Below are 118,378 nucleotides of genomic sequence, written 5' to 3'. Positions count from 1 at the left end.
CACCCTGCCAACAAAAGTGCATATAGTCAAGGCTATGGTTTTCCCAGTTGCAATGTATGGCTGTGAAAGTTGGACCATAAGGAAGGCTGAGCGCCAAAGGATTGAGGCCTTTGAATTGTGGTGCTGGAGGAGACTCCTGCGAGTCCCTTGGACCGCAAGGCAATCCAACTGGTCAGTCCTAGAGGAGATCAACCCTGACTGCTCTTTAGAAGGCCAGATCCTGAAGATGAAACTCAAATACTTTGGCCACCAAATGAGAAGGAAGGACTCCCTGGAGAAGAGCCTAATGCTGGGAACAATAGATGGCAAAAGAAGAAGGGGACGGCAGAGGGTGAGGTGGCTAGATGGAGGCACTGAAGCAGTTGGTGTGAGCTTAAGTGGACTCTGGGGGAAGTTGGAGGACAGGAGGGCCTGGAGGAATGTTGTCCATGGGGTCGTGATGGGTTGGACTGACTTCGCAACTAACAACAACAACAGCTTGAGCTTTGATTCCTTCCCTATGGATGTCTAGGCTGGAAAGCAGCCTTTCCACAGCAGCCACATGCTGGGCCATTTTCAATGTGTTGTCCACAACACACCCAAGACTCTTTTCCTCATTATTCTCTGCTTTATATTTTTAAATAGTTACTGATCCATTCCTGTTTTCCCATTACTGTTAAGTTTGCTCTGGATTCTTTGATAAGGCCCCTCATCAGAAATGTCTTGGATTCCACCATTCCAGCTTTTTTTTCAGTTTTATTTTTTAATTGGCATGGCATTGGCCACTTTCAAATCCTCTGGTAGAGCAGCTGAATTTAGAGACATAGTACACATCTTAATTTTGTTAAAAGGTCAGTGATGTTGCATTTGTGTTACTTAAGAATTTCTGATTAATACCATCTGGATCTGGCAATATTTTTGTTTTTAATTTGTTAATAAGAGATGGCAATTTGTTAAAAGATGACAAGAGAATGTCCCCTCTTGTCAGTACTACCTGATGCAGCTGTTCACATGCCTTTCCTGAAAATAATATTCTTGGCAAATGCATCTGCTCATTATCTTCTTCAGAAGGCAAATGCAAAGAATTCATTTAGCTTTTCTGCAAAGTACTTGTCCTCCTCTTGTACTTCTCTGACTTCCTTCTAACCCAGTGCACCAGGGAACTCTCTTGTCTTTCCCATTTCTGATGTATTTGATGTATGTGTAGTTAGTGCTAAAATTATTAGTATCTTATTCCTCAAAATCCTACTTTGCATTTTTATGATATGCTTACATTTATTTTGTGTATGTTTACATCCCTTTTTCTCCTTGTCTGGGCAACATCCTCATTTTCCAAAGAAACCTTTTCTGGTTTCTGATAGTTTCTGTAATATGCAGAACTTGTTAATCATAGTACAAACTTCTTGCATTTCATGGTATATTTCCCGCCCTATGGTTTACATTCTAATTGAGCTTCTGTTATTCTGCTTTTCAATAATCCCCAGATATTCTGGAGAGATCTGACATGCTTGGTTTTCTCTTTCAACTTCCTTTTAATCAGTTCTCTCATTTTAGAGAAATTTCTTCTGTGAGTGTCTGATGTGTGTTAGATTTCCTTAGCAATTTTCCATGTACATATGCATTAAATTTGATAGTTCTGTGGTTCCCACTCAGTTCAAGAACACAGCTTGCACAAAGTTGTGGGGACAATATAAGATTAAATTCAAGATTGCCCTTTCTCTTGTGCCTTTCCATGTCCAGCTGTTCTATTCCAGCTATTTAAGGTGTCTGTCAATTTTACCTCCTTTTCAATTTATTGGAATGCACATCCATTCAATATAGGTAAAAGTAATTGATGTCAGCTCTTACACAGCACTTTCTCCTTGCATGTCTTCCTGCTTTCTTTCTCCAACTCAAGATCACCCTGAGGATTTTGATCAAGAAAATAATTACATGTTCTAAGTATTACCTATGGGTCTGGGTATTGTCACCCAGAGCATCTGTGAAGGAGACTGCCCCATCTGAAGTTTCTATTTGATACTACACCCCTTTTGAGATCCTGGGCAAAAACACACCCATCTTTCTCTGTCTTTCCTATAGTGTTTCTTTCCAGAGATTGCCACACTCTTTTAATTCTCTTGGTTTCACTAGATTTCTGTTATGTTCACTAAACAATGTTCCCCCTTAAAATCTAACACTTGAACTATGCTAACTTCACTCAGAGGTTTCCAGGATTAGCACAGAAAAGCACACATGTTGTCCCTCTCCAGAGGTCTTTGGTGCATGCATTTTCCCTGTGGCACTTCAGCCTCTTCAACTAACTTCCATGTTTTATTGTATACATGTGGCCTAACTTGTTCATCTCAGTATTTCACAAAATATGCAGGGAAAGGGAGTGATACAGCATGGAAGAGCGATAAATTAGAGTCAGGGAACCAGACCCTAAAGGACTCTAGTACCAGTTGTTGATGTTAAGGCTCATTCTTGAAACCAGTGTAGCTAAGGGAATTTATCTGAAACCCACCACATATTTTACTAAGGGGCTAACTGTGTGATCATTTCCTTTAGCTATTCCTGGTTGAATAACAATCAAAAAGCACCAGTTGAGTTGGGAACCATGTTACTTGGGAGGAGTCTTCCCCTTTGCTCCCTAAGACGGGAGAACTGCTTAGGAGGCTTCCATAATTCAGAGCACTGCATCATGCAGGAAGTCTGTCTGTGTTGACTGCACTCTTCGATTTAGACATGTGTGGAGCATGATGGGGATGCAATGGAGGGGGCAGAGCTAGCTAGCTCTTCTCCACTTGAGTAGAGTTGTGTGGCATGCAGCAGAAAATCTTCGTCTTGCACATTCTTGTATAGTTATCACTGATCATTTTGGGAAGCCACCCATAGGTTACTTGGGCTGCACACAGAGCACCAAACTGCACCTGGCATCTCACTTGTATCTTATTTTAATTTTAAATAGCAGATACTGTAGGGGCACGGTCCGTATTAGGACCAAAATAGGTCCTTTTGATAATCCCGTCATGTTATCAAGCCTTTCTTTCATATTGTAGCCCCATCAACCCTCTCCACAACAGCTGTTATTTGGCACAGGAAGTGAACTTTGCAAAGGAAATTTGGGAAGATTGTGGAGAAGTAGGAAAGGATTGAAAGTCTGCATCTGTACACTACAGTCCCAATTCTGACAGCATGTCCCATGTCTGCTATTTCCAGGGAGAAGAGAGAACGAATGCCAAACTGTCTGCTCAACATCACATGTATTTTAGTCCCAGCTGGAAGTAAATTTGGTTGAAATCTGTTGGGCTTTCGATCCAGGTAAATTTGGTCCAGAGATTATCAATTAGCTGATTTGGCTTAACTGCTCTGTGGAAAAATGCAAGAATGGAAAGGCTGCTCAACTTAAATCTTCTCAGCTTATGATAACTGTGCAGTGACATCACAGCCATGCTGCAATTATGCCAAGGTTTTAAGGAAGATCACCCAGCTATCATATCCTGTGATGAAAGAGATGTTGGAGGCTTTCATGCCCTTTATAGCACAAGCTCTCAGTCTATCCAGACTATTATGACACTTACAGTAATCAAATGCCCTTTCACAAAAGCCCTTCTCTTATTAACACTCTGCACCAACCACCTTTATGCTGCATTCCTGGGAACGCTCTTCTTTCAGCCTTTACTCTAGAGATCAATCTTAACACCAGTCAAAACACTGAAAAGGGGGATATATCAGCACCTCTGAAGTCCTTCGATTTGCAATTACTCTTGTTTGGCAAGCTGAAACTTAAAGAAGTTTATCCAATAAGGACAGAATTGCATCAGGAGATTGCCTGTGGCGTGCAGGCTTTCTTCTGTAATAGGAGAGGTGTTGTACAGACAGGTTGCTCTATAAAGCATACAATGGTCTCTGGAATAGATCATCATTTTCATTCTGCTAAATTTGCCCTTTCTGGATAATGCACCTTTGTTATTTTATAGAGCTGTTGATTTTTCCTCTGGAAGACATGAAGGATTCCCTGTCTGTCTTTCTCTGTAGCTGGGAAATTCACTCAAGGTGTGACTCCCTGAAAGTACAAGCACATGCACACACAAACACATGCACAATATTTTTCAAAACAACTTGCTAAGAAGAAAAATGTTGTATGGAAAATTCCACAGAAATTAACTATATCATATATAAGGAAAGGCTGTAGGTCAATGTTTGTCTTTTAAATTATTGTCAGGGCATCTAACTTTGATCCAAAGTAAAAGTTCTGATATCATTATATTTATTATTGTATTTCTTATATTTATATCATGCTATTTTTCCTCCTTCATGGGAGTCAACATGACTTACATAATCCTTTTCCTCATTTCCATTTCATTCTCACAATGACCCTGTGAGGCAGGTTAGGCAAAGATTTAGTGACTGGCCCAAAATCACTCAGTGACTGGCATCTTAAAATGCATCCTGAAAAGTCATTGGTTCATTCAGGCTTTCCCTGGCCCATAATAGAAACATGCCCACCATGTGCATGTCCAGCCTATCTTTGAACACCCTCACCGATGGGGCCTCAACGACCTCTCATGGAAGCCCATTCCACACCCTCGGTGTCCTAACTGTCAGGAAGTGCTTCCTGGCATCCAAATGGAACCTTGGCTCCCTCAGCTTTGCTCTGTTGGAGTGCGTCCTGCCTTCCTCTGCAGGGGAGAACAGGTCTCTACCCATCTCCATGTGACATCCCCTCACATACCTGTATGTCACCAAAATATCCCCTCTGAGTTTCCTCTTCTCCAGGCTGAAGAGACCCAGTTCCCTCAGTCTCGCCTCATACGGCATCCCCTGCAAACCGGCCGCCAACCTTATGGCCCTACGCTGCACAGACTCTAACCTGGCTATATCCTTTCTGTAATGAGGGGACCAAAACTGAGCATAATACTCCAGTGGCGGGTGCACCAGAGTCGTATAGAGTGGTAGTAATACCTCTCTTGATCTAGAAGCCACACTTCTGGCTATGCAACCAAGGGTGGCATTCGCCCTCTTGACCACTGCATCACACTGCTGACTCATGTTTAGCCTGCAGTCAACCAGCACCCCGAGGTCCCTTTCACAAGTGCTGCTCTCCAGCCACTTGTCACCTAACCTGTACATGACACCTATTCCAATGCCCCAAGTGCAAGACCTTGCACTTATCCACATTGAATGCCATCCTGTTGTCTCCTGCCCACTTCCATAGTCTGTCCAGATCCTTTTGAATCTGGAGTACCTGCTCCTTAGTTGTGGCCACTGCTCCAGTTTTAGTGTCATCTGCGAATTTGATCAGCAGACTGTTCACCCCCTCTTCCATATCATTAATGAAAAGATTAAACAGGATCGGCCCCAGGACAGAGCCCTGGGGGAACCCACTTGTCACTGGCCGCCACCCCAATGATTCCCCGCTAATGGTTACCTTCTGCTTTCGGTCAGTCAACCATGCCCGAATCCACCGGACAGTGCTTTGCTGTATCCCAAAACTCCTCAGTTTCTCCACCAGGATATCATGGGGCACTTTGTCAAAGGCTTTGCTGAAATCCAGGTATACCACATTCATTACATCCCCTCCATCTAGCCATCTCGAAACCTTGTCATAGAATTCCACAAGGTTTGTCTGGCAGGACCTGTTTTTGCAGAAGCCGTGTTGTGTGGCTGTCAGCCTCCCTTCCCTATCTAGCACCACTAGATCTCTCTCTATTATGAGCCTTTCCATTGTTTTTCCTACAATGGACATAAGGCTAACAGGTAATTCCCCATGTCCCTTCTACTACCCTTTTTGAAAATTGGGACCACTGATGCCACCCTCCAGTCCTCTGGAACTTCACCCGTTCTCCACGAGGCCTCAAAAATGAAGGCCAGTGGGCGTGAGAGAACCCCTGCCAACTCTCTAAGTACTCTCGGGTGTAACCCATCAGGGCCTGGTGACTTTTAAAGTACAATGCCCTGAGGAGCCCCTCAACTTCAAGGGGGGTGACTCTAATCTGTGCCCCTAAGTCCCCAGCCTCATCTAATCTCCTATGCGGATATCCTCCATCCTGCTTTGGGGAGAACACAGAGGCAAAATAGTCATTTAGCATCTGTGCCTGTTCCCTCATATCAGTCACTGGCTCTCCTTCCTCCTTATTTAGTGGTCCCACCACTTGTCTCCCCTTTCTCTTCCTATTTACATGCTGAAAGAAGCCCTTTGTGTTGCTCTTGATATTCTTGGCAAGTCTCAGCTCGTAATCAGCCTTAGCCTTGCAAAGAATCCTTCTGCAATGGGCCTCCTCCCCCCACTATACCCTTTTGTCTATTTCCCCCAGTACCCATTTCCTACAGAGGTTCCTCTTTTTTCTAATCCTTCTAACCACCTCCTTTCACATCCATGACGGCGCTCTCCTCTGCCTCCCCACCTAACTAACTAGAGGTATTGTCAAGGCTTGCACCTCCAAAACCTCCCTTTTGAGTGCCATCCACCCCTCTTCAACTCGCTTACCTTCCAGTAACCTATCCCAGGAGACTTTCCCCAGTCTGGCCTTCAGTTGGCCAAAGTTGGCCCTCTTGAAGTCCCAGCTTCTAGTGCTCAACCTGCTGCACGTCCCCAGTCCCCTGATCTCAAAGCAAAGGATGGAGTGATCACTCGCATCCAGAGCTCCCCTAATCTGTACTTCATCTATCAGCTTCTCCCTATTGGTCAAGACCAAGTCAAGGATGTCCCCCCCCCCATTGCCTCTCAGACCCTCTGTGTGAAAAACCCTCCCTCTATAGCTTCTAGGAAGCGACGTGACCTGGCTGTCACCGCCGAGTGAGTCTCCCAAGTAATATCCGGGAGATTGAAATCTCCCATAATTACTGTGTCTCTCCCCTGAGATATCCTTAGAATCTGGCCTGTCAGGACATCATCCAGGGTCTCAAGTTGACCTGGAGGGCGATAACATACCCCCACTGTCAGGTCTCTTTCCCTGTCAAAACCCCTAAGTTTCACCCAGACTGCCTCTACTGAATCCCCATCTGTGCTGCATTCTATCTCACTGCATCCTATCCCTTCCCTGACATATAAAGCCATGCCCGCACCCCTCTTTCCCTTCCTGTCCTTTCTAAAAAGGTGATTTCCTTCTATGTTCGCATTCCAAATAAGCAAATTAACCATGCTGTTCCATTATTCTGGTCCTGCACTGCTTGGTATTATTATCATTAGCATTAGCATTTTTGTAATTGCAGTTTTAAAATTGAATTTTAAATTAGTTGTAATTGTGATGCTAATATTTATATGGAAATGCTTAGGATATCTTACTATGTAGTGATATATAAACAGTAGAAATTCATTAAATAAATAAGTACTCATGGAGGGCAGCAGTCTGAAGTGTAGATGGCACTGTAAATTGTGGAATGGATGTTCAAAGTGCTTTTCAAATAAGCCAAAGGTTGCTCCTGCTAAATGAATGAAATGGCTGCTTGTTATCTCTGTAACCTAAATTTAGCAGATGCTAATACTTTCTTTTGAGAGAAGGCCGGCATAACTTAAACATTTATTCTGTGGTTGATCATAACTCAATGACATCTAATGGTCAGATGGTTCTCATGACAATGCAGTTTCCGCACTTCCCAATCCTTCCACCCATTCTTGCCATGCATTCCAGCAGCCACTGCCAGAAAAATCTTCCACACTGCGTTGTTCCCTATAACCTTAACTGCCTCTTCCTGAATAATCAGCTGATGTTTTGAGGTAGGTTCTCCCTCTTCCCCTCCTGAGTGTACGTTCATATCTGTAACACTTTGTAGCTAGTCCAGCCCCCAAAATAAAATAAACACTTTTGCTGTGATCCCCCTTCCTCCTCCATACATTTACTCTTTTTGTCCCTGTTTCAGAAAGTAAACAGGTTTCTGAGCACATCATTCAGCCAAGAGGAACAAAGAGAGTTATGGGTAGTAGAGATCAGATGCTTGGAGCAACCCCTTTTGTTGCTGTTCTTTCCACAGGACTCTATGACATTTCCTCATCATAAATGGTAAAATGGAGCTCCCAGGTCCAGACAAGCTGTGGTAAAGTTATTATTGTTATTTTATGGGATAGTGTTATCATACGTAAACCACTTGGAGAATCCTTGGACTGGTATAGTGGAATATAAGTTGAATAAATATATAAATAAAGTCTGGGAACCTTAGAACAAATCATTGAATCTCTCTGTGGTTTTGGGAAACTAAATGTACCATGCTGAAATTCCGTGGTTGGGTTCCAAGGGCATGACAAACAATGATAAAATTCACCATGGCTTATCATGACATGCAAACCCAGATAATGGTTTATTCTATGGTTTCTATGTACCTCCATGCCTTGTCATTTTGCTTCAATCCAGGATTGCAGTTTCCTTGATTCTGGTATGCCACTGTTACAGAGTACTCTAGGAGTTTCTCCAGCCATTTAGCCTCTACTATCTCTAATTCCTTGTCTAGTAACAGATATACAGACCAATGAGGAAGAGGGAGGAAATGTAGGCAGGATGCGGTGCAGTGCAGCTTGGCATTGAAATTCAGGTGGCTGATACCAACCTTGGAAGGACTGAGCAAGGAGGATGGAAACCATGATAATGTAGAAACCACATGATCATCTGTTGCACAGATCATAGTAAAACAACACCGACACCAACTGTGAAACTTAGTAGCCACAGAGTGTTGTTCTTCATGCTGTGTGAACCCAGCCTTAGTGTTGGATCCAGTTCTTTTCTCCCAGCAGGAACTTTCCCTGAGTGAACTTTTGCTCCAAATATTCCCACTACTGTAAGAATGGGATCGATTCTGGGCCCACTGGTAATTCTTCTACAGCCTCCAACATTTTGGAGGTGGCTTTACTTTGTGGGACACTGCAAGGAAAGGGAGGACTCAACAAGGGTTGTTTCCCCCATTTTCCATCAGAGATTCCTCTACAGATCAGAAGTTTCCTGCAGATGGAAAGAGCTCTCCTGTCTGTGGGAGGCTTATTCTGGAATGAAGCCATGATTTCTGATTAATCTAAGAAAAGATGTTGCCCATTTAAACTTGGGTTTATAGGAAACAGAAAAGAAGAAAAAGGTTCTGGACAAATATAACCTGGCATTTAATTTCCGTCTGCCTTTTCAAAGACTGACTCACTGTGTTATGCCACCTAATGAGATATCTCACCAATTTCAAACTTGCCTTGCATCTTACTAAATGAAAAACGTAAAACTAGCAGGTTGAAAATAGCATCGGCAAAAGCAAGATTTCCAATCAGTTCCCTCACACACCTCACTTTTGATTTTACTCTCAGACACTTTTCAGTGCCTGCTTGACAAATGGTGTGAACAGATGGGAATTTTTTAATGACTGCCTTCAAAAGCATCATCTTGGATATAATAAAAAAATGTAATATGATTATCAGTGTTCTCCCATTCCAGTTACACCTGTTTCTATCATTTATATCAGTATCACAGGATTTTATGCAAGTGATTTTATGAGAAAGACTAGCAGAGAATTCCCATCAATCTACATTAGTCATAATGTTTTGGACTTTTTTTCCTTGAAGGATGTAAATGAAACAATTATCTATAGCAATGCTGCTGGAGTGCATTATGCAAGATTACAACAAAAGCTATTTTCACTGACAGTGCATGCTGATGAAATACTTCTGCACAGAGATATGTACTTCCCCAGCAGGCATTAAGGATTTACTTGTCAACTTGTAGACAGTTGGGAAAACAGCATCCTAATGTACCAAGCACATGGCAAAAAGGCGATGCCAAAAGAGAGCAAAAGTAATCCCCCCTCAACAAATTCAATATACATAAACATTTAGCTGCATTGTGATGTTAGGCATTTCTCCTCTCCTCAGGTCCAAATAGAGATGGACAAATCAGTCTGTGCCACTTTTACATCTGTTCACTCATAAGTCTGTTCTGTTACGTTTCCACAGTCATCTGTGATTCTAAAATAAATCAGATCTGCTGAAAAAAATTCATTTAAATGCATTTTATTTATTATCTCCAGAATATGTCTTTTGAACTTTTTAAAAATTAGAACTGGGCAAAGCATAAAGGAAGTATGTGGAAAGTTCTGACACTTAGGAAGGTCAGTCATACCTTGCATAGAAGAAGTAGTTTGGCTGCTCCCGATGAAATTCCCTGTTCCACATACCTTGGTTGGTATAAGATATCCCAGCTCAGCTCTGTTCCAGAACAGCAGAAGCTTAATATGCAGAAAGTGGTTAATGTAAAATATTACAGAAATGTTTCCCAAAACTTACAAAGGATAACAGAAGTGAAATATTCCAATTTGCATGAAAATGCCAGTATACTCAATAGGAGCAAATTTGTATTCCTAAATAAAGAGCTAATGACTTGTGGAATGCATACCAATAATATAACTGAAGGATGCTTCCCTTTATGAAATTTGCACAACAAAATATCATGGGTAATTTATAATCCTGCTTAATTGAACTAATCAAGCTGCACTTTAAAACGTGGTTAAATTTAATTGGGAAACTAATACTCCTTGACACTTTAGTAATTAAAAGTCCAAATCTTGTTGGAGGGGAACCCCCCCACCACACACACAAAGGAAAAATAAAATGAAAAACAGGTTTTGCCTAATTCATATAGATGTCAGTTGGTCTTAAGTACTTGATTTGTTCAATGCATGGTTTTATACAATGTTATTTAAAAAGACTCTTTTGCTAAGAGGTTTATCACAATCCAGTGATTAGTTATGGGCCCAGAGGCTTTTGATACACATGCAAAGCTACTGCTTAAGCTCCACCCTCAAGCTGAATCCAAAGGGTCAGGATGCTGTGGCTTTTGTAATGAGCACCAATATTAGATCGTTGAAAGAAAAGTTTAAAGCTTTTGCTTCCACTAGCTTACCATCTGCTAGTTAACTGGCCCTAATGGTCGATCACAGTATTAACGACTAACATCTGCACCGCATTTGCATGAACAGCAAATTCTTATTCTGGTGAGGCCAACTGAGCTCAGTGGTGCTTAAGAGCAGACTCATTAAGTCAACCAGGCTGCACCCAGTACTGACCAGCCTAAGTGCCATAAGTTCATTTAGATTACTGTGAGTATGATTCATTCACATATGCAGCTCAAGGCAGATTCTGGAGATGGCTGGGTAACTGGTGGCTCTCTGTATGCCTCATGGCAGCATCCATCAGCCTCATCTAATGCCGGCAATGGGAAGGATGGACAGAAGTTGTCCTTCAATGAACTATGGAGGCCATACATTGCTTTCTCTGTGCTAAAGAACCTCTAGGGGTCCTGGGGACCAATATGCTCACTGAGGGTGGGGAACACACCTGCCCAACGGCTGCTTCACTGCCTAATCTGCTACAAAAATGGTGCGATGGGGTTGGCACAGAACCCCCACAATGCTCTGCAATGCAAAGAGAACGCATGTGGTTGTTGTCATGTGCCATCATGTCATCTCTAATTTATGGCAGCCCTAGGACTGAACCCCAGAATGTCCCACCCATGACATCCCTGCTTAGCTGTTCTAAATGCAAGGCTGTGGCTTCCATGATAGAGTGGATCCAGCTCTGACTTGCTCCTCCCTTTCTTCTTTTGCCTTTGACACATATCTTGTCTTAAAGCAAAAGCCTGTGTATTCTGGGGCAGCAATTTTGACTCAGTTCAAGGTGCACATGCTCCACAGGCCTTGTTTTACAGCAGAGTCCCCAGTTTTTTGTTCTGTTTTGTCTTGCCGCCCCGGCACAGCAGCAAAAGAGTGGCAGTACACAAAATGCCTGGAGGTGCATGCCCTCCCATCAAAAGCATTTGCTCCCAATTTCACCCCGCTACACACACACACACACACACACACACACACACACACACACACACTGTGGCCTAGTGGTTAGAGTGCTGGACTTGGAAGAGCTGAGTTCTAGTCCTCACTTGACCATGAAGCTCACTGGGTGCCTTTGGACACTCACCCTATCCTAACTCACAGGGTTGTGGTGAGGATAAAATGGAAAGAAGAACTATGAAACTCAGCTTGGGTATCTTGCAAGAGGAAAAGGGTAGAAAGGTAACAAATACAAAAAAAAACTATCCTTCAGTACTGGCCCTGGAGGTTTGGGATGATGGAATTTGTAGTCCAACAACATATGGAAACATGACTCTAAAATGATTGAATTCCCACATCTTAAAAAAAGATTAAATATCGGCCCTTGAGACACATTTTATTTTTATTTTCTTGTGGGTTCATGACAAGAAATAAACTCAATAGCCCTAGTTGATATATAATTGTTTGACTCAGATCCTGAAACAGAAAAGTGTTTCAAAGGAAATATTTGCTACATTTTTCTACATGGTAAAAATGATTTTTCTGCCCATTTCTCATCTGATAGATGGTAAGTGTTGAACACATTTTATCAAACCTAGGGACTCCTGAAGACTATAAAAACAGGTGTCCTTAATGATGTTGACTTTTTATTACTGATAGATATATAATGATAAAATATAGTGATGTAGTGGAACTTGTTTAACAGAAATAGATGCCAGGGAAGTCTGATTGAATGTAATCAGTTAATGATGGTAGATTATAGACTAATTAATATTAATATTTTAATATGTTAATTAATATTTGTACTTCATATTCATAATAGGATTACCTGAATACTGTAAAAACAAGGAAAACTATTATTGTGGACATTTTTTAACCCAAGAAGTTCCATCTTCATTGTTACCTTCCATGATTGCTAAACAGCTCAATCTTATACACACTTCACTGGGAGTAAATCCTATTGAATTCAATGGGTCAACATCATGTATAGGATTGCAGCTCAAGTTCAAACTGCTGAATCTTTGCCTTTGGAATCACACAGGCATCTGCTTGGCAGACATTCCTGACCTCTAAGGTTTACATTTCATTTGTGGAAGTTACACCTGCTCTGAAATTAATCCGCTTTGATGCAAGACAGAATCTAGGTACTAAAAAATGAGGTGTTCTCAGCAAAACATGCTTTGTATCTGGAAAATTTGGTTATGTATCAGAGTAGCAAGACAGGTGACCAGCTTACCATGGAGTATGGTTTTCCACCACATGGTTTCTTGGTTGTTTGTGGTGGGAAGCCAGTGTGGAGTAGTGGTCAGGAGTGTGGAATCGGAACTTAGGAGATCTGGGTTCTAGATGGACCTCCCTGCTAAAATTTAACAAGGTCAAAGTACTGGGATCATGTGCACTTCTGAGCGGCTTTCAAAGTGGCAACTATTACTTCAAGGCCCTAAATGGCTTTGCATCAGACTGTTGAAATGGACCTTCCCATCATTTAAGATCAGTCATGTTTATTGCTGCCTCCTGAGACCTTATTGGTAGCAATACACAAGAGGACTTTCTCTGTGACAGTTCCTTGTAAGGAACTCTCATCCTCAAGAAGTTAGGTCATCTTCCTTATTATTCGTTCATTGCTGTCAAGTGAAGACGTTTATCCTTAAACAAGAATTTAATTTAGTTTATGGGTTGGTAGTTTTAGCTCTTTGGGCTTTGTCTGATTCTGCTTCTAGTCTGATAATTGCATTTTAACGATTAAATGTTGTTTATGTTTGGCTTTCTCACCTGTACATTTTGGAATTTGTAAGCTGTTCTTGAGCAACTTTTTTGGAGGGGAAAGATGGGGTATTTATTTTTGTACAAGGTTTAAAAAATATATATTTTCAGTTGGATCCAGATCCTTGGTTCTCCCAGTAGAAGGACCCTGCTTGTGAAACAGGACCTCTGCTCCAATTCCCCTGTAGAACTTTGTTTGTCCTTTAAATCTGCTCTGGAGAGTTGAGGAATTTTCACCTTCAGGAGAAATTCTGGAAGGTGGCCCCTATATGAGAGAGGAGAACATAAATGGTGTTCTTATACTAGCAGATGTAGGGATCTGGATCCAACCTATAAAATAGTAGAGAAAAACCTTCCCATCCCTGCAAAGAACAAAGCATCTCTGATAAAAATGCTTATGCTGTAATGCCGTATTAGTTATGCTTGACTATGTGCAGATGGAGGAAGAACTCTCCTCCTAATACGAATAGTTGCTGGAAAAAAGCAATTTTCATCAAGACCCCCTGTTCCCTGCCTACCGTGTTCTCCATCATTATCAGTTCCCAATGGCTATTTACATTTTTCAATATGCACATTAAAAAATGAACCTATATTTATTTATTTATTTAGAAAATTTCTATGCCACCCCATTCGCCAAAGCCTCGGGGCGGCTCACAAATTTATCAGCATAGATACTTCGGTCTTCAGTTCACATCCATTTTCCTCCATTGTGACAAAAGTGTGGGAAAAGGATGAAGTTTGTCAGTGCTTTCTGTTCCCTATGTTCAACACCCCAAGGCCGTCTGAATTTGATCTCTTTGACATGGTGGAGGAAGTGGCAAAAGAAGAATCTGTATGACTGGTGTGTGACCTCTACCTTAAATTGCTCTCACCCTGGGCTCAGTCCCTGGAAGCCTGAGCATTTGAGCCACCCCGCTTACCTGGTTGTGACTAGGACAGATTGAGGTTGGCCTTTACAGCCCTAAGTGGTCTAGGACCAGGCTACCGAATAAGTGCTTTATCCCATATGTTCCTGCCAGTTGGTAAAACCATCTTCAGAATATCATCTCTAGATGCTGCTGGCCACAGTCATGTGCTGTGCAGCTACCAGGAAAAATGCCTTCTCTCTTGTGCTCCTGAATGTGAAACGTCCTTCTGCGAGAAACCCAGTGGGTGTCTTCACTGTACACATTCAGATGTCATGGCAAGACCTTCTTTCAGCAGGAACTTTATATTCCTGGTTGCTCTGAGTAGTAACTCCAGTGCTTGCACTTCAGCATTTTAAAGATTTTGTATTTTAATTGTGACACATTATTGTTGTTGTTGTTAGCTTTTTATTATTAGAAACCTTCCTGGGAGCATCTGTCAGTTGGGCAGTATGTACATTTAATAAAGTGGGGGGAGAAGCTCCCACAATCCTTGTCTATTGTCCATGCTGTTTGGCGTTTATGAGAACGGTAGACTAAAACACACAAAGGGCATCCCATTGCCTGTGCAATAGTTATACACATGAGTATCATAAAACACACATGAGAACACTGTGGAAGAGTTCATCTGTTATAGGACTTCCTTAAGACCTGCCAATATAGAAATAAGCCAGAGCATGGTCCCAGGAGTGAAACTCCTTTCCACTGAGCACTTCAAAAAGAAATTGCATTCCTATATACCTATCAGGATAGTTTGCTTCCCCCCCCTCAATTGTAGCGTGGTATCTCATATCTATTCTACTACAGCTATAATATAAAAAGTAAGAGTAAAAACTAATCTAAGCCTTCTCAAATGCAAAATGCGATGCCTCTCTTCTTCACTTTATGGTTCTCGTTGCTGGAGTAATGACCAGCTACTTAGTGGAGCTCTTTCTAACATAGCCTGACCCTCTGGGGTCTGGAATCAGACTATAAAGTGTTAACCAATTATCCTTTGGTTTTCCAGCTAACTTGCCACCCAAGCCTCTATGAGATTTTCAGAGTGAAATGATAGGGGTTGAAAAGGGAAGGGAAGGGAACGGAAGAAATGTAGCAGAAAAATAATTTAAAAGTCACTGAAGAAAATCAGTATTACTTTTCTAAGGCATCTTGTACTAAGTTATGCCAGGATTTGGGGAATACTAAAGCATAGGCTAACTGTTCTTGAATTTAAGTTTGACAAATCTCTCAAATTGCTGTTTCATGTTTTTCCAATCTTAAATTTGGTTTGTCACAAAGTTTATTTTTAACTGAATAAAGGATTGATTGATTTTTAAAAAGTCATGAAAATTTGCACAAATGTTTGTGTGTGTATGCCATCTCACCCACTTTAAGCATCCTGCAAGCACTTTTTCCTAATATCATGCATTTTTAATTTTATTTTCACTAATAAGCAGATTTTTCTTTGTACTTTCCCCTAATTCATGGATTTTTGCATGCACCGGGAGAGAACTTATCCATCAAATCTGTTGAAGTGTGAATTTTGAAAGGTAACTGAGTTTTCTATGAGCTTAGGTATTCAAAAGTGTAACGTTAGGTAAGTGGGTATTAAAATGTGCACTACATGGATTTCTACACCATCCTTGAATTTAAGCCATTAGAGCAGGTCTAGCCAACATAGAAAGTGGCATGTAGGCATTGGGCCACAGGGGTTCCCAACAGCACCACCACGCAAGAGCAGCCTGTGCTACCCCTACAGTCCTCATACCTTGCAAAAAGTTTCATAAACGAAAAAATGCCTCCCGATACACCTGGAGCTTTTGGAGCACCAGAAATGTCAGATCTAGTTTATTCGCAAGCATTTCAGGGCTCAGTGATTCTAGGGCCTAGAGGAAGAAAAGAAAATATAGCCAGTGTCAGGCAACTTAGAAACTGGAACAAGAATAGTTGAAGCACAACAAGAAAAGTGAAAAAAGCACACTAAAAGCACTGGGGATTGTAAAGAGCTGTGAAAAAAATAAAAATAGAAAATAAAAAAGAGGGGAGGGGAGGAGATGAGATGAGAAAGGGGTGATTAAAAAAAAAAAAACGCTCTAAGGAACATTGTAGTCCCTGATCTAGCCCACATAAGGAAGCTCTTTATATTAGGAATAAGAGGACTGTGCAGTCGGAACTAGCCCTTGAATCCAACTCAGAATCATACAGAGGAAAGAACTGAAGCTGCGTGTCTCATAAATGGACTTACTGGAGGACAGTGGATTGACCAGCTGTTCATCTCCCAGCTCCCAAGGAGAGAGGAGAGCCTGGAGAGCAGGAGTTGTAGCAGGTGCCAGCAAGACCTGTTGGCAGAGGGTCACTGAGAGCACCCTTGGAATCTCTCCCTCCCCCTCTCCCTCTCCCTCACACACACACAGGGGGGCATCCACTGGATTAACACTGTTATACAAAATAAAAAGACTCTGATCTCTCACATTTAGAACCAAGAGCAGCTAGTGAAGAAATAACTGTCACAGGCAAATTCATCATACGTAATTACTATTAATAGGATTTGATGAGAATTACATTTCAGTCCATTGAACATCAGATCTTGCTTGATGTACACTCCAAAATGCAAACAGAAGCCCAGTTTGGGGGCAAAGCTTGATTATCCCTGAACTTGGGATTGTGCATGCAAAATCCATTCTTGAGAAAAATGTGCACTTCAAAAATAGGCATTTTGGAGAAAATGGCACATGTTCATGTTTTAGTCAGTGAGGTATGGTACATATTTTGGTGAGGACTTCAAAAAATGCATGCCTAAATGTGTATTTTCCCCATTCTGACAACAAAACAAGAGTGCATTTGGAACAGCAATGAGGCAACAAAGCTTTGGGTAGACTCTGAGAAACTCAGTGTGTGAGAGCTGCTCTGATAATCGCATCCCTAATTATTACTAGATCATATTTAATGATGTAGAAATGGACACAGTTTTCAGAAAATGCGATCAGGATGCACAAAACCCAGCCCCAATAAATATCATATGCCTCAAAGGGAATTTTCCAGAGAAAGCATTTTCTTGAAGGCTTCTGCCACATTCTTGCCACTTTCTGTCAATATCTACCACAGAAAGCCACTTACTTTATCTCTGAGATTTGTGAAAGCTGTTAGGAGATCAGCTTGTCACATGCTCTTCAGAAAAGTAGTTTGCATTGTGACATTCAGCTTCCAGGCAGATGTTGACATTCAAGCTGGGTGGTGATGGAGGAAATACCTTATACTCCATCAAGAAGGACAGTGTCAAAAAGTGCACAAGCTTTCATATGGGTAATGAAAAATGCTCAGTGCCCTTTGCTTTATCTTCTTTCAAGTTTCAATTTCACCCCCTAACCCCTGAAACAGCAGTCTTGTTCAAAGCAGCATCAGTCACTTGTCAGATTTCTCTAGTGCAGTTTCTAGGCATAGTTCTTGCTTATTTTGCTCTTCTATTGATGTTGAAACCCTGCCTGAGTTTATTGAACAAACAAGCAAGCAAGCACCTAACTCACCGTCTTTGTCAGTTTCAGCTTCAGGTTTTGGAGGGCCTTTAGCATAAATGCCCTTCCTCAGTGAGCCAACCTTCTTCTAGTGCTGCCATCATTCTCCTTCTCATCAGTGGTACCACTTGCTGGCTTAACAGGCTGAGAGCCAATGAACTGGTAAGCTGCAACCTCTCCCAGCTCATCTCTTCACCACCACTGGTCTCTGGGACACACTGAGAGGCAAGCAGGCAAGCAAAATGCCATGGTAAAGAAGAGGAGCTACTCCAGGGTGCTGGGTTGCAGGCCCTGGGCAGGTCTCCAGCCACATCCACCCTTGATTCTGGGCATGGTCTTAATACTTATGACTTATCTGCAATTTAAGAGGCCACAGGTCTGTTGAAGAGAAGCAATGGGTTAAGGTTAGGCTTCATTCAGTCCTCCTTTTTATTCCATTTTTTTCTTCATGCACCCATATGAACTAACAAGATAGTTTCCTTCAGTGCCAAGGAAGCAAACATTTCACAGAAGATTGTTTGTCTAAGATGTGTTTTTAACCATTTCTTTTTCTTTTACGTTTTACTACTAGAGAATCCATCCTCACTCTGGAGAACATTTGGTGCTTATGTCTTCCATTTCAAGAGAACTTTTCTTTTCTAGCCCCATTGACTGTAACTAGAGCTTACTTTTATGTAAGCATGCATAGCACTGGGCTGCCCGATACTCCTTCCATGTATTGGACAGAGCTACACGTGAGAAAAATTCAAAGAAATGTTACAAATGTTATGTCTATTATGTAGGATTGCGCTGGCCACATGTTTATGGGACCTTGTTCCAATGGGTATTCAGATGGACCCAGCACTGCAAGCTGTTACCTATTTGTCGGCCACACACATCTCCATACTTTCTGTAAGTTTGCTTTGTGGCGGTTAATATGGCTGGTGTTGAATTAACTTATTCATCTGCATTACGGTGCACAGGGTTGGATGATACAGCTATTGGTGTCGTGCTCCACTACATAAAATGTTGCTGAAACACATTGCCGTTACTGATGCTTTTATGCTCCATTGATATTGGCTTTCATTGGTTTAGGCGGTTTTCTTTTTATCATAGTTCTGCGTTTAGATTATTGAAGACACCTGCTGAGGCTATGGCCTAAAAGTTCACCTTAACGTATTGTAACTAAATGCACCAAAACAAATACTCTGAGGAAAGGCCTGCACTAACATAACAAAGCATGAATGGTTTTTTGAAATTGATTTTTCCGTTATGCCATGGTTTATTCAGAGTCACTTTGGATGCAACCATATACTTATGGCATTTATGTAGGAGTAAGCCCTATTGAACTTGGTGGGACTTGTTTCCGAGTAGCCTGAATAGGGTTGCACAGTATGGTAAGGCCTGTTATTCCTGCACAGCAGCAGCACCCCGCCACTACTCTTGCGGGCTCGAGTGTCATCGCCTGTTAGTTGGGATATATCTTCCGTAATTGCCCTTCCTTCACAGAATTCTCTTCTGCTCACGTCTTCTTTTCCAGCTAATCTTGTTCAATATACAGATACGGGGCATATGGATTCATAACATGCCAGGCACAGCTGCCAGATGTCAAGCAAATGATACTTGACAGCAAAATTGGAGCTTGCATTAGTGTCATGGCTCCCCAAACCCTCTTGCAGTGAAAAAAAAAAATGCATTCCAGTGGGATGCATTGCTAATCAGTTTCTTGAAACTTGAAAAACATATTGCATCAAGTTAAAAGGTGGTGGTAGCAATCTACTGAAAGTCTATTGTGTAGAGCACAATAGACTTCCATGACCATAATATATCTGTAATGGTTCTACACGTTAAGACCAAAGAGTAAGAGCAGCAGGAATTCATTTATTGGGCAAGCGCCTGGGGATCACATTCCAGTGGTGGGTGGAGCTGAAGGTAAAGAGGGTAGGGTACAGCAGTGCATTATTCCTTAAGGTGCAATCCCGTGCATGTATAGGGTCAAAAGAGTCCTACAACCACAGTAAGGTTGGCTGGGGAATGTTATGTATTATAGGACATTTTTTGTCTATACATGTACATGATTGTACCAAAAGCAATTATGACCAGTCATTAAATCTCATGAGAGCTATTTCCATAGAAGAATATATAAGGATAAAGTTGGAGGGAGTAAATTAGCAGGCTCCACTGAATGTGGCATAGATAACTTAATAGATACTTCCCATTGCTCTATCTGAATGCTTATGATAAGCAAGCTTTACATTTAGCTCATTAAGAAGTCAAGTCTACTTCTTCAATCTCAATTTAGAGTCCAAAGAAAGTAATACAGGAACTCCAGACTTCCACAAATTTCTTACCAGGGACCTTGAATTGCAGTGAACTGTTCTAAGGATACTGTTTACAATTATCTCGTGACAGCCTGCACAGCTGAAATACCCCAAAAATGTCCTTTTCCCATGTTGGTAAGAAGGCAGTGCTCATTCATTGCATGAGGCTGTGTCCAACCCAGTGGATGTGTATTTTCCCACATGGAAGCCAGAAAGATGTCATTTCTAAAGAAGCTTGACATGCTGTAGAATTATTCGGGAGAGAGGGAACCACTGTTCAACTTTTCTGACATTTCTGTGCACAATAAAGTTATATATTCACCTTCAGGGTGTGGAATCTGATCCCTTTTGGAGGTGATTTTTCCATTTTTCCATAGCACTTCTCAGCTTCTTGGTGCTAACTTCCCACTTTGATGCCAGCTTCCCACAACTTTGCTACAGAGGCTCTGTTGTCACCACAAACACCACCCTACAGGAGCAGTGGTGGTTTCTGTCTGTTACTTACCTTTGCAACCATATTTCCAAAGCTCAGTAAGAAAAGGTCAGGCACCATCCTATTCTTACCAGTACAAAATACATCCTGCCTCTTGACTAGGATTATAGCTTCATTCAAGAACAATGGAAGCTGCTACTTATTATATGCTGAAGAATCTTATAAGTTGCATTGATAGGTGCCTTCCCCCACCCTTCTTGTGCCCTCTGAAGGAGGGATACAAATTACATTTTCTACACCATATGTTTGCCCTACCTTTGATCGCCCCATGACTAAACAGACCACTATTTGCATAATAACAATTTACCTTTTAGCCTGTATTGCCCATTTTACAAGATTCTCTCCATGAAGCCATATGTCACAATGCCTGAAAATGTCACTAAGCAACCCCTTTCAATTAATATTTCCTCTACTATTTTCCCCTCATTATTTTAGCCTGGGTCTAGTCACTGCTGGCTATGATAATTAAGGCAAGCTGCTTCTCCATAATTAAACTCCTGTAATGGTAGTTCGCACAATCTGGAATGTCAGACTATAATGCGGTGCTCAAACCCCTCTTCCAAAATGCCTCCAACTGTCTTGGGAACTATTCCAGATAATGGGCTCCTGTTTGCTTGATATTCTATTTGCCATGTCTACTGAAAAGCAAGAAATGAGCTTCAGGGCAAAATGCTGCCTATACTGTAATCAATTTTCTGATGTTGGCTTAGCTTGTTGAATAAAGCTCAGACAAGTTTGTGGCTGAGACTTTATGCTGCTTTCACCCTCTAAGCCACAGTAACGTGAGTAATAGGAGGGCCTGTTGTATTGCCCGTAGCTGTTATTGACAAAGCAGCATAAGTGCTTTTCTGCTTGATTCACCTGCTATAATGAGTTGTGAAACTAACTTTTTGGAGTGATTACAGGGAGTTTAAGAAGACACAGAAACCGGCAACAATACCAGCAAACTGATGGACCATACCTAGTTTTTTTTCTGCTTTCCCAAACTGATGGACCATGTTTAGGGTATGTGTGAGGAGGGTGCAACTGAGGGATGAAGATTTGTCTTAGTTTTCCTTTCCTGTGTTTTTCTCTTGTGCTGATGCCCTAAGTATTGTTATCACACTCTCAGTAGCCCAGCTTGCACTCTGCTGCATCCTAGAAGAGTTGTGTTGTTCCTTAATTTTCAAGCAAGATGGTGCAGGAGGAGGCATTGCTTCTCATGCTCTTCCAGGATTGGCACTAACATCAGGTTGGCCAACCTGGCTTAAATGCCACTATCAATGGGGATCATGCAAGCTTGCTTAACATTCATAGAGCTCAATGGAACTCAATGAATCCACAGGATCTGAATAGGGTCCGGGGATAGATGACTTCTCTTGCAGCTGTATGCTATGAATATTTACTCAAAAGAAAGTTTCAATGAGCCAAACTGCTTTTTGTCTCTGGAAAGGGGGCCTGGGATTGCAGGCCTAAATGGAGAGATCATTTTCCTCTTGATTATCCAGGCCACCATACCCTAGTCATCCATCATCCCCATGTCATTTTCCAGAAAAAAGAAATGCTATATCCTATTATTTCACTAGATTACATTTCTAGCTTTATGACTGATTTCTTTTAACCTTAAATTTTATTCAGATTGCAATGCTTATTAGCCATGACTTTTTATGAAAGTATTGTGTGTCTATTTCAGTCAATAGTTGGATATCTGAATATATGTATTATATAAATATATTATCAATATAAATAATATATATTTATATGTGATGAATATTTTGTGAGTAATGTATCCAACAAGATTTGCAGCACGTGCTCCAGGATTGTGAGTATAATACTTGGAGCTATATTTTCAATTTCAGCAACTAGTACACCTGAGTAAGCATAAAAAGTAGATCATCTCTAGGTGGTTTTAAAACTGGAACTGGGTTCTTATAGTATATAGCTATCTAATGCTGTAATGTTATGCCTTTTTACCTAGGAGTAGACTACTTACTCATGGGTAACTTGGTACAGGATTGTACCTTCTGTGGTAAGATCACTAAAGTACTCTACTGAATTCACTTGAATGAAATACTACTTTTCTTTAATTTATTTACTACTGTGTTCATCTTCTTTAGTGTTAGCGACTAGAAAAATACAAGACCAACTTACTCCTTTCTTTGCTCATCTTCAGTTTTTGCAGTGAAGTTAAAGAATTCGTATAGTTTGATACAATAGCTTTGGAGGGCTTGGCTATAAACTCCCTCACATTTTATTCTTTCTGGAGTAGTGACATAAATGTCAATTTATTTAAACTCAAGCAGACTTCAGAAATCAATATTGAAGATCATTGTCTCAACTAGTAAACCTTGCCAGTTTTCACAACTAAACAGCCAGTTACAGAAAGCATTTAATCAATTGAATACAGCTTTCTTTAGTAATTTTGTCAGTTAAAAATAGGAAAAAAATCCTCTCTCATTGACTTCTTTCTAGAGAGAAAGATCTTAATCAATACATTGAGTCCAAATGCAATTGTTCTACATTAATGTCTATATTAATCTACCGACTTTGTGGCAAAATTACCATTGTTTAAATGCTTCTGTCAATGTGTGTCTATGGATGATTTCCTCAAAATATACATCCACCTCTGCAAGAATTTTACCAAAAGAGTGTTTGTGAACTGGGAGATGCCTAAACTCTTGGTATGATAAAAGGAAAGGAGGCACTCCTTCCACTGAAACCTTTCTATTAACTATAGCTACAATCTTAAGAACTGTTAGACAGAAAAAAGTTCTTAAATTGCCCAGTGGTTATGAACACTTTCCCTGTTGAAACTTGCATAGGGTTGAGCCCTAAGCAGAATTTGGGAGATCAGAAAGGGGTGGGAAACTCTCAACCATGTAATATATAAATGCAAGCCAAATAGCCTCCAAAACTGAGCATAATCCAGTTTTGAGGTACAATTCAGTGGTGTACAGTCTGTTTCTCATAAACTTCTGAACTCTTACAATCGCTGCCTGCCTGCTCCTTCTGTTGTGATTGGCCAATTTGGGCTACTTAACAATGGATCTTTGGACAGGGAGGCATGCCTCTTTACCCCTTCTCCGAGATCACTTTTTTGACCTCAGAGAAGCAGATAGTATGGTTCTTTCCATGCCAGCTCCAAGGAAGAAGAGAGATCCAAACACAGATCTTCAGTTCCAAGGTCAGAAATCTGTTTCCAATCTCAGCCCAGGAAACTTCAAGAATCCTATGCTCCCAACCTCTCGGCAATGCTATCTAGAGCCGTAGGATCTCTCTGTGTGTCACTCTGTTTGAATGTTACATGAAACCATTACTTAGTTTGAATAGAACAAGTTGAAGGAAGACTTGAACTCCTCTTCTGGAGGAGGAATTCAGAACCTTTTGCTGCCATTTTTGCTTAGTCACATCTTGTAATGGTTGTATGTTGCTTGACAATATGTTCTTTATCTACACATGTAAAGCATCCCATAACTGTAGGTAAACAAGCCCTTCTTCAGTAAGCAGAAAATACGCACACCCACCAAGAGTGGCTTGTGAATCATCAAGGGGTGGACAGTACCCCACTGTTGCTGTGTGCTTTCAGGACCCACATATTGTGCAATAGGGCTTTGGTGCTTCTAAAGATAATTCACAATGAGTGGAAATGCTTGTTTCCAGAATCAGGCAGATCAGCAGAGCTCACAGAAAGTAGTTCTGCTCACTAGGACCTAACCAACAACAAATGTGTCCAAATGCTTCCGATGTTGCTATCAGTGTAGAAGTCCTGTGATATAAGTAGTGGATTTCACGAGTACAATGGAACCACTGGAAATCAAGAAACCCCATTAGATACTGCGATGCCTTCAGTTTCACCAATTCCAGCTAAAACATTCTGACACACCCTGACACACAGCTCAAAATGTGATTCACCATGGTAAATTGCCCTTCCAGAAAACATCCACACCATTCAAGCAGGGGTAGGAAAACTCTTTTAACTCTTTAATTTTGGAGCTCTGGGGGAAAGCACATTTCAGTGGTGAGCAGGATCAAAGACAAAAAGGATGGGGCTAATTACCAGAAGAAAAAAATCTGTTGCTTAAAGTTTTGACTGCTACTAAATATGAATTAGAAGGATTCCAACTTTTTAGAATTTGGGGGGATGTGACCATTTCCAGAGTGATGCTGGAAAACCACCCAATGATAAGAGGCTAATGAAAATGGGTGAGGGTGAGAGGAAAGGGGTTAAGCTGTCTGTAGACATCAAGGAAGCCAGTTTGGGAGGGCTGGATGCAAAGAAGGCTTCTAGGGATGGAAGAACCAGGGATGGTCAAGCTGGCTTGCACTCCTGTTCACATTCAGAGTTACAAATGTGGAAATTCTGGTGACTTCTGAACTGAAACAAAAGCCTCATGTATTTTATTTTTGTTGCAGTTTAATCCCTGATTAACATCAGACTTTGCAGTATGCAAAACTGTTGTGCTGGCCCAGTCACAATAGTCAAGACAGAGTGAGCTCACCACAGTGTTAATTGTCCAGGGTCCCATACACAATTAGGAGAACTAATACAATGTTCATTAAAATGCATAGAGACCACATCAGAATGTGACAAAATCTTGTAATTTGTGGAAGTGCAATAGCTTGTTTTAAACCCTAACATTCTCAGATAGTCCCACTGAACTAAAGGAATAAGATGCTGGGGCTGCAGACTTCAATTAAAGGATGTATTTGCTATTGTTCCTTCCTTCTTTTCTCCCTCCCTCCCTCCCTTCTTTCCTTTCTTCCTTCCTTTTTCTTTCTTTACAGCAGCTGAAGCAGTGCTAAGCCAGCAGTTCAGCTCTGAAGCCTGCAGCTTTATATAGGTTTCTGTTAACTCGCTTCATTCTATTTGACTCAATGGCAACTGGTTTATACATATTTCTTTGCTTTCTTTATTTCTAGTTATTATTCCGACTCCTCTCTTTCATCTTCCGTGACTATAAGCTTTTCTCATCCCTATGATCCATGGTAAATGAAAGAGTGAAGAAACCTATTTTAGATTAGAACTCAACTGTGCAAGATTCTATTTTACACTGCAAAGCAACAGACACTACTATTGAGAAGAGGGACATCTGCCAAGATCTATCGTATAGCAAAATCTGGCTTCTGATATTCTAGGAAGACAGAGGATCTGTTAAAATGTATTGATTGGCATAGGACATTAAAAGTTTCTATTTTGTTTGTTTGTTCGTCTGTTTTTGATCCAGAAATCTCAATGGCACTGTTGCTGGATTTTTCTTCATTGCAAGTGTTTGGAAAGGTTTTTACATCACTGCTGGGATGGGCAGACACAGTGGACAGGTGGGGCCTTGGATCAGTTCAAAAGGGCAGCAACACCACCACCCCCTGCAGGGGAAAGGCAAGGAAAGTAGCAACCATCCTTTTGCTGCATGTGTATGGTTGCATCCAGTAGACGGTATGCCATGTCAATCTTCGTCAAGTTTCATTCATTTCAAGGATTGTGAATAGGACTAATATGGAAACAACCCAAAAAATTGTTTCTTAATAAATTAAACCACATCACTCCTCCTCTTGAAGTGCTTCACACATCCAAAAGAAAAGAAGATTCTCCGTGGCCAACAAAAGCAATAAAAGTATGGCATGAATCTATGGAACCAGGACCGCCCACCAAAAATTATAAGGCATTATAAACCAGGAGTATGGAAGAATAGGAAGTTTTGAATCTTGGCAGAAGAATCAGCACATAGATATTACCCTCTGGATATTCCGGGGTTGTCCATTTGTCAATTGTAGTCTGCTGAGCACAACCCTGTATATAGACTTCCCTAACCTAAATGAGATTATTCATTTTGGCATTTTGCCTGGTCAAGTTGCATCAGTTGATTGATTTATGCATTGTCATGCCATCAAGTTCACAAGCTGTTTTACACCACAAATAAAAGCAAATGGAATCTATATACAGTGGTGCCCCGAACTTCGAACATCCCTAAGTTTGAACGTTCCAGAGTTCAAACACTAAAATTTAGATAAGGTTGCTTCAAAGGTCAAATGATGCTTCTAAGTTCAAATTGCTGTTGTAGTGAAAAAAAAATGCTTCAGTGCTTTTTTTATTCATTTTTGGTGCCTTTTTATTGTTTCCAGTTCCCTTTTGATCTGCTCTCAGCAGCTTTTTGGTGAGTGCCTCTTTGATCATTCTCTGTGCCAAAATGGGTATTGTTTAGGGTCTGGGAATGGATTAATTCATTTTCCATTATTTCTAATGGGGAATATTACTTTGGACTTCAAACAATTCAGAGTTCAAACAGCCTCCTGTAAAGAATTAAGTTCGTAGTACAAGGCACCACTGTACTATAAAACAGGTGAATATAATATTTACTATATAAAATTATATAAAAGCCCGAGGCAAAGATAAAATAGAACAGACTCGGAGCAGTCCAGGTGCTCTGCTGCCGTAATGTGATCACGCCAGGCATCAGGCACTCCGTTCTGGATGAGAACAATGCATAGCTGGGTACTATCACTGACAAGGGTCCTTCTTCATCGGTAGGTACCTGTTGCACCACACCTGGCAGAACGCTGGAAAGAGGCACCCCTAAAGGCAACCAGGTTGTGTACGGCTTTAAAGATGATTGCTTGCACCTTTACCTAGTACCAAATTCAGAGACCAGTACACTTGGGCCAGGATAAGTGAGACAAGCGTGTTATGCCCATTATTCTCAGGAGCTGCACAGATGTTTCTGTATCAGGTGCCACCCGCAAACCAGCTCCTACATACTTGAGTAGAGCCAGAACCTCATGTTTGGCCCATAAGAAACTATTCTGCAAAGGTGGGAGATAATTCAGAAGGGCAGTTTGCACCCCAATGGCTTTTTTCCTAGAGGATCGACATTATGGTCTCAGAATGATCATGTTCACTGTGATGTATACCTATAAGGAGTTTGGGGATATTTAAACAGATAAATGGATTCTTAAGTACCCAGTCTGGCATTCTAGAATTGGAGGATCCCCACTAGAACTTGCTTACTAGAAGGAGCACTACAACCTCACTTCACTTGCTGAACTAAATGGAAGGAAATGTGTACCAGGAGAGAATAGAGATGTCAGAAACAGGTCAAATACTGCTATGGTCTACCAGCTTCCTTCCCTTATTTATTTAATATTTATTTCCATGCTACTTTTAATAATGAAATATCTCATATTCACCTTCCTAATAATGCTACAGTCATACTCAAAAATGTGTCCAGACATGGGAACACGTTCACATTTAAGGGACAATTTCTTCCCTTCAATTTTAAGGTTAAATTCTTCTAAGAAGCTATAAAATTAAGAAGGATTGAAACAAAAGGAAGCTCAAATAACTTGTAAAATGGATTTTTAATTCTTATCTTTTAAAAAAAGGCTTTCTGCGACGGGGTGGCATAAAAATGTTATAAATAAATAAAGTTCTGAGTAAAAATTAAAGCTTCAGAGGAGCCTACAGACAACAGAAATACTTGATCCTCTGTTTACTTAAGACAGCATGGGATAATGATACACATGTAAGGCATGCTTTTGTAAAGCTGCTAATCCATGTTCCATCTTTTCAGACAAGAACTGCCCCTTTATTTAAGAAGAATAGCTAGTTATGTGAACCCAAACACAGGAAACATATTGTACATGGAAGCAATATAGATTTAGTCTCTCTGCTGATTGCTGATATGTTGGACCCAAAGGTTAAGCTTGCACTTTGTAATATCTTTCTTTTATACCTAATCTCAGAAGCAAAACTGTCAAAGAATTTCATGGCACAAATCAGCTGTGTACACTTCCGCTTTCTTTACTGTGCTTAAAGACTGTGATTTCTATAAGCCAAACATTTTCTATTCCATTGTTATTTTTATTTTGCTCTTTTCATTCTGCAAAGCATATTTCCATTAGGGATATTGATTCAGAATATTATGCTGCTTAGCTAGTTTTCTCTTTATACTTTACTTGTTCATCTCTAGCTATAGTGTTTCCTTCAGCATAATAATTATGTTCTCCTTTGAAGCACTTCCAGCTTAAGTTATTCCTGCTTCAGTTTTGACTCCAGTGGAACCATGATGAAAACACTCTGACTGGAAAATGTACTCTCTGTTCTTCAGCTTGACAAAGCATTAACAAGAAGTACAAAACAAATGAAAAATCTCAGCAACATCTGTTTAGTACTGTTCTTCTTCCTATCTGGCTTCAAGATAATAAGATACTCTAGTTTCTACTTCATCCCTGGGGAAACTCCAGTTCAAGTTTTCCAATCTAGCCCATTCCCTTCAGGAATGTCCCCTTTCCCAACCATACCGCTTATCACACCCTCCACACACATGTACTCCTGGACTCAGCCTAACATGCTGTGGCTGCTCATTCTGTGCTCAGCCTTCTCTACTGCATGACCAGGGGGAGGCCTACAAATGAGTAGGTCAGTGAGGGGATGAGGTGACTTCTTGCACACTATCTGTACATAGCGCTGCAGGCCAAACCCCTCAGCCGTGGTGTCCAAGAGGGTGAGCAAAGCACAGAAGCTGCACCTCAGTGAGGGGGCTGGAGGCTGTAAGGTGACTTATTCTCTTCTTGTCTCTTCCAATATCTACTTCAGAGCCAAGGAAAAGGAAGAATTATTGCTATTTACTGCTTACTTTATGATGGTTGGCTTATTTTCCTTCAAAATAAGAGTGGCCGTGCTCAAAAGCCTTTTTCAAATCTGTGTTTAACATCATATTTAGTTAGTTCCAGATCTTATCATCTAGAACTATTTCAGTCTGGCTTACTAGGACATGAGGAAAGCCATCCTGGATCAGGCCAATGGTCCATCCACTCCTGCTCTCCATTCACTCTATGGCTGCCCACTGGATCCCTTAAGCAGGATGGGTGCAAGACCTCTACCTGCCCAAGCTCCTCAGCAATATGTAGGACATTTATCTATTCATTTAAAACATTTCTATGCTGCCCCATTCGCCGAAGCCTCGGGGTGGCTCACAACATAAATTAAAATATAATACATTAAAAATATAAAACAAATTAACAATATAAAATAAGTCACCCTGGCCAGATAAAATAAGCAAATAATATTAACAATTAAAATATTGCCTCTGCTAATGCAAGTACCAAATAGCTGGCATAGTCCCATGAGTAATGAGACCATTAGACTCTGTTTTGGTGTAAGCTTTTCATTCTCCAACTAACATTCACTTACCATTTTACAATGTCGTCTTATACATTCCAAGTTCAGTTAAAATATATTCTAATTGTGACAATGAAAATTCTAGAGGCCATTCACATGCTTAGATTTAAGCTTGCGCTTAGGAACTATATTGAGTGTGGTTATCATTCCATGCTGTATGTTTTTGAGCAGTAGTTAGTGTTTTTGCTGCAATTAACTTTCTGAATGCCCTTCTTGGCAGACTGTAAAATAGTTTTAGAATCTGCATTTCATCACCATAACAATATATATGGGTGCTGGAATCCATCTGCTGTTGTAAATTCAATGTGACCTTTTGTTGAATTATTTTGGTAGAGAAATAGGAAATCTGACTTTCTCTTAGGAAGCCTCCTAATCGTTAAGCCTTCCACTGAGTTAATAGAAGCTGTACTTTGTGAGAGTGTTGATTTCAAAATGATCAAACTGAGTTACTGCAAGCCCCTGTTAGAAATTCAAACCAAAATGCCAACATGGAAGTGGAAGCATAAAGGATACAAATCTCTCCACATACAGGACTCCCTAGGTGGCTTTATCTAAAGTGAGAAAAGAGGCAGAGAAAGAAGGGCTCGATGGAGGCAATCTAGAAGATATAAGATAGAATTAACCTTTACCAATGGACACCCTGGTCTCAAATGTATACACAGTTATGACAGTACACAGAGCAGCAAGCACATATTGCAATTGCATGCTGCAGAAGGCACGGAAAATTATCTCAAAGGCTGTAGACTTCTAATTGTCATTACTAATTTCAGTCAAATAAATTATTGATGCATTGAGGATCCAACAAATCTCTGTACATTTATCCAAATGGATTTTGTCTTCAAACCTCTTGAGCAGCTTTTTTGAGGAGGGAAGGGACAATCAGCTACAGAGGGGGCATACACGCATGCTGAATCTGTAGTTCTTTGGTTCCCAACCAGGTTATTCAGGGTTATTTTCATGGTAACCACCGAAAGCTCCTTCAGTGTTAGCTCTCTGTTTTGCAGGGTAAGCTGACCATGTCTCCTGGCCCAGCACTTTCCCCAAGCACAAGGCCCTGCTTTGTCTCCAACCTCTGCTTGTTCTGTAACTATTTGAAGCTGTTCAGTGAAACAGGCTGTAACCACATAGACACCTTCCTGACATCAGGAGTTCTGTATGACTAGGGCACCTGATTGTCTAGATAAGGTTACAGAAGTAGATACAGATCAGCTTTCAGACCATTGCCTGACATACGGAGATCACTGGAGCACAACTGAATGAATTGAGTTATTGGGCGTTAAGAGTGCCCATTATGAGTGGAGATTGTTGGAGCCAATAATGATGGCCCAAACACCTTATTACCACTTCTTGTGGTAATCCACTTGTGGCTGCCTATAGATGTTAAATAAATAGTGGAGTAAAAATGGTGCCAATTATTCGATGGTGAGAACACAATGGAGTAAATGGCACTTAACAGAGCAATAATCCCTCCACATCACCTTCTGGAAAGAGGTTTCCAAGTAGGACTGGGACCCCCAGAATTAGTGCTCCCAATTCCCAGAAAGATATCACACATGATCTCTTGGTAATGGGTGTATTTCCAAGGGCCAAAAGAACCTGCAGGGTTGCACCTCCCACACACCATGTTCCTCTCAGCAAAGTTTATTCCATTGGATGCGTTTCTGCCATAAACTAGTCTGAAAGCCAGATCAAAATTGATCTAAAGAGCAACTTTATTCAAGAGTACCTGGAGTTATCAGTACCTACTTATTGGAGCATATTGCCCACAAAGGGGTGCAAGCAGCTGGCCATAATATTATATTAATCATTGTATTATAATTATTCTAAAATGATGATATTATTTCAATATTATAAAATTACAATAAGTCAGAATATATTATATATGTTCTATGACTCACTCTGTTTCTATGTTCTATGTTTATATTTTATAATAAATTAAAATAAATATAGTTGCCCTCCATATCAGGGTCCAGGTTCAGGATTCCTCAAGAACAACCCAATTTCTGCCTCTTTCAAAGAGGCTGGCCCTGATCCCTTTCCATATCAGATTAGACAGCCTTGGCTTGAATGTCGAAAGTCTCCAGAAATCATCCTGGGGGTGCTCAGCATCAAGTCCAACAAGAAAACTTCTGGTCAGCTCCTTGAGTGGTGCACCAGCAGAGTGTCTTTCAGATGCTCAATTACAGATACAAACACTCAACATTAATATTTAGACAGAAACCTGCTACAAGAAATGGAACCCCTGTGGCCCATGACAACCCTCCTCCTTCATAACCTTCAAGTCTGTGTTGATGGTGGGATTAACTAACTCCTGTTCAGCAACTCACATTGAATGAACCCTTCATTTACAATTGAACCATGGATGAGTGAGATCCTGTTCTGGCTTGGCCTGGCATTTAGCAGTAGAAGACCTAAGGATAATTTGGTAGAAGAATGAGGCACCACCTGATTGAGAATGGGAAATAAGCTTAAAGTGCCTGATCATTCATCTCCTCGACTGGCATTCTAGTCCCCTCAACACTATCCCCTTCTTTGCCCATGACCGTACTGATAAGACTTCCCATAAAGTCTTACCCAGATTACTTGGAACATATCCCAGGCACATGTTAAACTTGCCACACAAACACTGTCCAAAAATACCTCTACTCTGAAGGGCCTGGGGTCTCCTGGCCCTATAGTTCCAAAAGGTGGAGTTGATCTTCCATGACAATCCATCTGGTGCTGAAATAGTTCCATCTACAGAGAAGTGACAGTTTGAGAATAATATGCAGCTACAAAATGTCTGGGTTCACATGATATTGTACTCCTTCCATAGCATATGGATTTTTGCCCAAACCTACTGGTCAGGCAATCACATGCTTACCCAGGCAGCACTGCTTCCATGATTCCTGCTCTGTCATTTCAACGCTGCCATTCATTTCAGCTGTCCCTGCAACCAAATTCCCGGTACTTTCCCTATTCTTGCCTCTGGACCATATCAGCCTCCTCCCGATTGGTCCACTATGATCATGAAAAGGATTTCCCTCTCCCCACTCCAGCATCTACTTTCATGTCAGAGGTGCTTCTGAGACTCTCCAGAGCTCGCAGTAATTTTTTATTAAAAGAAAATAGACTTTCCATCCTCTGTGCATTTTTGTGCTGTATTCCTGTCTCCAACGGGCAACGGGAATTGCTTGGCCAATGGAAATAAAGAAAGCAATGATAGGTCTGTTGCTATGGAGCTGAGGGTAGTAGAGATAAAAGGCTAGAAGCAGCCATTTCCATGGTCACTCTTGCCAGAGAAATCTATGGTATTTTTATGCCAGCTATGGTAAAATGATGATCCTGGGTCTGGCTGATCAAAGAAGCTGCAGTGAAGCGTAGAAACCTTAGAAAAGACTAATAATTCTCCCTGTGATTTCAGGAAACTAATCCTACCATGCAAGGACTTTGGAACTGGGTCCAGGTTTTACAACAGATCCACAAGGGTAAGATTTTCCCGTGACTTCCCATGACATCCAGGGCAGTGTAATGGTTAAGAGTATGGGACTGGGACTCACTCTGGGCTCTAGTTGCTGCTCAGCCATGGAGCCATCTGGATGACTTTGGGCCAGTCACAGAATCTCAGCCCAGCCTACCTCACAGGGCTGCTGTTGTCAGGATAAGATTGAGGTGAGGGGAAGGAGAATTATGTAAGCCACTCTGAGTTCTTTGTAATAAATAAATAGTTATGTGAAACTGCAGTTTAATAGTTCTTTGATACTTGGACCATAAAGCCATCAGGAAACTGATCTAAATATCTGCATACTATTTCCTTTCCAGTATGCATGCACGATAAATACATAATATTTATTACATGGCCACAGGATAAAAAGATTTAATTTAACACTCACAAGGAAGGGAAAGGGAAAAGGGAAGAAACAAAGACTATTCTTGGTGGCAAGAGATACAAGATTTGCACAGAGGTGGAAGTCAAAAAGAAAATGGCAAGAGATTTTATGGGATCACATAAATACAGTCCAATAGTTTTTTAAATTATTATTTTTGATAGTAATAATGGTATTTACTTATAAAACAACCAAGGAGGAAAAGATTGAAAAGGAACTAGTTCTTTGACACACTGCTGAGATATATGTCATATATCACAATGCAAAATTATATTCTTAAATCCTTTAAAAGCTCTAAATATATGTGGCCCATAACATTCTGATTCTGGCCGGTAATCTAGAAACTGATATTTCTGGACTGCCTTTAAAGATTCTGCAAAGTTGCTTTTCTGTCTTGTCAAATGTGTTGCTTTTCAGTTTCTTGGTGTGTGGTCACACACCAAGTCACAGCCCTCCTTAGAAGATTGTATGGAAGACTGACACTGCAATTTCTCTTGCAGTTTTGTCATGGAAGATGGTAGGAAAGGATGTCAGTTTTTATGCCTGCTAAGCTTAAATGACAGGCAGAAGTAATGAGGGCAGACTGTAAGGGCACTTTTACTTTTGCATATTTGAAAGCCATTTCCTTCCTGAGGTGTATGTTCTTGCATCTTTAGACTGTTTAACCTTGCCTGCTCCAAAAATAGGAAAGAATTTTTATGGGTCCCAGGAAATGACTAAGAGAGCAATCATATAATGACTACTCAAAAGTAAATTCCACTGAGTTCAGATAAGTAGCTATAGGGTTATAGATTTACTATATGATACTATGTGTTCGGTGCAATTTACTTCCAGGAATAAGTGCAGAAGATTGCAACCAAATTGCACTTCTCTATCATAATGCATGTGTGCTTTCATTCATTCACTTATTCATGCAGAGCTTTTTATTTGCAGCTTTAATGGCTACTAGACGCGAGCAGTGCCTCCTCGTCCTGATGCCTATATTCTGCCTCCAGTAGCAGAAGCAGTATGCCTGTCTACACTAGTTGATGGGGAACTTGGGTAGGAGGGTGCTGTTCCACTTGTATCCTGCTTTTGGGATGCTGTGGACTGCTGGTTTGGCCACTGTGTGAACAGAATGCTGGACAATGATGGACAGGCCCTGGGTCTGATCCAGAATAGAAACATAGAAAATAAAGTGAGTCAGGCCTTCTAGGCTGATTCCTGGCTCCAGCCAGCTCAGTTTGTATGATCCCAAACATGGGGTTGTCCAATCTTTCCTTGAATGCCCTCACTGATGGGGCCTCAACTACCTCCCTTAGAAGCCCATTCCATATCCTTGGGGTCCTAACTGTCAAAAAGTGCTTCCTGATATCCAGCCAATGACTTCTCTTATGTCTCTACATTCTTTACCAGCGATGTGTCAAGGCCTTACTCCATGCCGAAGCAAGTTTCTACTTAATGTCAAGATCTTTCTGAAGCATGTGCATGGATAGGCTGCCCTTGCAGAGTTACGTAAGTGCTTAAAAGGGTTCCTCACTATTTCAGCTTTCCAGTGGCGTTGATAAAAACAAGCACCAAAAGATAACACATGGCTGATTCTGCACTGGCATATCCTCACAAACATGAAAATAAGACTCTCTGCTTTAAAGTTTAGCCTGATTTCTCCTCCGTTAGCAGTTCCTTTAATGGATTATTGCATCATTTTGATTTAACAAAGTTTCACAAGGGGGCTTTGTAAATTAATAAAAGTGTTTGAATCCAAGCATATTAAAATCGTATTCCAGACCAATTGCTTTTCATACAGGCCAATGATGCAGTACATTTCATATCTTTGAAAATGTATCCTTTAAACAATTCCCGCCCCCCCCCCCACCGGGGAGGGAGGTAATCCTTTAAAAATGTATCATGTTATGTTTTCGATAATGCATTCCCTTTCTATTGGGAATAATAGAATACATAACCGCAGTGGCATTTTCAAATTGCAAATATTCTCTCCTCTATGACATGTAATGTAATTAAGCGGTGCACTCTGATATACAATTACAGAAAGTCTATGACACCATTGCTAATGGCTTGTTGTTTGCAAAGATCACTGTCATGTACAATACATAGAAAAATTACTACTACTACTACTACTTCACTTAGGGAGCAATCTTATGGCCTCCTGATAATCTTTCCAATTATTCAGAGTCCCAACTTTGGGATTTGGTGCTGGGCCCTGAAGGTGAAGTAGCCACCCTACCCTCCACACACCTGGCATGGAAAGAACCACACTATCCCTCTCTCAAGGTATTCAAACTGACCTCAGGGAGGAGGGAGGAAAAGGGGAATGCAGGGGAGGGGAAGAGGCCATGAGATGCAATGCATCTTAGATTGCTGCCACCATAACTTGTCCCATGCACTGAGGATAGACTGTATTCTAAGAGAGTAATCGTATGACCTCCCGACATTGTTTTTGATCAGAAGTACCTAAGTCCCAGACCAAATGCAAAAGGATGTAATCTGTGATTGTGGGCTGTGCATTGCAGAGCTTATAATATGATTTGCAGAAGCAAAAGCAAGCAAACAACAAACAAGCATGCAAACAGCATGCATGCTTTTTTTAAAAATGAGCGTGAAAAAGTTTATATTTTTGAAAAATGCTCACAAATATGCTTTAATCAGAATGTGAAGAACTGGTATATAGCTTTTGAAAAATATGCAGAAAAAAACATGAAGGTTTACATGCAGAAAGGAAAAAAGTACACAATTAGCTATGATCTCAGATCTGTATGAGTGATGAGATGGAATTCAGATAACTTGGTTGAAATTGAGTTTTTCTGATTTGAAATCCCTAGAAAATATTTAAAAATATTTAAATAAAGGGTGTTTTTTACACTTTTGCAATTTTTTTGTTAAAAGAGTTGTAGAATTTCTATACCCAACCCTAGAAGATAATCCCAGCAACTCTTGTAGTTGTCCCTTGGTAGCCCTTTCTTACCAAACATGGCTGATAATTACAAGGCAGATGATTCCAACCCACCCATTTATTTTGAGTTCAGTATGGGAATAATATTTCCACATGGATGAAGGCTCTTGTTTTTGAACAGCTTCCACAATGTGTTATGCAAATTAAGACATTGTTTAAACTTCAGATGGATACATTATTGCGCTCCATTTAGTGCCTGGCTGACAGAGATTGTTCCAAGTTCCCTGTGCAATGTGACTGACTACTTGGGATTTCTTGGATCTTCTAGTCGGTACTTCAAAATTTATTGTTCCTTAGTTATGTTATGATTATTTAATTCTGTAGTGGGAATAATCCCCTGAACAATTTTGTGTTATCAGCAAACTTGGCCATTTTACTGCACACTCCTAATTCTGAATGATTTCTGAACAAGTTGAGAAGCATTGGTGCCAATACAGGACCCTGAGAGACCCAGTGTTTACATCCCTCCAAGTCAATGCTTTTTGTTCTTTAACCAATTACTAATCCATAAGAAGACCTCTGCTCTTATTCCAAGACTAAGTTTGCTCGGGAGTCTTTGGTGAGGAAATTTCCCAAAAACTTTGGAAGCCCATATAAACAATTTCTACAATTTGGATTGGGTAGATTCTAGGATAATTAGCTTAGAAAAAGGGTGTGTAAGGGAGATATAATAGAGGTATATCAAACTATGTATGCTGAAAAGAATGTGGATTGGGAGCCATTTTTCCTCCTTTCTTGTAGTAGCAAAACCAGGGTCATCTCATGAAGCTGATTGGCAGGAGGTTCAGGACAAAGGATGTACTTTTTCACACAATGGACAGTTAAATTTTACCTTCACTTCCACAAAATTTGGTGATGGTTACAAATTTGGGTAGCTTTAAAGGGGTAAATTCATGAAGCAATGGCCATGTGTGGCTACTAGTCCTGATGGAGATATGCTACTTTCAGTAATAGAGGCACTGTGCCTCTGTGCACCAGTTTCTGTGCAACAGGGGTTAGGGAGTGCCATTGCATTTATGCCCCACTTGTTGGCCTCTGTGTGATGGATACTTGTGCTGACTCTTCTTGTGGTCTTGCATTCTTATTTCTTGGTATAAAATCAGGGGAAATTGCAATGCCACAAAATCCTGTATTTCTACTGATTCAGTCCACTGCATGTGGGTGTATCATAACTTACTCTTAGATTATACTACTGCATTCTGTCTGCAGTGAAATCAGTAGTAAAACAGGACAATAATCACAGTGGAAGTAGCAACAGGCAATGGAATAATCAAGCTCCTACTGATGTATGTCCCACTGTGATGAATGGCAAAACACTGAAATTTGCAAAATGTGTAAAACCAGATCTAGCAGAAGATAGGTCTCTCAGTGATTCGCTGTAGATTATGAAGGACTGCAGATTCCTGGTTGCTTGACAGAAGCAACAAAATAGCCCCATCCCTCAAATTATACTGCTAATATGAGAAAGCTAAGAATGACCAGGAGTTGTGCAAATGGACTGTGAGTTTCTTTGAATTCTGGTGCTCACAACAAATCCCTGGACAAGAATTCTTTAATTTTAAATGTATGTTTTTACACCAGGCTCTGGTTGGTCCCTGAAAACACTCACACGCAAGCAAAGTAGAGCTGTAAGCCTGAAGTGTCCACACCAGTAACCACCAAAACAAAAAAATCATTCTGCTCAATGCTACCTAAAAGTCACACACTGGCACCCATATCCAACCATCTGGAATATGTGGCACCTGCCTCTGGTAACCCAGTGATGTGTGCTTGGGTTGAGTCTCCTTTTTATTAAAATGCTCCAATATTCAATACCTGAGCCCTGGCTTTAAAAAGAGGTTCTAGGGCTCAGCCTTGGCTGAAATAACACCAGAGCTTCAAGGACTGAAGCTTAGATTGCTATGTTATTTTACTAGGTACTCTAAGGTTGAATTTCCCATTCATGTGGAAACAATTATTGGCTGGATTCACAGGACACAACAATCTAGCATGGGTAACTAGACACAAGAAGTTATGTGAATGCCAACGGCTTCCCACAGTGTGGCTTACATTTTGGTAACAAGCCAACCTGGCAAAGAGTTGTTCTAAGAATTGTTAGAATCCATGGAAGGCTGCCATGTCATCTGAACCCAGGAGAGCAATTTTATCAAGGGCTGTGTGCTTCTGCTAGCAAAGGCTCAACAAAACCTTCTGCTTCTCTTCACATTCTCATCCTTGGCAACACCAGTTAAGGTATCCCCATTGATGCCCAAGGGACACTTTAGAATGACTGTCGCTAATTTACTACATTTTTAAAGAAATTTCTTCAACCCCAGAAAAGTGCACAAATGTGTTTGTATTATTATCAGTCTTTTGCAAGGGCACTGCACTTTTATAACTGTCTAATGATAGACTTTTCTAGTCACTTTCCTTGTATGTTTCAGAGATCAAAGCCAAGGTGGAGTTGGTAACACACAGAGCAATTGACAAAGTGAGACTTACTTTGTTTGTTTGTTTGTTTGTTTGTTTAGACAGCTTATATGCCGCCCCTTTCGCATAAGTCTCGGGGCAGCTTTCAATCATTAAAATCCCACATATAAATACAGAAAATACATAGAATACATAAAATAGATAAAATAGTGGAAACAGCCTGGTCAGTTTAAAATCAATAAATAAACCTTAACAATTAAAATAGCGTTTAAATAAAAAGGTCTTGGCCTGGCGCCAAAAAGCAAATAACGACGGTGCCAGGTGGACCTCTCTGGCGAGCACATTCCATAGGTTGGGCGCCACCGCAGAGCAAGCCCTCCTCCGAGTACTCACCCTCCTAATATCCTTCATGGAGGGTTCCCAGAGAAGGGCCTCTGCTGCTGATCTCAAGGGGCGGGAGGGCATATATGGACGCAGGCACTCCTTTAGGTAACCGGGACCTAAGCCGTTCAGGGCTTTGTAGGTGATAACCAGCACCTTGAATTGGGCCCAGACTTCAATGGGGAGCCAGCGGAGCTGACAGAGGACTGGGGTTATATGAGAACAACGCCCAGTCCCCGTCAGCAGCCTGGCAGCTCTATTCTGCACCAATTGAAGTATCCGGACCGTCTTCAAGGGCAACCCCATGTCTGTTACAGAAGTCTAATCGGGAAGTGACCAATGCATGTGTCACCGTTGCCAGGCAGTCGTTCTATAGGCTAATTAGGCTAATTTGTGCCTAAAGTTGCCTGGGACAATGGTCAAGCTGTCAACTGAAAAGCCACAGTGAATGAGGGTAAAGTGTCAAAAGACAGGGCACAGGATCTCCTTCTTAGTCATTTAATTCTCTGAATTTTAAGTGTCTTCTGCAATTTCAGCACATCCCTGAGTCTCCAGTTAGATATTAGCTCTCCCTACTTTTCACTACTCATTTTTGGAGCATTTACTCTGAAAGTGGTGGTTCCACAGCAATTCAAAAGGAGCTGAGGAGGTGGCTGAATGGGATGGAATGAATCTCATGTGGATATGGATGTGTGTAAGTACTGCTCCTGGTGCTACCTTCCTGCTTTTCAGTGCTTTTCAGCTGACATTTCAACAATTGGATATCCATGCATAAATGAGTCTAATATGCAGCCTTCACTTGTTCATTTCCATGCAGGTGACCTGCTCCACTTTGTCTTTGACAGCTTAAACATACAAGGTGAGTGGCTAGGCAAAACTATGTATATCAGACAGCCATAAGACTTAAGAATGACTAACACAAAAAATGATTAAAATTGCACAACTTAGTGAATATTGCATGCACATATACACTAATTGCATATTTGTGAAGCCTGAAACTTTCCCCATCAAAATAAAATAAAATAAAATAAATAAAATCAAACAAACAAACTCAAATAACCTAAACTTAAACCTGAATTACCGACTGGACACCCATGCAGGAAGGAAAGGGAGAACCATAGGCCATTGTAAGCTTGATTGTGCACACAGGAGATCGATTTGTAAACAGCTAACTGTGTAATATATTTTCAGGGGAGCTTAGTGGGACATGTGAATGAAGCCACACGGTGCTTCAAAACTCAGTGGGCCAGGTGACTTGCTGCTGCTGCTTCTTCCAAATGAATTTTGAATTTTCTTTATTCACATTATGGATTACATCCAGATTTAATCATACTCAGACTAGATCTATTGAGATACATGGGACTTCAGCTCATTATAACTAACTGAATTTTCATTGACCTGAGTATTTCTACTATGAGCATGAGCAAAACTGGATCTAATCCCAAATATCGATCACTGATTTCCTGTGCAGAGGCAAGCAAATACATTAATATGTCTTTTTCTATCTGCCCTTCCCAAGTTGCCCATACCCTCCTTTCTAAGGCTTGGCATAAGTGAACTTACTCTTTGAGTTAACAGAGATACCCTGAGTAACACTCTGTAGCTCTTCTAACTTTCACCCCTGCAGGAGAAGCCAACACCTGCAGCAAAGGGTGTTTTGCAGCCAGATGCAGCATCTGACCAAAAAGGAGTTACAGAAAGGCCCTCCAGGACAGTCTGGAGAAGCCGGCCAGTTGCTCTCAGGCAGTGTGTTCATTCTCTACCTCCAGGTTTGCTGTCCAAGGTCCTGATGCATCCTGTAGTCTGAAATGCATTCCAGTCTCCTCTCCCACTTTCTGACTTTCTGCATGAACCATGATCCATAGCAGGGATGGATTCCCCGAGGAAATATGACAAGACAGAAATCAGTTCAATTTCAGCTTTTTATATAATAGCGAGGAAGCCATTGATATTGTAAATTGATGCCTTGAGATGAAATGGGCTGGATATAGATTACCAAATTTGCAGTTTACTGCAGAAAAGACATTGTTCCTGGTCAAGGAGTCAGAGCCTGGTAAAGGAAGTCAAAGCCTGTTTTGGAAGTGGCAGAGTTGCAGTTTGCTTCTGGAATCAGCTTTACACCTTGGTAAACATATGTTGGGTATGTCTGGGGCACCAGTAGAGGCTGATGCACCAGTGACATCCATTTCTGAGTAAGTCAGATCTGCCCACATTCCTTGGCTCCATCCATGCTGGATTATTTTAACATGTGGCTCTCCATAATCCTTCTAAGAAATGGGTGGCTGCTTGCCCAGGGAGTCATGTTACACCAACCCTCATTCAGTTGCACTGGTTACTAATCTGCTTCTGCACACAATTCCAAGTGTCAGTGATTAATATGAAAATCCTAAATGGCTTGGAAACCTTAGGGACTACATCATCCTGGCTGCTTCTTGGAATGAGGAAGAGAGGCTCTTTTCTGTTGTCTCATCTCAGGCTGAAGACAGAGGAGACCTTCTCAATGACTGCACTCGTATTATGGAATGCCTTGCAATTATCTTCTTCTCTTGATGTTTTTCTCCAGTTACTGAATTCAGATTTTTTTTCACTGCTCTCCATGCTATTAGAAGTCACATAACATCACTGGCATGCAGAGGAATACTGGATGTCTATTCACATGTTATTCCTTACAATGCACAAACCTGTGCAGTCAACTCATGTATTCCATTTTCCACTCCTGCGTATCAGGGTCAAGTGGTAAAACATTCATTCATTCGATTTATATCACATCTTTTTTTTCTCACAGGAACTCGGCAGCTTATATGATTCTCTTCCTGCTGCTCTCAGTCTATTCTGCACAACAACAAGCTTGTGAGGTAGGTTGGCTGAAAGTTTGTGGCTAGCCTAAAGTAACCAGTTGGCTCCATGGGTGATAGGGGGCTAGAACCCAGGTTGCCTGAGTCCCAACCTTATGCTCTTAACCACTACACTGGCTCTCAATGATAATATGTATAGTTCTTCCCTTGTCAGTAAGGCTTCGAATGGTAACATATATACACACATACTTTGAATTGAATCATACCTGACATTTGTACCAGACTAACAAGTTGAAAAAAGAATCCTGAAATCTTTCAAGCCACTAGCCATGGACCGTGGGGTGAAAAGGTTGCTGACAGAAATCCTAGATGATTTTAAAATGCCCTGTGGCACTGCAATATTAAAATCCCAGACTCTGCAGAGACAAAACCACTGAGTAGTCAAAGAGAGAGAGAAGTTTACCGCAATGTATGCTATATAACTAGATTTCTATAGAACGGAGGAATTCCTATATTCTCTGTGGATTTCCCTAAAACTATCCACCAATTCCCATCCCTTCTAATCAAGCAAATTGAAACACATGAAAATTATATGAGTAAATTCTGATTTGCAAACAAGATTTGTAGACATGGATCTGAATTATTTAAAGACATGGTCCAACTCCTGGGCCAATGATTGGAAAGAAAATGCTTCAGATCTTAATGTGGAGAAGTTGAACTCTACCTCTATGTTGATGCATGTCACTGCACATGAGAGAGCTTTAAACTGATTATTAACACTCCCAAGCCTCTTCAGAATTCCTCAGGCTTGTCAGGTAAATGACTCAACATACAGTAAACTAATTTGATTCCTCTCGTATTTATAAAACCAGACTTAATGTCTTTATTCAAGAAAAAGTGTCTTGCATTCAACTGTAGCATATATGGGAATTCGTTAGAAATGTTATTCTGCTAAGTGATAAATAAATATTATGAATGAATGCAAATATAACACATTTTATCATTTCTTCTGCAGTGTTTCTCAAACACTGGACACAGACATATATATATTTTTCTCAATGAAAAATATAGAACTGTAAGAGTTAGAATTGCCCACATGAGTCATTGCTCCTAGTGTACCTCCTGACTGCAAGGACCAGTGCTAAAGGTACACAGGGGAGCCTTCTCTGGGCTGTATTTCTGCCCTGGAAGCAATGGGACCTTCAATCAAAAAGGGAGTCTTCTCTATTAATGGATGTTCCCCACGTGATGTAGAGCCTTGGAATATCTGGCTTCTAAATGGCAAGGGAGAACTTCCACAGGTAGAAGGTGCTTCCCAGTGGAGAAATATATCTTTCTAGCAAGTCAAGCACCACAGGGGAATGTGTTTACTTGGCTATCTCATGACCTGAGCACTGTAACACCTGAAGATACCTATAGTCACACCCAACATAAAAACCTAGCAAGAGCCACTTCTGATGGTTGAACCTGCCTTTGTATAACCCATAAAATTAAGGGAAGGGAAGGGAAGGGAAGGGAAGGGAAGGGAAGGGAAGACTCAGCCACTTTTGCAACAAATTCAGTAACAGTTCATTTTGACCTTTACAAGTACTTACTGGCAGCTTACATCACAGTCTTCCTGATTTTACACTTTCTTATCTGTATAACCCCATTGGCATTCATCCTTGTCTCATAACTACTGACCTCGCTTAGTGAACCATCATCTTGATAGTACAACTACTTACCTCTATCAGCCACAAACATTCGTCCTGATCATGCAGCTACTTGTTCCAGGCAGAACTGCCTCCTACTGCGAATGCTTGAAGAATAACTGATGAAGTGGTCCTGAAGCTGTACCAGTGGGAAGAATGATCCCGTGACTTAACAAGGATCTGTAGTCTATAGTAATTGTTTTCATGCTATGTTACACTTTTCAGAGAGAAGGATGGGAAATAACATATTCTTTTTGTTGGAGAGGATGCCCCATACGAAAGTTAGACTTAGTTACAGTTAGACAATTGTTGAAATCAGTGGGAGGGAGGTTAGTTCTGACTGATGCGTGCTACACTGTTTTCAGAGGTCTAGTCTAAGTGTAACTAAATCTAGATTCATTTTAACGATTTAGATTACTAGAATGAAAAACTTTGTAATGATGAAAAATTATCCATTTCACAAGGTGACAAGCAGCCGCCTCTGTTTTCTGAGGCCATTTCATTAAAGTCTTTTCCCCAAGTATCAGTATTCCAATAATCTATAAAGCTTGCTGCAATGCTGCCATATATATCCATGACAACCTCAGTCTCCATCCACTTCCCTGTTATTGGTATTTTTTCCACAGTTCCTGTTTAGAACATTCTTTTTAAATTAACAGAGCACATAAAAATTGAGAATTAAAGCTTGAGTATTGTAAACAATACTCAGTAGATTTGTTACATACACATGTGTATGCACATATGCACACACAGGGAAGAAGCTTATCACAATATTTCACAGCAGTGCGATAAAACTTTATGTGAGGGAATTATAGTTAAAGAAGATAAAAACCAAATATTCCATTTCAATAAAATGATAAATCAGTAACAGGTAAAACAGCAAAGCTACTGTTTAAAATATCAGGAATACATTTTCTTTATACTGAGATCAACACATCTATTGCTTTTATGCATACTGGAAATGGAATAAGAGACTTCCATATTGTCTTTCTTATTTTTTGGCAATTTCTGCATGTCTGTGGATGTTGGCTTATATCCTTTAGGATCCTTCATGGCTCTTTTCATTTCATATATATTTATCACCTGTACTCTGTCCTCAAAACAATCACAGGCACAGGGATTATGTACCACTGAAGCTTAATTAACATCAAATACGGGGCTTAGAAGAAAACTGGGGTGGTCAGCTTGCTTCAGCTTCCATAGATGCACTCAGGATGTCCCACTTCAGCCCAGTCCCAGAGAAGCAGGAGGAGAAGTTAAAGATGTTTTTTTTTTCCCCAAGCAGCTGGTCATGGTGCTTGCAAGTGACCTTACAAAATCCCAGGAGTGAAGCTTTCATGCAAGCGATGTTCACCACAAAAGACCTGCTATTAGTGGAAAGAAGATCATCAAGGGGCTGGAGCATCTACCCTATCAGGAAAGCTTTAAGGCTTTCTGGCTTTTTAAAAAGGAGTGAGTAAGCAGAGACACAGAAGCGTACAAAATTATGTGTAATACAGAGAAAATAAACAATGTACTTTCATAATACTAGAATTTGGGGTCAACCATTAAAGCTAAATGGTGAGAGATACAGGGCAGATCAAAGTTGTTGTCCAGGCACAAAGTCATGCCCAACTCTTCACGACCCCATGGACAACATTCCTCCAGGTTCTCCTGTCCTCCACCATCCCCGGAGTACTTCCAATGGAAGTCCTTCCTCACATATGGAAGCCATGAAATTTGCTCATACAAGATGTAATGATGGCCACAGACAAAAGTGGATTAGATAAATTCAGGGAAGGTAATGCCTATACAATACCTTCAGGAACAACAGCAAACATATGAGCTGGAGGGGGTTCTTGTACGCATCCCATAAGCATCTCTTTGGCCACTGTGGCCAAATAGGCCTATGCTCTGTTCTCTCAGACAAGGTGTCCTTGTGTTCTGAGAGGCTTTTCAACTGTCCTGCATCTCCCTCCAATTTGCATCATGGGATGATCCCAGGTTCTAGTGTTATGGGAGAGAGATAAAAATGTCTCCCTTCTCACTTTCTCCACACCATGCATATTTTTAAGCACCTTTATCATATTCCCTCTTATTATTTAAAAAAGTGAAATAATTCAAGTTGTTGTAACCATCCTCACAGGAGAGTTGCTGGGTCATTCCAACCTTAGTCATTTTCTTTGTCCTTCTCTGCACTTTCTTCAACTCAAAGATGTTCTTATTCAGGTGCAGCAATCAGAACGGCACACAATATTCTAAGTATGGTCACCACAAAGATTTGTATAAGATATGATTGTAGCAATTTTATTTTCTATTTTGTTCCTAATCATGCCTAATAGGGAATTTGCCTTTTTCATAGCAGCTGTGGCTGACAATTTTGTTAGACTTTCCCCTACAACTCCCCATCCCCAGCTCAGATCCCATCAGCCTATACTTGAAGCTGGGATTCTTTTGCCCAACGTGTATTATATTGCACTTGTACCCATTGAACTGCATTGGCCATTTTGGTACCTCTTCTCCCAACTTGGAAAGATCCATTTGGAGGTGCAAACTGGGTAAATTATGTAAAAATAAACTGAAATGAATTTCTCATACATCTGTAACTGAAATATGAACTGGGATTAGGGTTCTGTGAATCAGCAGAACAGAAGCTCTTTGGGGAAATTCAATTTCCATCTCTCTCTCTCTCTCTCTCACACACACACACACATACACTGTTGTTGTTGTTGTTAGTCATGAAGTTGTGCCTGACCCATCGTGACCTCATGGACAACATTCCTCCAGGCCTTCCTGTCCTCCACCATCCCCCGGAGTCCACCTAAGCTCACACCAACTGCTTCAGTGGCTCCATCTAGCCACCTCATCCTCTGCTGTCCCCTTCTTCTTTTGCCGTCAATTGTTCCCAGCATTTGGCTCTTCTCCAGGGAGTTCTTCCTTCTCATTAGGTGGCCAAAGTATTTGAGTGTCATCTTCAGTATCTGGCCTTCTAAAGAGCAGTCAGGGTTGATCTCCTCTAGGACTGACCGGTTTGATCGCCTTGTGGTCCAAGACACTTGCAGGAGTCTCCTCCAGTACCACAATTCAAAGGCCTCAATCCTTCAGCGCTCAGCCTTCCTTACGGTCCACATACATACACACACACACAAATACACAGTGGATCAGACCAGGGATTCATCCAGCCTAATACTGCATTCAGACATCAGCTGACTGGTGCTCACAGGATCCCACAAGCAGAATGTGAGTGCACCAACATTTTCCTGTCCCAGTTCCTTGGGAAATGATGCACATCAGTGTCCTGGAGCCATCAGGACTAGTAGGCATTGATAGCTTTTCCTCCTTGAGTTCATCCAAACTCCTTTGAAAGCTGGCCAAACTGGTGGCTGTACATCTTGCGGAGGCCAGTTCCATAGTTTAACTTTGCACTGTGTGAGGAAGTGTCCTGATCCTCCCACAGTCAGGTTCATGGGATGACCCTGGGTGAGGGAAAGGGAAAGAGGGAGGAAAAAATGTCTCCCAATCCACTTTCTCCACACCATGCATAATTCTGTACACCTCTGTCAATCTTCATGCATGTCCATTTTACATGTTTGAAATATTCACATTTTCTCCCATTGTCTAAAGTGTGTTTGTGTACAGTTTTCCTGCACATTTGTAGAATGCAGACATTTTTCAAGTGCATTTTTGTTGTAAGAATTGCACTTCAAACCAATATGCAAGGACTTCAGAGCCCACTTTGAGTGTTGATCTGTGTTTGGGTCCAGTCATTGCAAACTCCAATAAAACATTAAATCAATTGAAAATAAAACTAACTGGAAAAAAATCTTATGCTAGGATACTATCCCTTAAGGATGCTGAACTGGTTGATATTAGAAGTGGGATGTCAAGTTGTATTTATTGTTGTTTAAAAAAAGAAAACTTGTTGCACAGGTGGGGAGCACGGAGTGTCATTTTGTTTACTTTCTGACAGTGTTTCTGTAGCGACCACAATCTTTGGTTGCTAACATATTGTAATAGACAGGCATGGCCTCAGGGGTTGATTACTTTTATTGATTAACACTACAGTTGATTTACTAGCCACAACCTGCCCTGGAGAATGTCTGGTTTCTGAGAAATAAGGTCAAACTAGTTGAAAAATACTTGCGAATAAGTGTCCATCTGGAGGTAAGCAGTTTCACTTGTGACTGAGCAGAGCTAAATGGGCCTCTTCAGCAGGTACATAGCACAAAAATCAAGTGCTGTTAGCTTGTTTTCTGAAAAAGAATAAGAAATCAAGTGCTAAAATATGACCTTCCAAATTTGCCAGGAAATAATGGCTTCTTTTCTTTGGAATTAATAGTTTTTCAAAAGACTTTTTAATTGGCAATGAACTGAAATATTATTTCTTATTATAATCACAGTTCTGTCAAGTTTTGAAACAATGCAGGCATCAGCAAATCAGTAGGTTGCCCCTATCATGCAATGATTTTTCTTTCATTCAAAATAATAAGAAACATAATTGGAAACTTGCTTTGCATTATTAAAACCCAACAAAATTCAGATTTCTATTGAATTCTGTGGTATCACCATAGGCTCTGTATTTATATGATTGTAATTACAGATCACATACAAAAGTTGTGCTCCGCAGCATTTCAATTAAATACTTCTTAAGAGATTACTGAATCTAAGACTAATCATGCACATGTTAGTCCTAGAACTCCCAGTGTTCCTCAGCCACAATAACAACCCCAGAAAAGAAGCTGCCAAGTGCTGGTGAGGAAGGAATGGGGAACTCCCTGCTGAAATCCTCCCGTGCAAGGTCATTCTGTGTCTGTGCTTGGGGTGGGACGGGGGAGAGGGAGGCACATTATCCCATGGTCTGTGGGACATGCCCCGCAAGGACTATAGGATGGGTCTGTTACAGGCTAACCACCAAACGTTAGGGAAACTTGATATTGTCTTAAGAAGGAAGAGTGACTGTATTTAGGGATGCTAACAGGGTCATCTGAGTTTGGATTTTCTTGCGTTCTGCACTTGCCCTGGACCAACTTTTTTCAAGTCACATGTATTCAGCAGACCATTTTTTTTACTGTTAGGAGACAGAGGTTGGCACCAATCTGCATTAGTTAGCACAAAGCAGCATACTTGTGAAAGTGCACATCAGTGCTAGTATGACTTAGCCCAAATAGAAGAACATTCTGGTTAAAAATAAAAATGATACAAAATAAAATGTCAGCTAATGTCAATAAGCAGATGTGAGAATGAAAGATGTCTGACAATCTGCAAAACACAGATGAGATGGAGTCAACAAAATTCATAGAACCCTAAGAATATGTGCTTAAGATTATAGAAGTTGAGATATCTGATTTTAAGATATTTTAGTAGAGCATTTGAAATATTTGGTGAGAGATGCGGACATGAAAAAAGTGCTTAATCACATCAAAACTCAAAGTCTATGTCGTCTGCTGGAAAAGCAAATGTGGATTTGCTATTTACCATGCATATTGGCACTGTTCAAGCAAGTGCATGTTCATGTATAGCCTTAAACCGGATACAGAGATGTAGGAGTTCATGAAAGCTCCAACCCTGATATCCTATCATCCCTGACAGGACTGAACAGTGTACATAAACATGTTCAGCTGAATATGTTCACAGAGTTGCTTCATCACAAGCCATGCCTTGTCAGGGTTTCTGATCACAGGACCTTCACAAGCACATCGATCCAAACATCCTCACTTTGTCTCTTGTTTCCAGCACGTGAAGATCCACACGGGAGCCTGGCACATTGCTAAGACCGCATCCAGTTTAGCCCTCCACACAGGGAATGAAAACTGCACTGTTTCTAGTGCATTTTATACAAAACATGAACATAAGAGTAATTGAAAAAGCAGGGAAAAGATCCTTGTCTGTTGGTTCCACTTTGGAAACGAGACTAGAAGCTCCAAGACTCAGAAGAGGAGAAGCTCAGAAGCACCTTTAATTTTAAGAACTGATGTACAAATGTTTAAAATATGGCAGCATCCAGTTTGACATTGCCACAGATTTGTTGCACAAGTATGAGTGACCTCTGGCGTAAGTCAAATAGCGTTTGCTGGCATGACAGGTTTCTCTAGAAAACCTATAAGGACAACAAATGCTATCAGCCTTGTGCTGGAGGTTGCTTATGCTCTACATTAGCAGTTGTGTCAAATTGGAAATTGCCCATTAAATCCCAATCTCCCCTTCTGCTAAAAGCAACAACACTATAATGATAAATTAAACGACTGGGCATTTTCTGCTCTTTAACGGCAATAACAAATCCACTGCCTGAAGTGAGTGCATTACTCTGCCACATGACAGAGCTGTTCTTCTGTGGCTCAGCAGCCCTTAGATGTTGCATCCAAGAGCACCAGCAGGACCAATGCTGGCCTTACCATCTGTAGTATTAACCTCTTGGTGACTGCCAAGAATTTAGCCAGTTCTTTAGCAAATCAAGTGGCAGCCGGAATGCAAAGAAATCTCTTGAGAAAATACCATAATGAAAGATTCATCAGAAAATATGATGATATGACATAGCATTTATTTTACACATTTCAGGCATTCAAAGTCCTTTGGGTTGTAGGCAAAGCTAGTTTTGTGGCAGAAGAAAGCACTTCTGCTATGCCAAAGGAGGGCACCTGGTGCTTGCCAATGTCCTCTATCCATAGTATCCTCACCACCACCATATGCCACCTGAGAGTTAATCCTGAGACACTGAGTATTTTTCTTGCTCAGTTTCTGTATTAGAAGTCACCCAAATTTGCAAATTTTTTCATGGGCTCAGAAGAGCTAGAGCTTAAAAATTAAATATGGGGAAAGTGAACTAGGAAGATCCATCCATCTGGAGAGGGCTTTGCATAATGAGCTCTTTAAAATCTGGATTTGAATCACCATACATTCAACTGGGTTTGCAGCCCTGCATTATGGTTGGCACATTTCTCTTTTCCAATAGGCTTGTCCTCTTGACAAATACACGGTACCAACGTACATCTTGGCCCCATCTATGCTGGGGATAAATGTACTTATTGAAATTGCTGGAGACCAAACCGAGATCATTCACATCATTGTATTCCTAATTGCATATGTGGGTGTGAAAGCTGGACAGTGAAGAAAGCTGACCGGAAAAAAATGATGTGATTGAAATATGGTGCTGGTGAAGAGCTTGCAAATATCCTGGACCAACTGAAAGACAAACAAGTGGGTCCTAGATCAAATCAAGCCAGAGCTTTCCCTAGAAGCAAAAATGATGAAACTGCAACTGTTATACCTCAGACATGAAAAAGTCAAGACTCATTGGAGAAGACAATCATGCAAGAGAAAGTCAAAGGCAGAAGAATTAAAAGACCAAGTATGAGATTTATTTATTATTTAATTATTTGGGTATTTTTACCCCGTCCAATACATTGCCGCTTACAGCAAAATCCAATAAATACATCTACACTCAACTAATACAAACTAATCCATGACTGAGTGAAAAAACTTAGATAAAATATTAACATTACAGAAACATTAAAATTACAGAAAAATTAAAAGGTCTTGTCCTGGCACCAAAAAGCTTATACTGTTGGCGCCAGGTGGACCTCTCTGGGGAGCACATTCAAGGCTGTGGCTTTTTATAGAGACGATGCATCTCTTTTATAAAGAAGCCACAGCCGTGAATTTAGAACAGGTAATCATGGATGTTATGGATAGGACATTTTGGAGGGCTTTCATTCATAGGGTTGCCATAAGTTGGAGATGACTTGATGGCACATGACAACAACAACACTGAAATTGGTTAAGGCAAATGAATGAGAATTTCATTTGTTAGTTTTGTTATTTTACCAAAATTTGAAAATGTCTTCACAAATGGGCTGGAAAGAACTTGAGGTGTCTTTGTAGTGGAGAGGGTTCAGTGACCAAGGGGGAAGGAAGGAGTTAAAGCAAGACTTGGTTACACAGAGCCTAGGGGGCAGTTTCAAGGCTGTTTTGGTGCCTAGGGTTGGCAGAGGGAGGAACAGGAAAAACATCGAAGATGTTGCAAATCATCCAAGGACAGGGCAGTTCACATTCTTAGGGGAAGGGCACTGGAGAGGTGGGGACATCAAGTCAATAGGTCCTACCTGGGAATGTTCAGAGATGTCACCCCATGGAACTGAAGACTCTGATTGCTGAGGGTCGGGGCGGGGGGGGGGAATAAAAGGAGGGCATTCAGGCTGCCATTTGTTCTCTCTCCAGAGAGAACTCAGTTGCTACCAAAGGCTCTGTTCAGGCTCTGCTGCATTTAGGCTCTGTTCGTCTATGCCTTGCAGCTTACTTGCGAGAAAGACCGACTAAGTATCCCGTCTGGCAGGTTAGTTAGCTTTGTTGTTTTAAGTCTGAGATGGTCAAAATGCTTGTAAATTGTGTTTAGGATTTGAACTTTGTGTGTCTATGCTGCTTTCTAATTCCCTTTCTTTCCCCTTGCCTTTTGTGTGTGTGTTCTATGTTGTTGAGAGTTCACTCTTTTAAACCCTCCAATCCTATTGTGTGTTTCTGTTCAATAAAGTTCTGTTTCCCTCCGGTAATTGGATGGGTGTGTCCTGAATCCAGTGTGTCTGGTTCCTGGTTGCTGGTGCTGAGGAGTTCTGAGTGTGGATTCACCCAGGGGGCCAAAGGAGTGGCTGCACTCTACGCTTTTGTTTTGTTTTGTTTTGATTATGGATAAAGCTAATTAATTTGTTTTGGAGGATCTATGGGAAAGGTATGGGATATGGCATGGAGAACTGCTCTAGATGAAATGATTGTAAAAAAAAAAAAAAAAAATGAATGCCACATCCTTCTACAAGTGTAAAGGCACCACTGAATACAACAAAATATTGTATTCTATCAGTAATCCTTACTTGAAGAAAAACTAAGAATTATTATTCCTGTATAGCAGATAAAGACTGTGAATAAAGGAGTAGGACTTGAATCCAAGATGTCAGCTGCAAGCAACACAGTCTTTGAGGTAGAACTCTGTATTATTTTGTTGTGCAATATAAGGTAGAAAATGGTTTTTACCTTTAAAAAGTGGAATCTAGACCATTTTCACAAACGCAAGAAGGGTTTGTATGTGTGTGTGTGTGCACGAGAACACACACACACACACACCATTGTACATTTGCCTCTCTGTCCTCTTTAATATGCTTCAGGATACCAAAGAATAAAGTATGAGCCTTAATTGGATATTATGGACACATCCATTGCCATATGAACTGTACAAAAGCTGGACATCTTTTTCCCCCGACTAAGTTCTTCTCATTTAGATGATCAGTGGGCCACAAATGGCCGACTGCTCAATTAGCAGGGGGCTAAAAGGTCTTTGTAGCTGATAAATATGTTTACTTGCTATAGCAACAGAAATGATCCACTAAACTTTGCAGCTGACTTTCCAAAATGACAGCCTGAAAGGATCTTCTGAAAGGCTCCTCAGTCAGTTTAATCTTTGTACTTGGGAAGCAGCCCTGGATGGAAAATGCTGAAGTGCTGGCTGTATCTATAACCTAGGTCAGCCAACTGAGATAAAACAATTTTCCCACAGCAAGCATTAACTTCAAAACCCATTACAACTCCATTTCAATCCATCTACAATGATTCTGAGTAAGTCAAATGCATTAGCAAAACATCTTAACTTAATTCTAGACAGCAGAATTTGAGCCATGATAGGATTTGGAGAGTAAGGGGAATGGGGAAAACGCCTCACATTTAGTTACTCCTGAGCCACAAGATGAAAAGGCAGAAAGCTTTTCTGACAAGCAGCACCAAAAAAGCAGCATTCCTCAAAATACTCTTGGCTCATGCTAATAGCTACATCATGTATTGCTAATTTCGCTTTCAGTTTTTACTCATTGCACATTTTTAACATCTTCCAATAAGACCACAATACAGTAGCAATAAGCTAAAAGCCACTTCATTATATCTGCATAGTCTTGTGAGAAGAATCTAATATTCACAATGCATTTCCAGTTCCTAAGATATGCCCCCAAACAAATATGAAACCTTTAACTGTAATTAATTGCACTTAGAGATGTTGCTTCGGGTGTTGACTACCTCTAGCAGTACTCCATTTGTTTTGTCTAACTCTAATTTGCACTTAACATTTAATTCTTGCTCAAACTGTATTGCCCCCCTTCAGTTTTAGTGCCTGCCACAGAATCCTACACATATTTACTTGGATGTAACTCCCATTGAACCCTAATTAATTAATTTATATACCACTCTCATAGCCCTTCAGGGCTGCGTGGGTGGTATACAATCCAAAACAATCTAGTGAGGCGAATGCCCAAGAGTGTGTGCGTACTTGTCATCTTAAGTAGGGAATGATCCTCATCTGACATAGTGAATGTTTCTTCTGTGTGAACATGCACAGGAGTGTCCTATGTGAGAACATGACATCAGTTTCTCCAGAGAGGTTAAATATAAAGATATTAAATATAATTAAGTGATAGAAGTGATATTAGTGGTAGAAGGAAATGCCGTATCTCACCTCTCATTATCTCATGCTTTGGAAGTCAGCAATGATTGAAAACAGTTACAGGAACTGTGCCCAGGTGGCCCCTGGTACTGATCACACCTTATTGTTTTTTATTTATTTATTTATTTTTATTAAAACATTTTTATGCCGCCCAATTCGCCGAAGCCTCGGGGCGGCTTACAACAATAAATTAATATAAACATTAAAAATCCAAAAAATACAATATAAAATAAGCCGCCCTGGCCAGATAAAATCAGTTAATACTAACAGTTAAAATACCGCTTAAATAAAAAGGTTTTCGCCTGGCGCCGAGAAGCAAATAACGACGGCGCCAGGCGGACCTCTCTGGGGAGCGTGTTCCATAAGTTGGGTTCCACCGCAGAGAAAGCCCTCCTCCGAGTAGCCACCCTCCTAATTTCCTTCCCGGAGGGTTCCCGGAGAAGGGCCTCTCCCACTGATCTCAAGGGGCGGCTGGGCATATATGGACGTAAGCGCTCCTTCAGGTAACCAGGACCCAATGTGGTGGAAGAAAGACAAGCCAGTGTCAGTGTTGCAGTAAAATTCAGCTGTCAGTCCAGCTAAATTCTGTACTGGGAATGGAGCTGCCATCTTGTGCTAATTCTTTGTTTCCATTGGACCCAAACTTGCTATCAAAAGCCATATTTATCTAATTCCTGGTGGGACTAAATGAAATTAAATTAGAATCAAATATTTGCTATACTTTTTCTGTAAATGAAAAGGAGACAAGATAATCAGGTAACATTCAAGCAAGATAATCAGATAAAAGCCGATGAAAAGCTCTTTACCTGTGAGGTTGGCTAGGATGAGAATATGTGACTGGCCCAAAGTTAGCTGAAAAACTGGGCTGAATGAGAACTAGAAACCAGAACTTCTGAGGTCTAGTCCAACATCCAAACCACTACAGCACAATTGCTCTCTCACCTCTCCAAATTTTGTGGTCAAGTTTCCAACCAAAAATGAATACAAAATAAGATGCACACAAATAACTATGGCTAATGAAAATAGCACTGGACGTGCAGTTTATTTGCAAAGTACTTGGAGCAAAAGTGTGCATTAAGGAAAATTATGTAAAAAAGGCAGAACTTGGAGGAAATGTTCATGAACTATACAGATGTGTATGCATTTTAAAAATAATGTATGATATGAATCAAACTCAAGATGGGAAATATGAGATTCCACAACTGATAGATTTGTCTTTCCTGTGCACAAGTCAGGAGAAACCAGAAGCAGACTCAGCTCATTGAGCTTACTGCATTTTGGTCTATTAACTTTAGGAAATCTTGTATTATGCCCTCACCCCAAAAAAGTGTATATTCCTAATTATTTGTTTATTAAAATACTCAAGATTTTTTCTGTACAAAGCTGTTTTAAGAACAAGGGAGCAGAGAGAAGCATAGAAGCTCATGGGAGTCCATATTTGGCCTACGGCAGCCATTTGCAAACTTTTAAGTTCATTAACCTGATATTCTTCTGCATTTGCTTCCCATCTTTCCAGGGAGCTGCAATTTCTCTTCCGTTTAATAGAAAGCAAATACAAAGGAAGAGATGAAAAGTCGCTTATCAAAAATAGTGCTTCTTAGCATAAACAACCATTCTGTTTACTGTGCTTTTTTGTGCCAATGAGTTGTTCATCCCGTTTTATTTGTGAAGCTTCTATTCCCCTATTGAATTTTTTATGGCTGTAAACGGGGGAAAAATCTATGAAGACACTGCTTAAAATGGAATGGCACGTCTTGCCAAATGTGTTTGTGAAATTTTACTTTTAAATTTAATTGGCACAACAAGAACTAAAAAGTTCATCCTGTTGTATTTCATGGAACTTGCTCCCAGACAAAGGGTACCTGTTGCTCCCAGACACTCCATCCCATTCACCCTCCTTTCCCCAACTCCCCCAAAGAGTCATCTGGCCTTTACTGTGCTGTTTGTGTCCCTCTTCCCTGAATAGATGAAGTTTCAAACAACAGCTGTTACTGCCAGTGCCAGCTGAAGATTTTTGAGGGCCCTCAAAAGTCAACCTCAATGCCCCAGTTCCTCTGTGAGTCACCTTTTCACTGCCAGTGTCACCAGCAATCGTGCCGTCCACCCTTTTTCTCCTACTGGCTACCACTTGACAGGCAGAGAGCCAAAAAGAAAGCCTGCTGTGGCATCCGCTCCCTGCTCTCCCCTCTCACCAGCACCACCGTTGTCTGGGCCAGGGTGAAGTTCAGGCAAATCAGGTTGCAATGATAAAAAGGAGATGCCACTCCTGGAAGTTCTGGTCAAGGTGCCCTCTGTGGGCTGTGGGCCCCTGGCAAGTACCCAACCATGCCTTTGTTTGAAGCTGGCTCTACTTATCACATCCCAAGTTTGATGACTGCTTCTAACCTCTATCCATAACTTAAAGCTCCTTACACTCTATCAGCAGCCATAAACTGGAATGAAAACTTCCTTGCAGCAATCCTTTAAGTATTGAGAGGACCAAAAAAAAAGAGCAGAAACAAATCACAGTTTTTCCACTAACAGTGAACTCTGCAGGCCCCTTTGGTGATACTCATTATTGTCTCGCCAAATAATTAATCCTGCAGTACCAGCTCAGATGACCTCCCAGCTGGCTTCTGTAAGTAAGTAAGTAGTGCCCACTAATGAAGCAGCATGCCATACTGCTTTAAGGCTGCAGTCTCCTGCACATTTTTAACCAGGAAGTCCCAGTGAATTTAGTAGATCTTTCTTCCGGTTAAATGTTTACAGGATTGGACTGGGTTAGATTATCTAAGGGTAGCAGCAAATCTTCCACAGTTTTTTTCAAGTGTACAGATTCGATCTAGTTTTCAAAGAGTCCCTACTGCAGCAGGGTTCCTTTGATTTAAAATGATTGCATTTGTATTGGAACCAAGTGCACAGGATACAAAGAGTACATTTTGCAAATCTGAGGAAGTTATTATGCAAAGAAAGATCTCCAAGGCTTCATCAATCTAGATTTTGAAATAACATTATCCTCTTTGTTTTATGTCTGCTACAGAGGAATTATTCAGTTTAATCTGCAAGACTGTATTTTGTTAAGTACTTTATTTTTCATCTGCTTGGGAGAAACATAGAGAGATACAATATAGAAGAGAGTAGGTTATATTGCTATACGAATTCATAAACAATCAGTAGTAAATCAACAGTTCCCAAATGATGACTTCAAATTAGCATCTGAAATTCAGCTTGCCCTCAAACATGAATACGGAATTATGGCATGTGGAAAGGCTATACTCCATGGCAGAACACCTTTTGCACACAAAAGGTCTCAGGTCCATTCTGTGGCATTTCAGATTAGGCCAGGGAAGACTCCTGCTTGGTACCCTGGGCAGTCATTCTCCATCAGTGGAGACAATACTGAGTCTTAGCTAGATAGATCAATGAACTGTTTCAGTATTAGGCAGCATCCTATGTAGACAGTGGGGTCCAACTGCCATTTGTGCTCTGAAGATATCCAAACCAAAAGGGCATTACCACAGTTCCTCTGGCCCTTCTATGCAGCCTCCTCCAACCAGGTACTTTCCAGAGTTTTTGGACTTTTCCAATACTATTTATATTGTCCATCCTGTCTAGGACTCATGGGAGTAAAAGACCAAGATATCTGAAGGATGTCCACTTAAGAAAAGTTGATTGTGAAGGCAGACTAAGAACCAGCTGGTATTTGGTACTGAGACTGAACAGTTTGGGGGTTGTGACAGTGTACTCTGGGTCATGACTTAACTGTTATTCATTGATTGTATTCTTACTTTTCTGTATTGTCCAATAGCCAAAACTTTCTGGGAGGTTTAGACCAAGAGGGTGGCAAAACCCTACAACAGCTTGGCTAAAGGGTCATGTCGCTGGGAGTTGCGGTGCAGCAACGTCAGTGAATGTCCCTTCCATTTGACCAACCTGCAACTGAATTGTCTAGCATACAACCATGTTCCTTCACACCCTTTTTCCCTTGCAAGCAGAGATTACTGTTCTCCCAAATAAAATTAATTTGTATGAACAATTCATTCCTTGGTTTTCCTTGGCTTCTCTGATTTGCTTCAGAATGGACCCAAAAGTGCTACTAGCTTTGCACGTTTATTTTTCCACATTGCCAGAAATCACCGGCATAAACATCACATTCACAACAGTAGGACAGAAGAACACTAAGAGCCCTGAAAGCAAAATGATCCGCAAATGCACGTGTAAATTATGAATAAGCCTACTATTATACGAGTTAGAAGACCCGAGGTAGCAGCCAGTTACAAACTGGCCATGTACTGACTGCACTGCAATTTCACGCAGTCTTTTTCTTCCCCACTTCTCTGCATTTGGTTTTGCACTTTTGAGGTTAAGCTGTACAGACTTGTAGCCTGGAGCACTTGGCCCTCTCAGTGAGCTGAGACGTCAGAGAGAGCGAGAGAAAAAAGAGAAAATGTGTGGAAGAATAAACTGAACTGGCTGAGGTGTTGATAGCCTCTCACATTTTAAGCTGACATGAAGAGGAAAGCTGCATGGATGGATGACATGCATGCTGAGACCACGGCAGATTTTAAAGAGAAAATGCCCGTTTTGTTGCCAAGGAGAGAGAAAGGAAGACACAGTTATCTGCATCAAACAAGATAGAAGGCAATTCTGATACAGTTTTGAGGAGGAATGCTATTTATTCATTTAGACATATTTATAAATCAGCCCTCCACCTATCAGTGCTGAAGGCAATGTACAATTTAAGTACGAACAACATAAGCAGTAGAGAATTGCCACATCATGAAAATAAAAATAAATGCAGGAACAAATCATAAAAGCAGAGAAGAACATTAAAAACCATTAAAAGCTCAGTGGAATATAAGAGTCTTCTCTGCCCATCAGACCTAGTTTGCCTCCAGCCGCAGTCCAGAATGACAGTCATTGTAAAATGCTAAAAGATAACTTCTGTTCCATTGATTTCAGTGGATCCAGCCCTTTGTTTTCTGGAAGCTGAAGAGCTGCACTCAAATAAACACCTCTAGGTAATCTCAAATTTGTATTAAAACATATTGTTGCTTATTTCAAACTTCAGTTAATGATGCTGTAGGTTTGGACTTTGTCCTAACATAGAATTCAGTGAACCGTAAAGTATTATATATTGAGCTGGTAATAATAATAAATGCCTTTATTATTTAATAAATGCTTTTCTGCCTGTCTTGTTACTGTTGTTGCTATAGTAGAGATGTGTGTTGTTATACATGTTTTGGACTATAGCATCTATGATCCTAGACTATTGGTCATGCTGACTGAAGCTGATGGGAATTGCAGTTCATAACATTTAGAAGGCACTGCATTGTCTATTATGTCTGCACTAGAATAAATCCTTTCCACCAAAAATAAATTTCATGCAGCAGGAATTATTGCTTGAACCTAATGTCCTGAAACAAACTGACCCAACTAAATAATGAACGAGGCTCTTCCACACCATCCAGCCAGTCTGAGTGTCCCTTAAGTACCTTATGATATTTTTTACTCTTCTCATGTTACAAAATGAAAATAGCTGCTGCTTCTGGTAATCAAATTGATTTGGGCCAGTGTGGTAATTCTCCATTTTCAGCGTTCTATTGACTTATAATTTCAGTGCAGCTATCATTCTTATACTGGCACCAGCCACATACATTCATTTGAATATTCCACTGCTGGGATTCACACAGTGAAAACAAATCTGCCAATATAATTAACTAGGTATTCTTACAAATTTAAGGTGAGGAGGCAACTTTGGGTTCTGTATGTTAAGTTGAGCTTGGAATAGGTAGATTCCTTTTTCATACCTGCCTCATAGGGTAAATCTTGTAGGGGTGTAATATAGTAGGTGTACACTAAGCTACTACTATGGGCAAAAATGTGTAGCAGAGATGAATGACTAATTAGTTCCTGCTCATTAAAAACTGGTTTCCTCATACATAACAGGGAGGTTCAAGGAAACTTGATTTCACCAAGATTCTTTGAACTCTGCTTCAAAGCTCAGTTAATCTTGCTCTTACTATTGTCATCTGTTTTTATTTTCATTTGAATGGAAGACCTTGTATTTCAAATGGGGAAAGTGTGCATTTATTTTCACAGGTGTGAAAGAAGGTGCATTTTTTTACAATCATCAGTAATTCAAGAATATACAAAGTGTTTTTTTTTAACTTTTGTGTTTTTCTTTTTTCTTTTTTTTTCTTTTTGAAAAAATAAAATTCTATTCATGGTCAGGATTGAGAATGGGGAAAATTCTGATTATGTGTGAACTGAAACAAAATTCTTGCATATTCTTAAAAACATTTTTGTTGAGAGTCCATGTGCTTAATCGCCTAATAAACTACTTCCACTGCAATCAAGAACTTAACCCCATCCACCTAGCTCCTCATCTGAGTACATTCTGGTTTCAAAATTATACACTTCAGCAAAAGGGTGCATTGGCGCAAGAAGAATGAATTTCTCTGCATCCTAAGAGAAATCCAGATCCACTCATGAGCAGAGGACAAAACAAAGATGACTGACACTGCCAAACCAGATTTACTAAAGCCCATATAACCATACATGTCTGCCTGGCTCTTAGAAAGCCGTCTCTATGTATCTCTGCTTTACCACTACCACTTCAGCATGAGTGCAGAATAATGGAGACCAAGATAGATTTATGACACCAGAGTTCCTGTTGAGTTCTAACTACAGGGTTTCAAGCCACATTTTAGAAAAGTCAGAAGCTTGACTGTTTATAGGTCAAGGGACTTGTAAGCAGCTTATGGAACTGTTTAAGGGTCCTTTAATGCAGAGATGTTATTATATACCATATGCCATTTGAAGGTAAGGGGTTTTTTGGGGGACGGGTAGAGAGGGGAGGTATGGGTGGATGCATGGGTCAATTGAAGACTGGCTAAGTAGTCCAGAAATCCTCAACTTGAAATGGTGCCTCTTCCTTTTCATATAAAATCCATAAATATTTTGTTGTGTGTGCCAAAATCAATGCTCTCTGATTCAGGAGCAGACAAAATTGCTGCCAATTCTTTCTTCAGCTTGCAGCATTCCCATCCAATATATTCCCAAGGCTTGCCAACTTTCAGTTTTGTGCTCTGAGAAATGCATAATTTTTGCCTGGGAGATGTGAAACCCAATTTAAATTTGCATGACTCTTAACTCACAGTCTTATAACACATAGCAGTGAAGAAAGACATTGGGGATGAATTTAATTTCAGTCAGTGTAAAAAAAAAAAAAAAAAAAAACCCTGACATTTTAAATCCAGTATTTTGATTAAAATCACATTTCCTGGATGTCTTAATCACAGTGAATTAGTATGCAAACCTCCCCCCCCCCCCCAGAATCAAAATATAAAAATCACCAAAAATGAGGCAGAACAAGGGAAAACTTTTTAACAGGGAAAGGGAATTTTAAGGATATTTTGGCATAGCACTACCTTGAACTCTTCTCTGGGAATAGATATCTCACCCCTGTATTATGATTTATGGAAACTGGGAACCAAACAAAACATTTAGGAAAAACTTCTGGAAAAATGCCTACTTATTATGAGAGTGTTGCAGAAATTCGGTGAAATGGTCTCCCAATTTTCTTTTTCCACAAATGCAGAGGAGAATTTTGAGAGATCGTCCACACACAGCTTTAGTCTGAATGACCTACAGGTTAGCTTTCAAAAATTATGCCTTTGGGGACTTTTTTATAGTTCTGAGTTGTGATTAGTGTCCAGGACTTGGCTAGGAAATAGTGGAAATTGTGAGTGGAAACTGGAAACGTTACAAGCTGGGAAAGAAGTCTTGGACAACCAATCAGCTTTTTACAGAAAGCTTACTGAGAAAGCCTGCAAATACCAAGCTGAGCCTGAGCTGAGCCTAGGGGAATTTAGCCATCAGTATCAGAAGGCAGGCAAGCAAAGCTCTTCTCTGTCAAGCTGCCACAGTGACACAGAGAGTGAGCGTAAAGCCAAGAGTACATTCTAACTGTGGCTGAAGTGTTTTTTCATTTTCTGTTCTGAAGGGAAGAGGGACTTGGAACAGAATCTTAAGAAGAGCACAAGGGTAGGTGACCCAGTGCCTTCAATATGCTTTGGACTGCAGTTCCCATCAGCCTCATCTAGCATGGTCAGCAGTGCAATAAACAAATGGGCAATTAATTTTCAAGGCTGAGAAAAAAAATACAGATGAATTAGGAGCAGGACGGGAGATTGTATATTGCATTTACCCAGCCTTCTCCAACATCCAGATATTTAGGACTTTGAACGTCAACACTGCCAGCATGACTAATTGTGAGGAATTTGGGGGGGTTGTAGACCAAAATACCAAGAAGACAACCCCCATCATCTGCAGCCAGCATGTCTCTCGCTGAAGACTTCTGGTGCCTTACACTGAGATATTTATGTTGGAACCTTTCCCAGATACTCTTTCTTACTGATAAATAATCAAAGACCAAATACAGTCCTTGACTATGTTTCTCCTTTACAGCTCCCTTTCTGTCTCTCCCTCTCTGGATTAAATCAGAGTCAGAAGTAGAAAGGATAGAGAAAGGTCAGTAGAGGAAACAGTGACCACACACATAAAATTCTGGGTACAACAATAGCAGGTTTCAGTTTTTTTTAATAAACCTTTATCTTCAGTCTCTCAGAAAGCAAAGCAGGCTGCCTATAGATCCATTCGATCATTCATTTTTAATTAAATTTGGAATAAAATAAGCTTGTGCGTGACTTTCGGCTCTGCCTGCCCAGTTGCCTAAATAAACAAATTAAGATACTTGCTGATAAAACCTTGCTCTGCGTACATTCATTATCAATTTGCAAATATTATAGCAGCACTGCATGCATTTTTATTAATGTTCTCTCTGCCTTGCTCATAGCTACAAATTCAAACAGTTTTGGGAGAGAGGGAAAAAACATTTGAAAAGCATACTCCAGGATCATGAATCAAAGCAGCATGTCATTTTATATTTTTAGAAATTAGCCTGGTGGCATAAATCTTGATCCAGCTGTGGAATATGCTTGATTCATTTGGTTAATGTCTTTTTCCCACCAGCGCTGGAATGGCGAGGCTCAGTTCACTATCTCCTGGTATAGCAAGGGAGCTGTCCAGCAGAACAGGAGCAAGTTCAGGACAAGGCTGAGCCTGAAACTGGAGCTGCACATAAAAAGGGAATCAAAGCATATTCCTTGTGCCATACCTATATAGCTATTCCAGCCTCATCCTTTCTGACAATGCTTTCTAACGCCACTCTTTCTAAGATTAAAGGAGGGGCCACAGGTCAATAGGAAGAGCACCTGGTATGTATGTAGGAGTTCCTAAGTCTAATCCTTGGCACTTTTCAACTAGGGCTGGAAAAACCACCTAAAACCCTGGAGAGTCATTGCCAGGCAAGGTAGGCAATATTGGTCTGAAGGGACCCACAATTTGACTCAAAATAAGGGAGCTTCCTGCATTCTGTGGACACTCCTGGAGTAAATTTTAAACATGCGTTGACCAAAAGTCTTTCCTTAGCAGTAGGGATAGGAAGACTCTGCATTGATAGGGAAATACTCCATTTTCTAGCACTGGCTTTGGGTTGATCTCACTGCTATCATTGTTTGTGTGGGACATGTGTCCTGTAATGGGTCCCTGATTCAGATTCAGCAAAGTCTGAGATAGGGCCTCTTTTCAGTTGTACACATTTTCTGATCTCAACAAATTCTGGAGCCTGCTGGACAGTCATCCTCTGTACCTGAAACTTTGGCATCCAAGCTAGGATTCAAGGGTCGTGATAGCCTCCGCCTTTGATAATATCTCAGGTAGCCAGATATCTTATTTTACAGAGGGCAGCCCTCTCTTTGAACACCTGTCTAGTCCAAATCCAGCATAAAGATAAATAACGCTAAGAAACCAGAAGGAAGGAGAGCAACTGGGGCCTTGGAGTATTTCAGCAACAGGTCAACTGGTCACAGTTTTCTCCACTATGGTAAGACTGCGATATTTCCATTTAGGTTACAGTAAATATGTCTAAATATGCCTCTCTCTCCACACACACACACACACACACACACACACACACAAAGCATACAGAACTTTTATGCTATGTGTCCTTTTTTGTTGTCTTTTTCTGCCTTGTGTAACTGGCTACCCAAATGATTTCTTTGCTGTGTCAGGAACTGGAAAGTCACAATTTGAAGGTTAAGAATTTTAGACAAAACATTTTGTACTGTTTGCAACTTAGCAATAAGGACATCAGACGAGAAGGTTGCCAGTCCTTTTTGGTTTTGTTCTTTGGAGGATACAATCATGGTCCAATTGATAACGGTCCTCTTTCACTTTCCCCATCCTCACTTTCTCTTTCTAATTCATAATTTATTATTATTTATTTATTAATTAAAACATTTTTATGCCGCCCCATTCGCCGAAGCCTCGGGGCGGCTTACAACAATAAATTAAAATAATTATAAACTTAAATTAAAAAAATATATAAACATCAATATTGACTTTAGCCCCTTCATGTGCCATATGCGCAAAAGGCATGGAGCTGCACTGTTTTTCTTGCCTTCGGCATCATACAGCCAGGTCAATCTAATCCCACATCATCAAGGATCCTCAAACTTTTTCAACAGGGGGCCAGTTGAAAGGTGCTGGTGGGGGGCACATGCCAGTGAGGGGGCAGGATGCGCATGGCGAGGTGGGGGCAGGCGGTGCGCCGTGCAAGCTACCGGCTTGCTTGTGCAGAGATCGTTTTCTCCAAGTGCTTCCAAAACAATCTCTGCACGAACAAGCCACCACTGGGCGCTTGCCCAGCAAGTGCAAAACCTTTCAGGCGGGCCAGATAAATGGGCATGGTGGGCTGTAGTTTGAGGACCCATGAGCAACATCCAAGTCAGGGCTAGGTTATGTGGCAATCCTATGCCTGAGGAGTTACTCATGCAAAGTTGCTCCTCTTGAGACAATTGCACTGAAGACACTAATGTTGGGGGCAGGGTTAGTGGTGGGGCTCCCTTCCTCAGTCATTACACGGACCCTCTTCATATATGTAGCACATCAATGTGGGCTTAATAAAACAGGAAGGGTGTTACATATGTTACCTGCGTCCTAGAAATAAAATATATGAAGTCAAGATGTAACCATCATGTATGGCTTCTGTTGTTCTGTGTTACTAGTCTTATCATTTCTCATTGCGTATTTAATGTATATTCCACCTTTCCACCAAAAATGGCCCTCAAGGGCATTCATTTTGCCATTCAAGTGCACTTGTCACTTTTGCTAGTGGAACCGTACTGAAGGAGTTTTTATGGTGATGGGCTGATGGTGGTCATGCACTGTCTATAATCTGGTTGTGAAAACAGAATTTCTCATTTGAAAACTGGGTCTTGACAGTGCAATAATGTTTACCTTTACATTGACAGATAATATTGAAACAGATTTCTAGGCCTGTGGAATAGGCATGCGCACACTGTACATGCATAGATATATTTTGCAGTGAGAGCATATCGTCATCCATATCCCCATCTTTTAAAAGTCCTTCAGATTTAGCTATCTGCCCACATTCATGATCAAACTCAGCTTTCCACTTCCCCCCGTTTTGAATATGCTAAGATTATACATTGACCTGATTTCCTTCCCTCCTGAATCACAGCAGGATCCTTAATCCCACATCTATTGTAGTTTGCAGCCATTTCTACCGACACGACAGAAGCTACTCCTGTATAAATATCGATGCAGGTCTAGCCAGGTCATTGAGATACCTATCCAGGTCACATGTTACATTAATCATGTGGCATGTTACTGAAGCTTGCTTTCCTTGCTGGATATCATCCTCCCCTCCCCTTCCCCTCCCCTTCCCCTTCTCCCCCCCCCTTCTTCCTCCTTCCTTCCCTCCCTCCCTAACTCCAGTTTAAACACAAGTGGCAATTTGGACTGAGCCTAGTTCTAGCCTAGGGGAAAGTTAAATCTTCCCCCTTGCCATTTGTTTCCTGAAAACTCCTCTCATGGGGGCGCACTGAGAAAATGAGGGGAGGCGCCATTGGCATGAATAGCTCTGACTTGGGAATGTCCTTGCCTGAGGCCCTGCAGTCTTCCTGCTAGAGACAACATGGAACAGTATCCAAATGGTTGACTGTGCAGGCGACCTTCCCACCAATTCTGTTGCTCAAGCAGCCCATCCCACCAATTTTATTGTGCATCTGGGACCCATCATTTGCACATCGGAGATTTCCCATTTCCTATGGGAAGCCCCAAAATGAGTGGAAACACTATATATGAATCAAGACAGGTTAGTGGAGCTCCCTTATGTGAGCAATGACTGTTTCTGCTTGCTTGTGGTTTCTCCTGGAAGTGCTAAGTGATCAATTTGCACAAGTGCCAGTGTGGTGTAGTGGTTAAGAGTGTGGGACTGGGACTCAGATGATCTGGGTTCCAGTCCCTTCTCAGCCATGGAGCCAACTAAGTGACTTTGGGCCAGTCACAGACTCTCAGCCCATCCTACCTCACAGGGTTGTTGTTGTGGGGATAAGATGGAAGAGGAGAATGATGTAAGCTGCCCTGAGCCCTTTGTAGGAAAAAGGCAGGATATAAATCGAAAAATAAATAAATAAAGTAAGTAGTGGGGCTTTTCCTTGGAACAGAAATTGGTTGAGGGTGCAATAAAATTGGTGGGGTTACAGTTTCCCTGTTGGATATCTCCCATTATTCTCATTTTCAGGCCTTTTATGAATGCATTTTAAGCCTTTACATCCGTATGGTTGATGTAATATGATTTACATCTATTCCAAATCACTTAATATACAAAGAGCCATAGCTGCCACCAAATTGACTGTGCAGGTGCTAACAGGAACCCTAGTGAAATCAAGACATTTAGTGTGAAAAACAGAGACTTCATTAGAGATTTCCTTGGTCATATTCATTAACTCAAGCTGACTAGCTTCTTAAAAGTCTCTTGACTATGCATTCATTGTTAAAGTTTGTGCATATTAGGCAAATCAAGGGGCTTTAAAGAGAGTTGTTTAATTTACACCAGGATACAGATCAATTCACAATAAAGCTGGTGGTAGGGAAAAGAAACTGGAAGTTTGGCAAAGGCAGATCAGTGCAACTGTAGCTTTGAAAGCACTTGCAAACAAATAAACAAGCAACACACTAAGGGTGAGGGAAGAGAGATTAGTTTGCTTTCTTCTGATGTTCACCTGTACAGGATAGGGAGGACTGGAGTTGAGAGTTAAATGGCTCTCAATACCCGAAGGAGGTGCTAAAGTTACTTCATATTAATTTTGGAAGCAACAAGATTATTTTAAGTCTTCTCACTGAGACACAAACCTCTTTAGCTGTAATCCTTCTGTTCATTTACTTGGTCATTGGCTGGGGACAACCCCCTTGGACTTCTTTTACAAATTGTTGGGAAATGGGGTTTGACTGTCACCCCAGATCACTCCCACCCCTGATGAAATGAAATCGGGGCAGGACTCCACATCTGCCCTGATGGATCCTTCTAAAGCCCCATGACTGCCTGATCCTGCCTCCATCCCACTCTTCTTGCTTTTCTTTGGGCAGAGAGAGGCACAGACTTGTTTCTTCTCTTAATGGAGAAAATGGCACAGCTGGTTCCCATCTTCCTCCACTGATGTCTTCAGCTATCAGTGACCAACCAAACAACTTACACATTTGATACTTGAAAAACTTTCAAGTATTGGGTGAAAATACTCTCTCCAATCAACAGCCCTCCCTTCTATTAAACATTCAATCTATAGGAATGTTAATTTCAGTGAAGGTGTAAATGAATATTTAAAACACAGAATTTTTGTATGTGATTAAGCTAAAGAAATATTTGGATATTACCTTGTTCCCAAACACATGAATTTGATTAAATTAATTTCCATCATTAACTCAGAAAAGTAAAAATGGAAACTTTGCTAAGTTTAGTTCATATTAGGGAGGAACATTTGCATTTAAGCTTAGCTAACATGTTTTTTTTTTTTTCTTCTCGACAATGTGGCATTTTCTATTCCCAGCAAGGCATTTAAAAGTTGGCAGAACTAACTGAATAATTTTCTTTTGTGGGAAATATAAGCCGCGTATTGCTAGGTCAATACTACAGAAACCACATATGAAAGGACTGTGTGTCTCCCAAGGATCAAGATAATGGTATATGGCACAGTGGATTCTTGGCCCTCTCCCTCGTTATGCCATAGACACACAGATGGTGGGAAGGAAAAGTGCAGAAGACACATGAATCTGCCAGACCCACAAGCTTCCCATCATTCTTCTTGTCCTGCCTAGATGGAGGGCTAGGATCTCTGAGCCCACTGCCAATCAAACAACAGTTTGGCAGGACACGCTCTCATTTGTAGGGAACTCAGGAATAGGTGCAGGATGGAGATAGATGTCCTGTATTGATTGCTATCTGAATAGGAAAGTATTAAGTATATTTCAGGCAATTTTTGTTCTCTTAATATTTTGTTATAATATTAATTTGCTTATGCAATAATATTTTTTTGGTTGGTGATAGGCATGATCGAAATATTTTAAAACAATAGGTAAATATCTAAAAGTTATGTTAAAAGATCAATTTTTGTCTAGCTCCTTTCTTTTGTGACTAAAATAACATATGGTTGAGTATAACAAACAACAGATTGATGTTCATTTGCTCATTCTCAAGGCTACATTCTTTCTTTTTCTGTGTTATTTGGTTCTAAACTAGTTTCTGGCAGCAAGAGAGCATATTTATCGTTGTCACTCTTTTTAGCATAGCAATTTGCCTCTGTGTAACTCCTCGGCTGCCTCATGAAAGTAAGTAAATCATAGTTTGCTTGAATGTGACAAAGTAGTTTTTATACTAATTTTTGTTGTCTTCTGATGCAGCTTGGGAATTGTTGCCATATGTAAGGCAGGAATGATGGGTTTTTCGAAGTAATGTATTACCTGAATGCTGTTGAGAAGCTGCTAATGAATGTAGTCTATGAAAAATGTACTGCTGGAGTCATTGAAAAGCTGCTAGGAAACAATGGGGTGGAACTAGGCTGAAATGACCTGCCCTACACATGAAAAATAAATGTTGTCACCCTGTTCAAGGATTAGATTTTTGACAGTTTTGTGGAGTCATATGAATAGGAGCAACTTGTCCTCATTCATTCATTCATTTATGCATTTGGCCACATCTGCTGCTGTTAGTAACTACATTCCCTGATGTTGGAAGCCCCTTTTTAGTTTTTATTTGCTGCCAGTGGGCAACATCCAAGAGACTGCTTAGGCTTATGTGCTCTGAACTGCACAGATTCTGTTTCATAAGGCAGCTTGATGGAGGCACATGGAGAGATTGCCCAAGGTTTTCCAACACAGGTGCCCAGATCTGGGCTTTCCCCAACCATAGGGTCGATGCAGGCTAAAGGAGAATCTTGCACACACATTGTCCCAAAGGAACCAGGTAGCTAGCTTAGTGCAGAGCAGTGCTAGCTATACAGCACTTTGCCCTTTGTGTGCTTTTGTCCTGATTTGCTACTTAAACCACTTGTGCCCAAAATCTGACCAGCCCTTTCCCCCTTCTGCCCTTTCCTCCTCAATCCTTAAAAAATTGCCCAGTTTTCACCAAACTGCAGATTGTGTGCTTTGGGATGAAACAGGGGGAAACTCAAAAGAGGTGCACCACAAACATGCTCGGTTGTTTCAATGTCTAGGTTGCACGCAAGGTCCTGAGTGTGTTCCCTAAGGTGGCAAAAAAGTCCAACACGAAGAACCCTGGTGAGATGCTTGGCCAGTCTTTCCCCAAGGGATCAGGGGTGCATGGGAACTGAAAGGACTGGGTTTGTTTTATTATTGGTGGTGGCAGCTGTTACCAGTGGGCGCCAGAGCTTGTGCCCTCAGATGGGTTTGTCTGGAACTTTTGCACCAGGTCATGTGCACTCAGATATAGCTGTTTACTGGCACCAATTCACCACAAGTGCTTCTAAGGGAAACTGAGAAACAAATCTAAATTCTCATGTGTGTGTTGGGAAAGGTTTGCAAAGCACCCTGGTCAATTTCTACCAACCTGTCCCATTCCGGAACCATTTCAGTCACCCTTGAATGTTCTAAATGTCTCTTCTACAAGCTGCAGCTGCAATTTGGAAGTAGGAATGGTCAGGATGCAAAATAGAGGCATAAGTGCCCATTGGACACTACCAAATATGTCAAAGTAAAGGCAGGAAATATGGATGTTCTCCTGGATTTAGCCCCTGAGACCATCACATAGACAAACACAGGCTACGTGATGAAAAGCGGGGCCACTTCAGAGTAAAGATAGCGCTTCCTGACCTTGTTCTCTTGTTCTGTGGGTAAAGAAGGAATAAAAATGGCATCCAGAGGAGATGAGGAAGGCAAAAAGATGTTGAAGAAAATGTCCAAAAAAGGGAAATTTGGGAGCAGGTTCATGAAATCTTAAAAGCAAGTAAGCAAACATCCTTTAAATTTTGAGCGAAAAATGTTCATCTGGAAAACTGACTCACGCTTATTATTTATTTTCTTCTCCATGCCATGGTATCCTTGGTTAAGTTCAAGAATCTTTGTATGGAATGATTTTCTACTATTTGAACTGGCCTGATACAACTTATTACTAAATGTGTGGTTATGTCACTATTGTCATTAAATAAATGTTAAGTGTTAGCAGTCAAAATAGTGTGAAGGCCGAGGGGATATTGTATTCAAAAGGAGGTCATGAGAAAGCATCCACTGGATTTCTCTGATAGGATGAAAACATTTGAGACCTGAAAGGATATTGTATGTGTGATGTGAATCAATGCTTCTTAGTTCCTTGGGGCTTTATATGCATATTATCGCCACAAATGTTTGCCAATCTTCAGTGACTCAGAGAAGACCCCTTCTTGTACACTACATGACATACTGAATAAAACATCTCACCAGAAGTCAAGCAATTTGGTTTCTTTATAAAGAGTTTGGGGACTATCACCACGCATGACAACATTTATAATGCCCCCAGCTATTCTGCTGTTCTCTTTATCTCAGCAACATAATTAAGTAATGTTAATGCCCCATTCTAGAAGTTTGGCTGTAGTTATCGAGAAGCTAGAGGGATAGAACGAGCATAGACGGAACAGAAGAACAAGGCAAATAAGAGGACACACATTGCTAAATAAGAGGGCAAATAAGGGCAAAGTTTTACATATAATTTGCATATGCTAATTTAATGCATGTGCTAGTTTAGACTTATTCCATTAAAGTTTAAACAGAAAACAATAGATCTCACTGCAGTGGAAAATTCTGCAATCAAGTGATGAGAGTTCTACTTATGAGATGCTCAATTCTGTTCTGCAATATGTGTGCTTCAAAGCACATTAACAGCATCAACCTATGGAAGCCTTCAGTGTCAGAGGCTTCCAAGTATCCTGTGACCTATCAGGCTGCTGCTGGCAGAGGAGGAGAAGCAATGGAAACTTCGGTTTTTTTACATCCTATGGCCACTCTAGATGAGTCTTTGAGCTGGAGAAGCCATAGGATTTGGGGCAGGGGGTAACCCAGCCTCTTCTCTGGCTTCCATGCCCACCAGAACACTAAATTTTTCTCCTTCCAAAACAGGCAACATGGTTCTTTCTGTGGGCACTGTGAGGGGGCAGGGAAGAGAGATTAATATCATCTGTGAACTCAGAAGGGTGACTGAATGCTCCTGTGGTCCTTAATATGCTTTCTCAGAAAGCTTAGGATTGCTCACTCAAAGTAGTTGCCTAATAAACTGACAATATTATCTGATACACTCTATAAAAACATGTTGCTTAGTGATCCTTATGTGTCACAACTTGAAAATATTGGGTTCTATTATAAGCTAAATCTTCAAAAACAAAAATAGAGTGTTAGTCCTTGCAAAATAATTTTTAAATGGTTCTATTCTATGGCGATCATCTCCTATTTTTTCAGTATTTCAGCAAGTAAGGTCTTGATCCAAATGTGTCACTATCACATTTTTATGTAAGCCACATGCAGCTCACTTACATAAGAATTCTACTCAAGTTTACTGGAAACAAGTCCCATTGTGTTCAGTAATTCAGTCTCTAGCAAATGCGCTTAGAATTATAGCTTTAAAGAGAGGGAAAAGTGGCAGATAAATGCCCTCAGTAAATAACAGTGAGCATGCCTTTCAGATTCTGGAATGCCCTGTCATAGTAACCCAAGAAACTGACTTGGTAGCATGACAGAATGAATATTTTATTTACGAAATAGCCCAGAATTCTGCAATAGTTATTTTCTGCATAACTATACCATTGCATCCATAGTTGCTTTCTTTATATGGCTTCTATAGAGATCTCAGGTAGAGAAGGTGTATAGCTTATAATATGCAGCTGAAAGTTGAGGCCCAAATGTACAAAAGCGTCTTAGTGATAGCCATCATTCATCATCCTCATTATTCAGTTAGTGCCATGATCCTAACTGTGTTTGCTCAGGCTGAGATGAATATAGCTCAAATTGTTAGTTACAAAGTGATCCTATGGCCCCTGGATCCATACTTGTTAGGCCTTCAAGCTCATAAGAAGTGACCTCAGGGAAGGGGTAAAGAAGTCATTCTGGCAAAAAGGTGTGGAGACCGGATCCTGGCAGCACTCCAGCCTCCTTCCAAAGCCATTCAACCACCACAACTAGACAACCAGAAGGAGTAAGAATAGGGAGGCCAAGTTCTCTGTGTACAATATACGCCTTGCACTGAATGCCCATAATGTTCTGAATTCAGTTTTTATGGGCATCCACACTGGATTATTCCCTTAGTTGATTTTTGGTGAAAGTCAATTCTCATCCTCAAATTATGAGTGAGTTCATGGTTTTGTTTTCCAAAGGTGGCAGCACACAGATAATTCACAACCATGGAGAGGGTTGGAACTACCTTCTTCAGTGGTGGCAGCTTCTTTGTTCCATTTTAAACTTTGATTAAAATGGTGGCTGCTCTGTCCAGAGCGGAGCTCTTTTTGTAGCCTATGACAGTGGCAAAGTAAATTTTGAAAAGCATCGGCGACTTCATTCCAAGAATGATTGGAATAATTCAGCAAGTATAAAAGGAGAAAATGTATTTCTTGAGAACTGCTCAAGAATGGTCATACAAAAGTAACAAAGGAAAGGAAAGGATAGGAGAGGAGAGGAGAGGAGAGGGAGAGGAATGAATCAGCCCAGCCAACCTGAATTTCAGAACCTATTACAGAATGCTGAGGCTAGATTTAAGATCAGCTGGAAGAGACTTTAATGGGAGGAGGGACTGTGTTCATGGAATGGCACTGTGCTCAATTTGTGGAGATCCCGTCTCCCCACACACAACATACGAGCTTGTAGCTCACCCACTCATCACTGCAACAGTGGTGCAGACCATGTCTTCAGACTCTTTCGGTAGTATTTTCGGGAAGCCAGATAGGCTGCTGTGGGAAGGAAGGAAGGAATGGGAGAATCAACTTCCACAAGTGCAGTTGACCAAACTTAAATCTGGGCGCAACATACCATTTTTAAACATTATGTTTAATTGGTAGAGACTTACAAAGAATACCTTGAAGAGAAATAGGACTTTTCATCTGATGTGCTTCTTAAAAAGTGGAGGAAAAGCAGTATTTGTGAAACTCTGCCCTTCAGTATTTGTGAAACTCTGCATTCACCTCATTTCCTGGAAAATTCACCTGTTCATCTCCCTGCTACCTTTCACAAGTCCCATCTCTTTCTTTTGACTTCTTTGGGGCAGGTTACTCAACCACATTTCCATCTCTTCTACATTTAAAAAAAAAAACCTTTCCATACCATCGCATCACAAATGTCTTGGGACGGTTTAGAACAAATTAATACAATAAAATAAAAATGAAAGAGTAAGAGTTGCACATAATCCGATGTTAAAATAAAACCACTAAATAAAATAGGTTAACAACATTTGGTATGTTTGATAAAATAACCAAAAAAGATCATGCTAGAGCTGTTCTTGCAAATTCATTTTTGTCCATGAAGTCCTCATAGTGTTAGGGCACACATTAAATAGCAGTAGTTTACTCCAGGAGTAAGTCTAGGACCAACTCAATTGACTTCAAACAGTACTGGAAATGCTGCCTCCACACAAAGTACTTCTCTACTAAAATTACTGATGGAATAATTTCTTGCTTCTTTAAGAGCATAAGTGTGGGTGTGTTCTTTATTATCTTTCTAGTGATACATAGCTTAGGTGTACTACTGTCTTCATTAGACATACATGAAATCAAGATAATTCATTGTTTGAGGTCTGGACATTATGGCAATATCTCTCCATCTGTTTTTGCTTGTGTGAGTGAGATAACCATTGGAAACACTATGAAATCATTTTAAAATGAAACTCTTTCATATCTAAGATGGGAACGTTAGCCTAAATCCAGTTCATGTGATTCCACATGCTTTCAAAAGTAATGCTTTTTAGGTGAGATAATCATAGAATCATAAAATAGTTGGAAGGGGCCGGAGGGTCCAACCCCCTGCTCAGTGCTGGACTCCAAGTTAAGCCATCCTTCTCAGATGGCTGCTCAGTTACATCTTGAATGTCTGTATCTCCCTAGCTTATTGGCTGTATCGTCATACTGCTTGAACAGTAAGGAAGTTCTTCCTGATGTTCAGCTAGAACTTGAGCCCATTATTCCGTGTTCTGCACTCTGTGATGATGGAGAAGATACCCTGTCCTGGGACTGGAAACAAAGCTTTATGAGGAGATATTGAAAGAACTGGGCATGTTTAGCCTCAAAAAGAGAAGACTAAGGAGAAGAGATGATAGCATTCTTCAAATACTGGAAAAAGGAGGGTATTTGAAGAATGCTACCATCTCTCTCTCCTTAGTCTTCTCTTCTTGAGGTTAAACATGCCCAGTTCTTTCAATATCTCCTTATAAGGCTTTGTTTCCAGTCCCAGCATCATTCTTGTGGATCTCTTCTGAACCCTTTCCATTTTGTCTGCAGCTTTCTTAAACCTCACTGCCCAGAATGGAACACAGTACTCCAAATGAGCCCTAACCAGTGCTGAGTAAAGGGGAAATACTACTTCACATGAATAATATATAACACTTGAAAGTAACACTTTACATAGGTGAAAAAGGATTTCCTCTCTTTATTTCTTTTTTAAGGGGGGGAGGAAATCAAATAATCTCTAGGGAACTTTTTTTTTTCAAGGTACTGTGAACCTTTTTCTCATTCTTTTTATTATTCTGAAGTTACATATTCTTAGAGTTGTACAGAAGCCAACTAAAAATGGTCAACATGAAAGATTAAAATAAATGTTATTTCAGTTTTGAGCAAATAGAAGCAAAACAAAAGCCATAAACTTGAAGTCCATTTCAAGAAAAGCAGCATGTCAGAAGCTAAAACCATAGTCTAACATTGCAATGATAAGCATCTAATAAGGCCCACCCTATGGGGACTCATCCCAAACAATTTCTGAGATTACAACTCTAGAATGTTATTAATTGTCATGAGCAGGTTGGTTCCCTCACTTTAGAAAACTCAAAATCAAACTGTAGAAGCATGGTGCTTTTCTTGAAACTTATCTGGTTACAGAACAGTATAAATGGAAGTAACTGTCGAGGGCCAGTTATATAAACATTCCACTCTTTGTAGAGCAATAAAACTAAAGTCCTTTAATGTTAATTGTCTACAAGATTTACAATTCTACAGATAAGTTCCCTAATAGCGGTCCTTGCTAAGCAGATGTCAGCCCTATAATGGCTTCTCTTTCTCTCTGAGTTCATGTGGGATCATTCTCCCAAGTCACGCCTTTCTTCTTACGCTGTCTACTTTGTAGTTGTTCAAATCTGCGTAAAATACGTCTGTTCTCGGCTTTTGAGAAATCTACGACACCTATTGTGTCTTCTGTTTCTGGAGCAGAGAGATCAGCATCGGGGGGGGGGCGGAGAGACAGTTTGCTCTGCCTCTTTCTGAGTAGAACTTGCAGCTTCCTCTTTCTCATGACTCTCTGTCTCTGATAAAGGTCCAGGCATTTGCTCAACATGCTGGGGCTCAGGGGAAGATGCAGTAGCTGGTTCAGCCATCCCTGCATTGGGTTGTGGGGTCGACTCTTGGGCACTGGGTGCCAAGTGCAAGGTCTCCTCATGAGTCACTGTTTCTGTCGGAGCTTCATGCACGACAGTAGCCTTCTCCAAGAGTTGTGGGAGAAGCAACTGCCCATGTAAACAACTGAATCCAAACTGAAAATTTCCTCTTTTCCTGCTTTCAGAAAAGCTTCTGACTCCACCCTTAGGATGAATCTTGCTGCTGGAGGGATGGGCAGTTGGAACATCAGATGCTTCTTCACTGGTCTGGTCTCTTCACCTGCCATTACCTGGCCAGGGCAAGGCATTCTTCCTGCATCTTCTTACCCTTCCACCCTGAAAAACCTTTCTCCCTTCCCTTCATGGGCAGGTTTGCACCCTCTGCCTGAGAAACTTCACCAGGTAACCTTGAAACTGTCAGCTTTTGCATTCCCTTTGCTCCTCTGCCTCCTCCTACCTGAGCAGACTGTGATGTGTGAGAAATGGGCTCCCTCTCAACAATAATGGAAACCTTTTCAAGAATATGAAAACAAGTTCCAACATTTCCGTTTATCACAGGAATGTGTCCATGAATGCAGATTACTGTATATACAGCTGGCTTCAGTGTAGCACATGGACCTCAGTCTTCAAACTACGTTGTGCAGGTATCTGAGATAAGGCCTACATGCATATTTTTGTAAGGTATTAATGGGATAATTCAAGACAAAATGATTAAAAGAAGTCAACAAAAATGGAATTTAATATTAAATAATGTCCTCATCCTAGTTTCATGCATCCTCAATATAATTTTATGCAATGCGGTTGTCATGTGACCCACAGAGAAGGGGTGGAACAGAAGGGGGGGGATGGGGTATTACAGAGATAAATGGTGGGGGTGGGAGAGCATAGTATAACCCTTTAGAGTTGCAAATTTCCAACCAAGTTGTCCCAGGCGCCACCTTTGTTGGGCTCTGCTCACACTTAACTATAGAAGTAAAAAACATAGATTTGGAAATTTATGCTACCTTACCCAATTTGTACTTCCTAGAAACAGGCATAGACACAAAAACAAGTTGTGATCAGAAATCCAAAATTCACAGGTTATATTTCAGTTCACATACCCGAACATATGTTTGCTTTTGTTAAGGTGAGGAAATCCATATCTTTCCAAATATAATTGTGCCAAAATGCATAAATGTAGAAAAATACATGTAAAAAAATCCTTGTGAGAAAAGGGAGGAAAAAAACCTTACAATCTGCTCTGTACCTGAGACAAGATTAGTTTCAAGAGAATCTCAATTTGCTCATGTTTGCATATTCCTGCATCTCTCTCCAGCAATCTTCTGGTTCTCTTGTCATGCAGATGCCTAACTGATTAAGCCTGAGGAATATTAGCCCCCAATAACAATAAAAAGCTTCCTAATTCCTGGTTTATGATATATAACATATAATGTAAGGCCTTGTTTTAAACTAGCTTTTCACCCCACCCCTTCCCATAACATAACCCCAGCATAAATTACATAATAGAAAGAACCACACTTACTGTTTTGTTATGGCATGGGCAATGCTGGAGAATGGTGAGAGAGCCTGGGAGAGCAGGGAGGGGAGAAACCTGGATCTGTCTGGATATGACCTGCTGCACCTCCCTTTCCATCCAAAATGCTGCAAGTAGATGGCAAACAGTCTGGCTGATTAGTAGAGTGGAAAGAGGCCAAGACCTCTTTTGTCACTCCTTCACCATGCATAGGACGCCCATCAACCTCAGAGTTCAGGTGCTTAAGGCAGACTCATTCCATTTTCTTTCCTACAACCAAAAGGAAAGAAAATAAGTCACAAGGTACTCATAAGAAATATGGTGGCTACCACCAAATCACAAACAAAGCGGAAGTCCACAAAATTCTACAAAGAACCAATTCAGTGAAGACTGATAGAGACCTAGTCAGTGATTTCCGTAAAACCATAATCAGCTTCCATATTTTGAAGTATGACTGGAGACAAACTGAACATGGCACTGGAAGCATTACTGGCTCCTTCACCTTCTGTCTGAACAGCAAACTCACAGGCAATCCTAGCCTCGGATCTGCTCTGTCACATTTAGTCTGGGCCTTGGCAGTTCACAGGAATCCAGACATGGCATGTCTGAAACTGGCAGATGAGACCTTGCCTCCTCACCTTCACCCAGCTGAAATTAAGGATATTAGAGACTGTTGTGTCCACTTGTTTAGCATCAGAGCTTGTCCCATTTGCACCCCAAAAGCAAAACACATTTTATGGGCAAAAGTGCATTTTGGGTTTAGGAGAATGTGCATTTCCATGTGTTAGTCAAGGAGAGATTCGTTCTGGGTACATGCTTTAACAATGTGCACCAAAATGGACACTTGAAGAACCAGAAAGTTTGAGCTGCTGATTCTCCCATGAGCAGCTGCACTGAGTGAACATGTCTGCGGTGTGGATGCAGAAAACTGGCTCTGTTCACATGGTGGTTGGTTCTACAAACATCACAGCAAACCATAAAAAGAAGCCACAGGAATGTCTAGCTCACCACTGCTGCAATATCTAAAAGGCACCACACATCACGCTTTTCAGTGCTTGACAGATATCAGCTTGGCTGCCTCTAAAATACCTTTTATCTTTTTTTTCTGGCTCCAAATATTTGACATCATTCAAGATACATGCAAGTGGGTAAGTGTATTTATTGTCTGCCTATTAAAAGACCAGTTGGCATTCTATGCTTGATAAACTCCTACTTTTTTTCTCTGAGAGGCTTTCCTTCCAAGGCACGTTGGTCACAAGTGGTAAAGTCTTGGAGTGGTGGTGGGATGCAGAATATTGAAGGGTGTTCAAATAACCCTAACCACAAGCCCAAAATCATGGACTTGCTATTATTACATTATATTTATACCCCACCTTTTTCCACTTGTGAAGAATCTAACACAGCTTAAATACTCATCCTCCATTCCATTTTATCCTTACAACAACTCTGTGGGGTAGGTTAGGCCAAGAGCGAGTGACTGGTCCAAAGTCACCCAATGAGTTTCATGTCTGAATGGGTCCTTAGTCCAACACTCTAACCACAGTGCCACAGTGGCTTTCATATGATGTGGAAATGTGTGTGTGTGTGTGTGTGTGTGTGTGTGTGTGTGTGTGTGAGAGAGAGAGAGAGAGAGAGAGAGAGAGAGAGAGAGAGAGAGAGAGAGCACTGCTTCAGAATAATATATAACTAGAGAGACATATACAGACATAGTGTGGCTAATGGTAATATAAATGCAGCACATTGCAATCCATCAAGAAGATCCATTGTGACATTCAGGATTTGGTTCTTCCTTTCCACAGCTGATGAGTAAGACAACAGCCACTGCCTTTTGAATAAACATACAAACGAGTTTCTAGGACTGGCATACAGTTGAGAAGAAAAGCTTGTTAGTCTCATTATCCAAGCATCTATGATTATATTGTCAAACTGAACATTATTTTGATGATTGGCATTCATGACTCATGTCTCTGCTTGGCAGACACCCAAAAAACAGATTTAGTGCTGGTTCCTGCTGAAGTTACAGTAGGTCTCCAAAAGTATTCAGTCTGTAGATCGTTCACAAAAGCAAACTGGAGGGAAATTAATGAATTAGGCAAAACATTCTCTTTTTGATATCTTAGATTCTGTGGGCAGCTGCTTTGCCACCATGCATATGGGGTACTGGACAAGATGGACCTTTGGTCTGAGCCAGTGTGGCTTTTATACTGTTCTTATGTTCTTCTTTTCAACTCCAACCCTACATTTATTTTAGAAGAAAATTTCCATCATATTAAAAAAAATGAACCTTGGAAGCACGCATTTCAAATCAAACTATTCTAAATCAATTTAATTGGAGTACTTGAAAGCTCTAACTTGTAATGATGAATTCTGAAATAAAGGAATATAGATTTCCATAGTTCTGCCATCATCAGATTTACAACATGTAATGAGATCCATTTCCATCAGTATGTTGCACTTCAGAGTTACTTCTGCAGGGGAAAGACACATGGATCGCACATTTGGAATAACGCTATAGTCCCCTCAAATGCCAGTGGGGCAAGTGAATGTTCTTTTTTGCCTCTGCCTATGAAGTTGGTAGTACTGACTTATGCAGCAACACTCATTGGGTCCTGGCATCTGCCATCTTGTTTTTGTCCAGATTGTGCCAATGGGAAGAAAAGTCTGTTTTCAGTGACTAAGCTCTTGCCATCACATTATCAGAGACAAATAAAGCTCAGCTCATTCCCCAATGTCCTCTTGTTCCTCTCTCTATTTGTTTCAGGATAAATGAAAATTTAAACAAATTTCCCCTATTAAGTACAATTTTCATTTAATCCTGAAAGAAATGCTACAAGATTTCCCTTTGCAAATCCAGAAACGAATCCAACCATAAACATGAAACACAAGAAGCTGCACTGTTATTTCAGTGGCCACTGCAATCTAGCCATCACATTTCATTTTACAAACAGTGTCCTTGTATCTATGACTGTCTGAATGAATTTCTATTTGATCCTTGTTCTCCAAATGTGAATTGACAGGAATATCCTTTGAGTGCTGGTCTCACATCTAGCACTAAATGCATTTTAAAAATATAATTGAGATTCATCTTGTCGCATTTTATATAAAAGCATAAATATTATTTATTCTACCATCTAATTTTGTTAGGATAAATAAGCAGGAAAGACAGCTAGGTGGAGAACGGCAGGTGGGAAAAGAATGGGATAAAGGCGAAACATAACAAAAATATAGACGAGATGTAGACAGGCTTATAACAGAATTATACTCATACTCTGAGATGTGAAACAGCTCAGTTTCTGGCTTTCAGCCAGATCAAATTAACATACTGACCTGACAGGTACTTGCATTACCCATGGCAGGATCAAGAGCAACATCATCTCTTCCCACTTAGAATAACATAAGAAATGTCACTGAATCACTTGGATCCATCAATCTCAGGGAAGTGAACCAAATCAATCAGTCCCTTGCACCTGCAAACATACAGCCAAGGCCAAAACTTTCCCAGGAAGTATCTGACCATTGCCAGTTATGACACTTCCAGATTATTCTCATCCCACCTGCCTAGATGTAAATCAGATGAGGTGGAAAATGTGAGCTGTCCAGAAGGAAAAACCAAACAAACCTCTTGTGAGCTGCTCTTCTGTGCTCTTTCAAAAAGCATGGGGAGTATATAGCCCTGCTAGGGTTTTGGCTTGGGTTCTGGTAAAAGTCTGGGAAATGTCAGTTCTTGTACCTGTCTATGGGCCAGGAAGTAGGTCACGTGGGTATAGAAATGAGAGCTGTCAGTAAATACCACTTGTGCTCTGAGTTTTGAGAAACTTTGCTACTGCATAGATGATACACATCCCTGCTAGGGTTAAAGCTTCGGGTTAGGGTTAGCGTTGGGAAAATATCATACACATGCATGGGGACCCATATTTCCCAAACCCTAACTTAAACTCAACCCTAACCTTAGCAGTGTGCAATGCATTTTTGTTGAAAGCCTACCTTTTCCATCTCATCTGGTCTACTTCAAAGCCTATTAATGTGGAAAGTGACTGTTATTTTCCTAATACTATCCATAACCTGTAGCTTAACCCCTAATGCTAGCAGGGTTATTTATTCCCTATGCATTTGAAATGTCTGGAAAAGGCAGTGCATCCAGAATTTTTGTTGACAGCTTGCTTTTTTGGCACCTTTTGCATAACTGATTCAGGAAAAGGGAAATTGATCGGTTGATATCAAAATTCACAATCCCTTTTATCTCTGCTTTTGCCTTCATATCTATTCTATAGCATGGTTCCCATCTCACAGAGCATGAGCTTAAGTGTATTTATTCAGAAGTAGGTCCAACATAATTCAATTGCATTCAGTGAAAATTAGTTCTTAGTACTTCATATTACCCCTCTTTTAAGAACACCTTTTTCTTATCCTTCTAATCCTCATTCCCAGCTGTGACCAAACTTTAAAGATGTATAACTGTCTTTGCCCACATTTGGTTTTTTTTATGCTTGATTTCTTTTCCCTCTTGTTGAATTTACTTCATAAGCTTTTTAGGGGGAAAAGGAGACATGTCTATGTTTGCTATACCATACCCACATCTGTGTTTGCCATCCTATACTCGCATCTATGAAAATAAATGCCATTGAAATCAGTGGGACTTGTCTGTGTAGACATGTATATTATTGTGTTGTAAAATGCCTATGCATCTCTAAATAGCTTCTGTGGTCCAAACAGTAACAATAATAATCAACAACAGCAGCAGAAGATAATAATACAGTTTTAGACATATACACTTCAGTTATTAAGCTTGATCCACACCTGGAGGTGCCTATCAGAGGTCCCACCTGTCCACCTCTATGTCCATTTGTGGATTATAGCAACAAGCAAACAATCTCTTTGCTTGTTGAAAAAATGACAATTAGAGAAAGGACCAGAGAGGCTTAGCTAGGCAGGGACCCCCAGTGTTTGTTTGTTTGTTTGTTTATTGAAAGCTTTTATAGACTGTCCCGTTACTGGCATCTTAGAATGGTTTACAACAAGCACAAATAAAATAAAAATGGCACAGCATCCAGAGATTAACTATTAAAACCAGAATCAAAACCAATTAACACTTAAAATAATGGGAAAATAAAAAAGTTTTCACCTGGCACCAAAAAGAAAATAGCATTGTCACCAGGCAAACCTCTCTGGGAAGCATATTCCACAGTGGGGAGCAACCACTGAGAAGGCCCTCCTCTAGGTAACCGCTCTCCTAATCTCTTTCAAGAAGGGCTTCTGAAGAAGGATCTCTGCCTCAGCTCTTAAGGAGTGGGAGGGCATACAGGGAAGAAGGCACTCCTTCAGGTATACAGGACCCAAGCCATTTAGGGCTTTGTAGGTCATCACCAGCACCTTAAATGGGACTGGACTTTAATTTGCAGCCAGTGTAAGCGATAGAGGACTGGCGTTATATGTGAATACCTTCCGATTCCCTTTAATATCCTGGCAGCTCTATTCTGAACCAACTGAAGTATCTGGGCCATCTTCAAGGGCAGCCCCACGTAGAGCGCGTTACAATAATCCAGTTGGGAAGTCACCATAGATAGTGTGGGTCACCATTGCAAGGCAATGCTCATCCAGGTAAGGGGGCAGTTAGTAAATCTGCCAAAGCTGCAGAAAAGCACTGCTTGTCACCACTGCCACCTGTGATCCAAGGACAGCTCTGGATCGAGGAGCGCTCCCAAACTGCCACATGTGTAGCAACTAAGATGTCCCTCTTCTGCATTCTGCCAAACCGATTTTGGATATCGGTGGGATGTGGATAGATGCTTTCCTATTATTAATGGGCATTCTCCCATCATTGTCTAATCATGTTGATGGTGCTTTTCCATTCCCCCAGCAGTATTCTATTTTTTCTTCATTAATTTCTCAGTATTGTTTTTAGACTGACCTAGAGCATCTTCATTTTGTCAGAATAAATTAATGTGCGAAGAGGCTCATTTGTTTGTGATTATTAGGGTGAGATCAGTAAAGACAAAGGGCATGGGACATTTTCAATTCATTCTGTGGATTGAAGGATAAGATGCAATATTGGCTGATTTTCATTACAAAAAGAAGGGGAGAGAAGTATAATTTTTGTGTTCTCAGTAAGTCCTGTAACATCCACCAGGGAGTTGTTATTATCTGCATAATGTACCGAGGCATCTGCAATTAGGCTTACCATTCATTTTAGTCTCTCTTGGTTTAAAGTCACTTTCACTTAAATCAATAACATTAAATTAGCTATTTCTGCCAGGCCACAAGATATGGGTTTTTTTCTCTCCTGATAACATTTAGCCAACCATTGTTTTTCTGCTATATTCTCCTATAGTGCCACGAAAAATCCAGAGAGGAAAAGCATCTATGACTTCCACACATAGATCATGGGACCGGTCCAGTGCCCTCCACTTCTGCATCATACTTTGTATAGGGATGGAAAGAGGGGAACTGCAGTTACTTCAAAAGCCATGGACAGTGAAGGTAGATGCCCCACTTCTGGCAAAAATAAATCAATAAATAGTCCCCCATTTCTGACTAAACTAGTGATGCTGCTACAAATGAACATCCTTATCCACCATCTCAGCTCTGCATTAAGGATGCTGTTTTTATGTAATTTGACTGAAATAAATGGGTAGAGATGGGAAAGGAAAGAATAATGAGGAAGTAAACAACCTTACTGAAAGAAAAGGGGGTCAACACTGTGGGGAGGGGGTTAATAAAGTAGCACGTCTCTTCAATCTCATAGATGCTAGTCATTAAAGAAGCAGTCATGGGCCCTTCAAAGAGTGGCAAGTGCAGAACAGACCTGCTAATATTTACAAGGGTTCAGGCAACATCCCTCGATTACCTGCAATAAGGGCCCTGTGGTTCTCACCATGAAATTCCATGCTCATAATAATGCCTGACCGTAGAAACTTAGAAATACAAAACACAGAGACATAGAAACAGAGTGAGTCAGAAAGGGCCTCCTGGGCCACCCAGTCTGAGCCCCAGCTCCAGCTGGCTTTGCTCATGGCAAACTTACCAATCTGGATGTCTGTTGCCAAATCTAGCAACTTGGTCCAGAACCTGACATGACTTGATGTGACCCTGTTTATTGTGCCACTTTGCCTGGCCACTCAGGCATATGGCCACTCTCTCATGGCCAGCATCAACAGTAGACATGGTTGGGCACCTACCAATGACACATGTCATAGCGGAGACCGAGAGACAAAAGTCTGCCAGAGTCACTCCTCTCCTTCACTTGTGTAACCTGCTTGTTTACCTGCCTGTCATTCTGGCCCAGACGATGATGGTGGTGAAAGTTCAGTGCCTGTAAGGAAAGGAAATGGTAACCATGAAAGAAAGTGGGGAAAAGCAGCTGGTGATAATCATGGTGAGAAGGTGGGGTCACTGAGGGAATGATCTCATTGAAATGTCTTACAAAAATCTAGAGCTAGAATGGAACTCACTGGAAAACACTTCTAATAGATCCACTACCACTCTCCCTATGAGCCTCAAGTCCCAGTGGATTGGGATACATGCTTAATTTTTGAAAGGGTCCTTAAAAGCTTCCATCTGATTAATAATCCCCATGATATTTGGCCATAGGAACACCTGGCAGACTACAAAAGCAGAGAACCTGGTGTTGCTATCGGGTTGGCTACTCTATAAAACTGAGGTTGAATTCACTTCTATGCTAGAGACTTACCTATGGAGCCATCTTGTCATGGCTCTTCCTCCTCACTTTTCATTGCTCTGCTCTACAATGGATTACATGAATTGTATTACGAATTAAAATATTGATAAAATAAAAGTCAATTATCAGGCTTTGATGTTAATGGAATTGTCAGTCTTTGCAGACTCATGAGCTGGAGCATTTATGTTGTATTGAGTCACTGAGTTTCTCATGACAACCTACATCACTGGGAAGGCAGCTGCCTTTCTCATGCACACATCCAATTAACGTATCATTTAATTAGGCCATTCTCACCATCTCTAGTCATCATGCTGAAGTTATATTGTAGAAGCAGCCAAAAGTCAAAAAGGAAATCAAAAGCATTTTAAGAACTATCATGTTCAAAATTAAACGTATCTCAAGGCACGAACTGCAATCAATTACTAAGTCCCAGTTTGGTTCATGCGTCAGCTGCATGATATTCTAATGTACACAAGAACATCTTGTTTAGCCAAATTCTTAACTGTAATGTATTCATTTGCTAGGATTAAGACACAAACCGCCTTTGCTGGATAATTTGGTAGTCAGTCCAAGCTGAATTATCGCCATTGGACACTGTTCTGGACTGGTCTGTGGACCTTAAGGGACCCATACAAAGCTCTAGAGTTTTGAGACTGTTAATTGATTTGGCCTCATAGATGGCTCTAACAGAATATATATCTCCCTTGAATGGGCTGCAGCAGGTAGACAACAATGAGTTGTTGAGGACAAAGCAGATCTGATAGAGAAGTTCATGTGGAGATGGATTCTTAAAACTCGTACATAAAATTCCAACTCCAAAAATCAAATCAATCTCAAACAAAGACAACAGCGGGTGTGGGGGCAGGATTTGCAAACTGAAGGGTAGACTCATATGATCTATAAGGAATTAGCCTTTGTTAGAAGTTTCTTTCAGTAAGGAATGGAATGTTAACAACACTTTAAAATTGAAGATAGGGCTTGTGGAAAAAATGAACTGATGAAAGCTCTGTACATGTCCAAATGTCATCTCAGAAAATCATAAGAAAATGTACTTAAGTTGATAATAAAATTGATGATAAAGTGGAACAAAAGAGGAATATTAAAATCAGAAGAAAGGTATAAGATGTTAAATTCACAAGTAAGTCAGACAATTGTTGAAAAAAGGATTTATAAAAAAATAGAATTACATTTAGCCCAACAAGATGAAGCAGAAAACCTTCAGGAAGTAGAAGAAACAAGAATTTTGAAATGTCTCTTTCAGCTGACAAGATGAGTAAGGCATTCAGATAGAGAATAGGAATCAGTGTCCCAGTTCTGCAGGTACTCCACAATAATTTGGGAAAGAAAGAAGATGGAGTATTACTTGGTCAGGACCTGAACACTGTAATGTAAAGCTGCATTCTAATTTCAGAGTTACCTGAAATTAGGGGATAATTCTTCAAAGGCTAGTGACTATTAGCTCCCATAAACCAATAGGTTTTCTTGCTCGTCTTGAATATACACTGCGTCTCTTATATACTATGAATCAAGTCTGTGTTTTGACCACTGTGGATACTGTTTTTATGGAAAATCTCTGGAATTTGAGCTTGGGCAATGATTATAGTAAGAACGTAGAATACAGTGAGATTTATTTATAGAACTAGGGAGTCTTAGATATTTCTTTCTTTTTTTCTTTTTTAAATGTTCAGGCTCCACCAGCATCCCTATATGGTGCTCCAGTTGGAGGCATAAAGGTAATGATTATGAGAATGTGGACTTCATCAAAAACCTTATTGATTTAATTAGTCTAAAGACCCCATTTTATCACGTTTCTAGGTAGCTACCTTGAGGTCACACTTCAATGATCTGACTCTCATTTTGGATTTACAACTAATTGATTCAGAAGGGGCTGGTATCTATAGTCCTGATAGACTGGATTCATTTTCACTATTGCCAGTAATTGCATAGACAGAGATTCTAAAATGGTTACACTGGCTGAGAATCATTAATGCAAGAACACTATAGTTTTGTGACCTGAAAAATAGATTTAAAAGACAGAATGAAAAATAAAAGCAGATTAGTAAAGAGAAAGATGGGAGAGTTGAGGAAGCTTTAGCAGAAATGAAAATCTTGATGAATGACAAGTGTCTGAATCAGCTGAAGAGAGATCATGCTGCACTAATTAAGCATGCAAATGGAGGTCTCTTTAGTATTTCAAATTGGCTTGCAAATTGGTTTTAAGAAGATGAAGATTTGGGAAGTAATTTGGAGTTAAGAGGAGAGGTAGAGCATTACAAACAGATATTATTCTCCTAATATGATAAAATAGTAGCAAGTTACTGTATGTACATTTAAAGATGAATCCGTAAGCTTAGACACAGAAAGTAATCAATTAGTTGTACAGTTCTGAAAGGTGGTTAAAATGGAAGAGACAGTGAGTTATATTGGGTAGTTGGGGTGGGATGGGGATTTACCATTAGTCTGCTGCTTCCAATCCCTGATAATGACAAAAAACATCACAACTGTCATCAAACAATAGTAATTTGTACACTGCAATTTTACCAGCCAAAATCTTTTCTTGGAAAATAGCTGGTTGGAAAGATTGTCACCATGGTTTTTGTCTGACTGATTTTTTTTTTTTAATTTGAGTATCCTTCAGGAAACATGGCTTTCAAGTACAAAAAATACTTAATTATTACTATATAGAACTTGGTTTGATCCAGCCTGGAATGCAAGCGGGGCAAGTGATTTGATAACTTTGGCTAAAGAAGTATTAAGCACCTTCACTGAGGTGAAGATGAAAGAGTGATTAATATTGTTGTCCCTCCAAACCATATTTTAGTTAAATATCCCAATATCTATTTTTTAATGAAAAAGTTTTAGAGGTTAAACTTTTTTATATGTTTGTATATCGTAATTTTTACTTGTTCATACCGTGTTTTATTGTATCTGCATTTGCATTTTATCATTTGCATTTTATTAATTGTTGTGAACTACCCAGAGAGCTTTCGCTACTGGGTGGGATAGAAAATAAATAAATAAATAAATAAGTGTATAAAACCCTAATCTTGGCAAATATTCACATTCTTCCGGTAATTCTCAGTATTATAACTCTAAGCTTTGGCTTCTCTTGGAACACATAATGGAAAATTTAAGTATATTATTTCTGAATGTATCGACCAACATGATGGGTAATTTTAATTCCAGAACTGGACCAACACCTGCAAAAGTAATGGAGTATTGGGGACTCCATGATGAATTCCAAGAGATTTATTATTAGCACTCTAGTAATAAGAAAGAAAAATGCCGCTGGTCAAACACTCTTGAGAGTATTTTATACCACTGGGCCACAGTTACTAGCTCCTCGTGACCCTAGATCCATATATCCCTGAACATATTTCACTCCTAATACAGGCAGTGTAATTGATTCTATTAGTGTGACAATACAATATGCGCCTTTGTTTTGTGGTGCAACGGTAAATATTAGAAAAGATTGTAATCACAAACCCATAACAACACAGCTAACTCTGGAATCTGATTTAAGTCAATGACCCTGGTAGATGAGTTGAGGCATACAGAGCTTGGAATCAAGGCATGAGAAAAGATTGAGATGGAAAACAATTGAATACATCAAATCTTAATCTTTTTTTGAATTAAAATGTTGGAAAAACCTGAAGAGAAACTTTTGTTCCCTTGAAGTTAACACAGAGGGTGTCTTACTCAAATACCTGGACATTTGTTTCCAGATCAAACACTTGTTATTAACCATGACTAGCCCAAACAGCTCAATGAAGAAAAAATCCCTTTTGTTTAATATAGAACATGGAAAGCTCAGAAAGCACTTCAGAAAATAAATGAGAAAAGTGTGTGATACTCAAGATGACAAAGTTTATATTCTCTGGTGAAATTATTAAAACAGACAACAACAAACCTAATCTCAACAAAGAAAATTTATTATGCTTCTAAAAGGTGGACAGATTCAGAGCTGGAGTCCAGGAATAAAAATTCAGCATATTTCTGGTGGCTAGACTCTGGTAGTTTTAGTGAATCAATTCACACTTTCAAGATACCTATTATCTGCTTCAGTTTGGGAAGATATTTATTTGGATATATTTTAGAAAAAAAACCTTGAAGAAAATAAAATCTCACATGTGGAAAAATATGGGAATACAAAATAACTTCTGTTACTATGCAGAGAAATAAAGCCTCGAATAAGCTATTAGTGAATAGTAAGGTATCAGGTGAGGATTTTATGTCTCCGAGTTCTTCAAGAACTGGAGATCCACCTTATTAGCTGGATGGTTTACCTATATAAATAATACAGGATATAACCCTAATGGCTGGAAATTTAGTGGTTCCATTCTCAAAAGCAGTATATCCCAGAAATTATACATCTATTAGTTTAACTGACATATCTTCAAAAATATGTGCTAAGTTTATCTTCTAGAAATTTGCAGTTGGGCAGAACAAAATTCATTTTTAATGGATGAGCAGGTCAGCTTTAGATAGGCAAGCTCTGACATTGACAATTCTGCTGGTCAATGCTGTGTATTTTATCCCATTTGATATTGAAATATACTGTGGAAGATAGAAAGGTCTTCACAGTATTTATTGATCTGAACGATGCTTTTGCTTCAATAAATAAAAATTTCCTTTTGGAAAAACTGTTGAAAAGGGTATTGATCAGAAACTTCTCTTTCTTGTAAAGAAGCATCATACAGTCATAAGTTTATAGGTTGGAACAGGTATAATTGCTGCTTCGGCAGTTTATTTACATAGAAATGAATTTGACCAGGCTGAGTTCATGCACCCTTTCTTTAAAAAAAAAAACCTAATTGTGTAAATTTAAACCATTTCCTGGTCTTGGAGATTAGTACATTTCCTTTATAAGCAGATCATATAATTCTGTTATCTACAACAGAGGTGGATTTGCACAGACAATTGAGAAAGTTTGAAATGATTTAATGATTTGAAACCCAAAGTGACATACCTTAGTGAAAATAAGAGGGCAAAAAGGGTTCTGACGTGTGTGTGTGTGTGTGTATGTTTTAGAAGGAAACAGTGCAAGTAGGTTTATCTATTTGTGCATAGGGTTCCCTCACCCCTAACTTCAGTAGATTCCAGTCATCACAAACAGAGTCGAAAGCAACAGTATGCACTTTGTCAGTGATTAGGCTCCTAAATACCCTGGATTGCTTTGATCAGATTTATCTTGGATTATTCAACTATTGGCATAGGTTAGCTTACAGAAGTGAAGGAAAGTTGCTTAAGAAATGCATAAATGAACAGGTAAGTTAAAATATGGGAAAAAATCCTGGTGGTCTAATATTTCAAAATTGTCAGTAAATTATGGCTTTAGTTTTAGTCATGGATCCTCAAACTACAGCCCACAGGACAGATCTGGCCCACCATGGCCATCCATCCGGCCCACGCTGCCATTTGCCGTTGCGCAGGTGGGGAGGTGATGGCTTGCTCGCTCGGAGATGGTCTCCAAGCGAGCGAGCCGCTGCTGCCACCTGCCTCCTGTGCTTTGCAGCATGGGGAACGGGGAAGGCGGTGACTTGCTCGCTCGGAAATGGTTTTGGACTCATTGGGAGATCTCTGAGCTGAGCAAGCCGCTGCCACGCGCACCCAACGCCACCTCGCGTGCACCCGACAACACCTCACTGGCAGGCGCGCCCAGCCCCCCCCCCCAACCCATGCATGTAGCCACTGCCTTTCTACTGGCTCCCTGTTGAAAAAGTTTGAGGACCCCTGCTCTAAGTGATCTTAGTTTTAATACAAGAATGGTATTTAAGCTAAGAGCTCTAGATATTAGAACACAGATAGCCCTGGTGTTCTTGGCAAATACAAGGTCTATGAAATGGTTAGTGAGGACAAAACCCAATTTCGGGAAGAAAATATCTCTCATTTTTATTTTATTGAGAAGGGCTCACAATATACCCTTTCCTCATCTCCAAAATGAGGAAATGGACTCAATGATGCAACAAGAAAGGTGCTGGGCACTCCAGTAAAAGATAGATTGTGCACCTGTGATGCACCTGCACTGAAAGACCTCTCACACTATTTATTGGGAGTGTCAGTTATATTCTAGTTGGAGGAAACATTACTTACTTCATTTTCTTGAGTCCATGAGATTGTGAGTATCTGAAGCGAAGCTTCTTTTCTTTTCCTTCAAGGATCTGACCAGTCCCTGACTTGAGGGTTGCCCTTTTCATTGCTAAGGCATGCTGTTTAAAGAAAGGGAGAATGTTCTGATTAGATGAACCATGTAATGGTTATAAACTATGCGAGGTTTCAAAAAATTCTAAGCTTTTAATGTGTATTATAAATGTTGTGCTAGTCTTGCATTGTATGATACACACACACAATTTCTTTCTAATGTATATATATAAATATTATGTTTAATATGGTCTGTAAATAAATTCAATAAATTTGTTCATTTGCTTGGCAGCACCTGTGTAGACAGAAGCCCACTGTCCCACTCAGCACCATGGTAATAATTTGGACAATGCCCAAACAGAGCTGAAATTCCTCTGGAATTCATACAAACAGACATAATTTTTTGGATGCACACTGTCCAAATAATGTTCATTTTTTCAAAAACGTGATTATGCAATAAATGCTTAAACTGGAAATGTTACAATGTGCTACAGTAATAACAGGTGAGACAGGTCCTTCTTAAAATGGCAGGACACAATCATGCACATGTTTAGAGAGAGAAAAGTCTAACCATTCCCAGAATTCTCCAGCCACCTGTCCTCCCTAGAGGATGCTGGGAGTTGTAGGTTTTTTTTAAACTTTTCCCTCAAAGCAAGAACAGGATTATCCCCTTGCAATCTAAAATAAACCAAACAAGGCAAGACAGAGGAAAGCAAGAAGGAAGCAAATCCACAGTGCCAATGAACGAAAACCAAGTATGAATTCTGATAGCCCACTCACCTGATGTCGTTTGAGAGAACTTAGCTTCCCCCTTTCTGTAGTGTTCTAGACAGTAATGTTAATATTTGTAACATTGCCTAACATTACAACCCTAAGCCGTACTATTCCCTTTGCTTCCTTCTACTTAATTGGGGATCTATTCTTCAATAAGTTGCAGCTTGCCAACAAACTTGTCTGTGGGAATAGTGTAAGCCCCATTTTTCTCAGCTGCTGCTGTTCGTGGCCCTTTACTGGAAATCTTGAAACTCACTCACAGACCACCAGTTCCATAGCAATGGAAGCCAACCTACCACATGACAATCACTGGGCCTTATAGACATATGGAGATATAGATTGGTTCTCTGCTCTTATACTAACCAGCATTTATACAATGGAAGTCCTGTCAGGGCATGTCATTCAGCTAATGAACTGTGACTGCTGACTTCTTCCTATCAGTGTAGCTGCAGTATGTTGCTAATTATGGTTTGGAATCCAGACAGCTTACAGACTGCATCTCTCAGAGCAACTGACATGTTGACGTGCCTCCAGGATGCACTGTTCTCCCTGCCCACCCACCTCTCTCTCTCTCTCTCTCTCTCTCTCTCCCCCCCACACACACAAACACAAACATGCACACACACAAACAGCCCATTCGAGCATTGATACATTTACCATGGTTGTCAGTTTTAATCTGCTTTGCCTAATGATACAGACATCTTACTGGAGTTTATTGAGATGAAGGAGGAAAGAGAAATATGTTCCTTCTGAGCTTTCAAGGGACCACTAAATAGATGAGGCTTTTTCCCACTTTCCTTTTTTTCCTGTCTATTTTTTCTTTCTTAACTTCTCAGAGGCAAGTTAATTTGCTAATGAATGTTCTTAGTTGAGGATAATTTCTGAATCTAATTTCTTGTCATGTTTATTGCATTCAGAATACTAGGGAAACAGAAACTGTTGATGGAGTATGTAATGATTCTGCTGGAAAATGAATCTCCAATACCAAAGAATTCTTCTGTCCTTAATGCACTGCCATAGCACAAAATTCAATTGCAGTGCACAATATGAACACTGATGGTCCATTGTGAGATAATGGAGAACTCCTTCATAATTTCTGTTACTTTCTATGTGCAGTAGATGTTATAGACTTCTGAGCTTTCTATTATCCTGAGCATACAGTTTAAGCAAGAACAATAACAGTTTTGAATTACCAAAGGATAACTATCTAAATTGAAGGTTGGTAACAGGATGTTAATTTCTTATATTTGTATCTCAGCCACAAAGCTTGGGAAGTGCAATATTTTGGCCTATTCAGGGATAGCCAACATGATGCATAGAGGCCCCAATGCACTTCAGATACCTTTCTTGGTACCTTCTATATTTCATTCTTCTTTTTTTTAAAGTAGCACATTTTCTTATGACCCACTGGGATTGCTGAGAAATTGATTTCTAGTGCTGAAAACTGGGCTCAAAGCAGTTGCTTTGTGTTTTGGAGTTTAGACCACACCTCTACCTTAAGTGATCTATGATTTATAGACTAAAGTAATCCTTTGACTTTGATGATGAGAAGCTATGGATGGTTCTGACAAAAATAGGTTTGCTTCAGCACTTGATCATCCTGCTGCATAACCTGTCTCATAGGCAAGATGCAGAAAAATTAGAAAGGATGCAGAGGAGAGTAACAAAAATGATCCAGGATTTGGAAACACTGCCCTATGAGGAGGCACTGAGAGAACTGGGTATGTTCAGCCTTGACAAGAGAAGACTGAGGGGGGCATGATATCCCTTTATAAGTATCTCAAAGGCTGTCACAGAGAGGAAGGTCAGGATTTCTCCTTGCTGATATTAGAGTGTAGGACACAGAATAATCAAGTCAAGCTGTGACAACCCAGAATCAGGACAGCCCAGGACATCAGGAAAAGCTTCCTCACTGTCAGAGCAATACAACAGAGGAATCAGCTGCCTAGAAAGATTGTGAGTTCTCCCACACTAGAGACATTCAAGAAGAAACAGGACAGTCATCTAAGTGGGATGGTGTAACTTGGTGTCCTGCAACAGCTGGAGCTTGGACCTGATCATATTCATGGCTCCTCCAACTCTACTATGCTATGATTCTATGAAGTCACTGTTAGGAAGAATATGGAAAAACAGAATGGTTTCCCATGGGCAAAAGCATAGGACAAAGTTATATTTTATCTCCCTATCTGCTCAATCCATATGGAGAACATATCACAAGAAAGCTGGGTTCGGATCAGAGGAAGAAGTGAAAAATGGTGCAGGCACATCAATAATGTAAGACATACAGAGGATACCATATTACTGACAGAAAGCAGTAATGAATTGAAATGACAGTGAAAGAAGAAAGTGCAAAAGCAGGACCCCAGCTGAACAGTAAGAAAACAAAACTCATGACTGCATAAGGTCAACAATGAAAAAAATGGCATTGTGAAAGCATCTGCACACCTCGGGTTAATCATCAGTTCAAAGGGATACTGCAGCCAAGAAGTTTGAAGAAAGCTGAGACTTGGATGGGCAGCAGTGAAAGTAGAAAAGATTATTGAGTGTTTCACTGGAGACCAATGCCAAGATTACCCACACTATTGTAATTCAAATCACTGTGTATAGGTGTGAAAACTGAAAAGTTAACAAAACCAACAGGAAGAAAGATGATGCATTCAAAGCATGGTGGTAGAAGAGAGCGTTATGGGTACCCTGGACTGACAGAAAGACAAACAAGTGGGTGCTAGATCAAATCAAGGCAGAACTTTCCCTGGAAGCAGGAATGACAAAAATGAAGCTATCATATTTTGGATACTTCATGAGAAGACAAGTCTCACTGCAGAGGAAAATTATGCCAGGGAAATTTGAAGTCAAAAGAACAAGAAGACCAAATACGAGATGGGCTGATTCCATAAATGAAGCCACTTCCTTGAGTTTACAAGAACTGAACATTCATTCATGGGGTCACCATAAATCAATGATGACTTGATGGCATATAACAGCAACACACCTGGAAAGATCATGTACCACTATAATTATTAATAATTAAGTACGAAGAACAAACAGATCTGATAAGAAATCCTGCTCTCAAATAAAATGGCTCTAATTGAGAACTGGGTTTTATTAGAGTATTGCACACCAAATACCTCTTCCTGTTGAATAATTCTCAACAAATGAAATTCATAAAAATGCAAACTCAGTGGGATTCCCTACCAATTAAACATCCCCTCAGCCTTCTTTTCTCAAGACTAAACATACCCAGTTCTTTCAAACTCTCCTCACAGGGCTTTGTTTCTAGTCCCCAGGTCATCCTTGCTGCTCTCCTCTGAACTCTTTCCAGCTTCTCTGCATCTTTCTTAAACTGTGGTGCCCAGAACTAGGCAGAGCTCCAGGTGAAGCCTAACCAGTGCTGAGTAGAGGGGAACTAGTACTTCGTGTTCTGCTACAACTAAGCAAAGAAAAAAGGCTTTCTTGGAAGTTCCTACAATATAGAAATGCTGGAAGAGGTTTAAGAAATTAATGAAGCTGTTACTGGAATCGCTACTGCAACTATGTTAATTTATGCTGTAAATATAACAATTTTGGGCTACACTTTTCATGTTGCAGTCTTTAAAACACCAATCTTGTTATGCAGTCTCACTTGCTATAAGTAATCCCCCTTTTCTCTGTATTAATGCCTCTCAAATATCTTCAGGTTCATATTCCGCACTTTATATCCTTTTCTGCAAGAGGTAATATTAAAGCTTCCCTAGCTATTCATGAACATATTCATTTTTATCCCTTCCTTAATATTCGTTGCTCTTCTGTCTTCTCTCTCCACTATCTATGTTGTTATCATAATGAGGTGCTGCAATCCATATGCAGGCATATGCTCTGGTATAAGCACACTGAACGTCTACCGAGAAGTATTATTCTTTATCACTGCAACATCAGCATTATGTTGCACATAACAGTGAAGAAGCTACTGAGCAAGAGAGCAGTAAAGAAGCCCGTGCCTTAAACAGCTATCTGCTCATACAACACTGAAGACTTTCTCAAGGGTTGCTTTAGTACCTTGAAACCTCGCTATGCAAAAGCAAACAAGCAGAAAAGTAGTACTATTCTTCAGCTACTGTTCATCACTTCCCTATGGTAGCATATGCCATGGTAATATGGCTACTATGCTCTACATTTCATTGATCGACCTCACTACAATTAATCAATTATCTCCTAATCTTAAGGACCTCATGCTGTCCTCCTGAATTTCTGTTCTCTTCTACAAACTTGACCAACTCCTCTGTGCTGTACCTAAAGCTTAGGCCATTCATTCATAGCATCACCATAAGTCAGAGATAACTGGATGGCATGTAACAACAGCAACTAGTTTACATGAACAGTTTTTCCCCATTTCACCTAGTAAATATATTTTTGTATGGACTGTTCCTTTTGTACATTTTTCCAATAAAGTTCCTAACCAAGCATTTTAAACATTATTTCCACTAATAGGTGCACTTTTGCACCTATTTGCCTAATGGGCACATTTTTCTATGCAGTTTTGGTTGGAGAACACCACGGAAAAATTCAAGGTGTCAATTTCAAACAATAAAGTGAGTTTTGGTTCACATCTCAGTTCAACATTGTGAAATTAAGGAAGTCTGCATTGAAATGTGAATTAATTTCTCTGCCATCTCTCGTTTGCCGTGTATTTCCTGCTTCAGGTGGCTCCCTGCTCAGGCGCTGTCAGGCCACATGGCAATGTGCACCTGAGAAGTCAACTGAACTCAGCAGTAGTTATGGGTTGTATCCAATTGGTGTGTCTCTGCTAGAAGAAGAGACTTAGCTGATTGATCAAATTCCTCCTTTCCTTCCTACAAGCCCCACCCAGATCTGCTCTGCAGGATTGGGGCAGTCTCTGAAACAGAAGTGGGAGACCTACAGGGGCCCACCAGGTGATGACAGCAAAGAAACCCTACCACCACGTGACCAGAAGTCCACTCTCGTTGTGTTGGATATATCCCTGTGCGTACACAGGCATAAGACTGGGCTCCATGTCTCCTATCATGCATCACCGTAAATGGCTGCTTTAAAGGGAATTGTTGTAAAATAAAAAGGTGCGCTGGTTTCTGCCACTCTCTCATTTCATTACCATTCATCCCCAAACCCTGACAACCATGATCACCATCCCAGCCTACAGGATGAGTGATTTATGCAGCAATACCCTGAACATGCAACAACAGCTGCTGCTATTATCACGCCACGTTTTTACTGAAGACAAGAGGCTACAGATATAAGATGTAAGAACCAAACACTGACCTTATGATAACAAGCAGCATTGCTTCTTAACCTTTGACAACGGGGAAAGGAGAGTAAATGCTCCTTAGGTGTTCACAATGAGTAAGAAGTTTGCACCAATGAGCTCCTTCTCTGGCCAGGCATCCAGTGCCTCAGTCTACTGGGAGACACGAAGCAGTGCATGCAGAATCAGGGAAGCGGCTAGATGGTGCAGCCCTGCTCCCCTCTCATGTCTTGCTTTAACATGTGTAGAGAATATCTGAAGTGAATAGCTTGGAGCTCCCTCCCCCCCACGAACACCCGCCATGCTCAGCGGCTTGGATCACCTGCCGCGCTGCGCTGTCATCACTGCCGCTGCCGCTGGATCTGAGGCACACGGCCGAGCCGGGGGCCAGCTGACGCTGCTCCCGCGGCCACCGCTGGGCCACCCCGGGCACGGAGGACGCCAGGGCCACGCCAGGGCCACGCCAGACCTGCCGTCAACGGCGCGGAGGAGGTGCCGCCATCTTGCCACCGGGTGGGTTTCCGTGCCCCTTCCTGCTCCCACCCCCCTGGCGTCGGTGAGAGCAACGCCAGATCGGGGCGAGGTGCACAGGCGGGCACTGGCATAACCCGCCAGACATGGCCTGGGGCTGGCGGCCTCTGGCCAGCGGCCGAAGGGTGACGGCCAAAGGGCGGTGCCGCCATTTGTGACCGTTCATGGCCGTGCGGGGCTGGGCTGGTGGGGGACTAGGTCGGTGGGGGGAATTTTAATTTTGTATTGGGGGGGAAATGGGGAGTTTTTGATTGTTTTAAAGTTTTATTGTATTTTAATCTGTTTTTATGGAGTCGTCCCTGGCCATGTCGACCCTTGAGTTTCCTGGGGAGAATGGGGGCGCCGCCATTGGGGTGGTCATGGGCAATGAATGTTACAGCGGTGGGGGCTTAATGTGTCCGCGTAGAAGAAGGAGGGACAGATGGCTGACACCTGTCCCTCCTTCTGGTTCTGCCCCCAGCCAGAGGGTTCCAGGTAGTCTTGTCAACCTCCCCTTGGGCCTGACAGTGCTGCTGCTTAATGCCAGGCCGGTCCACAATAAATCTTCCCTCATCCATGACTTGATTGTGGATGAGGGGGCCGACCTGGCTTGCATAACAGAGACCTGGGCGGGAGAGGGGGTGGATGTCGCCCTCTATCAAACGTGTCCGCCTGGGTATCTGGTTCAGCACCGTCCATGCCTGGAGGGGAGGGGAGGGGGGTCACTTTAGTTTACCGAGCCTCCATCTCCCTCACAGGACTTCCGGTCCCTTTGAGGCCAGGGCTAGAGTGCCTCTACTTGGTGTTGGGCGACCGAGACAGATTGGGGATTCTGTTGGTGTACCATGCACCCTTCTGCCCAACAGTCTCCCTGCCTGAGCTGACGGAGATCATCTCGGACCTGATGTTGAGGACCCCCAGGACATTGGTCCTGGGAGACTTCAATCTCCATGCCAAGACTGGTCTGACCGGGGCGGCTCAGGACTTCATGGCCTCCATGACGGCCATGGGGCAGTCTCAACATGTCACAGGCCCGATCCATGAACATGGACACACTCTGGACCTGGTTTTCTCAACGGGGCAGGAAGAGGGTGGTCTGAGGGTGAGGAATTTATGTCTGACACCCCTGTCATGGTCAGATCACTTCCTGGTAAAGTTTGTGCTCGAGAACAGCCTCTCCCTCTGTAAGGGTGCGGACTCGATTGTGTGGGTCCAGCCCCGGAGCCGGATGGATCCGGATGGATTCCTGAAGGCCCTGGGAGAGTTTCTGGCTGACAAGACTGGTGCTCCTGTCGAGGCTCTGGTCGAACTGTGGAATGGGGAGATGACCAGGGCTGTGGACACGATCACTCCTAAGCGTCCTCTCCCGCCGGGCAGAGCCCACTCTTCCCCTTAGTATATACCCAAATTGCGGGCAATGAAGCAGGCTGGGAGACGGCTAGAGCATAGGTGGAGGAGATCACGGGATGAATCTGACCAAACACACTTAAGAGCCCATTATCAGGCCTATGCTGTGGCAGTGAGGGCGGCGAAAAAGAAATTATTTTCCATTTCCATTGCCGCCTCAAAATGCCGTCCAGCGGAGCTTTTTCGAGTGTTGCAAGGCCTGGTTCATCCTGGCCCTAAGAAAGATCCAGTTCCACCCTCGAAGGCCCGCTGTGATGACTTTGCCAAGCATTTCAGGGAGAAAATCGCTCAGATTCGTTGTGCGCTAGACTCTACTGGTGACTCAGAGGTTTCTGGGGAGATACCAATGCCGCTGTCTGGTCCAAAATTAATGGATGAATTTCAGTTATTGTGGCCTGATGATGTGGATAAGGTACTTGGACGAGTACGTCCCGCCACTTGCCTATTGGACCCTTGCCCGTCTTGGTTAATAAATAACGCCAAGCACGGGATTGGGATCTGGATCTTGGAAATGGTTAACACTTCTCTGAGGGAGGGTCGGGTACCTGCCCCTTTAAAGGAGGCAGTAGTCCGACCGGTCCTGAAGAAGGCGTCACTGGATCCAGAGATGGCCACTAATTATAGACGAGTGGCCAACATCCCGTTTCGGGGCAAGGTGTTGGAGCGGGTGGTGGCGGGACAACTCCAAGCACTCTTGGATGAAACTGATTATCTGGACCCATTTCAGTCTGGCTTCAGACCCGGGTACGGTACTGAATCTGCCTTGGTCGCCCTGTACAATGACCTGTGCAGGGAGAAGGACAGGGGGAGTGCATCCCTGTTGGTTCTTCTGGACCGCTCAGCGGCTTTTGATACCATCGACCATGGTATCCTTCTGGATAGGCTAGTGGGATTGGGGGTCGGAGGCACTGCTTTGCAGTGGTTCCATTCTTATTTCAACGGTCGATTCCAGAAGGTGGTGCTGGGGGACTATGGCTCTGCGCCATGGCAGCTATGCCATGGTGTACCGCAGGGGTCCATTTTGTCCACTCTGCTGTTTAACATCTACATGAAACCACTGGGAGAGGTCATCAGGAGGTGTGGGCTGTGGAATCATCAGTACGCTGATGATACCCAGCTCTACCTCTCGTTTTCCACCAGTCCAGGTGAGGCAGTGGCTGTGCTGAACCAGTGCCTGGCCAAGTTAATGGGCTGGATGAGGGCCAATAAACTGAAGCTCAATCCAGACAAGACAGAGGTCCTGTTGGTTGGCGGATCGGGCTTCGGTGAGGGTGAATTGAACCTAGTCCTGAATGGGGTTGCACTCCCTCTTAGGGACGAGGTCCACAGCTTAGGAGTGCTCCTCGACCCGGAGCTTTCACTGGAAGCTCAGGTGACAGCGGTGGCGAGGAGCTCTTTCTTTCAGCTTCGGCTGATCCATCAGCTGCACCCCTACCTGGAGAACAACTGCCTGGCGACAGTGACACATGCGTTGGTGACTTCCCGCCTTGACTTCTATAACGTGCTCTATGTGGGGCTACCCTTGAAGACGGTCCGGATACTTCAATTGGTTCAAAACAAAGCTGCCAGGCTGCTGATGGGAACTGGGTGTTATGTTCACATGACTCCAGTCCTCCGTCAGCTTCACTGGCTTCCCATTGAAGTCCGGGCCTAATTTAAGGTGTTGGTGATGACCTATAAAGCCCTAAACGGCTTTGGTCCTGGTTACCTGAAGGAGCACTTACGTCCATATATGCCTGCCCACCCCTTGAGATCAGTGGGAGAGGCCCTTCTCCGGGAACCCTCCATGAAGGAAATTAGGAGGGTGGGTACTCGGAGGAGGGCTTTCTCTGCGGTGGTGCCCAATCTATGGAATGCGCTCCCCAGAGAGGTCCGCCTGGCGCTGTCGTTATTTTTTTTTTTCGCCGCCAGGTGAAGACCTTTTTATTCAAACGTCATTTTAACTCTTAATGGTATTTATTTATTTTATTCTTTGGCCAGGGCAACTTATTTTATATTGTTAACTTGTTTTATATTGTTAATTTATAGTATTTTAATTGATTTATTTGTAAGCCACCCCGAGGCTTTAGCGAATGGGGCGGCATAGAAATTTTCTAAATAAATAAATAAATAAATAAAGTGGGCTATAGCTTGCTTTCAAAGCGGGATCCCAGCTGAGACTCAAACTATTGTCTCGGAACCAAGACTGAGGCCAAGCTACAGTCTGCATTCAGACAACACAGTAAGCTGTGGCGTCTGCAAACAATATAACAAGTTTCTGATCTTTTTGTCATGGGCATGAAGGATGCCCAAAAGGAGTAAGAATTGTGTGGTCCAGAGACCCTTTAATATTTGCTCTCATTACAACTATGGCTGGGGTTCTTTGTTTGTTTCTTTTGTTAGCTCTGGACAGAGCCCCTGCTTTAGAAGGCAATTGCTGTGTGTCATTCATGAAGTCACAGACTACGGGCTGGCTGGAGAGAGCAGGGAACTGAGACAGGGAAAAAACCTAACCTGCAATGTACCTTAATGGTAGCATCTGGTGTTAGTTCTACTTAGAGTAGACACATTGAACTTGATCAAAGTTTTAGTTGATCATGACTAACTTCAGTCACGTATATTCCAAAGGACCAGCTTTGTATTCATTTATTTGAGTGGAATTTACTGTCGATATGTACAGGATTACACTGTATGTGATGCTTGCATACACAGTTAAGCCAGTTGCCTTTCAGCATGGCAAGATACAAACTAAGAAGAGATGGGTGCACAAGGAGGTGTGTGTGTGGCAGCAGGGAATGCTCTAATTATGGCAGCTTCCTTCAATCAAGACAACCTACTTTAAGTCCAAGATTAGTTAGGAAGGTACAAAACCGTCTGTGCCACAGATGATGTATAATTTAATGACTGCAGTGGTGAAATATGGATGCAGATGATCAATAAGCAAGCAAACGAGAGTAGACACTCCCCTCTTTGTAGTCAATTGGTTCCATGAAGAGGCCAGGAGTGCTCTGTGGACCTCCAAAGGTACCTGAGTGAATAATAACTCAATCCCTCCCTCCAGTCCAAGAATGAAAGATGGCACCTCTAGCTGTGGATTTATGCAGCTGTTCTCTCCTCTATTGTAGAATTTGGGATGCACCAGGCTCCCTCTCTCTTCCTAGAAACAAAGTTGTTCCAGTAAGATAAACAGCTTTCTTCCCACTGCAAATGCATGCCTTATCCATAGAATAACTGGAGAAGACAAAGTTAGTGCCATCATCTCTGGTGCTCTTCTTAACAAGCTAAAGGCCATGGGGCTTTGGCAAGCTTTCAAGAAACAAATTTGACTTTCATACCTCTTGCTGAACCTCAAAAACCTTCTTGCCATTCTTCCAATAGAGTCTGAATACATGCAGGGACCAGCATGCTGACACTCAGAATCCTCATTCTTTTGTATGCTGTCCTTAATAACATTACAGAGGGTGATATATTTGTCTCTTTCACACAATTCCATAAAGTGTCTTACAAAACTTTAGTCAGTGGGAGTGCAGTGGTCATGTAAATTGTATCCATAGTGATAAATATTGACATTTGAACAAAGACTCATCCCTGCATGTTTTACAGTGATTCACCACAATGCCACTGAGCAAAAACAGTCACTCAAATATATTGTTGTTATACCATGGATTTGAAGTGGGATCAATAGGATTATGACTTTTTATATCCAAGAGCCATTCCATTAGATCAATGATTTAAACAAAAGACTTGAGTGACAGCTTAACAGAAGAGAAATCCAATATCCCTAGAATATTCTTAAGGGAAATTTCCTTCTTCGGATAGTAATAATACACACATACCTAGTACCATAATACATCTCTGGCATACTTTATTCTTAAGCATAGAATTAATGAAACAGAATTCTACCCATGGTAAAGTTATTGTATTCATTGGAAGCAAATGCACTGTAATATCATAGAGATTACAGAATAGAAATATGTCTAGTAAAAATATGTATCCATTGTGCCTTTCCATCTTCTTGTAGTAGTTTGGGAATACTTCATAGTAATTACTAACTGGTTATGTGTTCCCCCAATCTGTTTCAGAAGTTGATAGTTACAGGAGGGGAGATGTATAGGCAAGTTATAGTATTAGCAGAGGCTGGTTACCAATGGACAGATGTATGAGGGGGGAACAAAAAAACAGGAATTTATTTATAAAAAATTGTGCATTTATTTTTACATCTTCAAACGTCAGTCACCTTCAAAGTACTCTCTGTTTGATGTAAAACACCTACCAAGATGGTTTTTTCCACTACTCAAAACAGGTTTTGAGCTTTTGGATTTTGATGCATTTTAGTGCTTCTGCTGTTTTTTGTTTCACCTCTTCCACACCATCAAAACATTTCCCTTCGATGACTTTTTTCATCCAGGGAAACAAAAAAAAGGGGGAGATTGGGCAAATAGGGAGGGTGGGCACAAGGGTCATGCCGCTTTTGGTCAAAAACTGCTGAACATTCAGCTGGACAAAAATTCACTGCCTCAGGTTGTTCCTGTAAACCATCCACCACAAAATAGGCAAACGCATTGAAAGAATCTTGAAGAAAAAAAAAACCCTCACTGAAGCCGAATGCAGCCCCTCACAACAACCCAGCTGGGTGCACTGAAGCAGATGGGTTTCTAGAACATTCACCTAGCAGGGGAAGCCTGTACTACAAGGGGCTCGCCCTCCAAAAGATAATTCCTGGTTTTTTTGGTGGGGTCTCCCCCTCGTAAGTCAGGGGTTTTTTGTGTCAAATAGTTCCTGCACATAGACTGATAACTTTAACATAGTTTCCAGCAAGGTCAATATTGTCCTTCATCTGAGATCAGAAACAATACCTTCGTAGAATTCGTGTGTGTGTGAGTGTGTTTCCAGAGAAAAGTTCCAGTGTGACATTAGAAGCGTCAAAATGGGTGAAAGATTAGTCAAGGCCCCAAAACTTTGCCAGAGCACCATAGTCAGAAAGCTGCTGTCACAGCCAACCCCCTTCCTATGCCCCCTACATAAGTTTCTGGGAATTATGACAGGGAAATGGGAAAGCAGATAACAGGATACAGTGCTCTTCGAAATAGCCAAAAGGCTGTTTGCAATGTCCCACTTGAATTACTGCTATGAAACATTTCTATTCAGGCTGGGTGGACAAAAATGTCCATGTCTGTTGAATGAAAGCCCCCTCCCCAAAGGAAGTGATTGTGTGAATCAGAGGTTAAGATGAGACAATTCCTGAAAGGCTTAATGTAGGGCAATTTGTAAAATTCATGTTAACTGCTACAATTTTATATCGACGTATCTACAAGGCTATTTTTCCAAAGCACAGTGTTATTTCAACTGAGATCGAAGCCCAGAACCTCCTGGTGCACATTAATGCAACACTGCTGACTTCATAGGATTTGTGTCAAATTACATTAGTAGAGGATTTGGTCTTTACTGATTTCTTCTAACTGTGAACGTAACTCAGAGCTTGCTCCGCTTTAATATCTCCCACTTCAGAGGTGCTGATAATTGACCCAAAATGCTGGGACAGCTAGTTGAAGAGCTGTTCCACCCTGGATTCTAAATGATGATTGAAACTGAGGTCTGTTTATCTCTTGTTGGCATTGGGATGACAAATTATGTTTAAAATGTTCCATAGCAATAAAAGGACATCTATATTAATATTATTCTATTATATAATGCTTCTTCAGGTTTCAGCTCCTTTTCTACGTATTTATTTCATAATCCTGATGGGTTCCTGTACATTAGGTCAATATTATTGTTCTGCTTTGCAGATAACAGACTGGAACATTGCAGCATTGCACCTTACACAGACTGCCCAGCTGAATAGTGAGAGGTAAGCTCTGAATCGGTGAGAGGTAAGCTCTGAATCCAAGGTCTTGCACTCACTCATGGCACCACACTAGTAAATCTTCCTCTTCAAGTAAGTGTTCAGGGATAGGGCCATTCCAAGGCAAGAGCTGGCCAGTGTTGGATCCCCTCCATGCATGCAATGAATGCATCTGTGTGCATGCAGATTACTACATCCATGCATTGATCTGACTGGAACAGTTGATGTGCTCATCTGTGGACATTTTGTGCTTAGAGAAAGCTGAACTGGAGCAAATTCTCCACATGCATCAAAGCCTAGTGAGTCCCTCACACTCGTATTTATGGGTGGAAAATTTGTTACAGCTTTTCTTCAAGGAGCCAATGGACTATATAATCTTACGTTGTAGTAGATTAATCTTAACTACAGAATCTTAAACTTACATTGCAGTAGTGCTCGACTCAGGCTGCAGGAAACTCAAGCTCAAATCCCCACTTGCCCACTGCCCTCTTTTGATGGAATGCTTGTGCACAGAATCAATATGTGAGTGGACACACAAACTGGCCGACCCCTTGACATTGCACAGTCCTTGACTCCCATCCTGGCATCCATGTGCACAGTGCAGGGGCCAAGCCGTTGGGCATACAGCTGTAACTGCAAAGGTGCCCCCATCTTCTGGGAGCCTGAGTCCACTGCCTGTGTAGACATCAAGAGGCAGAGCAAGTCAACCTGCATGATGGCAGGTGTAGAGTTACTTGGAACAGCCTGCTCCCCACTCACATGTTGATCCAGGGTCTGAGCCTTTCAGCTGAAGAAGTCACATGAAATTCATTGCATGACCTGGGACCAGTCATTCTAGCTGCCTAACCTACAGGTTCAATGAATCTGCTCTTCAGGCTTACTGTACTGAATGTTGCCCTAATGAGTAAATCTGTCCACCAGTTATTCCCAAAGGTGACAAGCAGCTGGCCTTCCTTCCATCTCTAAAGATGGAGAGTTGGTTGGAGATAACCTGGGTGGTTGTTTAGTCATTCCCCTTCCCTTCCCTACTGCATAGTTGAATTGTTTGGTACTAAATGGTTAAGCAAAATAAAATCAGTTCTGTAAGGACAAACTGGCATCATTTTTCTGGTCTGAGCAAGAAAGGCAGGTGGGAAGGAGCGCTTCTCCACCCAGCCCAGGCTTTCCATTAGGGAAGACCTTGTTGGGCTCCTCTGTTTAAAGTCATCTGTGTGTGAATACAAAGTTGGGTTTGGCCACAGACGCCAATCAGAAAAATTGGCCCCTGCTAGCCTGCCTCTCAGTGTTGCTGGGAGGAGAAAATGGAAGAGAGATGGCTATAACACAGAGAATAAAAATGAAGAAATTCTAACTCTGTACAAGAGAAATGTAGGAATTGTAGCTCTTTAGCATCAGTATCCTTTAGAAGTGTGGTCCATCTGCAATATAAATTTGATTCATGTTAACATCCAGGCTTGGCCACCGATGGAAAAATATCCAGGCTAATCCAATAAGATGTGATACCTGTGATATGTCATCTCTGTTACTTCCTTATTTCCATGAAACCACTGGTACCTAGTTCTCAAGTACCAAAGGTTCGCTTTTCACCTCTGATTTGCAGCTACTGTGACATAAGCCTACAGATGTGCAATGGAAACAATGGCAGACTCCTTACTTGTCTACCTCCGCCTTCACTTCCCGCTCTTTCCTTTTCTTCAGCCCAGCAGGTATCGCCCCCTCTCTGAACATAGACAGTTGTGGTGTAGCAGTTGTGATGACAGCCAGACAAGAGCAACTTGTGCTGCTGCATGTCATTATGAGGGTTCCATAGACTGCCTTTGCACTAAAAACTCTTGTTGTTGTTTTAAGGTTATTGTGTTTTTTAGAAAAAGAAAGCATTCTCTTGGCTCCGGAACAAGAGCAAATGAATCCATCAGTGCTTAAAATGAGTAGACTATGTTGTCTATCACATTTCATTGAGATTTTCTTCCTTGTTTCTTTTAACTGCTCTTCCTCCCACAACTTTTTGTGAACTTGAAATTTTCTGTGTATGTAAAACCAGCAATCTTTTGTGCCATGTACCTTTCAGAAATACCAGCGAAAACTTCTTGATTTTATGAAAGTAAGACTTAGGCCTACCACCAAATTTCCATTTTATATGTGTTTTTCACTCATGTCCCTTAACTCATGACATGCTGCTGCCTATCCTAAAATAAATAATACTCACTTTCTCGGTACATCTGGCAGAAGTAATTCTGCCAGACTTTAGAGTGTGACTCTTCAGACCTTGCATTCTGTCCTGTACTTGCCATAAGCAGAGATCTGGATTTGCTGTTGATCTCTCACTGACTTATCCTTTATTCACAATATTTCAACAGCCATAACCACAAGCTAACCTAAGTGATTCTGCTCAACAGGAGAAATCCTAAATGCTTTAAGATGTTTTGGACGCTGATAATCCCTGATTATTAGCCACTCTGGCTGAGGCTTATGGGAGTGATAGTTCACAACATCCAGAGGACACCAGTTAACCTATTCATTGGCTAGGTTCACCAACAGGTAATTGAGGTTGGGAAAAATGGTGAGGTTCATTCCATTGTGTTACTACAAAAATTTTAAAAATCCAGGCATCAGAATCTTTTCATTCCAACTGCACTTCTTTAGTACCAGGCTTCAGCTGGTGCCTTGCAGTTCTAGGAGAAAGGGAAAAAAGCCCTAAGTAGATCTCACAAAGCTAAGGCTTGTTCATCCTTTCAAAAGAGACTGTACCTATTACTTAATCATCCTTGTGTTGGGCTAATCTAAAGAGATGACTTTGAAGAATATTGCAGAACAAACTTGGCCTTTTCTACAAAGGTCCGGACAAGAAATTTACTGTGTACATTGACTTCTTACAGAACAGACTTCAATAAAAACTCTTCTGTCGCACAATGCAAATTGTCACTGCCTAGTATTGTCAAACTATTTCCTTGAATATTATCTAATAAAATATGAGGTGGATGAGGAACCACAGGTGCCTAAATAATACCTGGCTTTTTCATGATTACATCTGACATCTTTTGTCAGCCAAGAGCAATTTCATTTTATTTCTCAATGGAAGAGATAATTATTTTTGGGCACCTCAGACTGTCCAGCCAATGAGTAATAAAAATTCTTTCAACTTTTATCGAGAAACTCATTGTTTACATATTTGAATTGTCAAATGCCTGGCAAGCATGCCTGCCTTTGGGGATTTACAAGCTATAGCTAAGGGCTCCAGGGCTGTACACACTGAATTATTTTAGCAGAAGTTGTTAAAGAAGTTTTACCAAACCCAAGGAAACAAGACTTTAGTAAAGGAAAAGCATACGGCACAGTAGCTGGTGAAAAGCCTTTTTCAGCAACAGGACTATGAATTTTGATGTTTCATAATGCAAATGATGCTCCCTCATCTCCCCCCCCTGCAATAATTTGCTTCATTGATGCAATTAAAATTATTTTCAAAATAATCATGCAAAATTTCATGAGATGATCCTGGTTCTAATATTATTAGAGGAAAGTGATGAGAGTTTTCTTCTACACCATTCATAATCCTGCATAATTTTATTATGTCTTCCCTTAACTGTCCTTTTATTTAAGTTGAACAGTTGCAGATACATTAACCTTTTCCCATGGATAAGCTGATCCAGTCCCTTTATCACTTGGGTTGTCCTTCTCCTTCGTTCTTTTTCTCCTTGCTCTTCCAGAAACCCAATACAAGGAGAGAAACTTTAAGCAGCAAGCAGTGGTTTCTTCTTAAGTCTTTCCAGCTTTGTCCACTGCTGTCCACAAAGATGACATGGCAGCTGCACATTTCATTATATGAATAACATGAAAAGCACATCTTTGCTTTAAACTCAACCTTCCATTGCACAGTAAATCCTTAGCAGTTCAGTCTCTCCTCATAAGGAAATTATTATGTTCATAAAAGGGGTCTTTGTGAATAGAAAAAGAAATTGGATTAGGTTTGAATAACATAAGAAGAGTCGAGTCGCTATGCTTGAGATAATCTCTGTATCATTTGCAGCAGCTTTGAGCAATTTGAGTTATTCTGTGTGATACGACAGTAAAGCTAATGTGGTCTCATAAAAGCCCCCATGTATAATGAGTGATCAAAAAGCCTGAAGTATTGCTGCTGCCTTCTAAAGGCTTCATTTTACCTCTCATTTATATTTATTAATGAGGTGTGAAAATTCTCCTTGGTTGACTTTAAAAAAAACAACACATATGCACACCCACAAACTGCAGCTCATCCTGTTTCTGTGCAATTTAACACCAAACAGCTCAGATTCGGTCTGCAATTAATTTGGGAATCCAAATGAAAATATCATGGCATACAAGAGGAGGTAGCAAGCCATTCAACAGAGATTTCTATTTAATGACTTCTTAGAAGGCTAAGTTGCTGTTGACAGTATTACCTTCACCTGCTCCCCCTCTGCAGGGGTGGGTTCCATTGAAGTACAGACTCAAATGAGCAATTCAGTCCCCTTGTGTGTTAACATCTGCAATCACCATGCACTGGTAATCAAACAGCTCTGGATCTCCTAGAGACACAACATACTTCACAAATAATACTAGTTGTTGGAGAAGCTGGAAAATCTATCTTGTCCAACAGAGGCTGGCTGCAGATGGGTTTCCTGCTGTCCTCCTGGTGGAAGTCCACTCCTTATTACATGCAGGATCTGAAAGAGGCAGAAAGGTCATGGTACTGTTCCCTGCTACTCAGCATCCCATATGTTCAATGGGTATCCCTGCGCAGGGGATCTCTACATTGGTAGATGCCACAGATTGGCAATATCCTGTACCATGAGCACAATGGAAAACAGGCAGAATATTGGGCCTGCTCTGTTTTTCCCTTCTCTTTCTGGGGTATCTTCTACTATCATGGTAGAAATCTTGCTCCATTGTGAGCCCAGCTTCCTTGACCAAATCCTTTATAAGCTATGGTTCAATTGTAAAAAAGAGCTCACAAAGTTTCAAATAACAATGTTTAAAACTTTCCTGGAGTATTAGTAGGAAAGAGAGCGAAACTCTGAATGTATATACACAAAAATGATGGGAACTAAAAAATAAAAGAGGGTTAAGCAAATGCAGCTGATCTTCTTGAATACCCTGGACTAACAGGAAAATGACAAATGGGTTTCTAGATCAAATCAAGTCAGAACTTTCCCTGGAAGCTGAAGCTGTCATAGTTTGGGTAGATCATGAGAAAGGCAAGACTGAGTGGAGGTAACAATCATGCTGGGAAGGCAGAAAAGAAAAGGAAGACCAAATATCAGATGGGTCGATCCCATAAAGGAAACTGAAGCTTACATTTACAAGAGCTGAGCAGAGCTATTAAGAACAGCACATTGTGGAAGGCATTCATTACTAGGATCACCCTAAGTTGGAGACTCCTTGATGGCAAATAGAAACAAACAATACAAGCAAATGCCTATCCTAAACAAACTATGTTCATATTCATCCTAGTCTTTTATTCAATCAATACCTTATTAATATCTGTCCAGAATTCGTACCAACCAGTTCCAGCAGCTCTGGGACTTCTTTTCCTCTAGGACTCTGACATTCTTTCTTTTTTCCTCTCTCTGGAACGTCTCTCCATCTCTTATCTTTCTGCCAAAGGTGTTTAGATCTTACAATTACTATGTTCCCTTCCCAACACCAGTGAATCAGGAAGGTGGTTTCTTGCTCATATGTGCATGCTAAACTTCCATTTTCTACGTTCTTCCTCAGACTGTCTGTTGAACTCTTTCCAGTCTTCATCATTTCCTCACTTCCTGAACAAAGGTCCTGACATGCAGGGCTTTTTTTTGTCATAGAACGCACCGGAACGGCATTCCGGCACCTTTTTTTTCAATGGATTTTACTAAGTGATTTTGAATCGCCTGTCGGCATAGCGGGTCAGCAGCAAACATCATTAACATAGTGCCTGCGGGCTGCTTTTGCGTCCGTGCTGATAGTGAGATAGTGAGGGCGCTGCTCGGCTTGGGATCGGTGTGTGTGGTCACGCGCTGCTTACTGCCAGTGGCGACCATTATGTTTATATGTGTGACTTGAGTTTATATGTGCACCTTTTTTTTTTTTTTACCAAAAAAGCACTGCTGACATGTTTATTCCAACTAAATGACTATGCTTCCAGCTGAGACTGTCCAGCACACACAAAAAGGGATTCATCCCATTGATATTCTCCCTCCACCCCAAATGAAGGGAAATGGAGGTCTGTTCCTTCAAAATAAACGTCTGTGGGAGACAGAACTTTATTGTACATGAAGTTCACTGCTGACTGAGGAGGTAAGGAACCCTGCGTGTTCTGAACACCCAGCAAAATGATAGTGTTGCTGAAGGTGTGGCTGGCATCCAAAATACATGTCAGCTCACTTCATGTGTTAAAATGACTGAACTGAGGATCTGTGCCTTGTATTGAGGGCACTGCCCTGCCCTAACTTCCCATATCAACATGTTAAGGCAAACTAAACATTCTGATCTCACACAGTGAAACGAAGTGTGAAAGATTTCTTTAGTGTAATTAAGAATTTGGGTTGGGAGTCTGGCACTATAGAAATGAGTTAAATCTCCCCCCCCCCCACCACCTGTTTTGTCTCAAAATTCCCCAACCCCACAGAGAGTTTGGAAAGGGGTGTGGGAGCTTTCATCAACTGCAAGAAGAAGAAACTGGTGTGCTTGAAGTTGCTCCTACGCAGCTTCCGTGCAATCGGAACAACCAATTATGCTGGTTTACTCTTTTACATGCAAATACACATTCATGGCCACTTATATAGCAAAGAGCTATCTCAAACAATTCATAACAATCTCAAGAATTCAGAATAGACCAGAACAGATACTGTTTGGATATTGTCTGAAACCATGAATGCCAGGAGGGCTAAGGAAACGACATCTATATACCACCATGCCTTGAACAACTCTGCATGTACAGATTCTGCATAGCTACACAAACACCCAGAACCAATCAGTGTGTGGGTATATCATATCACCTACCGCATATTTATTATGCATAATTTCAGAAGATGTTAAATGGGCTATAGGACCCACTTTTTTGCAAAGTTTAATCCCTAAAAAAGGACTTTTAGAGACAGCGAGAGAGGAAAGAAAGAAAGAAAGAAAGAAAGAAAGAAAGAAAGAAAGAAAGAAAGAAAGACGGACGTACTTTTGATAAAGTGATGAAATGTAGAAATTGAGGTAGTTTACAGAAATTTTTCAATCTATTCCCCCAAAATACCTTGTACTAGAAGGTGTGTTTAAGCAAAATTGAAGTCTTTCAAATTGTATGAGGCAGAATTGCTGTAACTTCTACCCATTTCCTCCAAAATCCATTTGAGTTTAAATTATTGAACATTTACTGCGAATATTAGCAATTGAAAGAATGAATTGCCATAGTAATATTGCATACAAAGAGAGGAAACACAAAACCAGAGAGGCAAACCTTTCTCTTATAATGGAGAAAAATATCTTTGTCTGCTGCCTTAGCAGAAACTGAAGTTTGATTACTCAAGGTTATGATAACTAATCTGAATGTAATAGGGGAAAAACTCAGTGACCAGAGGCCAAATAAGACATTCAGAATCCTGAAAATGCGTATTTTCTCATTTAAGCTTAGAACACCACATTATACATCTTAAATACTGTGCCATGGTAATTAATGTCACAAACAACCCATTGCTATAATTGCTCCCTCTGGTGCATGACTGTGATGCTGTGACATTATATAATAAATCATGCCAACACTCTTAATATAAAATGTATATCTTAAGTGCAGAGCATCTCTATGAGGTCATTCCCATTTATTTTAGCATTCTTTGTGTCAGATTGTCTAGGACACAAACTCAGGATAAATTATCCTAAATAACCCACCTTGCCTCTGCCTCTCATCAAAATGTTTATTATAAGCTCCTCAGCACAAAAGAAACCACATTTTTTTAATTTAAAGAATGTCCATCTAGACTGATGGATGGCCTCAACCCAGAACAACAGGGACTTCAGCAGCAGAAAAGAAACAGCTCTTTCTGCCCAAAGGGCATCAAGACATATACCACCTCTCCATGCTGGATGACAGTTCTCTGGGCTGTATGATAACTGAGAAGGGTCAGTCTCTCATTGCTAGAGAGCCTTCTTTCTTTGCAGGCAGAAAGTCCAGATTTGGCTCCCAGCATCCTTGGTTAAAAGGCGCCAGCAGATGCAGTTGGAAAAACCTCTGCCTGAAACTTCAGTGAGATGTTGTGAATCACAATGAAAACACAACCCGAGGCAAGTTACACAAACCAAATAATGCTTTGCCAGTTTATGAACATTTTGTTTGTTCATTTTCCTTTCAAAATTATGGCAGGAACAATGTGGTAGGAATGTGTCTCATTCAAAGGAAAGAAGCCCATAATTTCACTGGATCTATTAGTCTGTGGGGCCCAGATCCAGCCAAGGAATTTCATTTTAGATTCAAGGGTACTTAGCTAGAAACAAAGATTTCAAAGATTGTATGCAGTTTATTGATGAAATAGGAATACATACATAAACATTTATGAGAAAGAATAGATAAAAACTCCCTTTAAATGTGGTCATATTGGTTCCTTAAGCAGGATGCTCCCTGAGTAAGTGGCACGTCAATTTCTCCACCCACCCATAAGACAAGGACAAAAGACACTTGCTATGCATTCTATAGTGTCCTATAGTGCTTTCCTAGTATTTCAGAGTCTATCAATATGTACAGATATTTATGTATCTTCTGCAGACTTTCCCAGCAAAAGTGACTCTATTATTTCCCCTTAAATAATAGTTTGTAATAAGGGACAAAGTTTTTTCTCTTTTAAATTTTTAAAATTTTATTTATGTATTATTTATTATTCAGGGTTTGGACCATACCTGAACATTTACATATGTATTGCATTTCTATCCCACCCTCCTCTTCTAGAGCTCGCAGCTGTTTAGGGGCGGTCCCAGGTTGACTTCTATCCAGACATTGACCAGTCTCTGACTTGCTTGGCCTTAAGAAATTTGCTCTGTTGGGTGCCTTCAGACCATGCCCTGGGACACCCCATGGATTCAAGCCACAAAACTCCAGGCATCCTTTGGCCATTCATTAAAACTGGCTAAATACAATAGCTATCCAGACCAAAATCTGATAAACTCAAATGTCCCTTAGAAATGGGAAGCAGCCCTGCAGCAACAGAATGTCTGCAATGCATGCACCTATTTATTAATCTTCTGCTAGATTTCGGAGGAAACCGAATTATTTCTGAAACATCCCAGTGTGTATTTCTTGTGTGCAACTTTTGTGTAGTGGGGAAGCAGTGACTCATGTCCATAAGTATGTCCATGACCAGTTTCACTTCCATGTATTTCATTTGTCCCAGGACTCATGGGCCTTGAAGCCCCTCAGCCTCTGCTACCTCAAATGCAAAGAGAAAGATTCCTCAGAAAGCGGCAACTCTTCTAGTTTAAAATAGAACAGTATCTGACAAAGGTAAATGACATGAACTACCGCAAATTCTCCCTAACATCAAACATATGGCACCACTATAAATTCTCACTAGCAGCAGGTGGGTGAGAAAATTGCTTCTTATGTAATGGTAGCAATAAAGGTATACAATTTCCCCCTTTAGTGTTTCACTGCAGTTCTGAAGCAAAATGAACAAGGCTTTCACAGTATGCTGCTTGCTAACAAGATGTAGGCTTGCTTCTTTCTCCCTGCTCTTGCATTGCCCCATCAAGGCTGCAGTACTCCGGACATTTCATTTGTAAATTATACAGTCAAAATTTATTTACTTTATGAGCAAGGCATCAACTTTACTAAGAAGCATAGAGCTTCTCCAGATGGCATATATCAGAAAGATACAGAGAGTTATTAACAGGTGAACAATCTAATGATAACATATTATACAAAATGGAATGGATGTTGATAGATATTTTTATTTAGTCAAACATGAATGCTCAGATCTTTGGTTCCTTGGCAGAGGTGGGGCTCCAAAATATATCTTGTGCCTTGATGGCTTCTAAGTTAACTTTATTAATAGGGCATACACCTGTCCAAGGAGATGTGTATTTCAATAACCGTCAATAGTCAATCCATAAATCTTCAAGACAAACTTCCAAATCCAACCAAAACCTTGCTTCAATAAGAATACAAAATAATCCTTGATTTGGTGAGGCTGGGTATTTATTTCTTTATTTATTGCCAGTCTCAGCCAGGCTGGAGATGAGCTCATTTTTCCAATAAAGCCTGTTTAAAATGTAAACAGAAAATGGGAAAAATGCAATAAAACTTAATTAAATCTTACCTCCCTCGGTTAGGATTTAGATATTTACCTCCTATTCTTAAGTGCATTTCAGAATGAAGCTCTGACTATGGAGGCATTACCAGACCTACTGTTTCCATATTTGTACTAAAACAATGTTATAAATGTCCATGACAAAGTATTGAAGTGAACAATGCTCAGGGGGAATAAGTGCTCTAGAATTTGGCCATTAAAATATTATATTTCTATAATTAAAAATTCATATGCTTAATTTTACTTGGTGATTTAAAAAATCTTCCACCTAAAATGGAGTTGATCAGGACTATGTAAGCTGCCTTGAGTTCCACACAAGAGAAAAAAGGTAGGATAAAATATAATGTAATAATAATAATAATAATACATTTTCCTATTTTGTAATCCCAGGATAGCATATTTTCTTCCTTTCCTAAAACAGAAGTACATAAAGTATAACAGAGATCAGGAGCCTGCAACCTACCAGAGGTTGCTGGATTTCAGCTCCCAGCTTCCTTTCACTATTGGCCATGCTGGTTAGGGCAGATAGGAATTGTAGTCCAGTAATACTTGGAGAGCCACAGGTTTCTCACCCCTGCTGTATAAATTCATGTTCAGAGCAGTAGGAAGCTCAGAGCCTTATATCAAGTTATAGCATTAGCTTGTGTGGCTCAGTACACTTTACATCTGACAGCTTTGGGAGTACCAGAATCAGGTGATGGAGGTGGATGGAGGTTTTGGAGAGATACAGCAGGGCTGGAGACAAAGGCAAAGTCAGGCACAAATAAAGGTTAGATACCAACAATGCATGTCAGGACAGGAAGCAAAGTCAGAACCAGGAACAGGCAGGCTCAGATGCCAGCAAGGCAGGGCAGGCAAAGACAGAGTCAAACTCAGAAACCTGTCAAAGGACCAGAGAGGCACAAGGCAGTGTCTGGAACAGGCACAAGTCAAGGAACAGATGAAGATGCTGTGAGACTAGAAGTAGAAACCAGGACTGCAAAGTAGCCATGACAAAAGGTCACGTGGAAAACTGGCATCTGAGAGACGACACCTGTAAACTTCAAACTGCAGTAATGTTACCTAGTATGTGTTCTTATGCTTTGTAAAATATATGTTTTTTAGATCGCACTTTTGCTAATTATAAAGAATGGTTGCATTCTCTGTATTCATATTCTAGACTCAGCAAAAAGTGGATGATTAAATACTTGAATTATTAGCACCAAAGGCACTGGTACTCTCAAGTTTCATAGTCATGCGGGAGAAGGATGTTAGTGTCGTAGCCTGTGGAAGACATTTACCTCCCACTTTATTGCATTTGTCACATCCCATTGCTTTCCAGGAAATGTAATAAATAAGGTGGCAGGTTCGGAAATTCCTCTGTCAATCTTCATGTTCTTTTTCTTCCACAATTAGCTTGCTACTTCCACTCTGGTCTGCAGCTAGTGAGCTGATAAATTAAGGATGCAATTAGCAAAGTGATGGCCAAAAACCATGACAAGCAGACAAAGTCAAATATTCAACCTCTAATTAGCAAGCATCACTTTTTTATAGACAAAACTAGGTACTTTCTTTCATCAGGAAATTCACTTTTCTTCTCTCTCTCTATCTCTCTTTCTTTCCTTCTTTCCTTCTCCCCCCTACCTCATAATTAGAAAGAATAGTGTACATACAGGATGAAAAACTGTTGTTACTGATGTTGGGCTTTGGAAGAAATGTTTCCAGAGCTACCTAATGAGGCAGTTGGCTATCTAATTGTCGTGTTTTGTCATTTGCCATTAATTCTAAAGTTTTTTGAAAACTTTATAAGAGGATGATAAACTGGTGCTGGTGGTGATTGTGATAACCCTAAGACATAAATGTAGTTTTTTTACAATAGAAAAGAGAATATAATCTACCCATAAAAAGAATAATTAAAAAATCCTTTTCAAAGCCTAGGGCTGGATTCTCCCATAACACAATCTCCCCAGCCTATTGTTTGAACCAGGGATCCTGGCTTTCTGCTCCTTTTACAAGCTAGGATTGTAAAAGGAGCAGCAAGCCAGGATTATAAAACACACTTTGTTCTTGGTGTATGAGTCCTGACCTGTGTTCCTGATTCAAACAACATACATTCCTGGCATAAAAACCCTGGTTTTTTTGGGAGTGTCAAAACAGGTTCCCTGGTTCTAATGACATAGTAAGGAAACTCTGTAATGGGGCGGTATAGAAATGTAATGGGACAGTATAGAAAAGTTTTAAATAAATAATTTTTAAAAAATAAACTATTCCTGGTTTGTGTAGCCAGATGAGACAGGGGAAGAAGCCAACCAGAAGCAAACAGGCTACATGCCTAGTTCACTAAGCTGGGCACAGTCTTTTCTCACAATACTACAACTCAATGAAATTAAAAGACAGCAGATTCAACAGAGGCAAAGGAAAACATCTCTTCACACACTGCAGGATCAGCATCTCTTGTTAATGATGTTCATATAAATGGCCAACTTTTCATGGGAAAAATTAAAATAATATACTGGATTTCTGATTTCATGTACTTTCTGTAGGAACCAGAATGCTATGCCATTTAACTGCCAGTCAATGCACCTGAAGCTGTAAACTGCAGTGACAGCAATTCATGTCAATTAACCTACAATTTGTTGCAAAATTTAGGCTTAAATTGAAGAAAGTAGGGAAAAGCA

At 40.9% G+C, this 118,378-nt stretch overlaps 1 long non-coding RNA gene across 1 annotated transcript; it reads right to left on the bottom strand.

Annotated features, from left to right (window-relative positions):
- Positions 1-47,981: 47,981 nt before the first annotated feature.
- On the bottom strand, positions 47,982-85,127 carry LOC123031632. Its single transcript, XR_006416338.1, has 3 exons — positions 85,038-85,127; positions 77,872-78,132; positions 47,982-48,179 (listed from the first exon to the last, which is right to left on the bottom strand). It is a non-coding gene; the product is annotated as an uncharacterized LOC123031632 (long non-coding RNA).
- Positions 85,128-118,378: the final 33,251 nt, after the last annotated feature.

This window comes from Varanus komodoensis, unplaced genomic scaffold (assembly GCF_004798865.1).
Source record: "Varanus komodoensis strain SLA01 unplaced genomic scaffold, ASM479886v1 scaffold5, whole genome shotgun sequence".
Classification (NCBI taxonomy): domain Eukaryota; kingdom Metazoa; phylum Chordata; class Lepidosauria; order Squamata; family Varanidae; genus Varanus; species Varanus komodoensis.
Note: the sequence above shows the minus strand (reverse complement) of the source record. Positions and strands in the feature narration are given on the sequence as shown.